Here is a 144,179-nt window from a genome sequence, read left to right on the forward strand (position 1 = left end):
CTGGACAGGTCGCCAGTCTGTCGCAGGGCTACATATACAGACAAACACACTCACATTCACACCTACGGACAATTTAGAGTAATCAATTAACCTCAGCATATTTTTGGACTGTGGGAGGAAGCCGGAGTGCCCGGAGAAAACCCACGCATGCACAAGGAGAACATGCAAACTCCATGCAGAAAGATCCCAGGTGCACCCCAGGATTTTCACCATTTTTTACACATTGACAACAGTAAATCTTTCACAAAATACTTAGTTATATATTTTCCAGTTTTGCATAGATCCCACTGAGTTGTGATGCAATCAATGTCAGTCTCTACTTTCATTCCCTTCTCTGCTACAATTATTTCATTATTTACACCCATTCAGTCAAAACTTAAGTGTGAAAATCATTCAAGAGCAGCTAAACTACCATCAATGCAATATCTCCCTTAGAAACAACAATGACAGCAAGCTAAAAATAGCCAGTCCTTACAGGGGGAATATAACATTATATACAACTCCCTCAGTTGTATTTAAATGGTTGTATTTATATAGCGCTTTTATCCAAAGCACTTTACATGATATGTCACATTCACCCATTCACACACACAGCAGAAGCTGCCATGCAAGGCGAACCACGACCCACCAGAAGCAATTAGGGGTTAGGTGTCTTGCTCAGGGACACCTCTACATGAGCTCAACAGGCTGAGGATCAAACCGGCAACCTTCCAGTTACAAGACGGCCACTCTACCCACTGAGCTATGCCGCCTGTATCTAATCTCTCAGAATAAAAATCTGAAGAAATATGGCCTGAAATAGACATATTTTATTCCCTTTTAACATAAATTCCATAAGTATGCCAGCAACCAGCGTTACTCATATAAGTTTATAGAGGGGCCGAGTGACCATATATTCAAGAAAGATAGCTTCAAAAGTCAATTGATTAGGTCAGGCCAGTTGTTTAAGGAGGGTAGAAACTCTACTGAATGTCCCTGTGACTGAATAAAACTTAGTAGAAGACTCGAAGTTAATAAACTAGTTAAAACAAAATCAAATTGCTAACTTAAGCTAACTCAAATGCACAGTTGACCGTACATTAGGTAAATATAAGACGTCTTCATGTCAATATTACAAAAATACGAAACTATGGGATTTAAAATGTTGTAGTTTAACTTTTAAATTTACTTAAATATGACACGTTTTTATATTGTATTTTACTTACGGTGTTTGTATCCTGCACTGTAAGAAAAAATCTGTAGAATTTACGGTGAAATACTGGCAGCTGTGGTTGCCAGAAATTCACCGTAAAAATTACGGTGACAATGTAGAGGACTTTATGGTATGCTGTTTTGGCAACTGTAAATTTTGCAGAACAGAACTGTTATTTGTTTACGGTATTTTGCTGTAAAAATAACAGGTAAAACATAAATCTGTTTACAATAATCTCCTGTCAAAATTACAGTCTATCTCAGTAATAAACACAACAGAAACTGTATGACATATTACGGTACTTTATTGTAGCTAGGTCAAATTTACGGTAAATTACTGGCAGCTGTGGTTGCCAGAATGTCACCGTAAAAAATACAGTAAAACATATTAGCAATTACAGTTTGTTTTTCAAATTTACAGTAAATTACTGGCAGCTGTGGTTGCCAGAATTTCACCGTAAAAGATACAGTATAACACATGAGGAATTACAGTTGCCTGGCACAGATTTTACAGTCAGCAACAGTCTAAAACCCTATAGTGATTGTAAACAAAATAACAAATAAAGCCCATTGTTCCCACTATCATTGACAAGCCTGAAGAAACTGTTCTTGCATTAACACATTCTCTGAAAAAAGATGGAACTGATCCAACATGTCAAGTATACTCACAAAGCATCATGTGTCCATATGAGGGATAGTCCATGAATAAACATAAAAAAATGAGCCACTTGACCAGGGTTGATCAAGGGTAAAGAGTCACTCAGCATTCACCAGTCACCAGCTCTGATTGTAGTCTCATGTTGTCCATCAGGTCTTTACTGTAGACTTGGCATGATCATTTCTGCAGCCAGAAAACAGAAACAAAGCAAAAGTTAGATTGATGCAGTGTTTGAGCATTATGACTACACAGAGAAAAACTCTGCCTTCTGTTTTTTTAACTGAGCTCCAATGAGCTAACCATAGAACCAGCCCTCTGGAATATAGTTCTGCAGGTCACTTCTACAACATGCTTCTGCTTGACTTATTTCGTTCTAACAAAGACTAATGTGTAAAGACTAATGTGTAGCTTGTAGTCCATAATTCATTTTATCTGGAAGTTGTTTCTGTGTTACTGGATGATTTTTGTATGAAATGGGGCTTTTTCATACTCCAGTGCTGAGCTGACCCGGTTTCCTGAACCAAAATAATCAAGAAACACAAAAACAGCTTGCTTGTATTTGTAATCCAGTATTTACTAGACATACCAGTCTCTGACTGAAAGAAATCGCTTGTGTAGAAGCAAACATAAAAACACACACACACATAAAAAATCATTAATTTATATTTTTATTAATTTTTAGTAACATTTTTATGTTACTAAATGTTGGTCCTTAACGTTGTAATCAGTAGTGGATTTCTAATGTAGCCAGAGGGTTATTCATAAATTTTAATATATTTATGTAAAATCCAATGGTAAGACACTGGTGGCCAGATGTTGAGTTATTGAACTGTGGTCAGTGTTGTAACAAATGTGTTGATTGTCTGATTAAATGAATTGAGGCCTCTGACTAATTATGTTGCAAGTTGACGGGGTGTTTAGTGGCTCAGTGCTGAAACACATCCCTTTCTACATGTTTACTAATAATAATACTAATAAAATGATCTAAAAATATTTCAAAATCAATCACACACCAACTGCTGCCAGGATAGGGACCTCAAGTTCAACAGCCCCTGCTGCTGATGTTATGTTTACCCAAGCAGGACCATCACTACTTCTATACAACCAACATTAATAACTAATACATTGTTGGAAATATTTTAAAAAAAAATGAAACTGTGAGGTGAAAACCCTGTACTGATGTGGTAAACACCCATAGACAACTTGTTATTAATTCTATATTCTCTTTGGCTGACAGACGCCAGAGAAGGCTCTACAGTGTGAATACCAAAAAAATCAGTCTGTGTGAAATAATAATTTGCTGCCATAGCACACGTGCTCTTTGGCACCTGGGCAAGTTTGTGTTTCCTAAGATGGCAGCCTGCACTCGGAGCATAGACATTTGATGACGAGGATGGATATCCCCATTAAAATTAACATAGCAAGACAGTTGGAGCAGCAGCCATTACATCTAAATTCTAAGTTGAATCATAGAGCACTGACACCTTGTGGCAGAGAAGTGTACAGCAGTAACTACACGGCTGGTAAAACCATATAGCCCGAGAAAATTTGGGGAGGGTTAAACTGTATTAAAAAACTGGATTCTGCCCAACCCTTTGAGCTGCACCACTTCTTACCTCTAATTAGGCTTTAGAAGACTGGTGTCCAAGTCACAGGGTCCAAACTTGACTGAAGACAGTTAGGAGAGTCTCAGACATGGTACGATGTTTGGGCAACTGGAACTTTGAGCGTTGTAACTTCTGCCTGAAGAGTTGTCATCAGTGTCCACTGAGGACAGGCAAGAACCTCTCTGCAGCCAGAGAAAAAAAAACAACAGTGAAAAAAACATTACCACTACAACCACTGCTAATGACAGCAATAATAATGACAACAATATTAATAACAGCAACAATAATATAATAATAATATGTAGCAAAGTACTTCTTCCAGGCCCGGCTGACCTGTTTAAGTGCTGTCTACCATCACAGTTGAAAGGTATTGTCGTCTGTGCAGTCCTTGGACTATCGTTGATACATTAATAGTTTAGCTGTAGGCCTGAGTGAACATCCTCAAAGAACTGTTCATCCATACCGGCTCGCTGATGTACTTATTTCGATACTGAGCATTATGTCACCAAATGCTCATATGTTCTTGTGATTTTTATAGCTCTTGTATATCCAACCCACTTAAGTATCTTTTTGACTTGATCATTTTATTCAGACCATGTACATGCCCTGAATGTTTAATAAAGTTCGATTGGTGGAGCACATGGCACATACCTGGACTGGGTCCTTGCAAAGGTGACCTGGGTTCAAGCCAGACTTCGGGTCCTTTTCTGCATGTCATCTCCTCTCTCTTCCCCGTCTTTCCTGTCCCTCTCTCTCTGCTGTCTCTGAAAAAAATATTAAAAGAAAAACACCCTTAAAAGTAAAAAAATACAAAAATAAAAGCTTGCTTTTGGCATTAACATGGATTAGAATCTCACCATCACAAAGGCCAGCAAGTTGTTCCCTCCAAGTCGGTGACCACTCAGGAATTTGAATGTGATGCTTGAAAGGTAGCAGGAGCAAAAGATTTACAATTGTTATAAAGATAATTTCTATAAAAGCAGTGTGTACAGATAATTAGGACATTTAATCTAAACACATTAAAATATTTGTTAGATATCTGTTTAGTTTACTTACCTTGAAAGAGATTCTGGATCTTAGTGATGCCAAGAGCCTTCAACCTCCTGAAGTGTTACAATAGCACTGAAACAAAAGCTTAGATGTTCTTCACAGGCAGTTTTATTAACTTAGCCATTCATAATTGCAGCAAATTGCTACAAAAAGCCAGTTCACATTTTTTAACCAGTTCAATGTAAAACAAAAACGCTTATAACATTATAAGCTTACAACATCAAAGCTGACTGACAGTATCAAAGTATTCTGTTCTGAATAACAATGGCAAACAGTTGACCATGAACAACAAACATCACCTCCAAAAAAGAAAAAAAAGAAAAAAGGAAGGGCAAAAACTATAACTTGCCTCTATTACCACAAAGCACCTTATCAGAGAAAAAACTAAATGACATGAAAATACTTGGAGCAAACTCCTGAGCAGTGGCAATGCCAAGGCAGACTGAGGTAGGTGGGGGTGGTGCTGCATACGGAGTCGATGAACATGTATAAAAATCTGCTGACATCAGCTTGGGCTCAAAACAGAAAAAAAATGGAAACCTAGCATTCCATACAATGACAGATACAAATGACAGCCAGTCATTTAAAACATACATAATATGAACATCCAACATTGTGAAATTATGTACATCCATAGGATGGAAATAAGGAAAGGCAAATGTCCCCATTACCAGATCAGATGATCAAGTCCATCTTTAACATGTCTCTCTCCACTCATGATCGGAGAGGTCTGCGATGAGGGTGAGGACTCTTGGGTTCACTGGAAGTTGCTTCTTGTTTTTCTTTTTTTCAACTTTTGTGCCCTTCTCTGGATTGATGTTGAGGAAACACCTTGATGAACACAAGAATTTATAATCAACTACTAAATCTAAATACAGTAGTTTGTTCTAGTGGAGAAAAAGAGGTGTGTGGTGGTGTGTGTGTATTTCCCCGTACCTCTGAAGGAACTCAAGTGTGGAGCCCAATTCCACAGGATAATGGATATTAAGACAGTAGTAGCTTCCAAGCATCAAACAAATGGCAGAGATGAAGGTGGGAATTTGGTCAATCACAACCTTGTGCTTGTCTCTGTGCCCACCTCAGACACTTGAGGGCCAGAGTCAACTGAATCAGTTGGAGCAGATGATGACTGAGGAGCAGTATTTCTGTAAAAGTCACTGATACTGCTGTCTGCAAAATCCCTGTTTCCGTGACATGTGGGCAGTAAATGTAGATTTGACCTTAAAAACATTTCTGCATCCTGTCACTGGACAACTCACAGCATGCTCTTCCATAATACGATCCTTCAGGTGAGCTATTAGAGCTCTCTCATCTGAACATTGTCGTGTACACAACACCACCATGCATTTCAATGCAGTAACGTTAACATTAGTGTTGACAGCCATCCTGGCTGTAGCAGGTACATTATGCCTGCGGTAAAAATGAGCCTTAAATGCTCCATATCTGTTAAATGTATGCTTGCAACCAGCTTTGATGCACTTAAATAAACAACGTGGCTCGTTACGATGGAGTTTGCAATGAAGCACGTAGCCTCTCAGTGTCTTAACCGACTTGCCACAGAAAGTGCAGCTATACATTTCCTTAGCTAACGGCTAGCTAACCTAGCTTAGCTGTTGTTCAACTCTGATTTTCGCAAGGGAAAAACGAAACAACCGAGCAAATTGACGTAACTTTAACATTACATAAACCCGAATGAACATTCAAGATAGAGCTGACGTTAACTAGAAAATTCTGTAGAGGTGCTTACCTTAAGAACAGAGTTATATCTCCCGAGTTCAGGACCTGTGTCGACTCCACAGATGCTCATTACTGGGTGCGCAGAAATGGCGCCTAGCTGTCAGTCAGAAGGATTCAAAAGTCAACACACTCTCTCTCGCGCTCTCTCTTAAATTATAGACCAAAAATCACAGAAGACTACTGAATAGAACGGACATCGTCTCGTTCAACGTGGTAGACTCCCCTGCTGAAAAAAACAGCATAGACCTCTATGCTGGTTTATGCTGGTCTATGCTGGTCTATGCTGGTTTATGCTGGTCTATGCTGGTTTGGTGTTGGTTTTAGCTGGTGTGTGGTGGTGTGTGTGTATTTCCCCGTACCTCTATACCAACACCAAATCATGCTGGTCTGTGCTGGTTATGCTTGTCTATGTTGGTTTTGCTGGTAGACCAGCATTGCAGTGCTGATCCACCAGCTAAACCAACACCAAATTATGCTGTGCTAGTCTATGCTGGTTAATGCTAGTTTGCTCATGCTCAGTGTTTTTTCTTCTTCTGCTGAATCAGCTGTCAACCATCATGGTCGTAGCTGATAAAATTTCAACTATGCTAATTCATCAGTTTGTATGTAGCTAAGCAGACAATACCTTTAAACACACTGTCTCATTTGTTGGTGAAACAATAAATTATTTTGTTTGAGATTCTGTCAACTATGTCAAAATTAAATAGAATTACAGAGAATTTAAATAAAATTTAACATCTTGGGAGAATTACTAATGAAGGCATTAATAAGGGATTGCATTGCCTTTATGGAAATACATACAAATGAGGAAAATCAGTTTCATTTAATTTATTAATACACTACAATCCAATAGCTGCCCTGACATGCAAACATGAGTTAACTTTACTATGTTATCAAAAAAATGCATTTATTACTGATATTTATGAAGTAACAGTCACTTGAATGGTGAAAAATGCAAAAGACTTAGTGTTTAGAATGAAGATTACTTTATTTATAGTTAATCTCACTCGCAACAATGGCAACAATAAGTAGCAATCACAGTCTCTCTCACGACTGATCCACACCCGGGTCAGTAGGTGGCGGTAATGCCCAATGTAAAGGTGACCAACCGCCGTTAACTCCACAAAGAAGAAGACATTCACTCTCCCGCTCAGCTACCGAGGCACCAGTATATGGAGTTATATTTGTGCCACAATCCTGAGCGCACAGTGTGAAATTTTGAGCACAGAAAACAATTTTGAGCAATGAAAAACTTAATCTGAGCAAACAAAAATCTATTCTGCACTCAAAAAATATATTTTTATATTTGCAACTATCCACATACACACACAGTCTTAATGCTTTTCACTCGGTTTTTCACTCTGCTCTCCTGTGGATCTCTGCTCTACGTCCTTGCTACGTCTCTCTCGCTCTCGCTCAACATCTGCTCTCTGCACACGCTCAAATCTGCCTTCACGCTGGCTCAACTCTGCATGGCGTTACAAATGTGCCACAATTCCAGCCAATCACAGACTTCTGATTCTATCCAATCGGGTCCCTGTTTCGCCGCCTCTCGGAAGCGCTGTTAAAAACGATTGCTAAATCAACTGGAGTTCTGCTATATACGCTGGACTACGACAGATTTTCGGTGAGTATTGTTTTATTATTGAATTACATTAAATAAAGCACTATTTTGTTTAGTGTGTTGAAGTACAAGTGTAATGTTTAAATCCACATTTCAGAGCCACTGGACCCTCGTTTAATTAGCCAAGATTAGCAAAGCTGTACCATGTCGGATCCTGAACGACAACACAACGGTGCACCACATCGACATGTAAGTAGTTGGTTTTGCAAACATATTTTGTCATGTAAGCTTGCATGAAAGTCTGTGTGTCTGTTTCATTGATTTGTATATTTCTATTCGCTTGCTAAGGGACACTAGATTTGTTGGCTGCTAGCTCAATCAGTAGCTCTCACCTCAACAATTAATTCACAAACTTGACAAACATACAAACTGATGGAACAGATACACTATCTAAGAATAATGCTTTTGTTTTTACGTGTAATATTCAACTGTGATCTTCTCACAGCTCACTAAAATAGGATGTGTTGTTTGACGAAGTTACTCTGTGCAAGGCCCTCTGTCCCTTGTCCACATTGACACAAATCATAAACTCATAAGGTAAATAAGCTTGCTCAGACTAACTATTTCATTTAAAGAGGAATGTCATTAAAAATACTTCAGTGAAGTTTATCTTGTTTGTTACTTGGGAATACATTATGGAGCCCCTAATTTAAACATGTCCCCCAAACATCTTTTAATAGAGTATTTGCATTCAAAAAAGGTTGTTGCAATTTAGAACAGCCTGCAATTAGCTGACACGACTCACACATGAGCAGCCTTATTGAAATAGTACTCCCCATCTTGAACAGGTACAACATTGCAGTCTTTGGTGGAGTGGATGGCTACTCAAGGAAGGTCCTTTTTTACTCTTAAATTTATATGACTGTATGTGTGAAGTTTTGCAGCTATAAATCAGAGTAATTTGATCCTTATGTATATATCAGAAACTTGGACATGGCTGACTTAGCTTTATGAACAGCCGTTTAAAACTGTAGGTACTTTTATCATAATCTTCAACCAAAGGGTACAGATCATTGGTGATGGCTTTGGAATAATAAATACAGCCAAGTACACAGAGATCAGTATGCCAGCCTTTCAACTTGGTTTTGAGTATTTGTTTTAGCCAGTTGCTTTCAGTATGAAATTAATGATAATTTTAACGTAATCAAACACTTAATATCTCATCTGGATACATTTTTACATACAAGTAATCTGAAGAGCAACATTGTCTTTTTGTAAGTGCCCTGTATATGATCATTGAGACGAGTGAAGCAGAGCTTGTCACACTTTCACCATTTCTACCATTTCTAGCACAAAAACATTAATAAAAAAGTTATTTAAAGATGTAGTATATCTCAGATAGTAACTGTTGGTAGAACTACAGCCCCATTCACTTTGCAGAAGGTAAAATGAATATAAAGTTGTGTATTTGAGATCCTTTTTTTTTTTGCTTTATTACATTTTTTGAATATTATTTAAACGTGCAATTGGTTCAATGAAAAATTTTGCTGCATTGGTTTCAGCTGTATGTGTCTAATAAACTCATTGTATGGAGTGTTTTTGTTTGTAGGATATACCACATTGATGTTTTTTTTAAAAATAAAATAACACAACAAATGAGATACCAAATGCTACAAAGAACAATGTTATAATATGCTGTTAGCTAAACACAGATCTGTACATTATCCGTGTGGTTTTACTGCAGGTCTTGTACTTGAATGCTGCAACAAATAACAGAGCACAAACTGCATTCTCATTCTTCATCACATCGGTCCAGCTTCATGGCTTACCGTCAAGGTGTTCTGACCCGATTAAAATTCTCTAGTTATATGAAGTTTGATTAAATCTGTATAAGTTGCATTAACTATTACTGATACAACTTTATTTATTTTGGTTACAGGGTTAGGGCAGATCAGGGAGTAGAAAACCTGGATATTGCACATTTCATGTTTGCCACACGAGGAACAGGAAGATTGAGCTTCATCTCTGGAAAAAGTACCATGACATTCTTCACTCTCTGGAAGAGGATGGTCTACTTGACATATCTGATGCCACTCTTCTCTTTGGTGTGCACTACGTCTTTGTCCCCGACTCCGGGCAGATCTTGATACCTTTATTGAAGGATGGAATAATCATTCTCTGTGGACAGAGGGAGGTCTCACCCCTGAACAGCTGTGGTGCATGGGACGTCTACAAGATCTGGATGAGGGGGAGAGACTCAAGGTGCAATATGATGTAAAAACAAGTAGGACATGTATTTTAAGAAGTTGAGTTGTAAGACTGAGCAGTACGTATCTGCTGCGCATTCTGATAGATTAGACTATTACAGACTAGTTTACAAAGCCCACATATTTTCATAAAATGAAGAGTACTGTACTGTTTATAAGGCCTGAATCAGGAAATATGTCATGATTTGTGGGATGATCCTGATTTTTTTTTTCGTTTCTACTACTTCTAATGAAGTAATTTCTATGCTGATGAATAAAAATAAAGCATCACTTTTTGTAATGTTGTGTTTATTATTAAAAAAACTCACACAAATACCAAAACTGTATTTCAACAAGTATCCATTCCTGACTGATATGTTTTGAATTCGAAGGACCTTCAGGACCCAGGCATTGACTGGGAGAGTGCTGTGCTGCAGGAAGACTCTCATGGCACAGTTGTGGTTCCTGAATTTGAGTGCCCACTGGATGATGAAGCCCTGGAAGAACTTCAGAGAACTATCAACCCTCTGGAACATTCAGAGTCACATGGTCGTGACTTATATCAGGTTCTTGCAACAGGTGTCCAACCAATAGACATTTGGACAGGAACTTCAAAGTCAACAAATATTCCAGCACAGTGACAAAAATGATTGAAGCTTTTCTAACTAATAAAAGCAAGAGAACCCTGTATAAAAGGGAATCTGTATGACTGAAGAGAAAGTCAAACACTGAGCTAACAGGAACAATTGTTTTTGCTTTTTTCATTAGCTATGAACATATTCTATCAGTTAATGTTTAGAAATAGCTTCTCATTTTTTGTTTCAGATTACCAGAGGGCTATTTCTGTTAAACTCTGTGGAAGCCACCACCATATCTAACTGCTTCACTCATAAGTCTTCTGAATTCAGTGTAAGTGTTGAGATGCTGCACTGGAAAAGTTACTGTACGAGTGCATGCACTCACAGTTTGGTAACAAATGGAGTGATCTCCAAGTGGCTCCCTGCAGTCGTGGTCAAACATGAATATTATTTTGAAATGTCTCTTTTCATCAGGGAGGATGGGAATGTGGGCTTTCCCGGTCAACCACTGGAGCACATGCTGAACTCCAAGAGAGTGGGGCTCCTCAACTGCAGCACTGTGATGTTTAAAATATAAGAAATAAAACATGTTACAAACAATTTGAACTTAAGGAATTTCAATTTAAATAATCATGTAGTAATCGTGTAATCATCTTATAGCCTGGTTATCATCCTGGAAGAGACAACCCTATCATGATAAGTGTGAGCACTCAGAACTACTTTGTTCTGATTTGCTGTGACGCTTGCTTCTGGTGTGTTAGATAGCTATATGTTATTGCCATTCAATTTTGGTTATATAGAAATAAATTGTTAATAAAGTAACCTTGTTCGGGGTGGGATTAAATAAGTTCTGTCTTCTTCCCACTCCCTTTCGAACATGTATGATTTGTGAATTTATGTGATGCCTTGTTTTAGCTGCGGTTTTATTTTGTATAAGCTGCATCGGCTGTCTGTTAATTTCATGTTCGAAATAAGTAAATTTAAAAAAATTAGACAAGTGGCATAACAGCATAACAGACCTACTGGATATCTCAACTGTACTGATTATTAGTTACTTGCCTGCAGTACTGTATAGCATAGTACCAGATATTTCAAGCTCCTGGCAAAAATCTTGCATGAAGTTTATAATCTTTCAGTTGTCTCCTGAGATGTCCCCTTTTCACTGAGCTGTGGTCGGCAGTTCATCATTATGAAATCAGCATCTGGATAAAAAGAATAAGTGAATATACAATTCGTGTTAAAATTCATATACATATATAACAAAGAACAAAATGCAGAACAGGGCGATTGTCTGCAAGAACACGGTGAGTTAAACTGTTATGAATAATGCTTACTTTGATGATCTTCCCAAGAACAAAGAGTGTGTAAAGCTTCAGGGTTTGCAGCCATCTGACTGAGCAGACCATACAGTTCCATGCCCTTTCTCACTTGCTGAAGCATTGGAATCAGTCTTGTGGTAGAGTGCAAGACAATAGTACTATGAAAGAAAGAACACAAAAATCAAAAACTGGTTTAAAAATCAAAAATATTTAAATGACAGTTGTTTTTTCTTACCGAATGGTGTTTTGTTTATTATCCAGCTTGATCTGGCTTGTGTATCCACAGTTTATAACTTCATCAGCCAGCAACATCAGAGACATCAGCCACATATTCAACCTGAAAGTGTTCACTGTTAAGCGAAAAATGTAGACAGCGAAAGTATGCATAGCTCAGAGTACTGCAGATTTACAAAACAGCCACTTTAATAAACACTGTATGTTTTGTCATTTCCATCACAATGAAACACAAACTATTTTTCTCACCTCTTCATCACTCTCATCAGAAAGTGATTTTCCTTTGCATGTCTTAATGTGTATTGCAAGCATCTGCAGAGGCATCACTTCATTACACTGGTAACATGTCTTCTTTGGCATCTTTGAAAAGTGCTGCGAGTCAGGAGGCAGAGGAGAGGTGTCTAATGTCTCCTGTAGTGGCACTATGTAAATAGTGGCTTTACCCCCCCCCCCCCCCCCCCCCCCCCCCCCCCCGACTGAGCTCTCAGAGTTTTTACAGAATAACTCTCTGCTTCTGGTGGAATTACAGTGAGCTTCTGTTGGCCACTGCCACATTTATTGTAAGAAATACAAACATATTCTAATTAAAAATACACCTATTTATCGTCAACGAGCCATCTCTAATGCTTACAACTAAATGCCTGTGCAGCAATAGCCCTTATGTACAACTAAAACAAATTACAAATACAGGAGTGGGATGTGATACAAAAATACACAATCCTGGCCTTACAAACCTGTTGCTTTATGCAAGAGCCATCCCCCATAAAGATCTTCCATTTTTGGGAATGTTTCAGCCAGGACCTTTGAAATTTGACAACAAAGAAAAGAGAGAGAGAAATAAAACACTACAATATAGACGTTAACATGTAATTTGGGTTAAAAGTGTTGCCCAATAACCGCCTTAAACACGGAAAGTCAAAACTCTGAACTGACTACCTCTGCATGGTCACTGTTGTCAGGCAGCGACACCGTCTGTCTTCCCATGCCAGCTTGAAGGAGTTCAAGCTCCTCAACTGGCAAAGGTGTGTAGAGTGTGTTTTTTGGAAGCAGATAAAAATTGAGAGTGATGGTCTTGCTGGTTGTTCTAGGAGGCTGCTTGATGGAAGTTAAACACCTCTTTTTACCTCGACTAAAGTTTGATCTGAAGTATCCTGGAAAAGCTCTGTACAGGACATATATGTATGCATTTATAAATAATATAAATAGTCAAATATTAGATAATTTGATTTTTTTAGACTCTCTCAGTTCTGATTATATATGAATTTAAATGTCTCTGTTAAACACATCCACAAACCAAATGAGAACATCAAATTCACAATATTATGAATAAAAACATATGATTGACTAAACATGCAAACCTTGCCATCTCTTGCTGTACAGTTACATTTCTAGGCTCTGGCTGTCTGGTCTCTGTAGGGCTTGGTGAACTAGTTGTGGCCATGGTGTTAACCAACAAAGTTATTAGATTTCTGGCTGCTAACTCAACTGCACTTTGACCCTAAATCAATACCAAATGTAAAGTTAATATGTTATGTCAAAACACAAAGTATTTAACACTTTGAAATCAAACACTAATGTCCAACAAAGTTTTCATTAGCTATTAGGTTAGCTTAAGCTCTACAGCTTTGACTCCTGCTAGTAAATCAGCTTTAATCTGAAAGGTTGGTTAATAGAAAGTTTAATCAAAAGCACAGCTAATAAAAAATTAAAAAACCCAAAAATCTTAACTAACCTGACATGGTGGCGGAGTATTTGGGTTGTCATTATTTGGATCTGTCATGCTGTTTAGCTAGCACATCTGCTAAATCCCTCGTTTTGTTGCGGAAGCAGGACTGACTTTCTGCAAAACCGTACCAAAACATTACACCTGTATTTAACACACTAAACAAAATAGTGCTTTATTTAATGTAATTCAATAATAAAACAATACTCACCGAAAATCTGTCGTAGTCCAGCGTATATAGCAGAACTCCAGTTGATTTAGCAATCGTTTTTAACAGCGCTTCCAAGAGGCGGCCGAAACAGGGACCCGATTGGATAGAATCAGAAGTCTGTGATTGGCTGGAATTGTGGCACATTTGTAACGCCGTGCAGAGTTGACCGAGCGTGAAGGCAGATTTGAGCGTGTGCAGAGAGCAGATGTTGAGCGAGAGCGAGAGAGACGTAGCAAGGACGTAGAGCAGAGATCCACAGGAGAGCAGAGTGAAAAACCGAGTGAAAAGCATTAAGACTGTGTGTGTATGTGGATAGTTGCAAATATAAAAATATATTTTTTGAGTGCAGAATAGATTTTTGTTTGCTCAGATTAAGTTTTTCATTGCTCAAAATTGTTTTCTGTGCTCAAAATTTCACACTGCGCTCAGGATTGTGGCACAAATATAACTCCATACCAGTACAGCACACAGGCCGGAGCAGCGAGGGCAAGCTGCCGAGTTGAATTTTGTTTGTGACAAACGTCATTCTTTTGCAGAAAGGTAAGGCACATTATCCATAATTTTGCCTGTCAACTTGTTTTAATTAATGCTACGACCTTTAGCGTTAGCGAGCTAACGTTAGTCTAACCGCTAATACCGCTAGTGGGTGTTAGCATCCGCTAGCTAGCCGAAAGTTTCAGACTTCAGAGAAAAAAGTCAGTTCTGAGAAATTCTGAATTTTTTTCCTCAGAATTTTGACTTTCTCCCAGAGCAGATATTTTTTAAACCCCTGTTTTGTTATATTTTTGTTCAGTGGCTCTAATACTCTTCCCATCTCTGTGCTTGCACTAGGGAAAATTTGTCTCTAACCGCTGTGGCTAAAGTGCTAGAATTTTGTTTAGCCACATTTAGCCACACTTTTTCAGCATCTGTACTGCTGCGTGCGAAGCAGGTTAGGTGTGGGAGGGGTGTCCCCTCCCACGGGGGGGGGGGGGGGGGGGTCCGGGGGGCGTCCCCAGGGAAAAATTTTGACAAAATGGAGTCCTTTTCCTGCATTCTGGTGCATTTTGAGGCCAAAAATTATGTTCAATATTGCTTCAGTTTATTTCAACATTTTAATTAAAAAAGTTACTCACACACAATTTGCATCTGGACTATTTTTATTTCTAAGTAATAAGAAATATGCACAACAATTCCTGTAAAAAATCAATATATCAATCTGTAACATAAAATACATACTCATTCAACACTTTTTAAGACTAGAAAGTACTGAATCTTACTTTCCTATTGAGATTCATGATAAAAGCTAATGAGATTCATCTAAACAAAAATATTATTTTTGCCATAGAATGGCTTTCTTCTAAAACTACAAAGTATCACTGGAAAGTACTCTCAGTCATTAAATTATCCCTCAGACTAGAAATTACTCATTTGTATTACAAAATAATGCAGACTAGAAAAGCCTTTGATTAAACAGTCACTATGTGATATTGCAATTGTTTATGACTTTGAACATTTTCCAGCCACTGACAGATCCCTCTCCTTGTCCTCCTTGTTGTACGCCTTCCCGGGGTTAGTCCGAATCCTTTTTTCTGATTGGCTGAGACGAAACACGTGACAGTGTGCATCTATTAGTGATCGGAAGCATTTGGGTCGTTCCGGTTATACTCGGTAGCGTTCTTCAGTAAAGCAGCGCTCAATTTAGACGGTTGCCAGGTCGCCATTTGCGACTAAAAACCGATTTTGGCGACCAAAAATGACAAAAAACACGCTGGTTAGGGGCCCAAATATTTTGAGTTGGACTACTGACCTCCAAATCCAAGTTTCCGCCGATTTAATTTCAAATTTGAACACTTTATTGTCGCTGATGTTAACGTCGTTAACATCTCGCAGGAGTCCGCAAGACTCCGTCGGATCCAGAACCAGCCCAGAATGTGGTGGCGGCATCCGGAGGACAGCACCAACTGAGCCTGAGCACCGCGAACGGAAAGCACCAAGCCACCGGAGCTCTCATTTTTTCAACTCGGCAGGTCCGCTGGCTGCTCTCCCCGGTCACAGACTGCTCAGACTCCCCAGCTGGCTAGCTATCCCCTGCTAGCTGCTCGGCTAACACCTGCCGCTCCTCGCCGCTCATCTGCCCGGGACAAACCGCACCTATTCCGACTGTCGACATCCCCAGTCACCCGCTAGGAGCTCCGGACAATGCGCTGCTCATTCGTGGGTTACTTTTCACGGCCGTGGGGGGTTTTAAGGCACACTTTGCCCAGCGACCAGTGATGGCTCGGCAGCTCCAGCTAACAAGTTGACGTGGAAGAGGAACTGGATCTCTCTCCCCCCCTCCAAAAAAAAAAAGGATTAATTTTTTTGGCCACTAAAAGTTGATTTTGGCTCCGAAAAATGTCTAAATTGACGTATGCGTAGGTGGCCCAAAAAATGTCATTTGGGCGACCGGACCTCTCGGCCTTAAATCGAGCGCTGTAAAGGAGGCGCGGTTTGTTATTTTCTTTGATTATCACTCGGCAAATTACGAAAAAGTTGTAAGTTAACCCTTTTTTTCACATTTATTAGGCAAAATTAGCTTCGCCACCGTGGCTAAACATGCTAAAAATGGCTTCGCCATCCTGAGGAAGGTTTTAAGCCTAGACTTAAATGTAGAGAGAGTGTCTGCCTGTCTGACCCATGGAGAGAGCTGATTCCACAGACACTATCAAATAAAGCAGAAATGCCTGAAAAACTAGAAATGCACTCAGAGAGCGCAGAATATTTCTTGTATCCAGACAGTGATCTGGATCACCCTCAAAATCTAATCAATTGTTCTTTGTCCCATTTCTGACATTTCCTGAAAGTCTCATCAAAATCTGCACACAGAGTTATGTTTCTAACAGACAAACAAACCCACCCAAAACATAACCTTCATGGCGGAGGTGAAAATCTTAAATGTTTTCTAGATTGATACAGTCCAGTGGCTGGCTTCCAGCTGTTAGCATCACAACTTACCTTAGCAGAAATCATGACAGTGAATATTTTGTTCACTTTTACCGAGCCACTGACTTTTCACTGCCATTGCTTGCACTGAGCTAAGCCATGTTGTTAAGAGCTTAAAGCCAGCTACTGGTCGTATTGACACAAAAATGATATTGATCATGTCTCTCTATGAAAATGACAGAGAAAGGGTTAACTCCCAAATTGTCTGAGTATTCCTTTAATGCACAAGGCTAGAAAGCAGTGTCGTCAGGACAGTTGAAATGGGAACAATTTTTAATTGACAATTTACAACATTTTGCTGATGGAATGTTTTGTTTGATTTCATCACAGGATTGTGACACTGATGAGACGTGGGCAAAAGTATCTGTCGGGGTGCTGACTGTTGTCAGTGAAGATGAGCAAGTCGTTCCAAATCAGCTCCACCTTCACCCAATATCTACTGCCATCATTGTTGAGGGAGGTATTGTAATGGACAATGTCCAGAACCTGCCTGAGGCACTTTGCCTTTTGTTTGGATTGTCATACGCTTTACATTTAGACTACCCAAAGGCCATGAAAAACACTTTGGGCTTCTTTCAAAGAGTGATGCTTGGTCTGGGAGAGAGCAAACTCCCACCAAAATTGCAAAGTCTTAAAAATCTCTTGTTGAGTTACAATGCAAATGCACGAGTGGATTCAGTTGTTTCTTATTGTTCACTGTATTAAAGTCAGCCCACGGGTTCATCAGCAAGTTAGAGGCTGTAGATGTTCGTACATTCATTCACACAGGTGAGATTGCCAGTCATTACCCACTCAGGTTTTTGTGTTAAATACAGTGTTATAAAGAGAAGAAAAAGTTGATGTAAATGGAAGAAAAATAAAAGGCAATTTATATTTGAACTTTCAACAGTTATTACCTTGATTTATTATGTTTAATTGTAATTCGGATTATTTTAAGAAATTGGAGCCTGTTTTTCATTCCTGTATGGATATTTTTGAACCACTTAAATTGCTGAAGTTCAGTTTGCATGGTTTTAGAAAATAAGTCAGATTGCTGTCCAAGTAAATATATAACTTAGAAATGCTAAGTTAGTTCAACTTAGATAAGTATGTTAAATGAACTGAACAGTGTAAATTTAACATGCAATTTAGTAGATTGAAATAGTAATTCTGAGTAGTCTTTGCTAAGTCATCTCCGAAAAAATCATGGACATTAATAGACAAAACAAAAAAGGCCACTTAAGTGGTGAGTGTCTAAGTCCAAAACATTTCCAGTTGTACAGTATATTGCATTTTCATGTTTTGGATTTTCCTTGTTTAGGCCCATAGATGTATTGTGTGTTTATTTGTAATCTTAGTCATTCATCTTATTAAATAATATTATGTAATATATTTCCTAATGTTTGTTACCTTATTGTTATTAAACTACATTGTCATGAAACCTCAAATTGTCTTCATTGAACAGCAACTTGACATTAAGAAACATTAAGCACGTGATATTTTTACAACTTCTGGTCGCAGTCAACATTCCAGCACCCCAACAGAGACTAATATCAACAGGTATGGTTCTGCTAATCGGCATAAAAGATTGGTGACCATAGAATAGAATGCTTGACATCAGTATTCCATGATAGGACCACATTACCAGCTTGCCATTATTCAGTGTGGGCAATAAGCCAACAGCATCTCATACAGGTGACACAGCACTACAGACCAGCATTGTATGCTGATATGCTGGTATATACCAGCATACCATGCTGGTCACCAGCATACCAGCATGCCACGGTGGTCACCAGCATGAAGACCAACATTTGTTGTGTTTTGAAGCTGGTGACCAGCATGAAGACCAACATTTGTTGTGTTTTGAAGCTGGTGACCAGCATACCAGCATACCATGCTGGTGACCAGCTTCAAAACACAACAAATGTTGGTCTTCATGCTGGTGACCAGCATGCTGGTCCATGCTGGTTTTCTTCAGCAGGGTCAATAAAATAAAACTCAAGTAATGTCCGACATTAACAAAAAAAATTATGAAAACAAAACATAAACGTATCCAGTGAGCAAAAAGAACTTACTCTACAAATTGCAGTAGTTTCAATGAACTTTGTTGCGTAAGAAAGGTTCTGTTATAAGATTTCTACAACCAAAACGAAAAACACCCAGAATGCGTTGTGCATCTTCTTCTTCTTCTTCTTCTTAATTTACCATGTACATTCCCTAACAGCCTAACAATTCTTAAGTTAGCCACAAAACAACATGAATGATCTCCTTTTGTTTTTTAAAAATAAAAAGGCTGTTGTTTTTTTTAAAAGAGGATGTAGCTGCAATGCAGTCCCCTTTTCTAACTTGACAGAGCTCCATCAATGTATTTTTCACAATTGGACTTAAAATTCAGCCAAGTGGTCACACTAGTCAAGTTAGTGTGTTTGAAAGGGCTAATAAAGCAGAAATGTGAAAAAAGAAAGAAAGAAAGAAAAACCTTAAATGAAATAATAACAGTAATAATAATAATAATAACAATATTAATGATAATAATAATGGTGATGTTGACCAAAGTACCTTGCAGTGAGATACAAACTATCAGAAACACAGGAAAGCGGCTCCTGGTAGGCTGGCCAGTAAAGTGAACCCAGTAAGACAATAGCCTATGAAAGACAATCTATAAGCTAGTTTTCTATTGCAAAAATAGATTCATCCTTACAAGGACATTATCATAACATAACAATAGCCAATATCATGTCATTGTAAAATATCAGTTTTCTTTAAATCAGCAATATATGGACCATATTTTTAACATCTTGTTTCTGTAGAAATGACGGTATATATTTTGCTAAATGGTTAATAGTTTTCTACTGTAAATTTAAATGTACACATCAGTGAAATCTGTGATTTATACTGAATAATACTGTAAATTTTAGGGTTATTACCCACTTTTGACTTCACGGTATTTTCTCATTCATTTTACAATTCTTTGAAAAAATTACAGTAAAATTGTGTGCTTTTTACATATTGTACCCGTAAAAATTAGAGTTATGTACTGTTTCTTGATTTACGGAAATTCAGTGTATTTACTACGGTGATATACAATTTTGGAATTGACGGTGCTTTGCTGTTGCTCTTTGACAGTTTTTTACTGTATTTTTTTTTTTTACAGTGTGCGGTTGGTTGTCTGCTGCCCTAACAAAGAAGATGTTTCTAGAAGATCTAGTGCGCGCGAGTGGCACGACCTGGCCTCCGCTGTCAATCCGCCTTGAGAAGGCCCGCTGTGCAAAGGCTGACCGGGTCATCTGCACATGGCTGAAGCGAGTGCGACCGCTGGGCAGATGTGCCGCCGTGTGGGCGGATCCGCCCCCGAGTCTTTTGCTATCTGGGGAGCTTTTCAGCCCCTTCTTTACGTTTTTTGACGTTCTTCTTCATCTCCAACTGCCTGGCTGGGCTTTACTGCACACACTGCGATATCAAGTCTAAACTCTACTCAGCCCAGAGCTGTCACCTGAGGGCGGGGCTGAGCACCCATGTGGTGTGACGCATGTGGGCCTGCGTGCCTGGACAGGCCTGATGAATGGTTGGACGCTCATTCCATTCGGCCACATATGGATAAATAAACAAAATGATTTAATAAATACCAGCGCACTGGCCCAGATGTGGACCGGCCCGTCGGTCAAACGACCGAATGAAATAACATTCAATCCATCCCTGTTGTACTTTAACAGAAGCACATTTGTCAGTACCTCATTCCATTTATTAAGCACATGTGAAGTCACTCTGAAGATGAAACTTCTTTGTGAACACTGAAGTTCACGTAATGCAGCCGTCATGATTTTTATACACTTAAGATGCTGCTCGTGAGCTGAAATGCATACTTCTGCACAATATGATGTCCCTGCTATTCCTATCGTCGTGTCTCTCTTCACTGTTGCAGCGGTTTTGTAATTTGCAGACGGTCCCTGTGCGCTCGTCTTACAACCGGCTGCGCGTAGACACCAATGTTATCTCTGCGGCTTGAATAACAGCTACTTTTGACACAACTATGCTTTTAGCACATTGTCTACCTCACAGCGATAGGAAAGAGGCACCGTATATGTTTTGACAACGTATATCTAATGAGTTATTGATACAGGAAGTCTGAATCTATGAATATCTTTCCAACTTTATCGAACTGATTACGGTCTGCGGTAGCGTTTGCCGTGTGGTTCACAGGCTTTAACGATGAGAGGACAACGGAGCTCACATTCTCTGTCTATAATGATGTTCTTAATCGTATTGTGGCAGGCACGGTAAGTTCTTTATTTGTCTGTGTCTTTTAAGAATCGTGTGAAAAACGATCAGAATAATACTATTTTCGTGGTCTGACGGTGGGTACAGGCAGCATGCATGGCTCTCTGGCTTTCTATGTGGTAAACGAGTTGTTTTGCAATGTGGACCACTGTGCGTATGTGTTATTAAAGTGGGCGACAATAGAGATTCATTAACAGCGATAAAAAAGACATTTAGGACACGTCCTCTCTTGACTGCTTTTTCCATTTGTGAAGCGTAATGCCAGACCTCTTTGAAACATTTAAACATTAAACGATTAGTGGCTTATCAGAAAGATATCGCACCATTAATGAGAGTGAATACAGTCTCTTAAGAGTTGGTTTGACGTTCTGGGAAATTCGGCTTTTTGTTATTAGCCCATACATCAGTGTAGGCTGTGTACAATAGATCAACTCAACTTTAAGAACTGGCTCTCCTTGTTACGACCATTAGCAATTACATGAATTTGTAATGTATCAAATATAAATTTATAGCACCCTGTGTTCCACGTGGACAAAACAATATAATTTGGTAAATAGTGTGACCATGAAATTCCAAGATGTGGTACTTAAATGCCGTGGCCATTTATTTATTTTTCTGAAAAAGACAATGAAAGTACTTCCCATTGAGACTTATCAGATGGTCTCCTTTCCGACAGCTCTCTGCCTATCACTGTGCTTTAGTTTTAAAACTAGTTTAAATAACAGTCAAATTGCATTTGTTTATAAGTGCACAGTGTGGTTAGTTTTCACTTCAAGTAAAAAACGGTGAAAAATAGTCAAGCTGCCTTGTCAGCAGGTAAAATTTCCCTGAGTACACTATCTGTCACACTGCATTTTCAAACACTAGAACACTGAAAGCTGTCTGTAGGCAAAATAACTGACATTTTGGTCATCAGGGCTTTATTTGTATCTATTTAAAAGTTTTAAAAAACGTGATTTTGAAGTCACTCCCTGTTTAAAATTGTATCTTGTTTGTTTAAACAACAACAATAAAAGACAGATCGATATGCCTGAAATGCATAAAGCCTGAAATATGCTTACTGTAAGTCTGTATGCCCTCAGTATGAATCAAGTACCAGAACTGATGTTTTATTTCCTGTAAGGCAAACAGATGAATCTTTTCACAACAGCCTTCTTGGCCTGAGTAAAGTCAGTAAAGATACCAAAAAAGGTATATCTTCCAGAGAAGTTCCTGTGTGATTTATCTTCAGACATGCTAGGAAAACTCTGTACAATATACAAACCACATTTTTGTTCATTTGAAGTAAACCTATATTTTAGTAGCCTTTGGACTTTGCAGGCTTTTACTAATATGTGTCTGACTCTGCTTCACCTGGCATTCTAAAAATATGAGATTCTAACCCTTAACTTAACTCAAACCCTGTGCTCAGTGCACTTGACTGAAGCCAAAAATGGCAGACAACATGACACAGCAATAAGGTAGGGTTCATGAATGAAAAATCTTTGTTACAATGAAGTGACACATTTTCGAGCTAAAAATTTGAAGGCCATGCAACGTTTAAAATATTAATGTCAACAGAACATTTAGCATTGACCATCACTTGTGGTGACTAATCATAGCAGTGTTAGATGCTGCTCACCTCAGGTCTCTATACAAGTATAATTTTTCCAGAACCAAGTAAACATATTAATGTCATATATTGCTTTGCAGCTTGTTCTGTTTAGTCTCCACAAAATCAATATGTCATCTGATCACACTTGCATTCTGTTGTTGGAATATATAAACAACAGATAGTGGGGAATACAGTGTTGAAGGAGGGACAGAACCACTCACAACACAGTCATTTCCAAAGGAATAGAGTTGGAAGCAGGTGAGGATTACAAATGCCTCAGTGTCCTCATAGACAGTAAGCTGGACTGGACTAAAAACACAGAGGCTCTGCTTGTTTTTGCTTAGGAGACAGGTCTTTCAACATCTGCCTAACTATGCTGCAGATGTTTTATCAGTCAGTGGTGGCAAGCGTCATCTTCTACTGTGTTGTGTGCTGGGGCAGCAGAGGCAGCCGATGCTAGGAGACTCAGAAAGCCGGTCCTGTCTCGAGAGTGGAGCTGGAGTCTTCGTTGCAGGTGTCAGAGAGGAGGATGTTGATGACGCTGCTCAGTATTTTGGAAAATGTCTCTCATCCTCCGCACAGCACTCAGTTGTAACATCAGAACAGCTTCAGCAACACACTGAGACCACAGGAGATCTTTCCTGCCAGTGGCCATCAAACTAACTCTTACCCCTTCTGCAAGAAAGGATAACTAATACAGTGGACACTTAGATCTAAACAATATTTTCAGTATTATTGTGTATTACTTCACAATAGTTTGTGCGATAATAATTTCTGCATTATGTGCAGCATTTCATGTCATGTGCATTCATTCATATTTTCATTTCTCATGTAATATTTCACTGTCATGTGCAACAATTAATCTTCATTTGCAACTTTTTGATGATGTGCAATATTTCACTTTCATGTAAAGCATCATCAATATGTTCAAAATTTAATTGTCATTTCATTTTTTTAGGTGCAACAGTATTTCATCACAACTTTATTTTAGTTCTTTTTTGGTAATAATTTCAGTAATATATCGTACTTATGTCTATCTGTCTTTTACTTTTTAGGCAGTAGATTTCTAATGTTACGTCATTTGGTTTGTTTCATTTTTAATTTTTTTTTAGCAATATCCAGCACAGGAACTTCCTCCTGGATTAATTAAGTTTTATCTTACCTTATCTTGTTTACAAAGAAGCAATTCCATAGTTTTTCTTTATCAGTTTGTAAATTTTGTGTAGAGTATGAAAGTATGTGTATAAATTCTTGATATACAAGAAATTCAGTGTAACAATAAATTATATTTGGGATGAAATATTGGAGATGAAATGGTATACTACAAGAATGTGCCATCGCTTTTTATTATTGTATGAGATTAGAGTCCTCATTTTTCTTTCTTTTTTCTTTCTAATCACATATTTGTTTTTTATTAGGTCTAAAGCAGACTCTAATTTCACACGCAACTCCAAAGACATTACAACCTTCACCAAGATCCTGGACAGCCTTCTGGATGGATATGACAACCGACTGAGGCCTGGCCTGGGAGGTAAGACAAGGAGCACTAGACACATATTTGTAATCCATGGGCCATCGTAAAGGGGTTCTCCAGTAATTTACTATTGCGAGTCAATAAAGAATGGTCAAAACTGATGTAGCAAAGACAGAGCTATCCTGAATTTTTTTCCCCAAGATTGAATGAAACTCGAAACAGACTATGCCTTATTTCCTAAAATTACATTTATATCTTAATAATAATAGACAAACACTTCATTCAAAAATAGTTAATTGGAAGTATGTGCTTTGCTGTGAAAAAATGTGTCCCCTTCCTGGTGTCTTCTGTTTTTTTTTTGCATATTTCTCTCATATTTCAAATTATCAAACTAATATTTATATTTATTTAATATTTGACAGCAGTAACCGACAAAACAAACGACAGTTTTTAAATAATGATTTATTTAAAACCCATATCAACCCTGTGAAAGGTAATCGCCCCCTAAACCTAATAACTGTTTGGATCACCCTCGGCGATAGCTTGTGATCAGTCACATCAAAATGCAGAAATTTTAGCCGCTTCTCAGCAGAATAGTTTTGATGTAGCCACATTAGATGGTTTTTGAGCATGAACTGCCCTTTTAAGGTCTTGCCACGGCATCTCAACTGGATTCAAATGCAGACTTCGACTCAGACAGTCGAAACTCTAAGTTTAATAACCCCGTCACATTAACAACTTGACCATCGCCTCTTGCCAACATTGTCTAGTTTTAAATGAGCTATGGAGCCTTAATTAGCTTCACGTTGCTGGCGCATTTAAGCTAGTACAGCGCCCTCCATAATATTGGCACCCCTGATTAAGATGTGTTAACATAAACTCAGTTTTTATTTCAGAAGCATACTCACACTAAAAATTGTAGAAAAATGTATTATAGGAGAAGATTAGGTGCTGTTTTGTTGGCAAAAGGGGGTTGTACAAAGTATTAACATCAGGGGTGCTAATAATTGTGGCACACATGATTTGATGTAAAAGAATGATTTCTTAATGTGTGATTTTTTTTTTTTTCCCCCACTGAATAAATGTACTTGAATTAAAGGTTGGATTTTCCTCTTTTTTTCATTGTGGTCCTATATTATTTAGAAAAAAAATGGAATTTATTAGAAACTAAAGAACACACCTTAACCAGGGGTGCCAATATTTATGGAGGGCACTGTATATACTTGGTTGCATTAGCCAATTTGTTCTAATTCAGTAATTAAAGAAATATAGATAGCTGAAATGCACGGGGAACACCACATAAAGGCATTTCAAAATGTTGTTTTTGCAAGAATGCCAAAAAAATGTCTAATATGAGATTAGGAGAAACTTATAGCTTTTCGAGGAGAAGACGAGACTGCAGAGAGAGTTCCAGTCCATTGGAGAAGGAAGTGGGCAGAGCTCATTTTAAAATGTTACTCTCACTGTTGTTGTGATAACTCTGACAGAGTCCATCTACCCTGACACTGCATATTTAGTTCCATGTCTTTTGCTCTCAGTATGTACACCGACACGAGGCAGCATCCTACCCTATTGTACTCTTACTGGTATTGAAATAACTCTGAGTTAATATACTTGATTCTATACTGGATTCTAATTCTATTTACAAATCAGTTTAATATTAATGTAGTAGAAATAGTGTCATAAGTAGAAATAGAGTTATATGTAGCAAAGATGTGTAGCCTAATGCGGTCACACCACATAATTGTAGAAAATACACTTTATGGTTAAAATTGCAGTCATTTTTCTGGGGCATCATTTAGGTTTCTTTTTTTTTTTTTTAAATCTAGGCCACCTAAGAAGCCTCCATCAATGATATTTCAGGTTCAATAATCATTAATTAATCAAATCTACTTTTACTGGTTAGTCTGAAAATCAAAAGCCGTAAACTGTGATTTCATTGACCTCCAAACAAAGAAATACACGTTAGAACCGACGGTAATTATAAACAAACTTTTATTAACTAATACTACAAAGAACAATAAACAGTGACACAACAGCAACACACAGTGAATAAATGAATGAATAAATGCAGATAAACAAATTACCTGTGATCATCACTGGAGCAGTTGAGAGAAAGGTGATGAATTTAAATTCACTCTGGAATTGGAAAACTAACTAGACCAATAATAATTTGTAAATTCACCCACTTAACACACAGAAAATGATACTTGCGTAGCCTTTATAGGAGGGCAATTTCAGGATGTGTAGCTATGATGATCTGCATGAGTTGGTTCAGGAACGCAGAGACAAGGAGGCAGGTTTACATTTCAAAAGTGTGCTAAAGTAAAAACAATAAGAGTCGAAGCCCTATTTTAAAGCTGAGTCATAAGTCATACGTTTCTTTCAGCCATCATAAAAGAACACAGTTTTAAGCCTTTGTTTTCAGTCATCATGAAAGAGCCTATTTCAAAAACCTTGTTTCCCTCAAGCCTGAGCCATCTTTTTTTTTTTTTTTTTTGCATTCACTGACTTTTTTTTGTATGGAATGTTTTGAAGCCATATTAAAATCAGCATGTTGCCAATCGTGGATGTGTTCCTCCGAAGGGATGATGTTGAGCTTCATTGTCCAGGAGAGGTCAGTGGCCAAATACCTTTCAAACTTACTTTTAGTTCATTCCTTAAATGTACAAATCCAATTGTTAAATATTTCTGATGATGACAGATCTAAAATAACACTGAGTAGGTGATTAGAATGACACCAAACATAATATGTTTATCTCATGTGGCTCCTGAGATAAAAAAGGATAAAATGTGTAAATATAAAAATTAATTGTAGACTTTAAGTTACATAAAAGTAATTTTTTCTTTTCTTCTATCTTTCCGTAATGTTCTGATTTAAACTGTTCAATTCATTCCTGCAAATGAAGTTCTGTGTGCTTAGTAGGGAGATTAGAAGATCACCATTAAGAAAATGCTCTGCGACAGACTGGCGACCTGTCCACTCCAGAGTGTCCCTTGCCTGTGCCCGAGTCAGCTGAGATAGGCTCCAGCGACCCTAGTGAGGATAAAGCGGTGTATAGAGAATGGATGGATGGACCATTAAGAAAATGCAAATCCTCTTCTCCAGAGGTGTAGTTTTCCTCACGGTTGGCATATTATGAGCCTTATCAGATTCTGGTGGAGGCAGGAAACATCCTGTTGTCTCCAAGAGTGTTGTTAGTGGTCCTTTTTTTAGTAAACACCAATCATCAGATGTTCCATTTGGATGTAAGTTTCGGGTTTGCTGTCTTCTGAAATGGTTTCTTCCCAAATTTACAGCTTTGAGGAAGGGTCTCTGGATTCTCTGTGTTTTTCTGTGGAATGTTCTGCTCCTCAGTCCACTACACTAATGTTAGCACACCACAATGACTTTTTAAAAGACTTCTATACTCTACTTACCCACCTCTCCACCCTCTCACCTAACGTTGTACTTCTGGGGGATTGTAACATACACATTGACAATAATACTCTCCCCCTCGGGGTTGGGCGTGGGTGGCCGGTGGGTCCTCTTGCCCCAGGCTGCCTGGGTCGGTTTTGGGGCACTGGGGGTGTCAGTAGCCGCTCCCTCTTGTTCTCGGGGTCCGTGTGGTACATAGTGGCCCCGGTGGCTCTCTGGGGGTGCCGCCCTCGTACTGTGGCTCCTGCGGCCCGCGGGGGAGGGGCTCCCTGTCAGCTTGGCACTGCATTGCCGTGATAGCTGTTCTGGGCTTCGGGGTCCTTCACACTTGCATGTTGCATGTTTGTCCAGGTCTTATCTTGGGCTGGACCCGAATATCCCGTTTATCCGAATATTCGTTCGCTACGGCGGTATCCGGATATTAATTTTGGTATCCGAATATTCATTTTCAAAAACCAGTAACGGAGACAAGAAAGAGAGAGATAACGGATGCCATTGCGGATTTCATTGCCATGGACATGAGACCCATTAGTGTGGTAGAAGGTGAGGATTTCAAAAATTTAATTAAAATGCTGGTACCTGAATACACTGTCCCCAAACGCACCAGCATTTCACAGGCGCTCTCCCTGAAGTACAGTAATCTCCGTGACCATGTCGCAACTCTTCTTGAGAACTCCACTGCCCTGAGTTTTACCACAGACATTTGGACATCAGTGAGTATGGAGGCGTACATGGTTGTCACATGTCACTTAATAACTCATGAGTGGGAACTCCGTGACTTTGTGCTGGAAACCAAAAAAATGGAGGCAAGCCATGCCGGCTTCAACATAGCACAACAGCTAGAAGAAGCGGTGGAGGTATTTAATATTCCTAGTTTCAAAAGAGTTGTCATTGTTCACGACAACGCCAGCAACATGAAGCTGTGCACCGAGACGCTGGCCAAAGAACCACAAAAATGGGGCCAGGTACGAGGGGTCTGCTGCTCAGGGCACACACTAGCCTAGCCGCGCTAGACCCAGGTCTGAAGACACAAGTGTCTAGGAACTCTCGACAGGGAAGGAGGCGGGCTAAAAGGTTGTCTTTCAAATCACTCTCCAGCAATTGGGTAGGTATACAACCAATCAGTGCAACGAATAGGCTGACGTAGTTCCTAGAGCGCCGGAAATCAGAGGATGCGGGAGTTCGGTGAAGCCTTATTTATACAGTCAATGGGTGAAGCTCAAGTATATTGCAGACATCTTAACAGAAAGGTTATTCAGAGTCGGTGCTAATGGAGCTCAACGACTGTTGTCGTTTTTGTTGTCGACCCTGGCAGAGAATTAAATTCGTTGCCGTGGGTTGTCTAGCACGGCTAGGCTAGTTGTTTCCGGTTGTTTCTGTCAGAATCGTCACGCCTCTGTCGTCACGTAGTTACGCCCACCTTCTGACTCTACATTTCATGGTGATTCGTCAGCCAGTTTTAGGAGAATCCAACCTCGAGGCTTACCGAGGCTAACTAGACCGACCCTGGCAGAGAAATAAATTTGTTGCCGTGGGTTGTCTAGCGCGGCTAGGCTAGGCACACACTACAGTTGTGCATAAATTCAGCTTTAAAACAGGAGCAAATATGCCCCACAGTTGCTGCTGCTCGTAATCTTGTTTGACACTTCAAAAAAAGTGCAAAGGCAACAACAGCCCTTCACAAGAAACAGAAGCAGCAGAACATTCCCGAACACAAACTGATTCAGGATGTCACCACTCGTTGGAATTCGACATGTGAAATGCTCAGTCGGCTGCTTGAGCAGAAATGGCCTGTGACCGCTGTTTTGTCAGATCCAAACATAACAAAAAAAGTGATCACACTCTGGACCTGACAGCAGACCAGTGGAACCTGGCACAGGAGGTAACAGAAGTGCTGGGGCCTCTAATAACATTGACAGAACTGCTGTCTCAGGAAGAGAATCTGTCTTTGTCCGCTACTCTGCCGATGCTGTTCAACCTGAAGAAACGCCACCTGTCACCTGAGGAGGATGACAGACCCGCCATCGCAGAGATGAAGGACACGCTGATAGCAGAGATCGACAGCAAATGGCAGCTGACGGATTTGGATCCCAGCAGCCTTTACCTCCTATCCTCTGCACTGGATCAGCTGGGCCGCTTGGATGGTGGAAGCAGAACTCAAACTGCTATCCAAGCTGGCGTTGGCCGCCATGTACTGCATCTGCGTTCTGGCCACTTCGACCCCCGCGTAGCGCATATTTTCCAAAGCTGGGTACATTGTGAATAAAACAAGAAGTTCACTGTTACCTGAAAATGTGAATATGCTGGTTTTCCTGGCACACGATATGAAGAAAGTGTAGTTTTAATATTGTGTGTAATATTTAACGCTTTTTCATTGCACTATTTTTGTACTTCTGTTTGTTTACATTTGTACATTGGTATATATAATGTATATGTGTGTGTGTATATAAATATATTGTTAATATCACAATAAATGGTGTTCATTGTGTTAATAAACGGGTAATGTAGATAAATGAGGAACACTGTGTCGTACCCCCAACCCCGCAACGAATATTCGGGTCGTCTACCCATCCCCCCCCTTCGGAGTAACGTTAGGGGGCGGGACGAATATTCAGATTTTCGTCTTTAATAGGGCATGAATATCTGGAGCTCAGAAACTACTATTCGGGCCAGCCCTAGTCTCACCAGCTCCTGTCAAGTTCCATTGTTGAGCAGTGATGGGACCCGCCAGAATTGTGCTGAGACTCTCTTCAGTCTCTACACTAAACTCATTCTCTCTTTCTCTAGTATCCTCTTCTGGCGTTTTCTATTCTATACTGTAAGACATCCACTATTATGGTATTCAATACTGTTTTTTTATTTTTTATTTATTTTATTTTCTTTCTTTGTTTTGCTTTGTTTTTTGTTGTTTGTTTTTTTATTGACGGGCAGTTGGTAGTCAGGGATTACACAGCACCTGACACTCTTCAGTTGTAATAGCACCGCTTGCTAGTTCCTATCCCTATTCGTCCTGTTTTGTCCTGTCCACCTTTTGTTTCCCCTGCACATCATTGAGGTGTAGCACTGCCCTCCCTGGCTTTTAGTAGGGAATTCTAATGAAGAATATCAGCCTAGCTCTCAGTGAGGGCTGGTGATGGTCACACACACGCACTAAATATTAAAATATTTGGCTGCAAGACTAAAATATACATTAATCTCATAAAATGTTGACACCCTTTCTGTGGAGTTAAACAATGAGAATAAATGCAGACATTTAAAAAAAAATGTGAGAAAATACATAGACAAGAGATTTTTATCAGATAAACCTTGCCAGACAGGCATTGGTCACCAGTCTTCAAGAGGGCAATAAATGAACTGAAGTTATTAAAGGTAAATGAAGCATCAAGCATTTTCGGCACTTGACCCACAACAAACACCGGAACTAAGGACGTCTGTAATTCTGCTACCTTAAATTTGTCCATTATTTTATTAATTTGTCTTTTGCAAATCCTCTCTCTTGTCTCTACATGTAAAATAATACAGAGGAGAGCGGTTGCAGTTACAGCACACTCTTTCTTGGTCAGTCAGTCACTTGTTTAATCTCCCCTGTGACTTAGACATCATGGCATCAAGCTTTGCTTTTGTTACACACAGGTTTATTTATAATAAATTTCATTCTTTTTCTTTACAGATCGAGTAACACAAGTGAAGACAGACATCTATGTCACCAGTTTTGGACCAGTATCTGACACAGATATGGCAAGTCTCAAACCTCAGACTATAGGAGATCATCTTTTCAGAAACCAAGACAACGTAGATGAAGTGTGAAATGAAAATTGCTTAACTGTTTTTGGAAAGTCTTGATTGCTCACCTCAAGCAGTCATTCAAACAATCACTTAGTTCTGAAAATGTTTTTTTTTTTTTTTTAAAGATTTTTGCTTCAGGTATGAACAAGGAAGCTACAAAAGTGATAATCTGGAATATGTAGGAGGCTCTGAAGCACTGAAAGCTAAAAAAAAAAAAACTAAAATGTTTTTGAGAATTTAATCAGTAGGATCAAGTATCACATTTAAATTTATGATTTAAACGAAAACTAAGAATGTAGGGAACTATGATTGCGAGTTCACTGCGAATGAGATGAATCATTGGCCTGTTATGGTAATTATAATGAGCTACATACTATTAACCCTCCTGTCGTGTTCGGGTCAAATCAGACCGATTTACAACTTAAAACCCTCATAAAAATTGTGTTTTACATCTGATTGCCTCAAGGCCTCATGATATCCTCCATACTATGCAATTAAACACATAAAAAAGATTTTCACCACTTTCATTGAATTTTGAGTGTTTTAATCAACCTTGTTACACCTGTTGTGTTCCCGGTCAAAAGTGACCGCCATAAGAAATGAATGGGTAACCAGAATATATTCGTCCATCAGACAGAAAATATTTCCATAAACCACTCACTCACTCACTCACTCACTCACTCACTCACTCACTCACTCACTCTTCAGACCAAACAATGTCTTTTGTGGGTACACATCTCTTTCCCGTGCTCATGTGCCGTTTCTCCCACGTGAACCGAAGCAATGAATCAAATCTTCGCACAGACTAGACAGGTGTCTGTTATGTGAACCCATCTCTTTCCCACGCCTTTGTGCCTAACCCCCACGTGAACCACACCTTCCAGACTAATCAATGTATCAATCAGTGTATCAAAACATTGGCATCAATGTATCATCTTCAAACAGATCCCATATATATAGCTTGATGTCTGCCTTGCACTCCTTTTACTCTGAGCACAATGAGCAGGCGGCTGACCAAGAGGTTCTCTGTAGAAGAGGTTCTGGTCCAGATTTTTGGACAGGATGAAGATGGCACTGAAATTGAGCCAGAGATAGAGGAGGATGTCTCAGAAGAGGAAGACAACATGTATTTTGATCCAGACTTTGAGGAGACAGACCAGTCAGCCGATGGAGAGGGAGAGGCATCTGAAGATCAGACACCTGAGGAGACTTTCCGGTTCAAGAGTGGACACTTGCTCTGGTCTTCAGTCCACCAGGACAGAGGAAGTGGAGCGAGAGTGGAAAATATCATAAAGATGACGCCAGGGCCAACTTGCTATGCAACATCTCGTGTGGATGACATCAAGTCCAGCTTCTAACTCTTTTTACCAGAGTCCACTGAGGGAATTATAAACAAGCCTGAGATGCTGCAAATGTGATGCCTACATTTACAAGGCCCACTCTAACCTGAGTGTCACATGCCGCTCATGTGCATGAATTCATGTACCCCCCCCCCCCCCCCCCCCCCCCACACACACACACACACACACACACACACACACACACACACAAGCACACAAACACAACTTCATGTTGAGTTTCATCTTTGGTTTTAAATTTTTTTTACAGTACACGTTCATAATTGTAATTTTTAATGCAGTTGTTTTATGTCTATTTCCATAAATTCATATTAAATGTCACTTGTTCACAGTTAAAGAATGTTGAATAAAAGTTTTCTGGTGAAAAATGATTTTTGTGCTAGTTTAAAAGCTGTTAAAACAGACCGGTCAATTTTGACCGGGAACACTAAAGTAAGGGGCAGGAGGTGAACACGACAGGAGGGTTAAGTCAACATGGTCTGGTAGTAGTCACCCTGGTAGCTTCTCAGTTTCCCACTGAGTTAATCCTGGTTCTGTGGTTATGAAGTTTGTCAGTGCAGGTCATTTCTTGATCTCTTGTTATTGAAGGAGACAGTGTGACAAAAAATAAAATCCTTATTGGGAGAACATTATTTTAGACTTTGTGAGTTAGTGGAAACTTATTGCAGATTTACAGAATCTTGCCAAACCCAGTTTACTGCGATCAAAATGTACTCATTTGTTTTTTGAATAATAAAAGAATAAACACCTTGTGATATCATAGAGGTCAAAATTGTGAACTCACTCATAGCCTAATTTGAGTATGATGGCTTTCCAAACAAGATGAAATATGGCAGCGTAGTCAGCAGTTGTCCCTCAGCAACAGTAAGTAGAATATTAGAAACATGAGATTGAGGGTACATTTTGTCAAGATTTTTTCAGTATTGTTGAGCATTATCAACTGACCGTTGCAAAACATGACTGTCGTACCTGTGACAGAATTTACAAGTAATATGTTGATTTGAGTTGTACAACAAGCTTGTATAGGAGTTGCATAGAACTGGCAAACACCACAGTAAAACCAACATGTAGCTGTAATTCTTGGTACTTTTATATTACAAAGATTTTTTTTTTCAAACACCATGAAAAACATGGCCTTTACTCATACGATGAATTGAATAACAGCAGGAAGTACATGATTATTCTTGAAAAAAGTACGTGTGTGGTTAGATTTTATTGTTACAAACAGAGTCAGTCATTTAAGTGACAATTTGCCAAAAACTTGTTCTTTTTTTCCCCCAGAGTTTTATTTTCATAGTTGTAACCATTATGATTATATTATGCTAACCTTGCACTCAACAGATTTGAGACTGCACTTTTTCTTCAGTTATTTCAGATGTTTGCTTTTTCATCCAAATAAACATTAAACACAGAAATTTCTGCTGTTTGGGTCTGGCTAGGAAGTGTACACTATAAAAGTTATTTTCCTGTGTTTTTCTGACAACAGTATTAGAATTAGAGTGCAGAGACGAAACCAAAACAGCAAAGCTGTGACATAGAAACACACAACAATAAGCTGAATGACGCTATAGCATACTTTAGAGTAGGGATCATTGGTATGGTGATATGTTTTTTTGTTTGTTTGTTTTGTTTTGTTTTTGTTTTGTTTTTTTTGGGGGGGGTTCAGGGCCAATATCAATATCTTATGCTGGAAATCAAAAAAGCAGATTACAGATATTTGAAACCAATATAAAATCTTATATAACAGCAGGTGATAGAAGGGAACATCTCACTCATAATTAGCCTTCTTCATTACAAAAGATAGCTGTCACTGAATTTATACATACACATACGTACATGTACATACATAAACAGTCAAAAGTTTGGACACACCTTCTCATTCAGTGGTTTTTCTGTAGATATTTTATACATTGTAGATTAATAGTGAGGACATCAAAACTATAATCTTCGATATTAATCTACAATGTAGAAAATAATACAAATGAATAAAAACATTGAATGAAAAGGTGTGTCCAAATTTTTGACTGGTAGTGTATGTACATTAAATGGTATATATTTAGAACATGTAATACGAGGAAACCTATAATTCATAACTAGGTTACTTCATTAATAATGATTATTACAACTGCATATGTACAACAGAGATAGAAGTGGTAATGTCACTGTGAGATCAACTGATCAGTTTGTCTCCTGTAGTTCTGTCTGCTGTTCTTCTCTTTTGTTAGCCTTTGATTGCTGCATCACTTTCGATGCCCACTCAGGCCTATGTCTTAAAGCATTGTTAATTATTATATTCTAGACACTGTTCCAGGTTAATCTGTGGCTGCTATATAACATAGCTGCTAGCCGTTAGCTTAGCCTTAGCCTCCACAGTGGGCTGCTCGGCTTATTTTTTGGAAAAAATGTAATATCTTGGCTAAAAATCATCCCCTGGTAGCGATTGAGGGCTCATTTCAACCGCAATATACTTGGGAATACATCTAAAAAGATATCATTAAATGATATTAAAAGTTAAGGCTGCAGGGAGATTTTTCTAGACATAAGTGTAGGGTTCCACCGATGGAATTTGATGATTAAACGTAAATTTGAAAGGCGAGACATGATATTGCCTTCAAATGTTTTATTAACTAATTCTATGCAGAGTAAATGACTACTTTACAAAAAACATAACAGTGAAACATGAAGTTAGTTATCCTCCATAGGCCTATCATAACACAGGACATAAAGGCTTTTCTCTGCACTTAACCATGTAACCTAATGAATTATTCACAAAGATATTACTTAAACTACATAATGTCACGTTCATTGGGTGTTTATCTCTGTTGGGAAATTTCCTACAGCTAATACTTACTATGAACAGAATACCATCTTTTACTATGATCCATGCAGTACAAGTAAAGATAGGTGCATTTTGGTTCTCAACGAAAACTAGTTCTGCAAGCTATTTCACTGCTCTATGTAGTTTTGTTTTAATGAGAAATACAAAAATGTGAATCCTTAAAAGGAAAAATTGTGACAAAAAACTGGAAAAATCTACCAAATTTCAAGAATTTTTAATGAAATCTGCTCTAAATTGATGCCTTAAATGACCATTTTCAAAATTTGAAGGCAGTTGTTACACTTAGAGACATCTAGAAGTCTTTTTATACTGCAAAGTATGTGTATATTAGAAGTACTACTTACAATTTCGATACATACGTGTTACCATCAATCGCCCAAGGTCCACACAGGGGAACTTAGACCTTCTTCAGTAAAATTTGATCTGCGAGAGTTGCCATAAGCCAGATTTTCTGACACTTGTATTTTTCAACACCTGACATCCTATTCTTTCAGAAAATATATACTTTCCCATATCTGGCTTATGGCAAGTGAAAATATTCTGGGTGGTACATGAAAATAGTCTCGGAAAAAAAAGTGAAAATTTACTATATTTTTTCAAACTTTGCAGAAATCTAAATTTAAGCAATTAAGAAAATTTGGAGCAGGTAAACCTGAATATAATATCATTTTTTTTTACAGACATTTGAAATTGCCGCCTTTTTTTTCAACCTTAGATTCAAACTGGCCTAACTTTTTAAAGAATAGACCGTTTGACTTGATTTTTTTTTGTTGTTGTTGTTGAACTGGATTTTTATTCTACTATAAGAAAGACAAATATAAAAGCAATTTGGAAGGGGTCAAATTTTCTAGATTTCCAGGTCCCAGCCCACTGTGGCCTCTGTGAAAGTATCAAATTTTCTGATTTGTGGAGATGGCTGTGCCTCTTGCTTAGTTTTTGCAGGTTGTGTCTCTGGTAAAAGACATGTTGGTTAGAATATAGTGTTTAGGTTTATCTTAGTTTGGAAAGATGTTACAGTACTCCAGATAGCTCTGGCCAGGAGGCACAACAAGTCTCTTCATGATACCATAAGTTCCGCTGCACTGACACCTAGGGGCTGGGTATCAATCTAAAAGTTTCAATACCAGTACCAATACTGATACCTTCACTTCAATACCGGTTCCTAAACGATACTTTTTTCGATACCAGTTTTACAATATATACTCTAACAGAATGAAAATTGCATTACACATTACTTTTCACATCTTGAGTGGAAAAACAGAACATTTGCGGGGGCGTGCGTGCCACAGCATGTTTTTTTTTTCCGGCTTGCCGCAATCACGTTTAATGTTACAGCCAATCACAGGTTTGCTTTATCATAATCACGTGATAAGTACCGGAACATGGAATCGAAAGACCAGGCTTATTTTGATGCTCATTACTACCGAAACATTTCGGTCGGTGCCATTAAAGAACCGAAGTTCGGTACTCAGCCCTACTGACACCAGCAAATGAATTATTGAATATTTTTCTGTATAACAGGAAAACTAAGCACGCTTGACAAAGATTGCTGTGTTTGTTATTGATTTGTCCTTAATGTTTAAAAAAAAGCAATGGAATTGTCTTTAACACTAAAAAAGGAGCAGATTACTGAGTTTGTTTTTTTTTGAATTTGTTCAAAGCTGTCCTTGCTGTCAACAGTCTACATGCTACCTTTAGAAACTTGGGGGAAAAAAACACAAGCAGTGGAAGTTAACTATTTATTCTTCTTAGTCAAGTTCATTATGTCTTTTTGTGGGAATTTTTTTTGAAGAATTGCAAAACTATACATTTTTGGAAAGGTTATTGTCTCAGGAATCAGAAAATCAATGTTTGCATTTGCTCAGATGTGTATATGGCAGCCATATTGGAATGAACAAAATGGTCACCATAAAATGTATATTTTTGCATATCGTGGCTTGTAAATGAGATAAAACGTTGATTTTAATGGCTAAACCTACATTTTCAGGGTCAAGGAATCCAATGGCCCAAGTTATTGTTTCCGATTTTATGTATTATCCCATTGAAGAAATCATAAACCACCATATCGGTAAAAAAACAACACATCCCAGACAGTCAGACAGATACTAACACAGACTTGTTTTGAGATTTCTTTCAAATTTTATCTTTGAATAACCATTTTAAACATCTTGACATAATCATTGACAGTCTTTATGCATCGTCGTAATCATCATCATCATCATCACTATGGTGTATCAGAGCATGAGAATCTTCATCGTTCTGGCAGTGGCTGCTGCACTGACACATGTCAGTACAGGCTAAGTCCATTGCTTTGCAGGAACATCTGCCAGAAGAGCAGTCTGATCTACACCTGCATTGGACCATCTCAAGGATGGCCTTTGGTGTCACGGTCTGAGCTGGTGGACCCGAGCAGAGAGCCACACTACCAAGGCTGGTTGAGGAGAAAGTGTTTTATTGTGCGGGGGTGAGTAATGGCAACCCGGTCTCACGGGGATTCGTGAAACTGTCACGTAAGTTTTAGTTTCGGTTTCGTGCGCACCAACACGATTTCGTCATGTTTTTCGTGCCGCTCACCACGAAATGTTTTTCGCTGTGGTAATCACATCTGAAAGTGGTTTATACCGGCGGATTCATGACGATCTAAGCTGTCCATCGGTGTATACTGCTTGTGTGATTGCGTTTGCGGCCGCCGGACATTCTTGAAATTCCTATGCAAATTGGTAAGTGTACCACCGGCTTATGGTTAGGCTATGGTTAGGGTTATGTTTAGGGACGATGTCATGCAAAATATAGCGTTGGATTCGCCGCGGTTTTACATTAAAAATATAATATACACATTCTTTTGAAATACGTTCTGAGTGGCACGAAAAGTCCGCCGTTTAAAATACATTGGTGCGCATTTCGTGGTGAGCGGCACGAAAAACATGACGAAATCGTGTTGGTGCGCACGAAGCCGAAACAAAAATTTACGTGACAGTTTCACGAATCCTCGTGAGATCGGGCTGGTAATGGTGGCTAGGTGGGGGAAAACCAGGGTGCAGGAGTGGGGGGTCCAGGCAGGAGTGGGGGGTCCAGGCAGGAGTGGGGGGTCCAGGCAGGAGTGGGGGGTCCAGGCAGGAGTGGGGGTCCAGGCAGGAGAAACCGGTGAAGGCTGGTCTGGGGGAGAGCCGGAGGGGAAGGAGGATGGCGGGGGATCCCGGACAGCTGACTGTGAGGAGGCAGGAGAAAACAAACGTGAGAAAAACAGGGTAGAAACTCAAACAGATAATGCAAAAGGCTAGAGAGCAAACCGAACTGCGTGGTTCTTGGTTAACACTCTGGCAGGGAGTGGAAGGCTGAGCCGGTACTTATTGTAGAGGTGAGTCGTTAGTGAATGATCGTCAGCTGTCCGGGAGCCATGGAGATAGTTGATTGCCTGAGTGGAGTCAGCTTGAGAAGCTAGACTCCACTCAGGCACCGAGCTGCAGGGGAAAGACAGGGCAGAGGAGCGGATGGGAGACAGGCAAGACAGACAGGGCAGAGGAGCGGATGGGAGACAGGCAAGACAGACAGGGCAGAGGAGCGGACGGGAGACAACCAGACAGACAGGGCAGAGGAGCGGACGGGAGACAACCAGACAGACAGGGCAGAGGAGCGGATGGGAGACAACCAGACAGACAGGGCAGAGGAGCGGAACTGTGACAGTACCTCCCCCTCAACGGGCGCCTCCCGGCGCCCCATGGACCCAACCAAACCTACCGGGGCAACCAAGGAGCAGACAGAGACACACATACAGACACAGGGACCAGACGGAACAGAAGGGACCAAAAAGACAGGAAGGGCAGAAAACAAGGGGAACAGACAGGAGGGAAGGACGGGAGGGACTGAAACGACAGGAGGGACGGGAGGAACAGGGAAGGACGGGAGGGAGAGAAATGGGAGAGGGACTGAACTAAGACCGGACTGAACTGAACTGAGAGCAGGGCAGGACTGGACTGAACTGAGAGCAGGGCAGGACGGGGACTGGACTGGACTGAACTGAGAGCAGGGCAGGACGGGGACTGGACCGGACTGAACTGAGAGCAGGGCAGGACGGGGACTGGACCGGACTGAACTGAGAGCAGGGCAGGACGGGGACTGGACCGGACTGAACTGGGAGCAGAGCAGGGCAGGACGGGGACTGGACCGGACTGAACTGGGAGCAGAGCAGGGCAGGACGGGGACTGGACCGGACTGAACTGGGAGCAGGGCAGGACGGGGACTGGGCTGGCCAGACAGTAGCTCCGGGGGTCGGCCCGAAGGCAGAACTGGCCGGGGATGGACAGGGCGGAGGAAAAAATGTTGAAGCTTTTTAACTTGGACCAGCGGATTCCTTGACCCTGAAAATGTAGGTTTAGACATTAAAATCAACGTTTCATTTCATTTAGGAGCCAGGATATGAAAATACATACATTTTATGGCGGCCATTTTGTAAATTCCAATATGGCCGCCATATACACATCTGGGCAAATGCAAACATTGTTTTTCTGATTCCTTAGACAATTACCTTTCCGAAAATGTATAGTTTTGCAATTCTTCAAAGAAATTCCCAAAAAAAGTTAAAATCAATACATAAGGAACCTGACTATCTTATGGTTTCTAGTTGGTGTCTGTGTGCAACCCGGTCTCACGACGATTCGTGAAACTGTCACGTAAATTTTTGTTTCGGTTTCGTGCGCACCAACACGATTTCGTCATGTTTTTCGTGCCGCTCACAACGAAATTTTTTTCGTGCCGCTCACAACGAAACCCGCTGTGGTAATCACATCTGAAAGTGGTTTATACCGGCGGATTCATGACAATCTAAGCTTTCCATCGGCGTATACTGTTTGTGTAATCGTGTTTGCAGCCGTCGGACATTCTTAGAATCGCGTTTGCACCCTTTGGACATTCTTTAAATTCCTATGCAAATTGGTAAGTGTACCACCGGGTTATGGTTAGGGTTATGGTTAGGGATGATGTAATGCAAAATATAGCGTTGGATTCGCAACGGTTTCACATTAAAAATATAATATACCCATTCGTTTGAAATACGTTCTGAGTGGCACGAAAAGTCCGCCGTTTAAAATACATTGGTGTGCATTTCGTTGTGAGCGGCACGAAAAACATGACGAAATCGTGTTGGTGCGCACGAAACCGAAACAAAAATTTACGTGACAGTTTCACGAATCCTCGTGAGATCGGGCTGCTGTGTACCTTTGTGTAGCCCTGACTTGTAGATCCATTTTTGAGGAAGCATAACAGTGGCATGGACTCAACCTGTGACTTTTCAATTCAATTCTAAGTTGTTGGGGTTCATTTGACATTTTCATTTTGGTGTGTGTTCTGTGTCTGGGCTACTTATTTCTCTAACAATTTGCTATCGCTATGTATATATTTTGTTTTCAAAATACTTGATGGTATTTCTAGTATTGTTTTAGCCAATACCGTGGTCTTCCTTGAAAACCTCAGGTTTACATACAGTCAAACAAGTCTAAGTCATCTTCATCAAAGTTCAGTGGCAAGATCCGAACAGACCATGTAGTATCTCATGACTGCTGACAGGACTATCAGGCCAAGAGTTGATCTCCCTGGGCAACCGTACAGGAATATGTGGCACAGCTAATTTTGCTGTCATACATCAGAGTTGCAAAGAACAATTATGCTCTTCTATCTGTTAAGCTGTCTGTTTTTTTCACCCTTTGCTATTCCCATTTCAGTGTGTTTTGCAATAACGTAATATCCAACTTCAGAACAGAATTTTTAACAGCCCATGAATTTTTATTTTTTATGTTGTTAGGAATGGGTGGACTCATGACCAAAATGCAATATTGTGCTTTTGCTGAAAAGTGGCAGCAGAGGTAATGACCAAACTTTGGTGCTTTAAATCACAATCATCTCAATATAAACCACCAGGGTTTCTGTTCACAGCAACAGGCGAGTAAATGTCATGTGTACTTTAGCTGAATAACAGTCTTTAGTTTACACATTAGGTTACCAAATAGATAATGAATCAATGCCACAAACAGCAGTTATGAAAAATGTCATTTTTTATCCCCAGGTGCCACTTGAATACAATCCATAAAAATATGTAGGAGTAGCTAAAAGCAAAAAGCCAGTCTAAGATTTATTTATTTCCTCTGTCTCTTCACCTCAGTCATGATGTCTGTACTGAGAATAATGAGATAATTACTTCTTCCAGCAATCTGAAGAACCATAGTTGGTGGTGTGTCACATAGTGCCATAAAGCATTATGCACTTTTTGCAATCATACCATAAAAGGTATGTAATGCAAGAACAGACACTTAGGGTGTGGAGATGGTACAAATGGCAACATTATCTTTTCACCACCAAATCATTTTCTCTCGCCATCGAAATAGTTTTGATGCAGATTTTTAAGTAAAATAGTTGCATAATATTGATTTCATATAAACCTGAAATAATTCAAACCTTTTCTTTTACGAAAGTGAATAATAAGCATGGTCACAGTTAAATATCAAAATCCAGTGTGCTGACACTCTCATTGAACTGTTACAATGCTTCTGCGCACATATACACATATGCACCAACACATAATACACATTTCTTACCTTAAAAGCCTTCCTCATTTTTTCATCACAATCCCAACCAATTCCCCACTCCCAACTGACTTTTCTCAAATATTCAAGTGCCACAGAGGTAAAATGCAGAAGGATAGAAGTAGTTCTGGTTTCAACAGCATATTCAAAAGACAGAAAAAAAGAGATGGTCTCATATTTAATACATTCTACATCCTCATCAAACTTGCATCAGATAGTGGCACTTCACTTTGTGTATGTCTTACTCACCCATTCACTCACATGCACGCATGCATGCAGGCACACACACACACTGTATATTCCTATCCTTGTGGGGATCTACCATTGACTCCCATTCATATCTAACCCCTAACCCTTACCCTAACCCTAACCAAAACAATGCCTAACCCTAAAGAAACGTTTTTGCACTTTTACTTTTTTCAGTAACAACAACATGGCAAAGAAAACACTGTTTCCCCTCATGGGGACCCAAATGAGGTCCCCACAAATGACATTTCTTTTGGTTTTCCTATGGTTGGGAGGACATTAGGTCCCCGCAACCCCTATAATTACCCACCCACGCACACACTCACACTCACACACACACACACACACACACACACACACACACACACACACACACACACACACACACACACACACACACACACACACACACACTGTAGGTGTGAATGTGAGTGTGATTGTTTTTCTATGTATGTAGCCCTGCAATAGATTGGCGAACTGCAAGGGTGTCTCCTGGCTTCACTGTTAGTCAGCTGGGATGGGCTCCATCCCCCCTGCCTAATGAGGATTAAGTGGTGTATAGATAATGAATGGATTTCTATATCATTAATAAATTGTTACACTCTTTTTTTTTTTTAAACAAAGACAAGTGTTGCTTACCCATAAGCTTTTTGTTGATCCAAATGACTGGTCTATACTCACTGTTAGCAGCCATCCTTCATTACTCAGTGAAAACTTGCTCAACTCATAGGATCAGCTCTGTATTTTTAGACTTGACAAATTATGAGACTGAAAATCAGTTACCCTTAAAGAGTATATTTTATTCTACTTTTTATTAATGCATTTTTTTATTTTTTTGGTTGGCCCTTAAATGAGCCTGTAACAAAGCTCACTTTTTAAGGACATAAGATGTGTATGCAGTTGAATAAAAGAGCTTAAAAAATTCAACCTGGATTTATATCAAATTGATGTTGACTGTTCCAATCCAATCCAGCTTTATTTATATAGCACTTTTACCAACCAACAATGGCCCAAAGTGCTGTACATACATGTACGTAGAGCAGGGCAAATAAAATCAGCACTAAAAGCAAATACAATATAAAAATACACAATCGATGCACGAAAAACAAATAAAATCAGAGATACATAATAAAAGCACTAAAACCAAATAGAATCACAAAATAAAAGACACTAAAAAATAAATAAAAACCGAGAAACACAATATAGGCACTAAAACATAAATAAAATCAGTGTCTCATGCTGGATTGAAAGCCAGGGAATAAAAGTGCATTTTAAGATGAGTCTTAAAAATGGTGCAAGGGCAATTTGTTCCATAAAATTGGTGCAGAAGGCTCTGTCCCCTCTGAGCATCCGCTTTGACTTTTGGTTTCATAAAGTCAGAACAATAGTCAATAGTCATTATTTTGGATCAAATGGGGTCCAGTGCATATAAAATACACCTGACCAGTACTATTACAGTGAATGCATACAGCAAGATGTGAAACATCAAGGTGGGATTGTGTCATGGGTCTGCATCATTCTAAAACATGGATGTCAATGACAGTTATGGCTAGCCTTCTGAATGCAAGTTTATTCAAGTACAATGAAAACATGACTCCGAGTCTCTTAACAAGAGAAGGGTTTTTCCTAGCATAACTGTGATCGTACACACTCCAACAATCATAAGTTTTTAAAAAGGAAAAAAGTGAAAATGATGATGTGGCTAAGAATTTTCAGTTACTTTCATCTAGCTGCTTTAAAATATTTGGGAGTCGGCAGTTGCAGCAAAAGCTCTTCAGCAAAACTGAAATGAAGAATGGCTATATATTTCTGTACAGATTTGCACATCCATGACAAGAAGGATCAAATATTTCAAATATATATGGAAAATGTTAGAAACAGAAGAATATAATCTCACTATTTAATTAGAAGTGTACAGACTTTTGTTGCAGTTGGTTCCTAAATATGGCCCTTTCTGCCCCCAACAGTGCCTCCCTCCACTACTTTAAATATGTTTGTTTCTGTGCAGCTACAATTTGGATTTAAAATATGTTACATGTGATGAACGAGGTTAAGATTCAGGATTTTCTGAATTAATTTAACCTAAACTTCAAAACACCCCACTCTTATCATCCAGCACCATCTATGGTTGAGACAAGCACTTTGTGTGCAGCAAGACGTCTATTGGGATAGGGGAAATGTTTGTCCTATTTCAGTGTACAGGTTCCATAGTCATAGCATTTTACTTGCTGGTTCACTGGTATGATTTATTGCCGTCCTGCAGAGGGAAAAAACAAAACATTATCAAACTGGTTACCACTTGTGTTTCTCTCACTCATTCAGCTCAGCATCTTTTGACATTGCTCTTCCTGCTCTGTTTTCCTCTCAGGAGTACACTGTAGACGTTTTCTTCCGCCAGAGTTGGAAGGATGAGCGATTGAAGTTCCATGGACCAATGAACATTTTGCCTCTCAACAACCTAATGGCTAGTAAGATCTGGACCCCTGACACGTTCTTTCATAATGGCAAGAAATCTGTGGCCCACAACATGACCATGCCCAATAAACTACTTAGAATCATGGAGGATGGAACCTTGCTCTACACTATGAGGTACTAATTTTATCCCTTTTCTGTTATGATCCCCATCCCAACTCCCCTCCTTCTCCTTCTTTTCCTTTCTTTCTATTTTTTTTCCCTTTATTTCTCCCTGCCTCTGCATCTGTCTTGTAATCTGCCCCCCACCCCACCCCCCATGCCTGCCCACCTGTTGAGCCACCACTGGCTCTTCCCCTTGGACCCCTGCTCCCACAGCTGGACTTTGACTTGCTGCCCTCGATGGCTGTCTCTCAACCTGTTCCATTGTCTCCCCTCTGACACAGATTCCCCGAACCTGCCTTATTCTCAGTTTATTTGGCTAAACTCTGGTGGCTTCCTTTTCTTTACCTCAGCCTGTTGCTGTTAAGTTTGGTTTGTTTCTTTAAATAAAGACCTTTGTTTAAATGTGATCTGTCTCTGCCTGCTCCTGTGTGTCTGCACCTGGGTTCTCCAACCCCCCATGACAATTTCTAATGTGATATTTTCATTCAACCAGTTTTTACTGCTGTATGTATGTACATAGTCTGTCAATTACAATTTAGTTCACAAGCGATGCTGCAAAAAAAGATTGTGAATCAAGCTGCAAATGTACATTGTGGTTTTCTACTGTACAGCACAGCAAGTTAAACTTGTTCACGATATACACTGAGAAAGTTTACTAGACACAAACTGGACTCTGTTCCCTGCATTGTCTTAAGATTATTGTGGCTGTTACTGTTATTACTATTGTAGCGATATTGCCTTATTAAACGTTAATTTAATAAGTATGCACTCGTTATGAAATGGGGCACCACTCTACAAAGTAGAGAAATAAAATAACTGATAATGGATTAATTCAGTTGAACAGTCTAATATCTGAATGTCGAGAATCCTCGAAAAACATTGACCCCAGTCAACACATATAAACGCAAAAGAGACTGTAATTTTGGGTTAAATGAAAGATATTTATTGACTAAAACTAATAACAAAACAGTGATTAATACAGTAATAAGTATAATGGTGTTTGTGTGTGTGGAATAATAAGTGTGTGTGGGTGAGAATAGGGGTGTGTGTGTGTGTGTGTGTGTTAATTATTCAGATTTGCATTTCTAACTAGGATTATGGACTGAGTAATCAGACCGCTGAAAGTATGACGAGATGATTAATAATTTGGAAAATGAACGACTGATAAGTGACTAAACGGAGTTATTAAAAGAGGACTTTGGAAGCTATTTAAGGAAGATTTCAAGCTATTTTAAGACGTCAACCCAATAATTCAGATCACACCAATGTGTTTGCTGGCTTACTTTGTTGGAGAACGGGTCACTCACGAGGTCCGGCTGGGACTGCGTTGCCTTGAACGGACCTGACTATACGGGTCAGCTGATGCTCCGGCCGTGAAGTCTGTCGCTATGGCAACGTCTTGGCGTCCTGCTGTCTGGTAGCTGTTGATGCTTTTGAGTGCCTCTGGTTCGGTTCGGGCCAGCTGGGTGGATCTCAGCAGATGGTGAGAAGAACGCAGGAGCCGTTCTTCCTTCTCGGGGGTTGACTTGACTGAAAAATAGCTTGATAACAAAACAAAACTGCAGGCTCTTGGTTTGTCTCAGTCAGCCGTTTTGGCTGGAGAACAGACGAATAGAGAGCCGCTAAAAAACGGGATCGAATTAGTTCTTGATTAAAAAAATGATTGTTGTGAAACAAAAATGGACTTGATTTGTTTAAATAGTGAGCGAAGATATCTATTCTTTGATTTAAAAGAAAAATGATTAAGAGTCGTGGTTAGCAAAGGCCAGCTCTGCTACCAGGATAAGCTTAGAATAAAGAGGACAAAAGATAGTGAAAGGCGCCAAAGAAAGAACAAAAGAACCGCTCGAACTTAGTTTCTGTAAGCGAGTTAGTAAGAAGAGAGCAAAGGCGAAAGAGAAAGAGCAACGTAAGATGGCTGGTTTTAAGGGTTTTCTCTGAGAAGGGGCGTGGAAGTGTCGGCTGAGGCGCGCATTCCTTTGAATCTGAAGGAGGAACCTCCTTGGGCTCAGAGGGGAGAGATGAAACCGGATCAAATAATGATTAAAAATATTAAAACGCGCAAAAAGAACGATCTGTTTACTCCTCCATGGTCCTTACAATATATTTTAAACAATCAAAGATAAAATAAACTGATTATACAAGCTAGTCTAAGAATATGTGAGTTCTAGTTTCTATTTATATGTTCGTGTGCATCCTAATGGTTATTATATGTATCACAGTGAAGACATGGTAACATACGTTCATACAAGGCAGAATAAAACAGTTTTCACTTCTTTGAAACCTGGATAAAGCGAAGTTTTATAATTAATACACTGTAAATCTCGATATGTCATGGCATTCCGACGTCAATAGGGGGCAATGTTGAGCTGTGGAAGCAAAAATGTACTGTTCATGAGCAACACAATAGGTTTGATAACTTTCGATCTAAACCAGCTAGAAAAACGGGAGTTGGTTCAAAATGCATGTTGACATCTCACTGTATCTTTTGTAAACACAGAACAACAAAAATACATTTTTGGATATGAATTTTAGAAGTTCTATGACTGAACAAAGGAGAAAGTCTCTGCAGAGGTGAGAAGCAGGTCATTAGAATATTTATGACCCTGCTTATCTGATGGCAGACCGGGAGAGCAGCAGAGGTCCAGCTGCGAGGACACTTAGTTCATCAAAGCAGTTCTGTCGGTGTGGACCACAAACATTTGAATGGTAATTAAATTTAAAGGTGTTAACAGTTCTCTGCAGGGACTCTGGAGTCTCTCTGTAGAAGAGGAAACAATAGGAGAAATCTCTGATAGGAACACGTGTGTCTCTTCTTTGGAAAGAAAAGAGGTTTTCTTTAAAAGTCAGAGGTCATCATAAACATGAATCTAGGGTGTCCTGGCGAATGGTACAGATGTCTCTGAATCGCATCTGGGATGATACAGGTCTCTCTCTGGTCATAAAAAAGCACTTTGGGCTCTTAGTCTTGTTTGTTTAAGCTTTCTGAGAGGAGAGAGTTTGTTGTTATCTGAGGAGGAGATCCCCTGTGGAATGTTAAGTGATCACTTAAAACCTGGATCTCACTACACTATTCTTTCCTGGATTATATAAAACTTGCCAGCTGACTAAATGGCACAGAAAACATATTTTAAAAAACAAAAAAATATTTGATTAGATTTGTTTTGTTCAGATAATGCTCCGTTAACTTGGTGACAAGTTAGTGGAGTTATATTATGTGCTGGTACTTCTGCCAGACTCCCCGCCTCAGCCTGCTTAGCTGGAGTTTCTCTCTCTCCTTCTTTACTTCTCCCTTCTCTCCCTCTCGCTCTGGGAGCTGTGTGGCTGATCACAGGAGTGACGGCAGCTGTACAGGGACTTGCTCAAATGATAACAGCAATCATCTCCCTCTCCATAAAGACCTAATTCCAACATTCTTTGCCAGACCATTGACTCTGGTAAACCATTCCTCTGGACCAGTTTCCTGCCCTGTCTTCCTCCTGTCCACCCTGGTCACAAACTGCTCCACATTCCTATGTGCTTACCACCCTGTCTGCACTCGCCTCTAATCCCACTCCAGGACTGGCCCAGCCTTTTCACAATCTGCTGTTCTCACCAGACCCCAATTCATTGTAGCCAGCTAGTAGCATAACTATTGTGCTACCCCAGTAGTCTTCCTGAGACTCTTTCAGGAGCATTTCTGAGGGCCTCAAAGGAATCTGTGAAAGATGAGCTGGCCTCCCATAATGACACTTCCTATCTGGACAAACAAATCTCAAGATGTGTCATTTCCACCAAGGGAACCGGATGAAAACCATTGGTTCAAGGTAACGACCGGTGCGGGTCTGCTTCAGGTCTCTTGCTGCCGAAATCCCCGTTTGCTTTTCCACCGGCTATGAGCCGAGTTGCGGCAGCGTCGTTGTGTCACCGCAAGACGTCAGTACGTCACTGCGTACGTAGCCGTTCAACAACGTTCGCGCTTTACGGAAGCCCACACATGAGCAATGGAGGACCTCTCTGGAGGAGCGGTGTTTCTTGCTGTTCTAATCTTTCTTGCGATCCATGAACAGAATGACAGTCTGATAGCGATCGCCCACCGGCGTCGCCGTGACATTAACCGGCGATTACGCGTAAGACAGGTAATTATGTTTCGGTACTTAACAGTAAACGTGCTAGCGTTAGCTTAGCTGCTTAGCTTCGACTACGCTTGTATTGATTACAAGAGCAATAAGATGATGAAATACATATGTTTATTTTTTCAGATGTTGTTAAGGCGGAATGTGAGGCAGAGATTGCCTGTTGTCTGGGCACATCCACAGTCACGCTACTGGTGGGACACAATTGTCCCGGATTTCAGCCCGCAACAGTTTGTCCAAAACTTCCGCGTGTCCCGGGAGTCATTTCAGTACATCTGCGACCGGACCAGAGACATCTTGACAAAAAAAGACACAAACTACCGCTTGTGTGTCCCAGTCCGAAAGCGGATCGCGATTGCCATCTGGAAACTGGCTACAGGCAGTGAATACAGGACCATCAGCCATCTTTTCGGAGTAGGCCTGAGCACTGTGTTCAACTGTGTACAGGAATTTTGTAATGCAGTCATCGATGTGCTTCTTCCTGTACACATCAGGACTCCTGATTCCACTAAACTAGTGGAAATGGCCAATTTTTTTTAACAGTCGTTGGAGAGTGCCACAGTGTGTGGGTGCAATAGATGGCAGCCACTTGCCAATAATTGCACCAGAAGCATATCCCAAGGACTACTTCAGCCACAAAGGATGGCATTCAATTGTTCTGCAGGCAGTTGTGGATGGCAAAGGGCTTTTCTGGGATGTGTGTGTTGGCTTTCCAGGGAGTGTACATGATGCTAGAGTACTTAAACAGTCACATTTGTGGAACATTTTAAGTGATGGACAATTACTGGGGCAAAACAAACTGACCATCTCTGGCTGTGATGTTGGACATTACCTTATTGGTGAGCCGGCCTACCCCATGCTGAAGTGGCTCATGAAGCCGTTTTCTGACACTGGCAGACTGACTCCAGAGCAGCACACATACAACTACAGGCTGAGGAGTGCACGATCAGTGGTAGAAATGGCTTTTGGGAGATTGAAAGGACGATGGAGGTGCCTCCTGAAAAGAAATGACTGCAAGCTGGAGCTTTGCAAGAAAATGGCGCTGACCTGCTGTGTACTTCACAATATTTGTGAGGAACATGGGGATACCATTGGTGAGGAGCTCCCACACAGACATGTGCACGTTCAGCCTTCTGTCCAACCATTGCCTGACCACGGAACTCAAGAAGGGAGTGATGTTAGAGCAGCTTTATTCGAATATTTTAACCATGCTGATTAATGTTTTTCAGGTGACTCAAGACATGCTCACTGTTGATATTGTTTGGATTGAAATACCCACCACTGCTGTTACCATTGCTTCAATAAAGTTTGAGATGAAGACATTTCTATTGCAGGCTTCTATTTAAATGCCTGTCCATCACAACATATCACAGGCTTTCTGCAGGGCTTTAAAAGGCATCCAGTCACTAAATTGATTTTGTGAACAGTTTCAATAACTGATGTAATAATGGATTGTAAGATTCGACCCACTTCCAAGTTCCCCAATTTCCAAACCCAAGCAGATACACAAATCACAGTCATTGAAAAGTCAATATTTTCAGAAATTTTTGCAAAAATGGCCTAAAGAATGTGTGGTGCCAACAATTCACTGTAAAGAATTTACATACAATGTCAGACTTTCATTTTTCCTAGAATCAATTCAGTGACTTAATGCTTTATATGGCCCTGCAGAAGCCCTCCTGCAGTTGTGCAGTTCATCTCACTAGCTTGTTGTGACAGTATAAAACATGACACATGACAAAACAGGCATCTGTTATCACACTTTTTAATCACTTATACTTAAATACACACAAATTCCAAAAGCACTGCAAACCACAATCACAAACATTTACAAAACACAAGACTGGCGTGCTCATTTTTGGGCTATATGTTCCATCGCACACACCAGCCTCTCAAGCAGTCCATGGTTGCGTTCAATAGCTGTTGTGATAGCATTGTCTCTTTCAGCGAGCAGAAAATATTGTCTGTCGCTCCGCTCCAAGTACTCGATAAGGTCCGCATTTGGCCCACGCTTCCTTTTTCCTGCGTAAAAGCACACAAAGAAGTATTGGCTGTTTGTACTTGTGTCACATTCATAGATGCGCGTTATGAATATGACTTATTATGGTTATTAAAGTTATTTTTCCTTAGGGAACTTTGGATGCTTTACATGAAAACGTATTGATCATGGCTCGGTGTTAGCATAGTCTAAACAAATCTTACCAGACATGGACCGAGTGGACGCTGGCGAAGGTGTGGACGGTGTCGAGGCTGTGGGCTCCGCTGAGTCTCTGGGCTCTGTCGAGTCTTCCTCTGTCGAATCAGTGGGCTCTGGCGAATGTGTGGGCTCCGTCGACGCCGCAGAGGGGAGGGATGGGACCAGTGAGCTGCACGTCCTCTGGTCCAGTGAGTCCAATAGCGAGAACTCTATTGAAAATGAAAAAGAAACATTGTGTGTAGCACCTTTATTACAAAGCATGTTCTCCAGTAACAGATTTCTAAGTCCTTCATCCATATAATGCCTGAAAGAGTTACAAGGCACACTGTTAATAATTTCCAACAGCGTTAAAGACGTGGTTGTATTTGAGGTACAACTAAAAATAAACAAAAAAACATGAATGACAAATAAATACATTGAATTTCCACATCAGTAAAGTTGAAAAGCCACAGAGCAATCGCAATTGTACCCTGAAATTATTATAATGGCTGCGTTGCATGTGCTGTCTGTACTGCAGTCAATTCCATCCATCGTCAGTACAAAAAAAATCGCTAATATTCTATTTGTAAATAAAAACACGACGAGAAATACAGGGAGTATTGGACGCGCATCGCGAGGTGCATTTCCTTGAAAACTACCTATTCGTGGATTATATACAGACTTCTAGACATGTTTAGGACAAAATATGTTACTGACTTGTTTCGTCTGGATGTCCAAGGTTGGATTATGGCCGTTTTTTGCGGAATATTTTCATCTGTGTGTAGTAATGAACCCGGATATGTGAGTCGTGCTGTGTACGTTGAAGCCGTGTACAGATAAAGGATGGATGGATATTCGTTGTTTTTTGGACAAATGTGTTTATATTACCCGCTGTGGTAATCACATCTGAAAGTGGTTTATACCGGCGGACTCGTGAGAATCTAAGCTTTCCATCGGCGTATAGTGTTTGTATAGTCGCGTTTGCACTTTCAGACATTTAGCAAGTTGCTTATGCAGATAGTGTACCGCGGGCAGGACACTGAAGCGCAATTGAAGCGCAACGGGTTAACACTTTTTTGGGTCATTTGAACCAATTTTAAAGCCTGTGTTAATGACAAAGCATAACCAGCACATACATTTGAATTGTAACGACTTTTAATACATTACAAGTATTGCAATATAGCGCAGTAATGTCGTGCAATGACATGCTGCTGCTTGTCTCGCGTTCCACTTGGGCCTTGTGTCTCTCTAGCTTAGCAGCAGCTAACTGGCTAGCAAAAAATAGCCAACCTCCGATCCGACCCGTTTTACATACTACGTTAGCTGGCGTGACGTTCTTAATACTGATGTGCGACTATTGCAGCAAGCACGTTATTAGCAGCCTTACAGCCGATGTTTGAGAAGTAAAACTTACCAGTTTCAGGAGTGGATGTAGACCTGAACTCCACAGAGGCTGAGGCCGAGTTTAAGGCCCCTGACGCCTGGTTGGCCAGCCGGTCTCCTAAAACGGAATCCAATATATCAAAATGAGGAGTTCGTTTCAGCCTGCCGCTGCATCCCAGCTCCGCCTTCTGGTCTCTATAGTCCTTTTTCAGTTTCTTCAGTTTATTGACCAGCTGCTCCGTTGTTCGTATATAACCCTGGCCCTCCATCTCCCTCTGGATGGCTTGGAAAACAGGCTTCGTCCTGTTTGCGCCTAATAGTTTCGTCTGAACTTCAGAGGAAGACCACAGTGCCAGGAAGCACTGTGTCTCCTCTTCCGTCCACTGTTTTATTTTGTTTTCCATTCTATTTTAATGCTAAGTTCTCTCACCGAAACCTGCTGCTGCTGCTGCACTGCTGTGCTGTTCAAAAATGGCGCTTGTGTTTCCGCTGACGGTCGGTCACCGTAACCACGCCCCCAGCCCCTGACGTACTGGGCTCTCACCTCCGTCCACCTCCGGCCCAGCAACGACTTGGGGCCAGTGCGAGTCCCTGTTTTTGGATCCCGGAGGCGGCCCACCGCCTGTCGAAAAACAAAAACCCGGGGCCGAATCGGGCGCCGACTCCAATCTTGAACCAGAACAGCCTCGGTCGAAAAGGGGGTTCTGTCTACCGGTTTGGACAAATGGCTTTGAAGGAGAGCACCAAGTCCCAAGTCACCTCCTCCAATGCGGTCCACCCCATGTGTATCAGCCTGCAGTCCCCACTACAGAGGCTGAACCTATGCAGTGTGGCTGTTCCCAGCTGACCCCTGCAGAGTGAGCTCACCGTCAAGACACCAGTGCCTGTATCTACCGTAAGAAATTGGGGTATTATGTGGCCGGCTGTCCTGTCCACCCAGAAAAAGACCAGACTCATCAGTAACTGGCGTACTGCTGAGCCATGCTGGTGTCACCCCTTAACTTTCAGATCTCTGCTTCCCTCTGCTGGCTGAGTCAAACATTGACATTCTCCACCCTCAAGGAAAACTTATGGACCACAGCCTCGCCACCCAGCTGGAAATCCCTACGGGGAAGTTCCAATCCATCCCCCTTAGAAGCCTGAGCCCCAAATAGCTGACATCTATCCCAGGTAAACAGAAAGACAGCATCCACCTCATAGACTCACTCCACACTCCAATGGTTTTGGGATATCTCTGACTTAGAAAACACAACCCCTACATAGGCTGGTCCATAGGCAAAACAGTAGCCTGGACTGCTGCTTGTCACACTAATTGCCTTCTCATCCCAGTCTTTGATTTATCGTCAAAGTAGATGCATTGGACAGAAGAGTGGGGGCGTTGTTCTCCCAGGGCTCCCTCATGGTAAAAAAAAAATCACACCCCTGTGCTTTCTAAACTGTCCCCTGTTGAGAATAATCATGATATTGGCAACTGTGAACTGCTCACAGTTAAGTTAGTCCTCGAGGAATGGTACCACTGGGTGGAGAGAACTGAGCAGCCTTTCATAGTGTGGACCTATCACAAGAATTTGTCACAGATACAGTCAAATAGTTAAACTCACAACAAGCCAGATGGGATCTGTTCTCTGGCCACTTTAATTTTCCTCTGTCCTATTGTCCAGGTTCCAGAAATGGTTATCCAGGTTTTGTTCCAACTAAGCAGCATCACGCCAGACCTGACTCATTTAATCAACCGATCTCAGTCTCCAGACAGGTCATTGGTCAAACTGTGTGCTCAGACTACAGCACACAGTCTGACCAATCTAGGGATTATTTATGAGCAATGAACACACCGAGACCCAAAGAGGAAGAATCCGCTCAGATGGGGTGCCTGAATGAGAGACTGAGACTGAGATCGGTTGATTAAATGAGTCAGGTCTGGTGTGATGCTGCTTAGTTGGAACAAAAACCTGCAGCCACACTGACCCTTTGTGGAATGAGTTTGACATCCCTGCCCTAGAGTGTTCTCTGGCCTAGCCCAGTTTTTACCCTTTGACACATAAAGATTAAGCTTGTTAAACTCTTGATTGTTCAGTTTTTTTTTAGGGTTTTGTTTTTTTGTTGTTTTTTACAAAGATGTATGCTTAGCAAACAAATCATTATGAAAGAACACAACTAGAATATCCTTGAGCTAATTACAATAAAAAAGTTCAAATCAAACAAAAAACTGAATTGCATATTAAGATAAAATTATGATGTAAGCAAAACATTATCAAAGAAGATCAGCAATATCTGTTGTTAATTTCAATTGTTACTCTATAGTGGATTTTAGTACAATATCTATTTATATTACCTTTGTATTGTGCTTAAATTAAGATTGGCTTGATTTGTGCTCTGTAAATAAACCATTATATCCGCATAATATCTCATAATATATTTTGCCAAAAATCCATCCATCCATTGTCTATACACTGCTTAGTCCTCATTAGGGTCGCGGGGGGCTGGAGCCTATCCCAGCTGACAGGGGACTCCCTGGACAGGTCACCAGTCTATCACATGGCTGCACAAAGAAACAAACAGGCACTCTCACATTCACATCTATAGACAATTTAGAGATACCAATTAACCAGAGCATGTTTTTGGACTGTGGGAGGAAGCTAGAGTACCCGGAGAAAACCCACGCATTAACAGGGAGAACATGCAAACTCCATGCAGAAAGATCCCAGGCCCAGGCCGGAACACAAACCATGGATCTTGTAGCTGCAAGGCAAAAGTGCTAACCACTGATACACTGTGCAGCCCTATTTTACCTAAAATGTTTGATTAAATTTCATTGATTTGTGCTTAAATTAAGATAAACTTCATTTGATTGATGTAATCTCATATTACACGGGATATATTTCAGCCCGGAAGGGTATATTCTGACATATGCTCAGCTATTTCAGCCCTCAGGGTAAAAATTGGTCTAAAGTATGCTTTGCCCGGGGGTTTAATCTGGCCTATTACACACAGATCAAATCAATCTTAAATTAAGCACAAATCAAAGACAATACAAAGAGATGTTGTACTGAAATTTGTTACATAGAAACAACTGAAAGCAACACCAGCCAATGTGGATGTTCGTTCATAATGTTTTTCTTGGTTTTCAATTCAGTTTTTCCTTTGATTTGAACTTTTTAAAAATTGTGTTCAGCTTAAGGACATCCTAGTTGTGTTCTTTCATAATGATTTACTTGCTAAGCATACCTCTTTGTAAATAAAAAGCAATCTTTAAATAACTTAACAATCAAGAATTTAACATGCTTAATCTTTATGTGTCGATGGGTATAAACTGGTCGAGGCCAGAGAACACCCTAGGGCAGGGGTCACCAACTACATTTGTTACAGGGCCAGAATTTTACCGGACAGTCACTTTGGGGGCTGGACCCTCAAACAAAAATTAAATAAAAATCGAATTTTGGCATAACATTATTATTTGATGTTTATTGTTTATATTTTTTCCATTTCATTACAAAACTGCAGGCATTTTTAGCCTTAATGAGTCAGGCTCCTATCACCTGTACCACAGTCAACCACTCGGAGTGATAGAGATATTTTGCCTCATCTCAAGTCAACTTTATTTACAGAGCACTTAAAAAAGAAACACCGCAGAAGTGACAGGAAAAGGCCTCTTAACACAGGTAAAATGGCACTCTCTAAGGCCACGAAACAAAAAGTTGACGTGGAAAACAGATCCTTTAATAATCACTGGACTGAAAAGTACGCATTTATCATGCCAACCTTCCGAAATGCGTCACTTGTATGCCTCATTGGCAACGAAACTGTTGCTGTTGCAAAAGAATATAATCTGCGCCGTCACCACAACACTAAACATATAAATTTCAAGGATTCATATCCTGAGCAGTCAGAGGCCCGTCAGAGAAAAATCGCCACATTGAAATCTGCCTACTCCCATGCAAGTGGCATTATTACGCACACTTTAACTGATCAAGAGAGAGTAACATGTGCAACTCTGCAGGCTTCCTGGGTGCTTTGCAAACATAACCGGCCTTTCAGGGAAAGTGAGGTTTTAAAGGAGTGCATGGTTACCGTTCTAGAAGAACTTGCCCCCGACAAATCCATGGACAGAGTTATTGCATCTGTCAAGCAAATACCGCTCTCTGCTTCAACTGCTGCACGTCCTGTACACATGTTGGCAGAGCATGTCCAGCAAGCTGTCATTGACGGGATCAAGGAAGCCAAATACATTTCGCTGCCTATTCAGTCCCTCTAGGAATTTGCGATGTTGCGATCACGCGAATTCACGCAAAATCAACCAATCTCCGCAAATTTTGCACGGCCTTGCAATTTTGTCCAATCACCGCAACTTTCCCGCAATTTTGGCCTGCCTCCCATGAGTTCCACCAATCATAGCAGTCCCCAGCAAAAATCTAATGAACGTACGTCACCGAATTCACTTCCTTGTTTATGGTTTGAAGATGCAGACGTGCGATACTAATATCTCTCATTTACCAACAAAAATTACTGCTGAAGACCGTGATAAACAATTAATTCACAGCGCTTCACCAAAGCGGAGCTAAACTGTTTTACACCCGTGCAATACTGTGGTGGAATACAAAAAAGAAAAAAAATCATCGATTGATACACTTAAAAAAACACGAAACATATTAGAACGGCTGAAATGATCAGATAACGGACCACATAAATCACCGTGATGGAAACTGTTGCATCCAGATCCGTTAGAGCACTGAAAGAATGAAGGTAAATTAGATTATTTATTCCACCAAAGAACACGGTGGAGTTATGTGACAATCAGCGCCTGTGATCCTTCCTCTGTTACCAACATCACTCAAAAACAGACTCAGGGATTTAAATGAAGTTTTCAGGGTCGGTCAGAAATGACACAAGGACCAAGTGATTAGACTTCCGCAGTGATACGGCTTAAAGTTCCCAGATAGCAAACTATGGGTGAATCAATGTTGAATCTATGTTGAGACCTAACGTAGAAATTATACAGAAAGCGCAAGGTTGATAAAATGTTGAGTCAACATTTGCTTTTCAACCATAAATCACACTTTACCCAGATAGCAAAAGATGTTAAATCAATGTTGAATTAGGGTTAAGAAGGTTGAATTGTGGTTACAGTTGAAGACTGATGGTTGGATAAACGTTGATTCAACAACATTTTGTCAACATTGAAGTTTGTGTTTAAAAGATGCCATTGAATCTACATTGTATTTTGGTTTAATTAAAATGTTTGACAGGTCAATGTTTAATTAATGTTGAATCTATGTTTGCAAACATGTAATCTATGTAAGCAAACGTTGAGTCAACATTTTATCAACCTTGCGCTTTCTGTATAATTTCTACATTAGGTCTAAACATAGATTCAACATTGATTCACCCATAGTTTGCTATCTGGGTTTGGATCCACGGATTTGTTTAGGATTTCCCATTGAGGTAGCGGCACAGCGTCTGATAGCAGCACGGTAACCGTGGCAACAAGTGAACGCTACCTCAGCAGCCTGCTGACGATCACATGATTGTTATCCTACTACAAATCTACCACTGTGGAGGTATTGGAAATGATACAAGGAACAACTGATTAAATTGTGGGGGTGTCTCTGAGTCCCATCAATTCCCCTCGCCGGCTACATAGTTAGGTCACGCGATTCGGTATGTACACATGCAGAACACACACCTGTCTTGGTGGAGGACTGCGCTCTCTCAGTGCTGTTCTTGTTAATAGACGTGACAAACCGTGAGTGTGTGTGTGTGAACACGTGTGTGCCAGGATGTGAAATTAACTTTTTAAGCCACTGACAGATATGTCCGAATATGATTCATTCAGTAGTAAAATAGCATTTTGTGCCGCAAATCTACCAACCACGTCATGTTAAACCAGTATGTGGCTGCTGCTAATTTCCCACTATGGTGTGCCAGCTTTTGTGGAAATGGGCTGGAACGCAAAATAATAAATTTTCGAATAAATATTGTCAATTACAGTGTTGAAACATGTTCTACAAGCTGGAAAAAAAATGCAGTTTTTTAGCAGTTGTCATTGTCTCCCACAATTTCCTCACAATAAATAAGCTTAAAACATCGCAACTTTTATCGCAATTTTTTAGAAAAGCTGCCGCGAATTCAGGCATTTTCGGCCGCAACAATCACGAAAAACGCCCGCGAAATCCTGGAAGGACTGCCTATTGATGAGTCCACTGACAACACGGATATTTCACAGTTGTGCGTTTTTGTCAGATACTTTGATGGCAAAGATTTCCGAGAGGAGCTGCTGGCATTGCTTCTGCTGGAGGACAACACCACTGCTGACATCATCTTTGGAAAACTGGAGGATTTTTTTAAAAGCCATGGATTGTCCATGGATAAAATCAACCTGACAGTGACAGATGGTGCACCTGCCATGACTGGCAAAAACAAGGGTCTGGTGAGCAGAATAAAGACTGTCGCTCCTCAAACTAACGCACTTCACTGTATTATCCATCAAAGCGTGCTGTGCGCAAAGCTAAGTGGCGAGCTCAAAGAGATGATGGAGAAAACAATGAAAATTATTAACCACATCCGAAGAAATTCAAACACGCAACACCGCCTGTTCCGCAAATTTGTCCTGGAATCCCAGGCTTGTCATGATGACCTGTTACTCCACAAGGACGTGCGCTGGCTCAGTAAGGGCAAAGCACTGGAGCGCTTCGTTGAGCTCCATGCCCAAGTAGTGGATTTTTTGAAACAAGGTAAATCAAAAGCGACAGCTGACCATCTCCGCATCAGGCAAGACAGAGAATACATGTGCAACGTTGCATTTTTAACAGACATTTTCTCCCATTTGAATACACTTAATCTCCAGCTGCAAGGAAAAGAAAAATCAATGGGTGATTTGGTGGAAAAACTTGATGCCTTTGGGAACAAACTTGATGTGTTCCATGCAGATTTGTTGTCAGAGAGGCTGCTGCACTTCAACACACTGAAGACGGTGGGAGAAAGCAACGTAACAGACAAGATGAAGACATTCATCACACAATTAAAAGACAACTTCTCTGCTAGAGTCGATGACTTTTTCATTTCCAGGGATGTCATTGGATTTGTGCGTGACCCATTCACCATCAGCCCAAGCGGAGAATTCTCCACAAACTCGGTGAAAATGATGCCGTTGGACGAGGCGACCATTCAGAGCGATCTGGCTGAAATCCAGGCCGCAGGTGACATGAAGGCTGCTCTCCGTGGTGCTGAGAGCCTGAGCGCATTTTGGGTGTCTTGTCCCGAGGACTATGGCACATTGAAGACGCTGGCTATGTATGTGCTCACTATGTTCGGTTCAACCTACACCTGCGAGGCTGCGTTCTACAAGATGAACTCGATAAAAACACATGAGAGGAACCGACTGTCAAACCAGTCTTTGGAGGACTGTTTGCGCATAAATCTGACAGTGGGCAAGCCTGATGTGAAAAAGTTTGTGTCAGAGGGGAAATGTAACTTCAGCCATTAAGCAGTGTGAGTAGCCCATTTCAGCCTTGTGATGTGAAATCGCTATGGCCCACTTAATGTTTTGTTTGATGTGCGAACATTATTTGTGACCTGTTTTGTTCTGGTACCAGGTTAGTATTTATTTACCATACTATTTTAAGTTATGCCAGTTGGTTTTTCCTCCTTTTTTTGTCCTGAGAAGTCTACTAGTTTGAAACTTGTTGTTGAGACTTTGAAATAAAAAGCAAATGTTAAGTAAGGGCATGAGGAAAAGTTATGTTTAAAAAAAAGAACTGTGTGAAACAATAAATGCTAAACAGTGGAGCGAGTCTGTCCTCATTTCGGAATGTAGCCTGAATAGAGTCATAAATGGTGGGGATTACTGATAGTTAAGAGTCTCAGTTGTTGGTTTCAGTTGCTTTAATAGTGTGGATCACATGATAGTTTCTCTTTGATCCTCACAATTTTGGAATCCAGTTGCGGGCCGGATTGGATGGTTTGGCACCAGTTGATGATCACTGCCCTCGGGTATGCTTTGGCTGGGGGGTTAATCTCACCTGTTTTACCGGGAAGGCTGAGACATAAACCTGGGATATTCTAGCTGCAAGGTGAACGTGCTAACCATCAAGCCACTGTGCTGCCCTTAGTAGTAGTCATGCAAAAAATAAAATAATTTTTTTATAATTCCAGTCACCTAAGTATGATATTCATTTTCTTTTTTTATGATTTGAAGATTATTGCATTTCTTTCAAAGCACAGAGTTACAAATAGTGCAAATTTGTCATATAGCATAATATATATATACATATATATATATATATGAATACACCAAGAACTAGATATATGTGAAAAAACAACAACAAAACAAACAAAACAAAAACAGAAATAGCACCAGATACAAATACACCCAGTGAGAGGATGAAAGACAACAACATCACAAAAGGTCTTTCCACCTTGGCACCTCTTCCAGACATGGACCTTATTTTGCCTCACCAATACAGGAGAGATAAGACTTCCATTTGGAATGAAAGCAGTCCACTTTGTCCATAAGTCTACACACGTGGACAAAATTGTTGGTACCCCTCAGTTAAAGAAGGAAAAACCCACAATTCTCACTGAAATCACTTGAAACTCACAAAAGTAACAATAAATAAAAATTTATTGAAAATTAAATAATCAAAATCAGCCATCACTTTTGAATTGTTGATTAACATAATTATTTAAAAAAACAAACTAATGAAATAGGGCTGGACAAAAATGATGGTACCCATAACTTAATATTTTGTTGCACAACCTTTTGAGGCAATCACTGCAATTAAACGATTTCTGTATTTGTCAATGAGCGTTCTGCAGCTGTCAACAGGTATTTTGGCCCACTCCTCATGAGCAAACAGCTCCAGTTGTCTCAGGTTTGATGGGTGTCTTCTCCAAATGGCATGTTTCAGCTCCTTCCACATATGTTCAATGGGATTCAGATCTGGGCTCATAGAAGGCCACTTTAGAATAGTCCAACGCTTTTCTCTCAGCCATTCTTGGGTGTTTTTGGCTGTGTGTTTTGGATCGTTGTCCTGTTGGAAGACCCATGACCTGCGACTGAGACCAAGCTTTCTGACACTAGGCAGCACATTTCTCTCCAGAATGCCTTGATAGTCTTCAGATTTCATCGTACCTTGCACACTTTCAAGACACCCTGTGCCAGATGCAGCAAAGCAGCCCCAAAACATTACTGAGCCTCCTCCATGTTTCACCGTAGGGACAGTGTTCTTTTCTTCGTATGCTTGGTTTTTGAGTCTATGAACATAGAGTTGATGTGCCTTACCAAAAAGCTCCAGTTTGGTCTCATCTGTCCAAAGGACATTCTCCCAGAAGCTTTGTGGCTTGTCAACATGCATTTTTGCAAATTCCAGTCTGGCTTTTTTATGAGTTTTTTTCAGCAGTGGTGTCCTCCTTGGTCGTCTCCCATGAAGTCCACTTTGGCTCAAACAACGACGAATGGTGCGATCTGACACTGATGTACCTTGGCCTTGGAGTTCACCTTTAATTTCTTTGGAGGTTGCTCTGGGCTCTTTGGATACAATTCCAACGATCCGTCTCTTCAATTTGTCATCAATTTTCCTCTTGCGGCCACGTCCAGGGAGGTTGGCTACTGTCCCGTGGGTCTTGAACTTCTGAATAATATGAGCCACTGTTGTCACAGGAACTTCAAGCTGTTTAGAGATGGTCTTATAGCCTTTACCTTTAAGATGTTTGTCTATCATTTTTTTCGGATGTCCTGGGACAATTCTCTCCTTCGCTTTCTGTTGTCCATGTTCAGTGTGGTACACACCTTTTCACCAAACAGCAGGGTGACTACTTGTCTCCCTTTAAATAGGCAGACTGACTGATTATGAGTTTGGAAACACCTGTGATGTCAATTAAATGACACACCTGAGTTAATCATGTCACTCTGGTCAAATAGTTTTCAATCTTTTATAGAGGTACCATCATTTTTGTCCAGGCCTGTTTCATTAGTTTGTTTTTTTAAATAATTATGTTAATCAACAATTCAAAAGTAATGGCTGTTTTTGATTATTTAATTTTCAATAAATTTTTATTTATTGTTACTTTTGTGAGTTTCAAGTGATTTCAGTGAGAATTGTGGGTTTTTCCTTCTTTAACTGAGGGGTACCAACAATTTTGTCCACGTGTGTATATGAAAGGCATTCCGATGCAGTCAGTTTACCAAGCTCCTTGAGCCATTGAGCCACTGACGGGGCGGAAGGTGACTTCCACTGAGAAGTAATCAGCTTTCGTCCCACCATTAGTGCAGTTTGAACCCATTCTGCATCATTAGGAAGAAAGCTCTCGAGGGCAGATGGATCTCCCAATACAAAAAGTTTTGGAGAGAAAGCCACACCATTTTTGACAATTTGTGTAATATGTTTCTGGATCTCCCTCCAAAAAAACCTGAATCACAGGGCAACTCCAAATCATGTGAATAAACCTAAGTCTGATATTCATTTTCATTCAGCTGTAGTTTTGATCTCTACCACCTTAAGTGAAAACATTTAGTCCTTTGCCTGCTAATGTTTACCAGTCATCATCATCATTTGGGATAATCTGCTTTGAAATAAAATATTTCATTTATTTGTTTCATTTATTATGTTCAGATAGTATAATAATCAAATTGGGATGTTGAGAAAACAGTTCTGTTTGTGTATTTGTTTTTTCATTCCCAGGTTAACAGTTCAAGCTGAGTGTCCCATGCACCTGGAGGATTTTCCCATGGACTCTCATTCATGTCCTCTCAAGTTTGGCAGTTGTAAGTGCTATTAGATCCTCAGCACTCATGTGGTACATGCTTGCATATCACCTTTGGCCTAATCCTGGGCCTTTAACCTGAACCTTAACCTGTTTTCAAATTACACTCCACGTACGCTGTGCTACAACTCTGCTGGATCCCGTTGCTTTTAGAATAGTCTTAATTCTTTGTGACATAGATTCAACAATGTGCTGAAAACATTCCTCGGGGATTTTGATTTACATTGGCATGATGGCACACACAGTCGCTACAGATTTATCGTCACTTCCGAGATATCCAGATCCAGATATAGCATGCAGATCTGTTGCAAACACTCCACACTGTAGCACTGTACCTGTTTGTTTTATAATCTCAGACTGACAGTGCTCAAGGGTGATGCAAATTTTCATCATCATTTGATAAGTGTTCTAGTTTTACGGTAATACAACACGACAAAACAAGACTTATGTTTCATATCTTTTAGCTTTTTACTTTTCAGAATTGACTATATGTTTTTATTAAGCGCTACTACGTAGTGTGTTAAATAGGCTATTGTCATGGTGGCACTTCAAGACACGGCGACTTAGCACTCCTGATTATTTAACAGCTTTAGTGGAGGATTTTTTCAGTTTTTTATTTGCACAAGCTATGAGTAAGTGTTTACATTATGAATAGGTTGAGATGCTCAAAATCATAAATTAAGGTCAGAACTTTACCCCAGAGGACCTCAATACCATTCCACTGAAGCTATAGCGCTACAGGTTGGTTCATCACTCCCAGCTGGCCGGTAGTTTAGACATCAGCTTGGGCTTAAAATGTGTCTTTGCTGCCCGCTGGATAATATTTATTTGGTGTTATTCCATCTAAAGGTTGTCCGCTTTGAAAACGTCTGCGATGTAAAGCTGTGTACTTCACATCATAAAACCTTACCTGTAGGGCAGCACACAGGTTGGCTAGCTCCTGGCTGCAGAAGGATGGAGGCGATCCACCCACACACCTGTCAATGCTGCTATTCTCCTCATCTGGCTTTATGTCAGTGCTGGTGCCCCTGCATAACTCCATTCCATCTGGAGCAAGTACCGTCTTCCTTGCATCCAGCAGCTGTGAACACAATCACTACAGAAAATCAATATCAATACATTTGCTAATGTAACAGAAAAATGTCATAATGACCAGCTATAGCATTCTAGCCACATCTTACATAAAACACGCAATGAAATAAATCAAACTAGTATCTCTGATACTTTCTTTTCTGGTGACTTCAGCCAGAAGACTTCATGGCTGATCTACCATACCGAGTTGGCTATAGGGAAGTTCCTCAACTTATGTTTTACAGGCAGCTGAAAAACAGGCACATGAACACGCTATTATCTTTTTATTACTATTATTATTTCCTGCAATTTTCAGCTATTGTTAGTTTTTGTTGCTGTTGATGAAGTCAGAAAATTCATAACAATTTTAACCCTTTAAGCTTCAGTCAATTCCAGCCGTTTTCAGTACAAAAAATCGCTAATATTCTATTTTTAAATTAAAAAAATGATGAAAAATACAGGGAATATTGGACGTACATCGTGAGGTGCATTTCCTTGAAAACGACCGATTCGTGGATTTTATACCGACTTCAGGACATGTTTTGGACAAAATAGTTTACTGGCTTGTGTTGTCTGGATATAAAAGGTTGGATTATGGCCGTTTTTTGTGGAATCTTTTTTTCTGTGTGTAATAATGAACCCGGAAATGTGAGTCACGCTGTGTGCGTTGAAGCCGTGTATAGAGAACGGATGGATGAATATTTGTTTTTGTCGGACAAATGTGTTTTTCTCACCCGCTGTGGTAATCACATCTGAAAGTGGTTTATACCGGCGGATTCATGAGAATCTCAGCTTTCCATCGGCGTATAGTGTTTGTATAATCGTGTTTGCAGCCGTCGGACATTCTTGAAATCCATCCATCCTCTATACACCGCTTTATCCTCACTAGGGTCGCAGGGGGTGCTGGAGCCTATCCCAGCTGACTCGGGCGAAGGCAGGGGACAACCTGGACAGGTCGCCAGTCTGTCACAGGGCTACATATACAGACAAACAATCACACTCACATTCACACCTACGGGCAATTTAGAGTCATCAATCAACCTCAGCATGTTTTTGGACTGTGGGAGGAAGCCGGATTCCCCGGAGAAAACCCACGCATGCACAGGGAGAACATGCAAACTCCATGCAGAAAGATCCCAGGCCCACCCCAGGATTCGAACCAGGGATCTTCTTGCTGCAAGGCAAAGTGCAAACCACTTACGCCACTGTGCAGCCCACATTCTTGAAATTCCTATGCAAATTAGTAGGTGTACCGCCGGCGCACTGAAGCGTAAAGGGTTAAACAGGATACTTACATAGAAGGACGTCAGTCTCCACATATTCCAAATCTGGACTTCTAGCCAAACTTTTTACTAAATATGTAGTGTCTACCTAGTTTTCTGCCTTTTTCTGTAGTTTGTCAGGCTGGGGAACTGTGTTTCTGGGACATTAATGAGTAGTACTGGGGCTCCACAAGGAACAGTCCTGGCTCCATTCATGTTCACTCTGTATACATCTGACTTCAAATACAGCACTGAGTCCTGCCACATTCAGAAATACTCTGATGACACTGCTATCGTGGCATGTATCAGAAATGGACATGAAGCTGAATACAGAGACCTGATAAGTGCCTTCAGTGACTGGAGTCACAAAAACTGCCTACTACTCAACGCCTCAAAGACAAAGGAAATGATCATAGATTTCCGCAGATCCAAACCCCCTCTTCTTCCAGTGAACACTTGTGGCGTGGACATTGAGGTGGTGACATCATATAAATATTTAGGTGTCCACCTTGATAATAAGTTGGACTGGTCTAAAAATGTAGACTTCATCTACAAAAAGGGCCAGAGCTGACTTTTTTACCTCAGAAGACTTCAATCACTAGACATCTGCAGTAAGATGCTGCAGATGTTTTATCAGTCTGTGGTAGCAGGTGTCCTGTTTTATGCTGCAGTCTGCTGGGGAGGCAGTATAAAACAGAAGGATGCAAGGCGTCTGAACAAACTGATTAAAAAAGTTGCTCTGTGGTTGGAGTCAAATTAAACTCATTGGAGGATGAGGTGGAGAGACGTGCACTGAGCAAGATGGAGGCCATTCTGAAAAACATGGATCATCCACTGCCTCAATGAACAACGAAACATCGGTGGTGGACGGCTCCTATTTCTGCGCTGCAGGACAGAAAGATTCAGAACATCTTTCTTACCATCAGCAATTGGACTATTTAATTCCAAAGTAAACAAACCCAGACAATTGAATTTCCCTTCAGGGATTGACAAAGTTATTGTATTGTATTGTATTGTAATCCGCATTAACACAGCTTTAGCTTAGCCTATTCCCACATGAAGGTGCAGACACATGAAAATAAACACTTTGCAGACATGAAAAAATTGCATAAAAATTACAGTTGCTGAGGGCTGTCCATGTGGTGGCAGAGAAATAGGGGCACCCTGTGTTGAATATGTTGTAGACATTTGTAGCATTGCTTTCTCAATCAGATTCCCCTTACTCTCTCTGCATCAGATGCCTATACTAAGACCGAGGTTACTTACATCTGGACTAGAAATGCTTCCCAGTCTGTGGATGTGGCAGCTGATGGATCAAGACTGAACCAGTATGACTTGCTGGGCCAATCTGTGGGGAAGGAGACCATAAAATCCAGCACTGGTGAGCATATTTATCTATTTCAAGGGTTAGCTACCGGCGCTGTTGTGTACAACTCTCTTTCTTTGGAGATGCACATATGGATCTTGCTGCTGTCTGAACAGAAAATTCTGTGCTGCCTTCTCCCTAACACTAGTCCTGTACGGTGAGTCATCTTTAAGGAACAAAGGAAGACAAGTATGACCAAAGAAACAAGAACAAAAATAACACATCCGACTTGTAACTTAATAAAGACTAACAACCTAATTATTAGCTGTGTGTTTGCTTTAACACCCATGTGCTTTGTTTCAAACTATTGTGATTCTAGCACAAATAAAGCCGGCATATTATGTGCTGCAAAGTTACACTAGCACTGGCTAAATTATAGCAAAATGCATTGATGAGAAATTAACATGTCAGGGGGGAGGTGGTGAGTTTTTTTTTTTTTTTTAAATAAATTGTTTTCGGTTGTCAGTTTCAATGCAAATAACAAAAAAAAGTGTTATACACTCAATTCAACAAACAAAACAAAAACAAGTGAAAACAGACAAGGAGGTTACACATCAGTGTTGAGTTCATACAATAGGTCATAAACATTTTCATATCTATTCATATATTTTAGGGCTTTTAAATAGTTCTCAAATTCTGTTACGAATACTTTGAAAATGGGGGGTGTTTTAAGGAGTCTTTTCTTATGTATAAAAATTTTTGCTAGACAGAGGATCAAATTATAACATAGTTCTTGTTTCTTGTTTTCCAAAAGAGTTCCAAAGGTTACAATGTCTTTTGATATTGGTCTTGAGTCTCCCAAATGTCCATGAGTCCAGTCTTGCTTGCATTTCCAAAATATTTGAGTTTTGATACATTCAAAAAAAATATGGTCTATGGTTTCGACATTGTTTTCACAAAAAACACATATATTATCATCTATATTAAAACGTTTCCTTAATAATTCTTTGGCGGGGTAAATACAATTCATAATTACCGCCTGGCAAAACTGCGTTTTCCGGAAGGTATTGTTTTCAGCTGCATGGTCTTGCTTGCTTGTTTGTCTGTAACAATTTGGTTTCCACGCGATAACTCGATAAAATATTGATGTAGCCTCACCATATTTGGTACACAGGTGTACCATAATAAGACACAGGTCAAGTTCACATTTGGTGACCTTGACCTGATTTTCAAGGTCACAGGGGTCATCTTTGTCGCCGGGCGGTCCAAGTTTGGTAAAAGATCTTGTTTTAAAGTGTTTCTTTAACTTTTGGTGGAATTGGAAGTTTTAGATACATTGTTCTTAGTTTGTCAATAGACGTTTTATCATATTTATTCCTTATGTCATTCTTATTCGTTATACCAGGGAATAGATTGTTGGTTAGACAATGTCTTATGAGTTGGTTTGTGCATTTCTTGTCAGTAAGGCAAACACCTTGAATTGCAACAGTACCCATTAGTGGATTGATGGGATGATGTTCAACTATGTTTTTGGTTAGAAAAATAAATTCTTTTGGCAATGCTTTAATAAGTCTTTTGAATTCGTATTCAGGAGGATTAAAGTTATGTTTGATACAGAATTGTTCGTAAGTTAGCAGATCACCATTAGTGTTCAAGTGTACAATAGACCATATATTCTTATTCATCCATTCTTTATAAAATAGTGACTTACTTTTGTACAATATATATCTGTTGTTCCATATTATAGTGGAGTGTGGGGAGTAATTGTGTACATAAAGTAGTTTCCAATATAATAATACCTGTTTATGGAACTCTGATAATTTAATGGGTAGATTATTTATAGTAAAATCCGATAAGAGTAATATTTTTAGCCCACCTAATTTGTTAAATATAAAATTTGGCACACAATACCAAAACACATTATAATTATTGAGCCACGATTTTAACCAATTAATTTTAAGTGTTCCATTAAGGCAATCAAAATCAATGACCTTCAGGCCACCATCTTTTATTTCTTTAACCATTTCATCTTTTCTAAGATAGTGTGGTCTGTTTCTCCAGATGAAGTTAAGGTTCATAGTATTAATTCTTTTAATTAAGTTATTTGAGACTGCAATACTACAACTTGGATATATAATTCTTGATAAACTTTCTATTTTTGTTAGGTAAATGCGCCCTAATATTGAGAGATCCCTCTGAAGCCATAAATTCAATTTTGATTTACAATCTTTAAGTTTATTCTCAAAATTCATTGTGAGGTTGGAGTTTTGGTCTTTCGATATATATGCACCCGGATATTTGATTTCCGTTTTAATGGGAACATTGCAAATTTCCTTTAAGGGGGTGTCATGGATTGCAAGAAGTTCACATTTTTTTAAATTCAAAGTCAAACCAGAGGCCTCCGAGAACAATTTTATTTTTTCAATAGCAATTGGAACTTGTTTATTATCTTTAAGAAATAGCGTAGTATCATCTGCTAATTGAGTTATTATTAATTCTGTGCCAAAGATGTCCAATTTCTTGAGATCTTCACAGTGTTTTAGGTGAATTGCTAACATATCACTTACCAAAATAAAAAGGTAAGGTGAAATTGGACAACCCTGGGGTATACCAACAGAGATATTGAATCTGGGAGTGAGGTGGTGAGTTCTCACCCACTTTGTCACACAAGATGTGTTATGGTCCCTCCATTCTCTCTGCTGCGCTCCTGGCCGACTGTCAGCTCTGGCTGATTGGGCGCGGCTGCCGAGGAGCACAGCTGCTTCCAATTAGCAATTAGCGGCTTATTTAACCTGCCTCACCCTTCCCCTCGGTGCTGGGTCATTGTCTGGGTTGCTTCTGTCTCGGATGGTTGCTGCTTCTGCTGATGCTCCACAAGCCACTCTGTTCCGGTCTCCCCCCAGCTCTGAATTTTCCCGCCTGCTTTGTCCTGCCCGGCCCAGCTCTGGAGCTCTGCCCCTGCCTCGGATCTACAGCCACCTGTCCCTGCTGCATTCCTGCAGTCGTCTGTTCTCGCTGCACTCCAGCAGCCACCGGTCCCCGCTGCGTTCAGGCAGCCACCATAGACTGTATATAAAGTGGACATAGCATCTGGCTCCAAAATTGAAGCCCACCCGGAAGTGTCAAAAACTTGCAATATCACGCCGTCCGCTAGGGTTGGCTCCAAAAAGCTTTTTTCTCCATAGACCCCAATTCATTTTTGGAAAAAAAAAAATTGATAGACTGATTTTCTACAGCTCAGGATTTTTTTTCCCGTTAGTTTTCATGGTCAAAATGAGAGATCAGGTGGCCGATCTTAAAATAAATCAATACTGAATTTTAAATAAATCGTTGAAGTTGGCGGAGCCAGGGGGCGTGGCTATACTTGATAGACAGCAACAGAAGCCTCTGCGGTAAAATGTGGGCGGGATAAGAGAGTCTTCAGCCAATCCTGCCCCTAGTTGCACTCCGGTCCAGTCTGTTTGATGACGCTTTTTACGTCACTGGCTCCAAAAAATCCAAAACGGCGACCAGGAAGTAGCAAAATCCGGGCTTCATTTTCTCGGCGTTGAAACCAACGGGTGACATCACAGTTAGTTTACGCCTGGCAGCCACCGGTCCCCACTGCGTTCAGGCAGCCACCTGCCCTGTCCCAAGAACTTCCCCCTCTGTCCCCGCATCGGCTCCCGGTCGGTGGACTTTAAGTTGTAAGTCATTCCGTTTGTGTTTAGTCTAGCCCATGTCGTGGCCTGTTTTTGTTCCTTGTTCTGGTTTAGTTTAGAGCCCGGTTTGGTTTTATTTCTGATTACTTCCTGTATGGAGTTTGGTTTGCTTTGGTTTTTGTTTATTAAATCTTTGTTGAAGTATCCGCCTGCCTCGGTGTGCCTGCTTCTAAGTTCACCCCCCCACCCCCCCCACCCCCCCACCCCACCCTCCCACCCCACCCTGCACCCTAACAAGATGAGCATGAAGAGCATGAGGAAAAAGTCAGGCAGTGAACAAGAGGCAGACAAACAGTTAGGCAAAGTGGGTAACAAAACAGGATTTAAAAAAATTTAAATCTTAACTATGAATGAAACAATATTCATACATGAAATTCATGCAACTCCAAATGAAACTGATGATACAGCTCTATAATCACCTATGTCTTCTATTTGTGACCACTCTCACTCTGCAAGACTTCTTTTCTCCATTAACATTTTCTCTGTTGTTATCAGGTGAATACACAGTCATGACAGCTCACTTCCATTTGAAGAGAAAGATTGGTTACTTTGTAATCCAGACATATCTGCCCTGCATCATGACAGTAATCCTGTCCCAGGTCTCTTTCTGGCTCAATCGAGAGTCTGTGCCAGCTAGAACGGTCTTTGGTGAGTCTTTTCATTTTCACATTTCACATTTTTTGGCTTAACTGCATTTTACATACATCCTCAGTACTTGCAGGATCCCCTCTTTGACCAATATTACATTTTTTTTTTTACAAAATATATAATGTAAAAGACAAAATACATATATTCTGACTTCTACCTCAAGCAAAGATGACAATTGTTTTCAGCAGTTACTCTATTGTATGAAAGAAATCACACTAGTATGGAATTGAACCCACAACGACATGAGTGGAATTGCACTTCTGCAACAATCCCACCAACGATAGTGTGATTGCTGAAAATAATCTACCAGGTATTTGTGCTTGTATTTAGTTAACTGGTTTTATGCATTGTGGGACTAGCTTTACTCAAATGCACACACACCTACCTTGTAACCATCATGCAGGTAGGATGTATTCCAGGACAGCTGAATGAGACTACATTTGTTTTCGATCGAAGTATGTTATAAACAGACACTGACATATCTATGGTTTGTGTCACAAGAATTTTCACTTGCCAAGATGCTTGGCTAACAAATATCTTTGTACTGCAGGACAGACAGAGTTCAGATGTGCTGTTGTATTAATGTAGGAAGGAAGTCTTCTTGCAGGTTTCCTTGTTGAACAAAATGTTGCAATACTTTGCCCTGGGGGTTTGTCAAAAACTTCAGGATTACAGAAAATACTGCCGTTATATTTTAATTGGGAAGTTTTAGTGTGGAGCAATGACTATGGCCTGGGAGTACAGAAACAACACACAAATGGTATAAAAATGGAACATCCACAAAACCCAGTGTTCCAGGTTCAACACAATAATGAAATGGTTTTAACGCCACAGTTCAAATAGAGTCAGCCTGGATCCTTATTTATTCCCCTGCTATTTTTCACTGTCTTTCTTATGTTTCACCTTTGTCATTATCTGAGTCAAAATTACAAAATAAAGTCTTAGAAAAAACAGTTTTATATAAACCTTTGTTCTGATGTTATTTTGACACGCACCACCCACCTATACATGGAGACCAAGCCCACTTAGCTATGGCAACAGCACTCCCTGATAGCAGTGTCCTTCCCCAGGAGGTCAATCTGTTACGCCACACTGCATAAACTGCCAGGAACAGTTTGATGAACATAGCAAAGGTTCCAAGCCACGGACTGTATTTCCAAACCCCTCTGATCCCAATCTATCAAGCATCCACAAGATGCACAGGGATATGTCTGGTCCAAATACGCCTTATCCTGCGACTCACAGCACCCAAATTGTCTACTGCCACTGTTCAGGTACCAGAGACCACATGAGTGTCCTCGAGCACCCATGTCCATGATGGGCCGTACTGAAGGCTGACACAATATACAATATACAGGTGGTCTTAATTTTGTGGCTAAATAGTAAAATTATAAAGACATGAGGGGCTTGTACTACAAAGGAAGTTCAATGTACTCGTAATAAAAAAAATCACAGGCCCAAACCAGCCTGAATAAATGGCCAAAACAAACTAACAAACACACAAAAAAACCAGACCACAATAACAAGGTGGCATATTTAAAAAATTCTGACAGAATTTTCAATCCAATGTTAGATTTCTGTCAGTTTAAACCAACAAAATAAAGCAAAATTGCAACAATTGTCACAGAAAGAATTTATTTCAGCTCCATAAAAATGTAATTAAAAAATACTATCACTTTTAAAACAACTGCATTTGTAAATATAACCCAATTACTGATCTGTTTTAAAAGTAGTGCTCGTTATGAAAGGAAGGTTGAAACATTTTACTCCTATCTTGTTTTAAGGATACCCTTTGTCAATACACGTTCAAGACCACAATTTAGAAAATCAGTAAAATGTTTGACTTCTGCAAACTGTTATTGTGCAATGTGCACAAAACCAAGCAACCACCACTGCATTCCTATGATAGTCCTGCCTATTCTCACTTGCCCTTGCTGGGCTTTCTCTGCCCAGGTTTACAGTCCCAGTAAACTGTGTTCATGCTGACAGGTGAACATTTTATCAGGCCACTGCAGGCAGGCAACCAGACAAGGGTCATGCTGCCTCACTCTCCTTATCTGTCAGTAGACCACACTCACATTTGGATTTTCCTTTTGCATGAACATCAGGGACCTGTCTGAGGCTTTCATAATACTTTTTTTTCTATTTATCCACTGCAGTATAATACACATTAATAAATCCAGATATTACCCACTGCAACAATCAGACCAGAAGAGGAAGATTGTGTCTGGAAGGATTTTGTTGGGAAGAACCAAGTGGAGGCTTTAGGGTCTCAGTATCAGAAACAGCCAGCCGCTAAAAATCCTGTCTCATTTTTTTCACTGTAATATTTTTTAAATGCATTCCTTTTTGTTTCCTGCTGCATGCAGCTTTAATTGTTTGGCTTTCTGTTCTTTATCTCACTGTTTCAACCTCCTGGTCCTTTAAAAGGTGCTCCTAAAGGTGCTTGCTGCTATAAAAACTGTGATGCTTGCACTGCATAACTGTTTTTCTCTGCTGTCTTTTATCTATTAAGACTGTATCTGTCCCTGTCAAATAAACTATGAAAAATGAATAAATAGTGAAATCAGGAACGATGCATATTTGAATAAAGATACAATCTAAATATTTCTCATTTTTGATAATGCTTGGTGTCATCTTAAATGTAGGCATCAAGGTTAAAATCTTAAATAAGCACAAGCTTTCCCAAGTTGTTTTACAATGGTCCAATAGTAAAGCAGTAAAAAAAAAAAAAAAAAAAGATGTTTGAAAGAAGCAGAGTCTACACATTATTTCTGGTAAATAACAATATCTAAGTCATTAAAAAACTTTCACAACCATGTCACCAGCTTGTTACTGACCAGAAGAATCATTGCTCGAAGAATTATTTCATTATTGTTACTAACATTGTACGGTATTTATGCTTTATTGAAAAAATAAACCCTATTTTGCTGAAGTAGTTTAGCATTGTGGTCAATGACTCAGTGATATAAGGGTATAAGGGAGGTATTTAGAAAGTTGATCTGTGTAACCAGGTAAGAAATTAAAGCATGTGGAGTAGACTTTTGATGGGATTCCCTGAAAATAATAATAAAAAAGTGTGAAATAAACAAAGCTGAATTACCACATTTTTCAGTATCGGTAATGTGGTATTATTCAGTCTGCATGATCAACTTGTATGGGCCACATTCTTTGAATAGTGCTGTTCTGAAACACCAGTCTGAGTGCAAGAGGCAGAGTCTCAATAAACAACAGTTTTATCTTGTACAGTTTTCATGGAGAACATTCAATGCAAACCACCTAAACTGTGCCATGTGTGTGCCAATGGACTGCCTCTGAAACAGTGGTGAAGATCCAGGGCATATTGCACATTATAGTGTGCTTACAAAAATGGGACTTCCAGGGTGCCTGGCAGGAGCTCTGGGAGTGGTGTAATGCTGCACTAGCTAGAAGACTACTTCTATCCAAATAGAAGTTAAATTTAAATGGAATACAGTTTTTGCTATGTGTCTGTAATTATTGATTACACCTTGTAGTTACTTTTGGTGGTTTATTATGTGCTTGTATTATTGTTTATTTTATCCAGTCTTTCCCTAGATTGCCCCATGCTGAGGTCATTTTAATGCCATTCTTTGGTTCAGCTACCGAGGGAAAGGAATAAAAAAACTTCCTCTATGTCATAATGTAATTCCTTAAGTGTCCCTCAGCAAGGAAATTGACCTAAATGGCTTCATAACACTTTAGAAAAATCATGGCTGAAGCCAGCTCACTGTAGACATTTTAAAATTTGTACTGCAGATTATTCTACTGATCAGAGTATGAGTATCCAGAGTATGCACTTTAGATAGCTCTTTGACATAAGCCTAAATAAAGTAGTAAATATTCCTAATTTCACAACAAAATGTACCAACCCTAGTCCAAACTAGTGATCAGACAACCATCAAACCAAACACAAGCAACCTATGTTAGTGTTTAGCTTGTTGATTTTCAATACTAGGAGTCATATGCATATTTCAACAACTGTCACTTATCTTTTTTTGTTTTTCAAAAGGACCTGCACAATGTAATCAGGCCTTGCTGATAGACTTTTTCACAGACACTTGTGGATTTAATTTGAAATAGCTTTATACTAATGAGATCAAAGCCAGAGGAGTTACACAAATTACATTTGTCCCAATGAAAATTATTATTACAAAAGAAATACACAGATTATATTGATTACAAAATAAATACAGAGGTTAATAAGGTGGGAATTTGTAGGTTACCTGGACACACATGAAAACATCAAAAGGAAAGCGAATTATCCTCTTACACTATCTGCATAGATGGTGTAGCATGTGGAGGACAGAAGCTAAACAGCTGCAGCTTGCTCTGCATCTGCTCAGAAATGATCCCAGTATAGGCTGAAATTTTAGGTCACGTGCTTTGGAAATTATTAAAGTTTCTGAAATTGGGTTTCATTTGCTATTCCTTTTAGTTTATGAAAAAAATGGTTTAAGAATGAAATGAAGCTGAAGGGGACCATGATCTTATATAACAGCCCGATCTCACGAGGATTCGTGAAACTGTCACGTAAGTTTTAGTTTCGGTTTCGTGTGCACCAACACGATTTCGTCATGTTTTTCGTGCCGCTCACCACGAAATGCGCACCAATGTATTTTAAACGGCGGACTTTTCGTGCCACTCAGAACGTATTTCAAAAGAATGTGTATATTATATTTTTAATGTAAAACCGTGGCGAATCCAACGCTATATTTTGCATGACATCGTTCCGAAACATAACCCTAACCATAACCCTAACCATAACCTAACCATAAGCCGGTGGTACACTTACCAATTTGCATAGGAATTTCAAGAATGTCCGGCGGCCGGCGGCCGCAAACGCGATCACACAAGCAGTATACGCCGATGGACAGCTTAGATCGTCATGAATCCGCCGGTATAAACCACTTTCAGATGTGATTACCACAGCGAAAAACATTTCGTGGTGAGCGGCACGAAAAACATGACGAAATCGTGTTGGTGCGCACGAAACCGAAACTAAAACTTACGTGACAGTTTCACGAATCCCCGTGAGACCGGGTTGTATATAAGGTGTAAGGTATTTTTAAAGCCAGGTGAGATAGGTGTGAAGCACCCACTCTGATTACTAAAAAGTAATGTTTATTAAGTTCCAAAAACACATAATGTCACTTCATGGCATATTTCACAACAAAACAAAACAAAATACAGAAACAGAAAAACTAAACTTTCTCACAGTGGTCAGAAAAGGAGAGTATCAGTAATTCAAATGTTTTATGAAAGCAATGGTTATTATAAGGCCTTTCGACATTCATTTTTACATTTTCTACCTGTCTTTTCAGGTGTAACAACAGTCCTTACAATGACAACTTTGAGTATTAGTGCCCGTAATTCACTGCCCAAGGTGGCCTATGCTACTGCAATGGACTGGTTCATTGCTGTCTGCTACGCCTTTGTCTTCTCTGCGCTCATTGAGTTTGCTACTGTCAACTACTTTACCAAGCGAGGCTGGGCCTGGGATGGAAAGAGTGTCATCAATGAAAAGGTAAAACTGTCACAGTATGGTCAGGAGATGTGTGCCAGTTTGCTCTATGAATGAACAGACAACCATACTCAGCGGTTGGTTATGCTAGGCTAAACAGAGGACAGGGAAACGGATGGACAACCAATTTAAAACAAGATCAGACAAGAATGCAAATTCAGCTCCAGGTAAACTGGACAATTTTGACAAATGCATCGGATTTTGTATTTTCAACATTTCTGTGTCACGAACAGCATGACCAAATGATGGTCATTCCCTATCAAGGAAAGCAGAAACAAAACTGGGTTGAAATTACCTGTAGCCTGCAAACGCTCATGTGATGAATTCAGTATATTGTAGCTTCTTTTTCACAGTACTAATTTGCTAATTTACTAATTTGTCTTCCCCACTATGTTATGATGAGAAACATAATTGTTCTTGAATTCTGTTCACTGGCAAAGTTTTTGTTGTAGGACACTTTCAATCTCACACAATGGAGCTCCCCTCAGACGGAACCTTCTAATGATTCTTGGTTGCAATTATAGTTTTTTGTAATTTCACAGCTGTTTGAATCTGGAAAATTGCCCTGTGCCTAAACAGAGTAAAAGCTTTATACACTCTACTGAAGAACCTAAGGGTCCTCTTTCAGTTTATGAAACCCCTCTAAACTTTTGTCATTAATTAGTGAGTCATTAAAGTCCCCAAACATGTGCATAGGTCACAACTATTGCTTCACTTTTTTAAGTTCATGACAAAGGTAAATGCTGATTTTAATATCTATTACAGAAGTGGTATTTACATAATTCAGCAATGAAACATTTTATTGTCCACTTGTGCCCAAAGTTTTGCATACATCTGTATTTACTTCTAAAGGTCTCTAACCCTCAGGCATTTTCCTTCCAGAAAAAGGACGCAACTGTCATGAAGAAGAACAATGCTTATGCTGTAGCTGTGGCTAACTATGCTCCCAGCATCACAAAAGACTCTACATTACCCACCATCTCCAAGTGTGTTCTAAATGATCCCAACAAGACCACAGCAGAGACAAAGCCAGAGCACAACAAGAAAACTTTTAACAGCGTCAGCAAGATCGACCGCATCTCCCGCACCATGTTCCCTGTGCTGTTTGGGAGCTTTAATTTGGTCTACTGGGCCACTTACCTGAACAGAGAACCAGTCATTAAAACCCAAGTCCTTCCAAATGAAATGTGACTTCTCTAACCACAGAGACTTCTCTAATCACAGCCTGTTCTGGATTCATATATGTACTGGTGTTATTATTGTTTCCCCAGTTTGCTAGCTGTATACATGCAGGGAAAATATCTTTCTTTTCTTTCAATTTTGGGTCATTTCAAGTTGACATCAGGGCTGGGTTAGACTACACTTGAGAACTAAAAATCAGTGAATAAACAGTGAAAGATTGCAAAAACAAAATAGAATTTCTAAATATGGGCTCACTGATTATTTTATCTGGTAATAATAGAAAAAAAAACACTACATAAACTGGCAATGTTTAATGCTGCACTACACTCAGAGTGATGAACATACAGAGAATTATCTCTGCGCTGTAGTTCACCTGATGTCTACAGAGCTTTTCACCCTTTTCCCAATTTTTGGCATATGCACTGTCATATAATGACACTAAAGGCTTTGATTTGATTTAGTTTTGAGTCCAAAAACATTTCTGTTTTGGTTCAGCACCGGCACTCAATCTGGTACGGATTGGATTCCTCAAGAGCACGATACAGTTTTCAGTTTGAAATTCTGACCTTTAATTAAAAGTTTCTATAAATGTTGTCAAATGAATTTTACTTACTCCACTAACAGAATTGTCTTTATTTGTGAGTGTATTCATTTTTTGAAATGCATTTATTAATTTGATTGTTTCTCAGAAATGTCACTACATAATGAATAATTTATATTCATGCAATAGTAAAGGAATCATTGTGAACTTAGTTATGAAGTGGACAGCATAGTTCGGTGGTTAACACTGTTGACTCAGTAGATGGTCCTCATTTCAAATGTCCTGTGGACTCTGTGTGTGGAGTTTGCATGTTCTGTTATCTTGTAGGTTTTCCTCAATGTGCTCCAGCTTCCTCCGAACATCAGGAATTTTACCTGACTTTCAAAGTTATCAAACTGTCTTCAGTCAAGAAATTTTCCTTCGCTGTCATGGAACTATAAATGTTCAAGCCTTTTATTATTTAATAATTGACCTAATTGTCCATGTTGATTTGAAAGTAAAAGACCTATCAGTCTGTGCTTAGTGAAGATGTGAGTAAAAAATGGTCATGGCAAAAACTACAATTTTGGATTCCCAGAGTTAAAAGAACAAGATTGAGTGGAATTTGAAGTCAAAAATGCTCTGCACATAGAAAACTCAGCTCCTAGGCTTCATCCACACTAATACATGTTAATTTTAAAATGCATAACTTTTGCTAAGTTGTCTTGATGCCCATCTTTCTGATTGAGTCTTACCATCATTATGGTTGTTCCTTGACTGATTACAGTCCTGTCACAAACACTTTCTTGAATAAAACAAAAACCTTGACAGCCAATAGTTAACTAAGTGTAGATAAAATATTGATAATAATTTAGGCTACAGGTTTCTTACCTTGTTGTCTGTACTAACAGCTGTTGTGCAGTTCAGTAATACCATTGAACATGTGAATGGTCCTTTTATATACCTTTTCAGGTGTGTCAATATGCACGGAGACAGAATCAAAATTCTGATCTGTACAGACAACTTTTTCACTTTGTCTTTTTTGAATGAAAACTTTGTTTCAAAATTAAAATTTGTTAGTATGGATATAGCCATAAAAACTCTATTTATAACCCATGTAGCCAAAAGGACTTGATTTCAGCTTGGGCAAATCTGACATTAGAATTCCTTTAGCTCTTTTCAAGTTCCTTTTTAATCACTCACCTGTCAGAGTTTCTGAGCTGCAGAAACAGAAATTTGAGACTTCTCTGTATTCTTCTATTGTAACTTCAGACATGCTGGGAACATCAGTAGTTATATTTATAACCATATGTTGAACATGTGAGGTGTTTTGGATACGCTATATATTTTGCATCTGGGAGATGTATTGGATTGCCGAAGGATTTTCATATTAGCAGTAATGTAGCACATGATGGAAGTGTGTCCCTTTATATGTGAAAGTGCAATAAAAATATTTTGTCCTGACAATCTTTGAATGGTTGTGATAAATATTCATGATGTCAGTATTGATTAAAATAAATATAATTATCACTGTGGGTATACTCATACAGCCTTTGTAAAAAGTTTTCTTTGGGTCTGCTACATATACTGTCATATAGACCAATAAACAACAGGATATTTTTCATTTAAAAAATTACTTTGCAGAAGACAAAACCAGCTTGTCAGAAGTACATTACATTCATATAATTTCTGTCAGCACAGTCCATAACCAGCAGTGGGAGTAATGATTTCCCAAGGATGACTTTCTTGATGATTTCTCACGTACTGATGATTTGTAGAATAGTTACAAGAAAACATCTCTGAATTTTATTTATTTATTTTCATCACAGCATATCACCATAAGGCAATAACCTCATAAGGCCTCTCAAATTTGTCTTTGGTTAGCACTGTCACCTCACAGCTAAAAGATCCTTGTTTCACTTTCCAGCCTTCCCAGGAGCTTTCTGTGTGGAGCTTGTATGTTCTCCCTGTGCTTGTGTGGGTTCTCACCACAGTCCAAAAGCATACTGGGTGGTGATTCTAATTTGTCCATAGGTGTGAATGTGAGTGTGTTTGGGTGTCTGTCTCACGATGTGGCCCCTGCATTGTTTAACTCCATTTAAAACCCCATATAGCAGTATCCAGACATCCCTTATACACATAAAGAATTCAGCAGGCATTGCATTCAAATCCTAACAGTACTTAGATTTGCCACATTCCTGAGAGTGAAGTTCTGCTGAATGGCAAGTGCTGAAGAAGCTACAATCAAGTCCAGCACAGCATCCACAGTGCATCAGCACATTTATCCTCATGTTTGCACTTTCCCTTCCACCTGCCTTTGATTTGCCTTTTATTCTCAACTGCTTGCTAAGACATAACACACAAACATACACACACACACACACACGCACATGCACGCACCCACACGCACACACACACACACACACACACACACACACACACGCGCACACACACCCACGCACATGCACACACCCACACGCACCCCCCCCCCCCCCCCCCCCCACACACACACACACACACACACACACACAGACAAATAGATATAGTACAGGCAATGTTCTTTCTCTTCCTTAGGCTAAGACTTATTTAAAGGTTGATATCAGCATAGGTACAAAACAGATAATCCCATTTTCATACACTTTTTACTGTTCTAGCAAGAGATGAGAATAGTAAGAGAAGGTACCTGCTCTACGTTTGCAGTACACTGCTAAAGACCAGTTACCTTTAGCTCAAAATGTAATATAATTTGAGACCGTAAATAATGACAAACAACTGTTTGGACCCAAAAGCAGTACACATACTCAGGATGAAAGCTAAACAGGATTTATTTTAAGAATAATGAACGTCAAGTTGATGAGAGGAGATGGAGGACTTTGCTGGTGAAGGTGGAGGACTGAGGATGTTCGTGGACGGTCTGTGGGAGTATTTGTACCACAGAGGCACACATAGTTTGTGTGTGTGTGTGTCGTGTGCCTGCATGCGTGCCTGCAAGGGATCCGCATGGTCACTATAAATACTCCATATTGAATACACGGGAATAGTATTTTTATGGAGCAACATCTTCCTACAGTGAGAGGAATTCTATAAAATAGTAAAAACAAGTAAGACACTCAGAGAGTGCAGTACTCCATAAAGGCTGCTCAGTCTTTGTATCATTTCTGATGGATAAAATCTTTAATAAAAGATGACCTTGCGCTGAGCACAGGGGCGTGTTATGAATGTGTATATGTAGGGATATTGCATGACCTATATATGTAGGGGGCAGCGCCAAGTGATGGGACTCTGAGACACCCCCACAATTTAATCAGTTGTTCATTTTATCATTTCCTTTGGATAAGTCCACAGTAATGGATTTGTAGTAGGACTGCAATCATGTGATTGTCAGAAGGCACTTGTAGTCATAGTTAGAGTGATGCCGTGACTCTATCTCAGAATGGGAAATCCTTAATAAATCAGTAGATCCAGACCAGAAGTCACATCACTGCCAAAATCCAATGAGGTGGTCTTTGTATCATTTTTGACCTTCCCTGAAAATTTTATCCAAAACATAGTGCACATTTCCTGCCATTTAATATCTAAGACTCAAAAAGAAACAAGACGAGTGTCCATATTGAATTTGTGAATGATTTTAAGGATTTCCTTGAGACTTATTCAGCCTGAAGCATAGGTCTTGGAACAGGAAGCCTCAGACATGACAGAGCTTCACATACATAAATGCATAAGCTGTATTGTTTTTTATGTGTATTTTGCGCAACACTGGTAGCACAGCTCTGAGTCCAAGACAAATTTCCCAAAGTGGGACAATAAAGTATATTGAATTGAATTGAATTGAATTGAATTGATGTAAATCCACTACCCAGACTGAAGTGGCTAGTAGGTCCATATGGCCTGTCTTGTCCTGAGTTCAGTCCGAACCTAGTTAAAGTATACAAAAGAAGATAGAACACTCCTTTACAACATTATTTAGATGATTCAAAACTGGACAACTTTTAAGCAATTGCACATCCTCTAATATGAACAGTAGTGTATGGAAAATTAAAATCAACGCCTATGACTTTCTGTATTAAAAATTCAGGTCCCACAGTAGGAACTCAATGCAACAAAATCAACACATCCTTCAAAATTGAGATTCAAAATTTGTAATGCTTTTTATGACCACCAGTGTTGCATAAATTTCTGGAAGCATGTCCTACAATTCTACAATTTCATTTAGCAGACGCTTTTGTCCAAAGCGACGTACAACACAAGCAAGAATTCAGACAAAAGGAAAAACCTGTAGTAAGTGCAAAAAGTGCAAAAAGTGCGATTGGTCAAAGGTGTTGCCATCAAGTTGCAGAAGACGCGGCGCTGTCCCCAGTGCTGAAGCTGTCAGTCACAGTCGCTACTGTACAAGCAGCACCCGCCCTGCCGGAGTCTGCCTGCACAGCGTCAACATCCCGCGCATAATACGGTTTCAGTAAATTCCCATGACACACTTGTGTTTTCTTCCGTCGCTCAGGCATCAAAACCAAGTAATTTTGATCAGCTGTTTGTTCCAGAACTGTATATGGACCAGCAAATTTTGCCTGAAAGGGAGAAGTTACAACCGGACATAACGCCAAAACCTGATCACCAGGCAAAAACGACCGCACCTCCGCGCGTCTATCAAACAATCTTTTCATTTTTTCTTGCGCTGCAGTAATTTTTTCCTCAACCAGCTCCCTCGCCGCATAAAGGCGTCTCCTAAAACCATTAACATAATCCACAAGACTCTTAGGTGGCTCTAACTGTTTAAAATCCTCTGCTACAGCTGCCAACGGACCTTTCACCGTGTGCGCAAACACCAACTCATTTGGACTAAATCCTGTGCTTTCCTGAGTGACTTCTCTAGCTCCCAACATTAACCAAGGCAAACCTTCCTTCCAGTCTGCACCCAACTCTGTACAATAAGCGCGCAGGAGAGACTTCAGTGACTGATGGAAACGTTCTACAGCCCCCTGACTCTCGGGATGGTATGCCATCGCTTTACTGTGCCGTACACGGAGCTGTTTCAGGACCTGGGCACATAAATGCGATGAAAAGTTAGTACCCTGATTTGACTGTATCACTTTAGGAATTCCAAACACAGAAAAAAACTGAGAAAGTGCACAAACCACAGACTTGGCAGTTACTGAACGTAATGGATAGGCAGCAGGATATCGCGTTAGCTGACACATTACTGTGAGCAGATAAACAGAACCAGCCTTTGAACGAGGTAACGGGCCTACACAGTCGATAATTAAATGCTGGAATGGTTCAGACAACACCACAATTGGATTTAAAGGAATTGGCCTCAAAACTTGATTAGGCTTAGCAGTCAACTGACAAACACGGCATGTTTGAATATATGAGGAAACATCTTTTTTAAGGCGCGGCCAGAAAAAATGCCTCAGAACCCGATCATACGTTTTTCTCACGCCAGAATGTCCGGACTCATCATGCGCCACCTTTAATACAGCAGATCGAAATTTGATGTGAACAATGACTTGAAAAACAGGATCACTGACCACGCCAACATAGGGCAACCATTTTCTTACCAACAGTGAATCCTGAATGAAGTACCCACTGGCACAGTCCACCACTTCGCTTATTGGACGCACCTGTTAAAATAACCTTTTAATGAGCCATCAGCTTGCTGCTCCACCACCAGCTCACTACGAGACAGGGACACAGGAAAATCAGACAAATGTAAATGAACAGTCTTGACATTTTCCTCTTTCACATCCTGAGAGTGTGACTTGGCCCAAGTCACTGCACACGCTGTAAACACTAGGCTTGTCACAAGAACCGATACTTCGTTACCAAGTCGGTACTAAGATTCAGAAAATGTGACGGTACTGACTTTTCTAGACTACCCAAAGTACCGTAGGTACCGAGGAGCCAGATCTGGCCGTTTCTTTAGCATTGTTTTTTTGGCTGTAAATGAGCGATTATCTGGCAACCCTCACACAGTGCTGATCACATGACTGACGACGCTACAACGGTGTTGCCAACTTAGCGACTTTCTCGCTAAATCTAGCGACTTTTCAAAGCTCCTAGCGACTTTTTTTTGTCAAAAGCGACTAGCGACAAATCTAGCGACTTTTTCTGCCGTTTTGGAGACTCTGATAGGAAAACTCGGATCATTCTGCAGTTACTGTTTTCAACAAGCAGCAGGTGCTGCTGTGAGCTTCTCCCCCTCCCAGAGTACAGGCTGTCAGTCCAGTAACCCCGCAGCAGACCCAGTGAGGGGAGGGGGAGACCCACATCACTCCGCATCCAGAGGGCAGATGAATCGCGCATGCGCAAAGTCACTACAGATCCCATCCAGACTTACGGAGCCATATAAACGAAAATGTTTCTTCACTGTCATGCTAAAATAAACCACAGCATTCAGCCTCTAGTGAAAAAACATATTTTGGGTGTTTTGTACTCACTTTTTGGTCTCTTCCACAACGTTATTCCTCTCTCCTACAACGTTGATTACAATTACATGCAAACTGGGAAATATGCAAAGTAGGCGATGACGTCATTTAGCGACTTCTAGTGACTTTTAGGACAGCCAATAGTGACTTTCCTTACTGAGGAGTTGGCAACAGTGCGCCGCAAAGAGATCAACTACATGCAGCATGGCGGAGGCACACGCACCTGGTTCGACAACAGTATGGAATAAGATTACTGTCAAAAGTATTCATCCACGATTCTAACCATTCGTATTCGTAATGTTAAACATTTGTATGTTAATAAAAAATGTGTACACAAAATTCTGCTGTCATATGCATGAGTTTGATAAATTAAGGGTTAGGATTGTTTTTACGAGTATGAACCTAAAAGTTGTGAGTGCAACTCTAATTTCTACGACTACGAAGTCTTCCCTGTGAGGACGAATTCAAGTTTATGGGTACGAGTAGAAAAATACTGGAATGACGTCACATAGGTCACAGGGGAAGGTAATCGAACACAGATTGCTCCAAACGCGCATGCGCCATTTATAAAGAGTAGACGCCGGGTGGACCTACCGGGGCAGGTGACGCCTCACAGGTCAAGTAAATAGCACATCCAACTTCTTGTAATTTATTTATTTCATGAAACTGTACTGTTTTAATTGATATACAGTTTATGGACGAAAGACGGTACTGCTTAGCTTGCACGCTAACGAGCCGGGCCGGTGACACATTAGCCTTCTAATGCAAGGAGGCTAATGAGGAGGCTAAGGAGGCTTAATAACAAAACAAACATAATTTGAGATTATGAATCGTGGCAATTGGCGTATGAATCAGCCCATTGTACAGCCTAAATTGCTGTAAATTAAGTCCAGTTTTAGTTCTTTGCAAACTCAGACACGTGCATTAGTTTAGTTTACAATGAATCTGGCGGAGTTCGGTAAAGTTGGAAAGATATTCACAGATTCGGACTTCCGGCATCAATAACTCATGAGATATATGTTGTCAAAACATGAACGATGCCTCTTTCAAATCGTTGTAAGGTAGACAATGTGCTACAAGGCCAATTTTATCAAAAGTCGCTGTATTTCAAGCTACAGAAATAACATTGGCGTCTATGAGCAGCCGGCGGTGCAACGAGTGAACAGGGACCGTCTGCAAATAGCAAAACCGCTGCAACAGCGAAAAGAGACACTACACATATATTCAATAACTTCACTGTAGAGCCACCAAAATCACTGGAGCCATGAATGGGCTCTTGCTGGTCAAACTACAACTCTTGCTTTGGCGCTAAATTAAAAATCTGAATTTTAAGGAATTTTTATGTTTTGTATGATTATTTTATGAGTATTAAAATGGCACTTTTCTTCATGTATGTGGTATATTTTATATAACACACAGGAAAAATGGCATAAGGGCATAGTGTACTTGCTGTGACCTGTGCTGGTCAGACCGTCAGGTTTATTACCTCCAAGTATTGTCTGTACAGTCCTTAACTAGAAAAATATTACTCTCAGTTTAACATTATGGTATAAATGAATCAATTGACACTGAAACTTTGCAATAAAGTGTCTTATCGTCTTTCTTCTCAATCATCAGTACTTGAGGTGACAGTCTAAACAGTTTGTTTGGTATATTGGCGTTATCTGATACTCTTCTTTGGTAAGGATTGTAAATTCCATTACTATACAGAATTATGTGTTTGGACAAACAAGTACACTATGCCCTTATGCCATTTTTCCTGTGTGTTATATAAAATATACCACATACATGAAGAAAAGTGCCATTTTAATACTCATAAAATAATCATACAAAACATAAAAAATCCTTAAAATTCAATTTTTCATTTAGCACCAAACAAAGAGTTGTAGTATGACCAGCCGCAGTCGATTCATGGCTCCAGTGATTTTAGTGGCTCTACAGGGTACAAGAGTAAAGTTACTGAATAAATGTGCAGCGTCTCTTTTCGCTGTTGCAGCGGTTTTGCTATTTGCAGACGGTCCCTGTTCACTCGTTGCACCGCCGGCTGCTCATAGACGCCAATGTTATTTCTGTAGCTTGAAATACAGCGACTTTTGATAAAATTGGCCTTGTAGCACATTGTCTACCTTACAACGATTTGAAAGAGGCATCGTTCATGTTTTGACAACATATATCTCATGAGTTATTGATGCCGGAAGTCCGAATCTGTGAATATCTTTCCAACTTTACCGAACTCCGCCAGATTCATTGTAAACTAAACTAATGCACGTGTCTGAGTTTGCAAAGAACTAAAACTGGACTTAATTTACAGCAATTTAGGCTGTACAATGGGCTGATTCATACGCCAATTGCCACGATTCATAATCTCAAATTATGTTTGTTTTGTTATTAAGCCTCCTTAGCCTCCTCATTAGCCTCCTTGCATTAGAAGGCTAATGTGTCACCGGCCCGGCTCGTTAGCGTGCAAGCTAAGCAGTACCGTCTTTCGTCCATAAACTGTATATCAATTAAAACAGTACAGTTTCATGAAATAAATAAATTACAAGAAGTTGGATGTGTTATTTACTTGACCTGTGAGGCGTCACCTGCCCCGGTAGGTCCACCCGGCGTCTACTCTTTATAAATGGCGCATGCGCGTTTGGAGCAATCTGTGTTCGATTACCTTCCCCTGTGACCTATGTGACGTCATTCCAGTATTTTTCTACTCGTACCCATAAACTTGAATTCGTCCTCACAGGGAAGACTTCGTAGTCGTAGAAATTAGAGTTGCACTCACAACTTTTAGGTTCATACTCGTAAAAACAATCCTAACCCTTAATTTATCAAACTCATGCATATGACAGCAGAATTTTGTGTACACATTTTTTATTAACATACAAACGTTTAACATTACGAATACGAATGGTTAGAATTGTGGATGAATACTTTTGACAGTAATCTTACTCCATACAACAGCAGCTGCCCCTCAATTAGTTGAAAAAAAAAAACGCCAGAAGTCGCGTCTGGAAGTATTTTGGATTTGAGGCTGACGAGGACAGATTGGTTATTGATCCTGAAAAACCCGTCTGCAAAAAATGCCGTCACCGCAGCACGGCAAAGGGGAGCAACACGTCCAACTTGGCGAAACATTTAAAAGACAAGCATCCAGACTTGTACACAGAATTCAAGGTGAGTGCATTTGAATTCACGTGTTATCATTGTTGCTCATATCTAATTACGTTACAATGATTAGATGAGCCCAGCCCATAGTAAATGAGCTGCATGGCAAAGTAACAAGCGTGTCCAGCCTTGTTTGTCCCACATAATAGTTTTGTGACATTTAGGGCTGAAAAGATTCCTTGGATAATCCGAATAATTCGATTACAAAATATCCTCGGGGTAAATTGTGTGCCTCGAAGCCTCGTTTAATATATAAATATATCTAAAATATATATCTGGACTACTATACAGCTCACGGTGTTTGACACGGACGGTCATTTCTGTGCCACAACGTGCCTGCTACCTCCGCTGCTGCGCGGCTTGTAAAATCATGAAGGAAGAGAAAAGAGAAGGACAGAAAGGAGAGAGTCCACAGAAGAAATGGCAGAGAGTGTCCCAAGTGTGTGGTCACTACAAGAAGGGATGAAAAGAAAACACAGTAGTACAGTGTGTCTGATGTTAAGTTAGCTTAGCACGTAGTGTAGCATGATAGCATGTCGTCAATGCTAAAAACATCCGGTCTGTGCAGTGCAGAGACAACAGGATGACACTGACGATACATCAACAGAAGCAGCTAATGTGATCAATAACTGAGATATGGGCTAGTAAATAACCTACTTTGATTATGGCTCCATGTAAAGGCTGGTTCAGAACATAAATCAATGCGGAGGCTACTTGCCCAGAATCATGTGTATTTTGTTCACATACTTTTCACATCCAATAACTTTACATTTAATTTGATTGCAGAGAGTAGAACAGGAAACACTGACAGTGAGTAGAGGAAGCAGGTGTAGGGAATGCTTTCATATGTTATAGAAATGTACATTAGCTAGTTAAATTATCTTAGTATCCAAGTATGATATCATTTGGTCCTAGTAATAAAGTAAGCAAAATAAGATCATCCATGTGGTACAGTAGTAAAGGCAATGGACACTGTCATATAAAAAGGTTTTAAAAAAGTTTCACCACCATGTCAGTAAATTCAATTGCTGCTCCCTCTCTGTGTGTGTGTGTGTTAGTATTGCCTCTGCTGTTCTCATACAGTCATTAAGCTAGACCTAAATCTCAATCTTCTTTTCACAGTATAAGCCAGAAGAGGACAGTGATATGGACAGGCCGGGGCAAAGCCAACATCAGTATACACAACCAACAATAATGGACGCTTTCCTGGCACACAAAAAATATGACCATGACTCACGTGAAGCAAGGACATTGGATAGGGCAGTTACTGAATTCATATGCATGGATCAAGTTCCTATCTACACTGTAGAAAAGTGTGGATTCCAGAAAATGCTTGAAAAGTTCAACCCTAGATACGAGCTACCAAGTAGAAATTATTTCATGTACACAGAAATACCCAAACTCTACAGTGAACTTATCACCCAGCATTTTAGAGAGAAGCCATTTTATGCCTGCACAACCGACCTGTGGACAAGCAGGGCTGCGGACACCTTCATCTCTATCACTCTTCAGTACATAACTAAAACATGGGAGATGCATTCCTGGTGTTTAGGCTGGAGTGGCCTGAATTCAGACCACGATGCTGAGAGTTTGAGAGAGGCCTTTGAAGAGAAGGTTACATCTGAATGGAGGATGGACCTTTAAAAAATGGCAGGCATCACAACAGACAGTGCCTCCAACAACAAGAGAGCCTTTAAAAATGATGAGTACACCTGGTTCCCATGTTTTGGCCACATTCTGCACAATGCAGTCAACCAAGCCATTGGTATTGATAGGGTATCAGGAGCACTGTCACGGCTTCGTAAAACTATATCTGCATTCATCAGATCACCAAAGCTTACACATCAATTTGACAAAAAACAGTCAGAAATCAATGATTTCCCGGGCCATAAACTCATACATGATGCAGCTACGAGGTGGAGTTCTACATATGACATGGTGGAAAGGTTCTTGGAGCAGCAGCAAGCCGTGTGTGCAGTGCTGATAGAGGACAGAAAAAAATGGCATCTGATGCCCAAAGAGGCTGACATTACAACTTTAGAGATTGTGAAAAATGTCCTTGAACCACTGAGCCCCTTTACTGATGCACTCAGTGGTGAGAAGAACACAACTCTCTCCTCTGTCTTACCAGTGATGTGGAAGATATCCACCTGCCTCAGTGATGAACAGGGTGACTCTGCACTTGCTGGTCAGATAAAGCGCGCATGCAGAGACTATCTAGATGAACATTCAGGACAAAAAGTTACAACTGCTTTTAAACACTGCCACCTACCTTGACCCTAGGTTTAAAGACAGCTTTGTTTCACTTGAAGATGATGTCAAACAAAATCTTCTGGATCAAGTCAGGGAAGTCAGGGAATCTGCTGCAGCAGATGTGGCACTGCCAGGAGGCCCAGGACAAGCAGAGCCCTCAGCAAACCAAGCCAGGCCATCAAAAAAGACCGAGACTGATTTGAAACATCTGCTTTCGAATATACAAGGGCAAAAGAAAGGCAGTGATGCCAGTGCCACTCAGGAAGTGCTCTTCCTGACCCCGAGTGAAAAGTTAAATGGTGAGTTTCTGATATACAGCAGAATGCCAGAACTTGATGCAGACTCTAAGCAGGACCAACTGGACTGGTGGAAAACCCATGAAAACACACCCCTCAGCTCTCTGATTTTGTGAGGAAGTATTTGTGTATTGCAGCCACAAGCTGTGCTTCTGAGAGGGTATTCAGTACCTCAGGGATTATTGTCACGCCAAAACGATCAAGACTGACCCAAGAAAATATTGACATGTTGGTGTTCCTTGCCAAAAATCCCCAATTGGTAAAGACAAAGTTCAATAAGCCATGAGAAGTGATGCTATTCTTATAGGAATCAGGCATCTCCATAAATGGAAGTAGCAGCAGCACATAGTCCTTTTGGATTTTTTTGTAAGTAAGCAGTAAGTTGCAGTGTTTTTGAAATAGTTGAATACTACATGACACTTGATGCCTAAGTAAGCACAGTACACCACAGCATTTTTTATACTTGAAGGTTACATGCAGAGTATTTTGTTGTTTTTTATTACTTGAAGACTACATGCACAATATCTTGTTATTGTTAATTATTGAATGCTACATGCAGAGTATTTTATGTTATTGCTTATTACTTGAAAGCTACATGCACAGTATTTTGTTATTGTTTATTACTGAACGCTACATGCACGTTTTATTTTACCCTTTAATACTTGAAGAGTACATGCCACTGGTAAAGCACAGAATTTCTTATTTTTACACTTGAAGGCAACATGGCATGTTATGCTTAATAGTTGGAGGATACATGTACAGTTTTATTTTATTGTTCAATACTTGAAGGCTACATGCACTTTATTTTCTGTTTTATACTTGAAGGTTACATGTACAGTTTTTGTTTACATGTTCAATTTTAGCTTAATATTGTTTGTTCACTTTGTTCAAATAAAAGAATGTGTGTTGAACTACAGGGGATCTTTTTATTTTTACCGTGGTATCGAGTGGTATCGAATATCATAGAATTTAATTGGTATTGGTATCGACTACTAAATTTCTGGTATCGTGACAAGCCTAGTAAACACATGTGGAAACTGCTTGCTACTCTCATCAAATTGAGAAAACATGCGCGACACCAGCTCAGTCTCAGCTGGCCTCGTTAAAAGCACAGCGTCTGCCTTATTACACACAGGTGCAGCTAAACCAGCCCCTTTTGGCATGGCCTGCACCCCCCTGGACTTTGCTTTCCACACCTGACACTCTGCTTTAACGTGCCCACGTCTCTGACAATAGTGACAAATCCGATCACCATCACGTGCAGCAGCACCTTTAAACTCCAGCCATCTTGTAGCATTAGACCGATCAAAACCCTCGCTCCGCGCATCTCTTTGCCTACCAGAACCATAATACTGGCCAGAACCCATACTCTGAAAATACTCTTTATAAGTCAACACATACTCGTCTGTCATCCGCTGCATCCGACACCTTCGTCGCTTTTTGTTCATTATAATATAAGTTGCAATCTTCTCTGGCAAACAGTTTTTGAATTCCTCCATCAAAATCAATTCCTATAACTGGTCAAATGTTTTAATATTCTGTGCAGTGCACCACCGGTCAAACAAAGCAGCTTTATCTCGTCCAAATTCCTCATAATTCTGACTCTCAGTTTTCCTACCACAGCGAAATTTTTGCTGGTACGCCTCTGGCTCAAGCTCATACGCCCTTTCCACTGCACTTTTGACTTTGTCATAGTTTAAACTATCCTCAGGTGAAAGCGAGGCATACGCTTCTTGCACCCTGCCTGTCAATACACACTGCAAAAGCAACGGCCACACATTCTTCGGCCAACTCAGCGTCGTCGCCACACGCTCAAATAACACAAAATACTCATCCACGTCTCTTTCTGTAAACGAATTAAACGAATACACTTATTAATATCAAAATCTGACTCTACCGGACTGCTGCTCGGCTGACTGACCACCTGCGTTGCCTCGCATCTCGTTGCTGCTTCCATTTCTAATTTACGCAGTTCAAAATTGATCTCCATCTTCTGCACCTCAGCATCAGGTGCTCCAAAAGCAGGTGCTCCAACCCCGGCCTCGGCGGTCACCACTACAACAGGAGGCAAAATGCTTTCCTCAGCCAATGCGGAATGAATTTGCCATTTGATATTTGCCTTTTTGTCCTGCTTCACCACAGGTATTTCCAAACGTGCAGCAATAGACAACAGATGACTTTTAGTACAATCATTAAGCTTCTCCACCGTGGAATTAGCCACAAAATCCTCTACACTAAACTCCATCCTTGACCAAACACGCAAACAGTACAGTACGGGAAAACACACCGTGAAATAAAGTGCCACTGTGCATCCAGCGCAACGCAACGGGTTCAAACACCCAATGTCCCCTCTGCTCTTCACCTACCTAACACAAGCTCACCTGCGTAACTACTCCTAACTCTTCACGTGGTTCGGCGGCGGGTTGATTAAGCATGTTACCGTGGAAATCCATGTTTTGCCCCCGAGAACATTGCTTGCGCAATGAACACCAACCGCTCCCCACGGCACTACCAAAACAATAAACAGGTGAAGGCGAAAGCGGCGACACCTCTCCACCTAACAAGGGACACGGATGCAAATCCACCCAGCACCCACTGCACTAGATACAAAAACGGCCACTTTAATCACCTGTATTTCCCGACCAAAATTACCAAACCGCTCCACTTATTGCACACCACACACCTGAGAACGCCTGCTACTCAAGCGCTCCCCAAAAGTAGGTCACTAGATCAACACGTCTAGGAGATGTCATTTACCCAAATCATGTGAAAAAACGCTCCCGGCAATGGACGAGCCCCCATGTTACCGGCCGAGCTCCGAGCTCATGTTTATCGGACGAGCCCCCATGATCCCGGACGAGCCCCCATGTTATGACCCCGGCTCCAAAGGCCGTAAACGATGAAGTGAATACAACCAGGGAGCACGTTTAAAGCTCAAAGTCGGAGCGTTTATTCATGAGTAAACTCAAGCCATTGGCAGCAACAGCCCAGCCATGTGGGCTGCACCCCAACAACCACAGAGTCAGCACGAGGAGAGAGAGAGCCCCAAGGCAGCCCCAGCTCCAGACAGCCCAACTCTCTCCCAGGAGTCAGCTCCGGGGCGCGCCCCAATGCACGCTCCAAAGCGAACCACAGCTCAACAGCGGAAGCCAGCTTTTATCCCCGAGAACCGGAAGTCCAGCAAGACCCCAAGCCGTCCTCGGTCGCCTCCTGCTGTCAGCTCCTTAAAGAAAAGGCAAAACATTAGGACCACCACACTGGCAGCAAGATGGGGCCGTCACACTACCATGTTTGCTTCCTTCATGTAAGACCACCTGTTCACCTGACTGAATTCTTCCCAGTGTCGACCTCCCTTTGGTTTGCACTTTTAGTTTTTGAGTAGTTTTGTAATTATTTATTTCTTCATTTAGTTTATACCATGCGTTTGGTTATCTTTATCAATTTTTGGTTCTTTTTTGCCAGAGTAGGAAGACTGGAGAGTCCTCCTGGAGCCCCAGTCAGAAGGGGAGCTCACCAGCGAGCATTTGGTGATCGTACCTTCCTCTTGGCGCTATTTCGGCCCGAAAGAACAATGTAGTGCTGCTACCCACAGAACTGGACACTTGGTTTGGGTGCAATGGTGACGAGGCAGCAGACAGTAGTGGGCACCTAGGTGTGCCACCCCCTGGTGGCATCAACTAGTTGTGGGGATGTGGAATGTCACCTCACTGGCCAGGAAGGAGCCTGAACTGGTGTGGGAGATGGAGCAGTACTGACAAGATGTAGTTGAACTCATCTCCATGCACATAAATGTTCTGGAACCAAACTCTCAGAGAAGGGTTAAACTCTTGATGAAGTGTAAACTACGTTACAAATCCAAGCCAGAGTCTATGACTTGACCATGTTCAACATCTAAAAAGTGTCTTTCAAGATCTTCAAAAAAAAAAAAAATTAAGAAAAGTCAGCATTCAGAAGGCAGCAGGATTTTTTTTTAAATCTAGGAGTAATTCTTAGCAGTGATAACACCCCAAGAAGAACTAAAGACACTGAGCTGCGTATCTGTCTTTTATGTTGTGAGCGTTGGTCATTTTTTTCTACGCCATATGATAGGAGTGGCAGTTTTGACACTATCGGTGTGATATGCGTAGTTTCATTGACTGATGACAGTTTCAGTTCAGTTATTAATTAATTATTATTTTATGGCATTTAAACAGTTTTTACATGCTTAACTTAGTAACATTTGCATTACAGCCACAGTATTTTGTTATTTCAAGCTAATGTATTCATGAAAGCTAAGGACAAAAATAGGAACCTGTCGCTTTAAGAAAGTACAGTGCTCTTTGTGATGCTAGGTACTGTGTGGGCAGATGACCTGAGAGCCCAGAGGAGCTCACCGTTCTTCTGACCGTGTTGGGAACGTATTGGGACTGTTTAGGTTTTGTGCAAATTTAAAGCCATGTCTTCTATTTTTTGTATTTTTTCTTCAATAACCGTGACAAGATGAACTTTTGTGGAGAACACACTTTTTGGAACACGAGTCAGCCATAAGCTCCCGTGGATAGTTTTATTGGAAAACCTACAACAGACACCATTATATTTTTTCTAAATCTGTTGGTCAGATCATGACATCAAGTTATCATAATTCACTAGATCTCACTTTATAGAAGACATGCGCATGAAGTTATCATTAGGTGATCTGTTACAGAGAACATGCCCAGACATGTTCAAACCTTTTGCTCCACATCTTACCCTTACTATTTTATGATAGGTTTCATGCATATTTTTTCTAATATATGTTAAAAGTTTTAACACTTCAAGTTTACACCATTATGTTTTGAGTGCATATGTTTTACTTCTGGTCTTCAGTCTAATAGCATTTGCCATAATTATATCATCTGTTACTTTTAGCACATTGTACCCAAAAAAGTTTACACAACACTCTCAGCCCCCATCTGAGTGCCACTTTACAACTAACCACTAATGGAGTACTGGAGTGCCCAACCTTCTTGAAATTTCTTGGTGGTATCATAAAAGGGGTTCTGACTGGGTACTCTATAGTCCTCCTGAGGAACTTCAACACTCATTTGGGCAATCATCAGTGGTGTTCTGATATTTGACTTCTGTGCTAGTTATGGATTGGCCACAAAGAACACCTGGTGTAAGGTGACTCATAAGTGTGCCTGGTACCAGAGCATCTTAGGGCTTATTGACTTTGCAGTCATGTTATCTGTTTACAGTGACTAAAACTAAAGATTTTCCCGTTGTTGTATGTATGTTTTCATTTTCGAATAACAGAGCAAGTTTAGTTATTTAAAAAAAAAAGTCATCCTTTTCCTTGTGGGAACATTTGCAGATTTTGTGAACAAGATCTGGTCAGATGTGACACTACTATTAGGATTTGTGTGGTATCGCCACTCAAAAATGAAACATTTTGTGAGACATTTAAACATCCACTGTTAAAAGTTATGAATATTTTTGAAGCAGTCTGTGCGGTTTCAATTTGGTGGTTAAATTTGTAAGAAACTGGCCTGAAAATATCAATTGTCACATGTTTTCTTTAAAAATGATCTATAAATTTCTATGTAACTGTGAGACAGATGACAAACATTTCATATCAATGCCCACAAAGAACACAATAAAGTGTACACATAAAGAAAAAGAAAGGAGGTGCTATTTTTAAACTTTTTAAAATAAATTAAAAGAATTTCCTACAAAATGTTATTTTTGTAGCTAAAACAAGCTTATTTCAGATTTACTGTAAGATAGCACCTGGAAGTGCTAGTCTCTTAGAACAATAAAATTATGTTCTGAATAACTGATTGTGCAGTGTCCTGAATTCAGTACATAAAAACAAACACTTTCCATTGCTCCCAGTGCTGACTGCCATGCCAAATAAAAATGTAGAACTGGTTAGTTACAACATAGACTTTTTTTGTCAAGGCCCAGAAATGTGAACTGGCTATTGTTACATTTAAGCCATTAGGACAAGAGAAGTACAATATACACATATACAATATAGTTTTAGATTTAAGTTTTAAAACAATTCAATTCAATTTTATTTATGTAGCACAAATTACAGGTCAGACACTTTACAGAACGCATTTGGCCTGAACCATTCAGCTTTCAGAAATGCAGATAACAAGGTAATCCACATGACATATGTAATGTAAAATAGGTAAACATTTCTGATTTAATCTAGTGTATCTGTTGTAATGCAGGAAAATAAATAGCAAATAACACCTTCATTTTCATTCATGGCTGTTACATCACCAAAAGGTTGATGGAAAATCTAAACTTCCAATGTAAAATTTCTGCTGACTGTACAAGAAACTACACATCATAGTATTCAAATAATCCATATTCTCTGTTTTAACCATACTGTATAGCTGTAAAACAAAAAATAAATGGATGATTTGGGCTTATGCTACATTTTAGACAGTGTCATATTTAGGCTATTGCGTATTCCAAATCTCCAAACATCATTTATCAAAAATTAAAACCAATAAAAAAACAAAACAAAAAGCAAAACACATTTTTTATTGTTACATTACAGTCTTTCTCAGGATTTTGCGTCCCAGATTTTTTATTTTTTTTATTGGATGTTTCCCCCTATCATTGTACAGTCAAAAAGCAGCCTTTAGACTTCCAAAAACATGGCATAGACAGTTTATTTATTTAGGTGTCCTTGAGCAAGGTGCTGATTCCTTTTTCAAACGGCTCAGGCTAATCAGAGGCTGTTTTCTCCCCCGTGGACAGCTGCCAGCCCGTCTGTATTGCAGCTTTTGCGCATCAGTGGCTTGCACAGCAGCCAGATGTCAAGCAGGCAAGACCTACATAAAGAACTCATATCATCTATGTGAACTATAGTATATAGTTGACATTCATAAATCTTCAGCCGCCAGACTCAGTTACTATGAGGAAGGAAGCAGGTTGAATTTTCATCGACTCCACTTTGATAGCAGCACTGTCAAGCAGCCTGTTAGCGGCACTGCAGATGGACTAGAGAAGCGTCAGCTCTCCGACAAAACCTCACATTCTTCCCGTCCACACGCAGCATGGGCTCGTGTCTCACACCCTGCCATAGCTACATGTAACCATCAACTTCAGTCAGACGAGACTTGACAAAAGCCGGCGATTTCCCCACACTGCCGAGGACGTTGTTCAGGGCTTTTCGCAGGTTCGGAGGAGAGAATGAAGCTCCTTGTGTTCGGAGCAGTGCAGGACAAAGCCATGAATCCCTGGCCGCTCTTCGCGCTACTCGGTCTCTGGTAAGTGTGCGCTGATGTGAAGAAGCAGTGATTTCTCTGTCAAGACGAGCAGCAGTAACGCAGGTTTTATCATGTGAATGACTGAGTGGCTGTCGCGTGGTTGTTACTGCTGCGTTGTTCACCCGTTTCTCTGCCAGTAGCCGCATTATAGTGGCTCATTGTCTGAGCTGAGGCCTCAGGGGAAAAGATGAGAGAAGGCTGTAATTCTCTTTTTTAAGCGTTATTAAAGTCAACCAATTTTGAGCAATATGTCCACATTTCTTTCATATGTTCATTTGTTAGGTGTAATTTAGGAAACAACATAGTAGATTTGATACACTTAAATCCGAGGTTTGTATTCCCAGATGATCAATCATAACCTTTCAGCTTTGTCCTCATAAAGCATTACAGTTCCTTAGGCTACTGAATGATGGACACTTGCGTCTCGACAGACACAGGCCGTTTCTCAGTTCCAAGCATGCAAGTCCGTACTCACGTACTTGAAGAGTACTGACTTGCAAGTATGACTCTGAAGTATGCACTCTCCAGAGCAGGAGAGCATCTCGGTTAATGTGCAACTGGAACACCAGAGTACCTGATGACGTCATCGCCTTGGTTCATCTGCTCCGGTCATATCTTCACTGTAAAAAAACAAAAAAACAATTGAGACAACAATCAGATATAATAACACAGCCATGCATGTTCATGTTTTAATATAAAAACATTATATATCTATCTATGTATATATATATATATATATATATATATATATATCAACGACCCCCACCGATACTCACAACGACCATCGTTGAGTAGTCAGATGAGTTTTGGTATTGGTCGTTGGAATAATAGCCCTGGACACACCTCGCAGAGGTTTAAAAGCTAAAAGCTGAGGCAACACCAACCACCACCAGAACTGAAGAAGCCTCTTGGATGAGAGGTGAAATGTCTTCAAGGAACTTTCTTAAAGTCCAGTGGATTGATTTAAACTACTGTGGATAACCATGACCTGGATGAATGAGAACCTACACAGACATATAGGACCACCTGTGTTTTATCTGAATACACCTCATAAACAGGGATGGATGGGTTTACAGTTTTGTTATTAACATTGCTGAAATACATTAGTCTACATTATACATACATACCCGATGTTTGTCCTCCAACACTCAGAGATTTATGGTCTGACAGACACACAAACATAACTACACTTTAATGTGATGACCAGTACTTCTGTATGCACTGAACATCATCAGTAATTAATGATAGAGTATTTCATGTCAGGTGCTTTACTCAGACTTATGGCCTCGACTCTTACCTAACAAAAGTCCAGAGAGTAGAACCTGTGAAAAAATTGACTGTGAAAAGGTCAATATATTCTTTTGTGTGACAAGCTGGTGTGACAAGCTGTTTCCTATTGCATTTCAAATTTGGCATGTTTTTTTAAACTACTTCATAACTTTTCCGTTATTTGTGAAAGCTGACTTTAAAAAATGAATACAGGCCTTAACCTTGTTATTGGGAAAATGTAAAATGTCTTTTTTGGCAATTGCATTGTCCCAGCAAAATTTTGTGTAATCTGTTAGTCTCTGTGGCTTCATCAAGCTCAAAGTTATGACAAATACTCCAATCAGTGCTGAGGCATCCTCTCAATGATTCCACATTTCCCACAGTCCACTGCAGCATCGTCCTGTGCTGGGGCTTGCTAGACTTGACCACAGATATACATGATGAAATGAATAGTTAAATGACCAGAATTGGAGTATGCAAGAGAAGCCTTAGCTTTGCAGCCTTCCTTTATTAGCCCACATAATAAAGATGGATGCTCGAGGGAGCACTGGAGTTTTGTGTGAACACTATCTTCTATGCAGTTTGCAGCACAAACTGCCTTACCACTGAATGGGATATACAAAGTACAGATGATAATGCACACAAACTCATTTTGGGAGGTGTTGTGGTCTCATAGAAAAGCATATTTCCAAGTCAGGATCACAAATAGTTTCTCTGATTGAGTATTGATTGAACTAGTTGTCAATCACAAAAACGCAGATGCCTCCTCCCCTGGTACTCCATGATTTGGCAGGGCAAAAGGCTCATGCTGTATAACGTTACAGTTCTTGCATAGCAGCAGCTAACAGTGCTGACTAACACTACTAACAGACACGCGATCCTTGGTTTAGTTTTACATATGTCCATTGTGCATCCCTCGTGAACGTCAGCTATCACAGAATTTTCGCAGAGCTTTTTATTAGGGACGTCTGCAATTTATCCAGACAGCCAGTTGTGTGTCAGCAAAACAATGCATACAATTCTACAAATCCAGGTCAGAAACTTCAGTTACTGTCCACATGAAACAAAAGGATAAGGATGAAGACACAATGTCATGTCAGGGAGTTTGACCACTAACAGACAGGCTGGTTTGAATATTTGTCTAACTGTCCATCTAGATTGTGATGACAGCAGTCTCTACAGTTCCCTCAGAATAATGTCAAAAACAAACAAACAAAAACTATCTAGTGTAAAGCAGTTCTGGAGGTGGAAATAGCTTGAAAATGAAAAAAAAAAATCAGAGTAGAATGGTCACACTGATTTGAACTGGATATGGCAATTCAGATAACCCCTCACTGTAACTGGGCTAAAATAACAATAATCTCAGAACTAACAGCAATTAAAGTCTGGAGGTAGATGGCCATAACAAAGTAGACTACATTACGCTACATTACTGTCAAACAAGAACAGAAATCTGAGGCTGCAGTGAGCATCTGGTGTAGTGTTGAATTTTTGTCATAGTTACAGTGACGCCATGCAGCTATCTCACAATGATACGGCAATCTGTAACAAATCCGTGGATCCAGACTGTATGCTACATCTCTGCGGATGGACGGAACATAACAGAGCGGAGCGAGCGGCACATTTCGATCGGTTCACAACATCTGATGGAGGAGGGGTGTGTGAATTGACGAGTCGAATAGGCCCATGGCCTGCTGGTTGATGAGGTGGAGCTGACAGGAAGCCTGCAGACTGGAGGCTAACCAAGCCCACTCAAGGAAGGGTGATTGTTCCAGAGAGAATGCAAACTGACTCAGGAGCAGGAGACCAGTTGTCCAATGGCTAGCCAGTCCTGGGGCTTGAGTTGACTGAAGACTGGCTGACTGTGTTGAAGGCTTAGAAGTCAGGGTGCTAAGGAAACCATGAACACAGTGGAGTTATGTGACATTTGGCATATGCGAATCCTTCTTCTAGTAGCAACATTACTCATAAACGGACAAATGTATTTGGATGAAGTTTTCAGGGAAGGTCAGAAATGACACAATGACCAAGTGACTAGATTTTGGCAGGGATGCTCCTTATAGTCTGGATCCATGGATTTCTTAAGTATTTCCCATTGAGATAGCGGCGTAGTGTCTGATAGCAGCAAGGTACCCATGACAAGTGAATGCTACCTCAACAGCTTGCTGATGAGCACATGGCTGCGATTCTACTACAGACACACCACTGTGGACGAATCGGAAATGATACAAGGAACAACTGATTAAATTGTGAGTCCCATGAATTTCCGCCATCCACTGCATATTTAGGTCATGTGATTCAGTATCCATACACATAATGTACACACGCATAATACACACCCAAGTTCAGCGCAAGGTCAGGGAATGAACAGTCTTGGCAGAGTGCTTTTCTTGTTAATTGATGTGACAAGCTGTGAGTGTGTGTGAGTACGTGTGTACCAGGATGTGAAATTAACTTTTTAAGACACTGACACTTAGCAATTGCTACTGTCTCCCACAATTTCATCACAATAAATATGCTTTAAACATCGCAACTTACATCGCAGTTTTGTGGAAAAGCTGCCCTGAATTCAGGGATTTTCAGCTGCAACCATCTGGAAAAATGCCCTCAAAATCCTGCAGGGACTGTGTAATGTTTACAGACCGCTTTTCATTAATGAGTGTGTGGTGTGTGTCTGCAGGTGTGTGTGTCTGCAGGTGTGTGTGCGCTGCCCACAGTTGGTGAAGGTGCTGCTTCATGGCAACATCAAGACATCTATTTTTAAAATGAATTTGATATGCTTTTTTTTTTTTTTTTTTTAGGAGAAATGCCTTAAGTACATGTGCCTGTCAAGATGTTCCATGGACATCCAATTGGTGTACTGGGGATGGGATTAGATGTACCGTCTAGCTTGCAAACGTATTGATGTTTAGGTTTGGGGAGAAGGACATGAACTAGCTTGCACACTTTGCCTTGACCAAGCCAATTTAAAAATAGTCATACAAATAGGAATTTAAGTTTTGACCTATTGCCAATGATCAAAGGATTTGAATTTAAGGTATCTTGCTTTAAGAGTGACACTGAGCAAGGAAGTCTGTTTCTTTCGGAGTACATAGGTGGTATTTTGTTGCATGTGCTTTTTGTTTAATGCAGATGCTGGGATCTTTCATTGAGACTTCAGACTTTCATTACTGATCACAGTGCACCAGAACTTTACACTGTCCTGTGAATCTAATACATTTACACAGTGTTATTTCTGTCTTCCTGAATTGTGTCAACTGGATATGCTTCTGTCAGTTTACTGTCAAGTTCGCCTCCGTATATTAAATATGATGTGTGTGTGTGGTTATATGTATTAAGTGATCAGGAAAGCTACATAGGTGTGTGCATGTGAATGCCTGTCAATGCCATTTTCAGCAGCAGGTGATCTGAGTAATGCATGTGTCTGTGAAAATATGCTTTGCAAATTTGTTTTTGGTATATGAATGATTTCTAATACACTGAATCTTAACATTCAGTTCTTTCTTAACATCTTAAGAGAGAAAACGTGCCCTGCATAAAAAATAGAAACTAAATAAGATTTTATTAAAATCTTGAATTAATCAGAAAATATTGTACTAAGCCATGAATCTGAAATCCCCTTTCCCACTCGGTGTTCAAGAAGGATTCAACATTGTCTGGTAGGTTGGTGATTTGTTGAAATTATAGCCAACAGTGTTGAAAGCACTGCAGTGACAGTTTTGTACAGGTCAACATTGTCTTTATATTATTATATCGTAGCTTAGTTAATAATTATGAAATAAAATTTGACATTTTCATTTAGGTTGTAGACGTAGCGCACAGCAAAAGAACTACATTGCTGTGTTGTACAATGAAAGGATGAGATTAAAATAATGTTCAGTGTTGTCAGCTCCATTAGATATCATGCATACATAAATCATATATATCACTGTCAGCATTGTCAGATAAATGTTTTGTTCATTTTCAAAGTAATATGTTGTGCTTTTTAAAACAAAACAAAACAAAAACATTATTGTGCATATGTTTCAAATGTCAGGTTAATTCCATGCTGAGTTTCCCTTCGGGGATGAATAAAGTGATTCTAATCTATTTTGTTCTATTCTATGCAAAAATTAACACTTTTGTTTAAAAACATTTGCTTTATATGCCTAATAAAAGGGAAAATTAAGAAATGCAGTATTTTAGAAGACTGAAGAAACAAAACAATAACTCCCTGGCAGTCACATACTAGCATGCTTGTTTGGAATCACAGGGAGACTGACAGAGATTGAGGGGGTTCCATTCTCAATGTGAAATAAGCTGTTTTTGAGACAGGGAGGAAGCAGACTTGGAATTTGTTTCTGCAGTGGAACTTATAATTTTTACTATGTGTTTTCTTCACAGTGTGAATTTAAAGCATTTAAGTGAAATTATCAAACATTCTATCAAGCAGTTTTATTATTGCTGTTGATGAAGTGTGTACTTATTGCTATAGTTTTATGGCCCAGAGCTGGATTTTTGTCAGCTCTGTTAATATACCGGGCTTTGCAAAAGTTCTGTTACACTCGGTTTCATGATCTTTAGAGACATTTACATGTCGGAGTGAAAAATTCCATTAAATAAACTGAAAGTTCTACCTTATAGGCAGGTGTCCTTAATATAATATTTTTCTCCGGTGAAGTTGCATCAAGATGGAAGTCAAAAGAGTTGAGATATCTGCTTTCCTTCATGCTGGCCACAACAAGTCTGACAGAGCCAAGCAGCTGAACATCAGCCGGATGACCGTCCACAGAGTCGCGGAGAGGCTCAAGAATGGTGAAGATCTTTCAGTGATCTTTCAAGAATGGTGAAGACCTGAAAGATCTTCACCATTCTTTAGCCTCTCCGCGACTCTGTGGACGGTCATCCGGCTGATGTTCAGCACAAAGGAGAGCAGATATCTCAACTCTTTTGACTTCCATCTTGATACAACTTCACCGGAGAAAAAAATTTGTATTAAGGACACCTGCCTATAAGGTAGAACTTTCAGTTTATTCAATGGAATTTTTCACTCCGACATGTAAACGTCTCTAAAGATCATGAAACCGAGTGTAACAGAACTTTTGCAAAGCCCGGTACAACATTTTGCCTGATATTCGCAGACATTCATTGAATTATATGCAAATATTGTGTACCTGTGTTTAACAATGTCATTTCTACTCCACAGTTCAGCATTCGGGCCCAGTAAACAGGAAGAAGAGGACTATGAAGATGTACCCATAAATAAGACCTGGGTCTTATCACCCAAGGTCTATGAGAGTGATGTCACTTTGATTCTAAATAAACTGCTGCAAGGCTATGACAACAAGCTACGGCCTGACATTGGAGGCAAGTCAAGTTCATCTTCTTTTTTTTCCATTCAAGTTTTTATTGCAGTAGTGTTGTCACATCTCACTGTGGAACTAATTGACATACAGAGAGTACAAAAATAAAATATGCTACAGAGTCAGATTCATGCATACAAAAGAATATAAAATAAGATAAATAAAAAGCTATCAAGCGACCAAGGGTGCATTCTCACAGTCATATTTCCTTTTAAAATTATGTATCAAATTTTTCATGTGAAAATTTTTCATATGAAAGTGAAAAACTTGTACCAAAGTAGTGTAACAGTTAAAGTGCTCACACCTTAAAGGGAGCGCAAAAGTGGAGGAGGTTTTTAAAGTGGGACTGTTAACATTCCTTCAGTTCATTAAAATAACAAAATCTGGTCTAAGTGTTTTGACATATTGTGCCCAGTTTTCGTGATGCCATGTAAAAACTTCCATTTTTAGATTTAATGAAAAAGAAATCTTTTCCATCCTGTAAATCTCTATTGTTGCGTCAGTCCAGTTTTTTTAATGGACCTACTTGGAGTCTACCACCTTTTAGTCAGAGCCTTTTTTCCCGCTCCACATTCAAGGTTTGTCAATATTTTTTGCTTCTGGAGAGATATACCTTAAGGACATAACTTTAAAATCTAGTGGTGTGTAGATCTTCAGAATGGTCTGAATTACCACATGTATCCTCCAGTAGCTCTGTATGTCCCAAAAAACATGGTAGTGGTCTGCAGCTGTACATACACAATTCATCCAACACTGACAATCTCCATTATTACAATGTCCTTTTGTCAGGGGAGGAATAAAAAAAAGGGGATCCAGTCTTTCAATAGAATACTTTCATGCATGAGATTTTGTGATATTCCACTGAGACAGATGTACAGCTTGCCATTCCTGAACATGTTTCCTCCTTTTTGCAGTGTTTTTTCAGGCTATGGAGACTCCTGTATAACTGTGAGAGGATCCCTTCTTTTAGTATGTGATTTGTATGCATGTATAATACTGGATGAAGGGTTCACTTGCTTCTCTCGTATTTCTCTTTTTAATCCTTCAGCTGTAGTAATTCCTTAGGCATGCTGCTTGTCTAGAGAGACGGTTTCCTAAGGGTTAGAAAGGACATGATTAGACATGTTATTCCCTTTTCTTTCCAAAATTTGAATCTTGCATCCAGCTTATGTGGGGTGGAATCTGAGTCCTATGCATACCGACGTAGTGTTTTAATATCTTCACCCAATTCATATAGTTTTACTAAGGTTTTCTATACCTAGAAACTGATTTTGCCCATGGAGTTTCTAACTTATTTACGTACATTTGCAGGTTCTTAATGGGTAATATATAGCCTGTATATGGACTTCCAATATTATTTTACATTCTCTGTCTTTCCATTGTGCTGTATAGGATGAGTTACACCAGCACAATTGTGCTTTAATCTGTGCTGCATTATAGTAAGTTCTTAATGATGGTATAATAATAATTATATCTATATATATATAATTATATTTTATATCTTCAGAGCTTTGAAAAAAGTCAATCTGGTCTTCATCTTGAACCGGTATTCTACAATATAATCCTTTCTAGAAGGATTCAAAGACAGTCTTGTTCTTGTCTTGTCTGCTTTCTGAAGTGTCATTTGCTGCTTTTTTAATTTCCATGTCAACAATTTTGTAAATCTGTTGCCACGTTCATAATACTTAGTTCCATTATAAATTCTGATGTTTTCTCTCTTTGATCTTTCCTTTTGATGGACTAGCTTGCTTTCATGTTGAGTTTGGACTTCTATCAATTGAACCAAATCTGCTCTACTGCCTTGCTTCTCCAGTTCTCTGGTTTGTCCTGTTAAGCTTGTCTTTAATGTCACTGAGCTGACAGTTGTTCTTTTTCTGAAATCTAGAATTTCCTGTAGGATTTTCTTCATACTCACCTTTACTTTTTCACTGCCTTTCTGCGGTGCACTGTCTTTTCCATTACCATTAGCGTCTGCACCCTGTAGTTATTCTTTGTTGTTGTTTATGTCTGCTTTGTTCTTCTTATGTTTTTTCTCTGGTTTTACTGGGGGAAGGCTTTGAAAGCTGATATGCTTGCAATGTTCAATAGGCTTGCTCGAAGTGGTAGAGGAACCAGGATCAGGCTGCGACCTCACCAGTCTGGTAGCAAACAGAAGGTTGGAGAGGAAATCATTTTGAGATTTTCTGATTTGTATATGTATACAAGAGGTTTCCAGGAGTTTTGATCTGAGTCTAGTCTCAACTACATAAGGGGCACTGGATTGCTAGTTTCGTTAGTATTGGCAATCTTTGGAGATGGAGGAAGGTTGGATACTGTGGCATGGCTGTGCAGTTTAAACTAAGTGAACTCTGTGCACCACAGGAAATTGGAGAAGGTCAACTGAAATGTGGATTCAAGAGTGCAGGCTAGGTGATGCAGTAAGAGGTTGGAACACACCTGGAGTAGGACAGGAGCGATAGAGTTGGTCACTGGTGCTAGAGGCTTTTGATCAGTGATGTCAGCTACTGTAGGTGAGTATGGAAGGGAAACATAAGGAACCTGTGATGATTTAGCAAAAAAAAAAAAATGTTGCAGCTCAGGTATTTGTTAGTGGTAAGTCCCAGATGGAGGTAGGCAAATAGGATGATGCTAGATAATGTAGCTATGGTTAAAAAAACATAAAAATAAATAATAAAAAGGAGAGATGGAATCTAAAATGGAGTGAGTGAAAAAAGCACTAGTTGGACCAGGAGAAGGACAGAGTGTTCGGGGTAGCATTGTTAATGATGGCTTCTTAGGAAAAGAAGCCATCATTAACAATGTGAGGTTAACAAGCTGACTGTTGTAGTCAAAAATGGAGGCACACTGTAGAGTTTGCATCTACATGCGGCGCAATGGTTCTACAATTCTACAATTTTCATTTTTAGGCTTTTCTTTGGTAAATTATGTAACATCAAACAAAATATACATTTCAGAACTTCTCATTTTGACAGACTCAGATTGTGAGCAACATAACATGCACACGCCCTTACAACACACATTAACATAAAGTTAGGAACACTTAACAACATTACATTGTGTCCTTCTCCATCCCTCAAGAATATGCCAGACTCCATTATGTTTATTTTGATCAACTTGGTTAGTAGCCTGTTTTATTCTCCTTTAATTTTCCTGTATCCATAGACATACCTTAAGTAACACAACCAGCAAGACAGACTGTACAGTGATGAAGAATCTCTAAGTTCTCAAATTTACAACAAAACCCTAATGCTCTTTCAGAAACACAAAGATGGAATAATTTCATTTCCATTTTAATTTCTGTTAAGGCCTTCAGTTAACATAAAATAAGAATGTATTGGGTAATTCTAAATCAAAGTTCAGACAATCTTGGACTCATTTTCTCTACATGTATACATGCAGATATCCAGATACTAGGTCTGCAATCATCTTAGTACAGGATGACAGATAATTTATTTCAACTTCTTAACACACCGGCCTGCAGATCATTCATCCATAAACTCAACCCTTTCAATCTTCTGAGTCCAAAATCATGCCAGTAATCCAAGTCCAAATCCTTAGTCAAATTTCAGCTCACTTTCCATCATGGTAAATTTCCTTCACTTCCATCTCAGTTACTTACCGCTGCCCTTCCTTCAGATTCAGTTCCAGTTTAGTCATCCATTTTTGAATTTAAACTTTCTAATTTAACTGCTTTGTGATTGAGTATAATGTTCTGCAGATGTGCACAATGACCATTTGCAGACACCATGAATATATTGTTATTATATAAATTTTCTTGTCTGCCAGAGTCAGCTGGCAGGACTGTACCATACATTTGCAGAAAGTTGCATTTACATATTCCACATTCACATTACTGTTAAACATTTGCACTGTAGCTTTTGAAGCATACAGTATGGACACACATTGCTGCACATAGTATATATATTTGTCATCCATACAAGTTAGGGACCACATAGACTGTCTGTCTGTCTGTCTGTCTCTGAGCCGAAAATTTCTGGCTGTGGGGACTGTACGCACTGTAAACATGTTGACTGCACATGTGCTAGAAAATCGAGTGTTTGTTCAGAGGAGATTGTTATCCATACCTTTCATAATTCATTGTTAATAGAGCTGTCAGCACACTGGGATGTTGAAACCATGAATTGGACTGATCCCAGAGTTAGACTTAACTTGGTCAAAGTGCCATGATTTGGCACCAACATTGCAGAACATGCAACACTGCAAATTCTGAATGCATGCATGTAATCATCGAAGCCCAGAGTTTTTGACAGTTGTGAACAAATGTTTACACACTCTTGTAGAAAATATGTATATCATTGCAGTATTCAGTATTCAGCAACTTTAACAAATCCTAATTTTCTATGATGGGATGATTAAAACACATGCATTTTTGTCACAAAAAACAATCATACATTTTGGTTTTCATAGATTTATTAAAGGCTTTCTGCAAATTTGCCAAAATCTGCTGGGTCACAGATACACATACAGCAATTAAAATATTGGGATGGACATTTTCACCTCGACAGGAACTTTTGATAGATGTCCACAAGCTTCTGGTTGTATCTCTGATCACTCTTCTTGACAGAATTTGTGCAATCAAACTAAATTTGTTGACTTTTTGACACAGACTCTAGCACTGTCCACAGATTCTTGATGGGGTTTAAGTTAGGACTTTCAAAGTGGCCAGTGTAAAACCTTAATTAACCAGTTTTAACCTTTACTTCACGTTTGATATGTGCTTTGGGCCATTGTCTTGTAAGAACATCCAGCTGACCCAAGACCCAAACTTCTGGCTGATGATTTTAGGTTTTCCGAAAGAATGCAGAAGAAGAATGTATGAAGAATCATCTAGCCTTCCTTTTTTATTATTCAGCTTACTTTATGTAAAGCATCAGGTCCACTGGCAGCTAAACAGCCCCAGAGTAGAATATTACCACTACCATGCTTGATGGTAAGTTTGATGTTCTTGGGGTTAAAGGCCTTAGCTTCTGTCCTTCAAACATATTGCTGGTCATTGTAGACAAATAGGTCAATTATTGTTATATCTGACAACAGAAATTTCTTCCAGAAGGCCTTTTCTTTGTCCATCTGATTAGCAGAAAACTTCACATGCCAACCTTTCAGGTGCCCTTTCTGGGGAAAGAGCTTCTTTCTTGCATGGCAACCTCTCAGCCCGTGCTGATATAAAACACAGTTGACTGTGAACACTGCAGACACTGACATTGAATTGACCTGCTTTTTCATTGACCATTGAGACCAACTGACCCTTCGCTAAGCCCCGCCCCCCTTGGTTTCTGTTGCTACACCTGTCAAGCTTTCCCTCCTAGCATGAAATATGGAGTTTTTAGCGGTACCAGTGAGTGATATTTCTCAGGAGATATGTGCAAATTTCTGGACATATTCTACAGCGATATCAGAGAGAAGCAGACAGAAGGGTCTCCAGTATGCTTTTGAGAACTACATTCACCAAATTAAATGTTGGCGGAGTGCAAATGAAGAGGACGTTAAAATAGAGGGAAAAGCGCACAGATCTCAGTGTAAGCACCAAACACACCGTGTATTGTCACTTCACGTCAAAAATAATCATATACAAGAACAACAATGTTCTTGTACAGCAGGGTAAGCCGATATGTATTATATACATTTAAATTAATGTTATGTCAACTGTCATTATCATGTGTCTGCCCATTTCTTGCTAAGCTAAATTTGTGTTTGCTTACAACGCGCCAGGATATTGCTCACATATAGTGGGGCTGATCTATACACTTGATCTCATTAAGGCACAGCAAAGCCCAGCAATATCTTGCACAAGTTTGCCATAACAGTGGCACAAACCAAGGGGTTACAACATTAATGCAGTACCGATCTCATCTGCTGTCGCCAAAGCCAGACGCGAGTGTAGGGGAAGACCCGTAGAATGTTAGTATATATATGCTATACCAGTATGTCAGAAGTTGTCTCTATATATCACCAGCATTTATTTTGCTCAAATAATACACAGTAGCTCCAGTTTTAACCCTTTAAGCTGCAGTCAATTCCAGCCGTTTTCAGTACAAAAAGTCGCTAATATTCTATTTTTAAATCGGTAACACTTTATAATAACTATACTCTATTAAGCATTAGTTAAGCATTGGTTCAGCATAATTTCAGCATTAGTTAATCCTTAAATCCTCATGAACTCATCATGAATTCACCATTAGTAATGCATTACAAAGCATTAGTAAAGACAGTTTTAAATGTTCAACTAACACATTATTAAGCATTAGTTAAACATTAGTAAAGTGCTTAGTTCATCGTTAACTCATCATTTGTAACTAATTAGTTATACGTGCTTAATTAATCATGAATTCATGATCTGTATGGCATTTATTATGCATTACTAAGCACTTAATAAACCCGGTTAAAAATGTTTTGTTGCTCATTGATAATCTCAGTTGTTAATACTTTATAAAGGGTTAGCAACTGTGTTAGTATATGATTTACAAACACATATTCATACTCAATGAATAACTTATTAATGCGGTTACTACTCATTAGTTAAGTATATTCCGTGAGCCCATCTAAAGTGAGGACTATCTATGCTTTATAAAGCATTTATAAATGACACAGAAGCAAAGATATACAAAGTGTCAGTTTTATTGGTCCCAAACAATACAAGCTCTTTTAAATACACACTTTAAACAAATACAATCTATAAGATTTCAAGTAAACTTGACAAACATCTTCAAATAACAACAGTCTGTGATCGTATAAAATAGAAAAATAAAATACAAGCTCTTTTAAATACACACTTTAAACAAATACAATCTGTAAAATTTCAAGTAAACTTGACAAACATCTTCAAATAACAACAGTCTGTGATCGTATAAAATAGAAAAATAAAATACAAGCTCTTTTAAATACACACTTTGCAATCCTTAACATGTCAAGTAAACTGGTGAACTATCCCTTTAGGGCACACACACACCAGAGGTAAGTGGCTGCCTGATTCTGGCATTCCGCCAGTGCCTTGAAGTGCACAAAGTGCTTTACAGTAAAACAAATATACCGTTTTCAAATATTGCAAGATAACACTAGATAATTTCTGCAACCTGTTTGCCTCTACGATCAGCTGTCATCTCTCCAGCGGGTTCTCTCTCCGACTTCCGCATTTCAGAAAAATAAAAAACCCGCGCGGTCTCGCTCTCCAGAACCGCGAAGGAGGCTGGGACTTGTAGGACTCTGGGACGTGTAAGACGCTACTGCGCATGCTCTTACCGTCAAAAACGCTAGTGCGCATGCTCCAAAATGCAGACGTCACGCTGGAGAGATGAAAGCTGATCGTAGAGGCAAACAGGTTGCACAAATTATCTGGTGTTATCTTGCAATATTTGAAAACGGTATATTTGCAGCGTGACTTCTGCATTTTGGAGCATGCACACTAGCGTTTTGGACGGTAAGAGCATGCGCAGTAGCGTCATACACGTCCCAGAGTCCTACAAGTCCCAGTCTCCTCCGCGGTTCTGGAGAACGAGACAGCGCGTTTTTTTTTATTTTTCTCAAATGCGGAAGTCGGAGAGAGAACCCGCTGGAGAGATGACAGCTGATCGTAGAGGCAAACAGGTTGCAGAAATTATCTAGTGTTATCTTGCAATATTTGAAAACGGTATATTTGTTTTACTGTAAAGCACTTTGTGCAATTCAAGGGCACACACACACCAGAAGTAGGTGGCTGCCTGATTCTGGGATTCCGCCAATGTAATTCAATGGGAAACGAGCGGATTCCTCCTCCTGCAACTTTTACCTTTGGCAGGAGGAGGAATGCACTCGTTTCCCATTGAAATGCACTGGCAGAATCCCAGAATCAGGCAGCCACTTACCTCTGGTGTGTGTGTGCCCTAAAGGGATAGTTCACCAGTTTACTTGAAATGTTAAGGATTGCAAAGTGTGTATTTAAAAGAGCTTGTATTTTATTTTTCTATTTTATACGATCACAGACTGTTGTTATTTGAAGATGTTTGTCAAGTTTACTTGAAATTTTACAGATTGTATTTGTTTAAAGTGTGTATTTAAAAGAGCTTGTATTGTTTGGGACCAATAAAACTGACACTTTGTATATCTTTGCTTCTGTGTCATTTATAAATGCTTTATAAAGCATAGATTGTCCTCACTTTAGATGGGCTCACGGAATATACTTAACTAATGAGTAGTAACCGCATTAATAAGTTATTCATTGAGTATGAATATGTGTTTGTAAATCATATACTAACACAGTTGCTAACCCTTTATAAAGTATTAACAACTGAGATTATCAATGAGCAACAAAACATTTTTAACCGGGTTTATTAAGTGCTTAGTAATGCATAATAAATGCCATACAGATCATGAATTCATGATTAATTAAGCACGTATAACTAATTAGTTACAAATGATGAGTTAACGATGAACTAAGCACTTTACTAATGTTTAACTAATGCTTAATAATGTGTTAGTTGAACATTTAAAACTGTCTTTACTAATGCTTTGTAATGCATTACTAATGGTGAATTCATGATGAGTTCATGAGGATTTAAGGATTAACTAATGCTGAAATTATGCTGAACCAATGCTTAACTAATGCTTAATAGTGTATAGTTATTATAAAGTGTTACCTTTAAATCAAAAAAATGATGAAAAATACAGGGAATATTGGACGCGCATCGCGAGGTGCATTTCCTTGAAAACGACCGATTCGGGGATTTTATATCGACTTCAGGACATGTTTTGGACAAAATAGTTTACTGGCTTGTGTCGTCTGGATGTAAAAGGTTGGATTATGGCCGTTTTTTGTGGAATATTTTTTTCTGTGTGTAATAATGAACCTGGAAATGTGAGTCGCGCTGTGTGCGTTGAAGCCGTGTATAGAGAACGGATGGATGAATATTCGTTCAAATGTGTTTTTCTCACCCGCTGTAGTAATCGCATCTGAAAGTGGAATCTAAGCTTTCCATCGGCTTATAGTGTTTGTATAATCGCGTTTGCAGCCGTCGGACATTCTTGAAATTCCTATGCAAATTAGTAGGTGTACCGCCGGCGGTACACTAAAGTTTAAGGGGTTAAGAGAAGTAACCTTCCATTGAGACGTCTTTCTTTGCTAATGTTATCTGACCTAACACACAGAGCTACGGTTAGCTAATGTTAGCTAGCAACTTACCTTAAAATAGATGTAGGTATTCTTATTGATTTTGGAGGGATTCAGCTGATCATGCGGTCTCCTACACTGCTTAATCCACACGCGGCACCTTTCTTCTTGTGTCTTTGGCTTGGGGAATGCAAAAAAAATCAACACCACCCTCCAAGCTTTGCGGATAACGAGTGTCGGACTCGCAAGTACCGTACGCACACCGCTTCAGCATATTGTCTTCTGCTGAAAGCTTGACAGACCTCTCCTGCCTAGTTACAGTTGCTAAGGTAGGATTGGACAGTAGCCATTTGTGGGAGGTGCTTAGCGAAGGGTCAATTGTCTCAGCAATAGGTGATAGCTTGTATTTTACACTGTTACAAGCACTTTATATTTACAGTTGTTTGCATAGTTGACTTTGTGCAAACAATTGACTTTCTGTAGCTGCTTTGAAATGGGTCCAAGTAACTTTCTGGACTTGTTCAAGTCAGTGATTTTTTTTCCGACTTTTTCAAATCTTTGCTGAGCTCCTCAGACCTTGCCACTGTCGTCTTTGTGGCAGAGTCTAATGAATGTATCAAATGGGCCCTAATTCTATTAACGAGGAGGAATCAGCAGCAGTAGTCAATTATAATCACTCCCAAGAAGTTAAGAGGCCATCCCTACAGATTTTTTCTCCACAGCGGGTGATAGACTGCATTTTGTTCCTGATCATGACAGTAACTCAACTATTCCATGCATGGTGTTCCTACAAGCAGTTTTTTTATAGTTCATTTTGGCATCTTAGACATCTTTGAAATTGTTCCAAGTGACTTTCTTGACTTGTTAAAGTCAGTGATTTGCTTCTTGGGATCTGTACTCAGCTCCGTAGACTTTCCCACTGTAGTGTTTGTGGAAGAGTTTAATTACTTTATGAAATGGGTACTATTTAAAATGTCTCAATGGCATTAGCAGCTGTAGTCAATTGTGATAACTCACAAGAAGGCCAAGAAGGCAAGAGGTCATGCCACGAACAAAATTTAAATTACACAACTTTCTACATTACCAAAACTGTTAAAGTTGCTGGTTTTTGACACGACATAGTGTCACAATTTAACAAGACCTATATTAAATCTATTGAAGAACGAAAATGCATGATTGCTTTTTTTTGCCTGTAGTAGATAGGTACAGTGTAGAGAGAAGATGTGCAGTAAAGGGCCATAAGCAGGAATTGAACCCAGGCCACTACATCAGGGACCAGCCCCTGTACATGCGTCACCCGCTTAATCCATTGAGCTGTCTGGGCGCCCATGTGTGATTGTGTTTTGTCAGAAAGATGCGTGTATTCATAGGAGAGTAGCAGTCACTTAGAAACTCAAAACTGCCACAATATACATCATCTTTACAATTAATGCAAACATTTGAACACAACTGTATTCCAGGTATCTACTATTCCCTCAAGAATTCAAAAAGGATGTTGTTCATTCCAGCTGGTGTTTCCTTTTTTTTGTTGTTGTTGTCTTTCATTTTTTGATTTAGAATGATAGGATATTATTTTTGGACAACAACTGACAAAGGTGTACAATGTTAGTAGATGCTGCGTATGTTTTGTGCTGTTTTACAGTGAGGCCAACAGTGATTGAAACAGCTGTGTATGTCAACAGCATTGGACCAGTGGACCCTATCAACATGGTGAGACTGCTTCTTCTGATTTATCTTTTTTTTTCTTTGCTGATTTATTGTTTAATATATGGATTCTTACACCAATGCAATATAACCAGCAAGTGTCTTTTACAGTGTGTGCTTTTACAATGTTTAAGTTAAGATACATTCTCTGGGGTACATGAATATCTGTACCAAATTTAATGGCACTTAGCCAGAATCTTTTGAAGTTAAGTCTTTCAAAGTCCTTTGGAAATCAGTTGCAAAAGGTCCACAAAATAGTTTACAAAATAAAAAAATAAAAAAATAAAATTGGTCTGGTTAGAAATTCACTTTATTTGCATGGATTTCCTAACTCTGTTGCAGGAATACACGATTGACATCTTCTTTGCTCAAACATGGTATGATAGTCGACTAAAGTTCAATAGCTCAATGAAGTTGCTCATGCTCAACAGTAACATGGTAGGCAAAATCTGGATTCCCGACACATTCTTCAGGAATTCCCGTAAGTCAGACGCCCATTGGATCACCACTCCCAACCGCCTTCTGAGGCTATGGAGCAATGGGAGAGTCATGTACACACTCAGGTAGGACAATTGTGCAGTCAGTTTGCAAATCTTTTAAGCAGGCATTTTAAATTTTGAAGTATCAATGTCTTGAATATATTTGTTGTTTGTACAAATTTACTGTGTGCATGTGTAATTTTGTGGCTTGGTCATTACCTTTTTGTATCCATTGGTGTAATTACAGAGAGAACATGAAGTACCCTTTCTATGTTTAGTCATAAGTGGGAGGGAAAAATACAATGCTGAGACTTGATTTTTTATTGTCATAATTCTGTTTTTGTCAGGTTGACTATTAATGCGGAGTGTTACCTTAAGCTGCATAACTTTCCAATGGATGAGCATTCGTGTCCGCTGGAGTTTTCAAGCTGTAGGTGGTCAATTGTATTTCCCTCTCTTTTTTGAACCCATCATCTCGACTTTAACTTCTGTAACATGGCCAGGAAGAGAGGCTTCTGTTCAGACTAGCATGGCGGCAAAGCCCTTATTCTTTCTTCCTGTCAAAAAAAGGCCATCTGCTTGTGGCTGCTCTCTCTGTGCCTTTACCAATCTATCATCTGCTCCACCAGCAGAGAGAGGAGGTCCCATAGTCTCATTTTCTTTGACAGGCTTAATGAATTAAGCACCCATCCCTAGTCTGATTCATGCTGTCTGTGTCATCTTCATTTTTCTCCTGCATTGTGGTTTGTCCTCTCATGAGCTTAATTTTCCACACACAAGAGGAAAATACATGACCAGACCATGTCATGTACCTGAGAAACATGTCACACTAGATGACATCAAATGACACACACACACACACACACACACACACACACACACACACACACACACACACACATATATATACACTACCGGTCAAAAGGTTTTTTTTTATATATACCGTTTTTTTTTTGTAGGGAATGATGCACGTTAATGTCTCACTTTACTCTGAAATGATAGCAATAAACTAATAAAGTAAAACAAATCAATTTGAAGCCAAAATGTACTCTAAACCTTTGACTAGTCAAAGTAGCCAGCTTTGGCAGATACAACAGCTGAACACACTTGCGGCATTCTGTCCACAAGGGAAATCAAATATACTTCAGAAAGTGCTTCCCAACTCTGTTGCACAAGTTCCCATAAATGTGTGGCACTTGTAGTTTGCTTTGCTTTCACTCTTCTGTCCAGTTCATCACAAACCTGCTCCATATGGTTTAAGTCTGGAGGCTGTGCTGCCACTCCATGTTTTCAAGCTTACCATCTTGTTCTCTGGCATAGCTTGGACTTATGTTTTCGGTCATTATCTTGCTGTAGGATGAACCTCTGACCAACTAGAGGGTACTGCATGTCACTGCATTCTGCAGTGACATGCAGTACATCACACTTCCTCCTCTGTTTGACAGCAGTTGTCACACACTGAGAAACCATCCTTTTGTCTACTTGACAGCATACAAAAATCCTGCGTGATGAACCAAAGATTTCAAATTTTGATTCATCAGTCCATAATGCCTTCTTCCAGTCTTCAGTAGTCCACTGGCGGTGTTTCGAGGCCCAGGCAACCCTCTTTTTCTTATTCTGACACCTGAACAATGGTTTTCTTGCTGCAACTCCACCTGTCAAACCTGCAACTCCAAATCTTTTCTTCACAATTGAAACTGAGACTTGCTTACTTCGACCACCATAAAGCTGTGCTTAAAGCTTTTTTTTTTCCTGTGAGCCACCTATCATGCAAGCTGATGATTCTAAGAAACTTGTCTTCTGATTCTGTTGTGGCTTTTGATCTTCCAGACCTCTTCCTGTCAGAGTATACCCCCATTTCTGAGTGCCGTTTGATGTTGAAGAAAACTACTCACTGATACCTTGACTTTCTTCACAATTTCTTTGTAGGAGAGACCTAAATTTTTGGGGGTTTTAAGTGTTATTAATTGCCTTTTTTTGTTTTATAGCAACATGCTACTTTCAGCAGTACAGTACTGTTCAAATAGTGCTCTTGAGGATCCAGCATCCAGCACTACTTTTATGCAGACAGAAGGGGTTGTGAGTAATCAAGAAAAGTTGGGTCACCTGTAGGATTTGGTAGCACCAATTTCCAAGTTTTGATCAACCTCCAGTGCTACAGAACAACTTTAAGTTGTAAACACATTTCTTGTGCCACGAAAAAGGCATTTGTATATAAGTCTGAAATGCACATTACTTTTCCATTTTGGGTAACCTTACATTTTTTTCTAACCTCTGGCAGTTCACCATTTACCTTTGTACCATTTCAAGCTATTCATTGGACTTCAAGTACTGGAATTTTAATAAAAAGTGGAAAAACTGCGGCGTTCTAAAGCTTTTGACCGGTAGTATATACAGTGGTGGAAAAAAGTTTTTGGACACTCTTAAAATTTTACACAGTCTCAAATATTATCATGAAATATTTGTGGAAAAATCATTTTTTGTGTTTCAAGCAGTGTGGCTGCATTAGACAGACATACAACAGATGCAAATGAGATTGTTTGTTGTTTGTTTATCATTTACGAGAAAAACTAAACAAAATTCTTGACAGTTTCAATATGTTAATTTTCCAAACAGATAACAGATTAACAGATAGCAGAGAATGTGTTCAAAATTGAACAAAAAAATAAATAAACTATCACATAATCTAATATTTCGTAGTCCTGCCATTAGCATGTAGTTAACTCTAATCCTGGCTGGCATGTTCCCCATGAGCCTTTCACACTGTTGAACGGTAATCTTGTCCCATTCTTCTTGAATTACTGCTTTATTGCTTTTTCTTTGGTTTGTGTTTTGAAACAGACCTTTTGATAATCCACTATCGATTCTCATTGGGGCTCATGTCCGGTGGTTGAGCTGGCCACTCTAAGACCTGGATGCTGTGCTCCTGGAGCCAAGTTCTACTGGCCCTGGATGTGTGGCAAGGGGCAATACCTTGTTGAAAAATGCAGTTTTGACCTCGACAGAACAATGCATGTACAGAAGGGAGCATGTGAGTTTCAAGAATGGCACAACACTTGGCAGAGTTCAATGTGCCATCACAGACAGTGAGATGACTAACACCAGCAGCACTCATGCATCCCCAAACCATGATACTGGCTCCACCATCTTCTCACGCTTGAAAGTAGGTACTGTACACGTTGGAGATAATGCTTTGCCTGGCCTTCTGCATACCTCACCTTAGCAAGAGAAAGATAAAGCTGGAAACTGGATGTCCTGTGATGTGATCTGGTGGTTTTCCCTGCACATGCGGATCAGGATGCGGCCATTTCTTGCTGAAGAAACCCTTGGATGCTCAGATCTGGGTTTGCTTTCCAAGCTGTTGTTTCGTCTGTATTTTTGCAGAGTGTTTCGAACTACTGAAGAACTGCATCTGCACTTCCTGGCTGTCTGATGGCAGCTATACCCTTCCTGGCTGAGAATCTGTTTACTGCATTAGGTTCCTCGTTTTACCCATTTTTGTCTCTGAAGAATTTTCAAATGTGCTAGCTTTATATAGATACGAAGCATGGCAACAAAAATTCTGTCTTTAATAAAAAACACGAACTTCATTACTGGATCACTGGTACCAAAATGCCACAATACAGTGAACCCTCGCTATAACGTGGTTCACCTTTCACGGCTTCGCTGTTTCACAGATTTTTTTAGTGCAGTTTTTTTATGCTTTTTTAAAACAGTTCATTGTGTTCTGCATCCTGATTGGCTAAGGGACTGACCAACGTGAACAGTCTCCGCGCCTCGTCTCCTCTGCCATACAGGCCAGCGCTGCCTGCTGTGGAGCGCTGGATCATTTCTCTCCTTGGTCTCCATGTAGTGAGACACCCTGAAAGACGGAGCCGACGGAGCAGCCTAATATTTTTCCCCAGCCATCTCAGGCCACCGCAGCCGCGCTCCCCAGGAGAAGAGGGCGAGCGCGAGCCTTCCCCACCCCCGACTGCTCCAGTTGATTCAGCCGGCCCACTCTCTGAGGCAAGAGTACCGCCGCGGCGTCCACCTGGCTGCAGCTGCAGCGCTCCCCCAAGTGCGGTATTGTATAATATCTGTAAAAATAAAGCTGACTACTTCACGGATTTCGCCTATCGCGGGTTCTTTTTGGAACGTAACCCCCGCGATAAACGAGGGTTCTCTGTACTCAAAATTTCTTATGTATTTCTATAAAACCAATAAATTTTAAGTTTTTAGTGGCTTGTTTTTAGGATTTGTTTAGTATTATGGTAGTGACTATACTAAAAGAAACTGCACTTGAAGACCTAAGAGTGATTCTCAATATTTGACAAATGCATGGGTGTCCGAAAACCTTTCTCCACCACTGTGTTTTATATATACATCCATACATACACACATACTTACATAAATGCGCATAAGAACAAAGCACACATTCTTGTACACTTGTGCAAATAATGCTCTCTCTGTAGCAGTAATTGAAGTAGATTGCCATTGCAAAGGAGGTCTGAGTCGAAGCATGGTACTTTCATTTTAGCATCAGAGACTTTCGACCATGCCCTTTTTTTCTACAGCCAATAGTGTTTTTCTAAGGAGACTTAAAGTCAATCTCAATCCTTACCTATGGCCACTATCTTTCCCTTAGTATAACTAAGTGTTTTTATTTGCATATTCCCTAAAACTTAACATAACCTAAAAGTATTAGAATGGTCATACAGGTCATTTTGGAAGACATTTATTAACCAAAAATATATTTCACTGAGAAGTTTGAGTATTTTCAATCTTGCAAACATGAGGCACTTTAATTGTCAATTTTTAAATCATTACAAGAGTAATCTGTATAAACTTCTGCTGGTTCAACAAACAAACCACTACGCAATGCATCAATGACAAGTAAAATTTATTGCCTCCTTTAATGTATACCTCAGATAGAGCAGTTATTTTCACAATGTGTTTTAGTAAGCAAGCACCAATTCATATCTATACAAACTGTTACAGGAAGGACTATCAAAGCTGACTTGCAAATATCCCACACTGAAATGCATAGACTGTTATTGCAACGGAAGAAATTTTGCTCATTTGAAGAAATTTCATGAGACTGGGCACGTCAATTATATCTTGAATGTTCCCCATTCCTTGTGTTGCATAGCTCACTCAATGACAGATACAAGTTTTCTGTTAGATATTAGAGGTATTTGTAAGGCTTCTAATTTATCTGTCATTCATTTGTTTTGGGGGTTTCTACAGATGGTTATCCCAAGAATGAGATCATGTATCGATGGCAGAGACGAGCTGTGGAGGTGGCCGACCAGCGGTACTGGAGACTCTATCAGTTTGCCTTTGTAGGGCTGAGGAACACCTCTGATGTGGCACACACACAATCAGGTTCGAGATTATGTCCAAGTCATCTCACATGTCGCCAGTCTCAGGTTCTATATTGATATCATAAGAGTTTAAAATTTGGAGTATGGGAGTGTACAGTCTAACATCATCACCTAAACTCAATGAATTCTTTTACTGTTTTTGTTACATTTTCAGGGGAATATGTAATCATGACGATCTTTTTTGACCTGAGTCGCAGAATGGGCTACTTCACAATTCAGACATACATTCCATGCAGCATGATTGTGGTCTTGTCCTGGGTCTCCTTCTGGATCAACAAGGATGCAGTCCCAGCCCGCACATCTCTAGGTTTTATATTTTCTTTTTTCAAGCACTATACTAGTAAGAGTACAAATTTTCGTTGTTTTGAATATGATAACACCATAATAAAGTCTGTCTCAAGGCCAGACAACTCCTGTCAACTTCTTACTCTGAGTAATGGAAATTTGGATACAACATTTTCTGCCAAAGTCATCAAATAATACTGCTTATATCACAGTTAAGACCAGTGCATTTTTTAATCTAAACTCTTAATGGTTATACATGTGCAGGACTCAACAATCAACATTTAATATTTAAAATTTTAATATTTGACGATCAAGAATTGTTTTTGTGACAATCTAATTTAGGTATCACTACAGTGCTTACCATGACGACTCTAAGCACCATCTCCAGGAAGTCACTGCCCAAAGTTTCCTATGTCACAGCCATGGATCTGTTCGTCTCTGTCTGCTTCATCTTCACCTTCGCTGCTCTTATGGAGTATGGCACTTTACACTACTTCACCAGCAACAGACAGACCAAGAAGGCAAAAGCCAACAGTAACACACAGGTACCAAGCAATCATTTTATCTCTTGTTTTTTTCTCTACAAGATGTGATTTTATTTTGAATCCACTAAAAGTAATAGTGACATACTAAATGCTACCTCCACAGCAGAAAGCATCCAGCATGGTGAACATCCGACCTGGCACATCCTTGTTGCAGATGAATAACATTATGCCCTATCATGAGGAGGATGACTATGCTTATGAGTGTCTAGATGGAAAAGACTGCACAAGCTTCTTCTGCTGCTTTGATGACTGCCGTTCTGGTGCCTGGCGTGAAAACAGGATGCATGTGCGAGTTTCCAAGATTGACTCCTATTCACGAATATTCTTTCCCACTGCTTTCGGCCTTTTCAATCTGGTTTATTGGATTGGTTATCTGTATCTATAGAACCAATACCTTAAAGAAGGACAACTGGAGTTTAACATGTCACAAGAATTTTACAGTTCAACATCTGCAAGCAATTCACAGAATTAAAGCATCATAGTTAGAATAGTTAGACATATTAGCTCCTTAGAAAACAGGCATTTTTTTTTAAAAGTTACTGAATATACATGCCTCATTGCTGCAGACCCTATTGTTGGAGTTGGGCTTAACAAATTAGTTAAAGCAGTCGCTCAGTCCTTCAGCTTGTCCAGCATCTTCATCCAGAGCAAGAGCAAGAAAAAATAATGAAAATAAGTCTAAATTTCCATTATTTTAGCTGTGGACATTTGTAACTAACTAAAATGTTCGCTCTGGTTTACACAGTAGAGAGATTGCCATTAAACTTTAAAAAAAGCTCCAAGTTTGTTTACTCTAGTCCACTGTGCTATTGATATTATTATAAAGCAGAAAGGATATGGCATTGCATTTTGCCATTGTAGCAAGAAATGGAGGGCATTGTTCCCTCTCTTAAAAGTATATTTGTTTATTTAATAAGAAAGACAACCAGCTCCTGTGATGTAAACCCAAATGTTCAACAATTCAGCTATTGAGATTAATAGTGAGTTTTCAAAACCTAAGACATTCACCTAAAACACCTCACAGCACTACAATTATTATCAGTTTATTTAATAAGGGCCTGTGTGAATTGTCATGTACAATGATGGTTGTTTTTATAGCAGCCATAATTTATACCTAAATTACAAAAAAAATGTGAGAATTGTCATTCATATGCTATTCAGTCAAGGATCTGAAGTCCTATATTTAAAATTTCCAGCTCTAAATTATTATCTCATTTCGGAATATGTTGTGAAAACAGTGTCCTTCACAATACAGATCATAAAGTTCTTCAATTTCCTTTTATAGTTTTATTGCATGTGAAAGACTCTTTCTTTAGAAATGGCAGAGGTTCATAAGTTTGCCATGAAGTTTTGCACATATGTACTGAAGTGGAAATCACTATGCAGCTTCCTCACCATCTATCACAGCACCAGTAAGCGTTTAATCACTGCACATAGCAACAAGGTGTTACATCACTATTTCTGTCCTTTATTGTAAGTTAAGGCTGGCGTTGGATTAAGCTGCTAGTTTTATACTAATGAGATTTTGACACATATGAACACTCTTTATGAGGTTCATAGTTCAGTACTCACCTCTTTGCCACACAGTTGTAGCATCATGATTGTTTCTGGAGCTTATGCTGCTTTACAGTAAACTAGCCAAGAAGAAACTACTGTATAGCACAGTAGAACTGACATTTTCAAAAGTAAGGTATCTCACTTCAGTTTGAGGATTCAAGGTTAAGATTTGCTTGTGCATGAAACTGAATGCTGTAAGGGAGTTCCACTGTAGCACTCACAGCATGTAGCTAGTTGTGTTTTTTAACTCAGCAGCACGTGAAGTTCTTTGCAAGCTCGATTTTTCTAGCCAACTTATGTAGAAATCTAATTTTTGCCACTTGTGTCTCTTTCTTTTGGTCACCAAAGCTTATAACAGTACATGAGTGTTGAAAAATAGACTGGTAAATCAAGAACTCAGCCTCATGGGCCAGGTCCTCTTTCACTATAACAGTCCAAGGCCTGCATTGTCGATGACCCAACATCAATCCATCTGTCTCATGCTCCATTTTTCTGTCATTCATGAACAAGATTCCAACATACTTTGACAAATCTTCTCCACACTTGGCGTGTTGCCATTGAAGAACTTTATGACAATGATGCCTGCCAGGTGTAGGTGGAATAGAGAGGGAGGGAGAATGAAGTAGAACAGGGGAGAAACAGAAATAGGAGGGACAGGGAGAATAAAGGGATGTCAGGTGGGGGCTGATGCAGGGCCCTGACGCAAACACTTGCCAGCCAGTTCCCCTTTCAGAACTGGTGCCAGAAGGGAGCCCTGATTTCTAATCAGGGTATGGTGCTGTAGCTCTGAATCCTTGAATCATTTCTCCCCTTTGCCATGGTTCAAGGCTTGGCCACCAGACATACACCTGTACTGAGCTCTGTGGTGAGCTCCCATTGTCTCTTCCCTAGAACCCATTTACCTAGGGAGCCCATTCGAAGGGCTAGCACTTCCTGCAACATAGCTCCCAGAATTATGAGGACATACTAAACCTTCCACTGCACAAAGGTGACAGTTCTTTTAGTGGTATAGGACAAATGAGGTATGGCATTCTGTGAATGTGTGAATGAGCTTTAGAGGTCTTGGCTAATGAAGTTCTCACCTCCTGGGAAAGGGAACCGATGTAGTGCAAAACCACCGTCAATTCCATCTCATGAGGCTACTAGAAAAAAAATAAAGTTGTGGCTTTGTTGGTGAAGGGGCTCATTAGTAAAAACAGACAATAAGTGTTTGTCACTGATAGATAATATGTTGTTATTGTCTCAGAGATTCAGTACAGAAAGTATAAGGGCTTTTGTGTAGCCAAGGATTGTGTACACTAGCATTTAAATGTTAAATGAATGGTTTGCATTTATGTAGAGCCTTTCTACCTTTGAGGTATGCAAGCACTTTACAATGTTTCCCATTTACACATTCACACACACATACCAATGGTGACAGAGCTGCCATGCAAGGTGCCTGCCTGCAATTGGGAGCAACTTGGGGTTCAGTGTCTTGCCCAAGGACACTTTGCAAGGTTGGCAGTTCCATCCCTGGCCCCTCCACACATTGATCGGTGGACAACCCGCTCTCCACCTGAGCCACAGTCACTCTTACTATGAATGTACAGTATGGAATAATTTGTTTGCTTTATAAAAAATGTGCAAACCATAGAACTAAATCTGTAGAAATGAACCTATGCCATTATTAAAGACTAGGTCTGCGATTTTGTTCTTTCTTCATTTGAAGTTACCATTGTAAATAGTGTTCAGAAAATGATTCAGCTTTAAGCCCTAAAACACCTGTACTCTTTTCAGATCTGCGAGCTAACTAAATGCATACTATGTGTCCATATAAACTGATAAATACCTGGCTTTTTGTTGTATTGTAAAAGAAAAAAGAAAAAAGGTGAATGCCACGACATTTTTTATGCTCTAAAATAGCAGAGAGGAAATGTGATCCATGGAGATAACACAGACTACATGAGAGGAATAAGCTAAGATCAACATTTGCCCATTAAATAGATACAAACAAAAGTTCTTGAAGTTTCCAGATACAGCAAAGAAACTGTTGAATAAAATTTTGTAGCATGCCCTGTATATATGCAAAATATCACACAGTAGTCTGTGTATTCTTAACCCTCATAACAGCGTTTCCATGTTGCCAAAACTCCATATCAAAGTGACGTAACAATTAATTTACCCAGACATCAGTAAAAAGTGACGTCTTAGGTGCCTATAAAAAGTTGTTCTCAACCGTTCAAACATCTAATGTAATGAAAAACAAATTAAACTATGCAAACTTGGACACTGTTGAAATTGATCTCTTATGGTGTGATAACTCTGACTTTACTTTCTTGTTTGAAATAAGTGATGTAAAATTTGATGAATTCTCTCAGTTAATGGTATAAAAAAATGGTAGTTTAATATTTAGATCACTTACACAGTACATCAATACAAAAGTGAGTTGTATATGAGGAAGAGGAGTCCAACAAGTCCATCCTATATCTCAAGCATTGTTCTGATCAGTTCATAAATATATCACTTACAACTAAATCAGTTTTTAAAACATGACCTACAATACCAAAGCTGCAACACATTTTGTCCCGTGTCATTCTGAAATATTAGGGTACCTTGCAACCCAGGTGCAAATAAATGTACATGAATGAAATGTGCCTCAGAGCACAGTACAAAAGTTTGACTTCTTAATTTTTCAGTTTCCATTTTGGCTTGATGTGAAGACACTTCAAAAAAGTTCTCAGCCTCACACATAAACATAGGACGTCCCATTTTGGGGCATAAAAAAGCCTTATATCAACATCCACATAAACTCAAATGTTTGAAGCAATCAAAGAAAAAGGGGGAGGAAAGCTTCAAGCTGCTGTGCTGTTGCTGCAGGACAATGCGCCCATCCACACATTAAAGCTGGCAGAAGGAAAAGCAGCCAAATGTAGCTTTGAACTGTTGCTGCATGCACCTCCCTCAACTGATCTGACACCGTCAAACAACAGCTTGACTAAACTTGAAGTTAAATCAAACTGTTGTTGATAAATAACACAGGAACATCTTTCTCCTCTGACATTTTCTATTGAGGCTGACAACTTTTTGAATTACCTGCCTACAATCAGTATGAAGTACATTTCCACAGCACTAATTGCACCTGGACTCACTACTCTGATGTTCTTTGTTTCACTTCTAAAAACAACATTTGTACACTTTCTGCACGGTTGTTTATCAAAGGCCTCCAGCAGCTCAAAGGATACCATTTGAGGGAGGTGGATTGACAATTACTTACGTTTTCCTAACTGGACATTGATATCCCACAAGTTTAGTTGAACTGGTGTAATACTGTGATGATTGAGTGTTCCTTTAATTTTTTTTGAGCAGTGTTTATTTCCCCTCAACTCAAGCCATAGAAACATGTCTTTCATATACCTGTGTACAATGACATTGTCTGTAAATGTTGCTCATATTGTATTGTGTCTACTAAGTCAATACACTGTGAGGAAATAAAGCAGTGCCTAGAAAAAGTGAAAATGGTCTAATACAACTTGATATTGTAGTAATAAACACAGACACGATGACAACTCTGGTGCATCATGTAAAGCTAACATATAGTAAATCAACAGAATACATCCACATTGGAAGTATAGCCAGATTTACAGTTATGATTGCCATGTGAAATTCTATAAAATTTCTACCTCTATGCTCCTAATGCAGACAAGTGACTCAGACAGTAAATAGAAACTTTGAAATTTCATATCTGGCTCTTGGGATGCCAACATCAGTTAATCATTCAGTTCACCAGTCTGTCATCATGGTTCAAACCAAAATTTATCAAACACTGATGGATTGTTCTGAAATTTGCTACAGACTCAATGTCTCCAGAGAATAAATTCTAATCACCCTCATGTCATGGAATTTTTCTTTTATTTGGCCAAGCCTTTGGTCATTGATTAAATAGCTGTTAAATGAATACTTATCATACCCGTTAACCACAGGTGCATTTTGGGGTTTGTGGTAATTTGCAAATTGCTTCTTATAAATGATGTTAGAGAAATACAGAATTATAGGATATATTATAACCAAGAAATGCAAAACTGCAATATACTGGACAACTGAAGTTTTCATAGACAAACACTTTAGTGACCATTACTTCATACAGCATATTCAAAGCTGTTTTTAAAGTCCTCTTTCCTGAGTTACACTTAAACTTGCAAGAAATAAGGAAGACAGAGATGTTTTTTTTATTTTTTATTTTTTGTAACAGAGACTGGCGGCTCTGCTATCTTGAATGATGAGAGGTCCAGTTATGTATCCAGTTGGCAAGCTCATAGTTCCCTGCTTAATCCGGTTTTCCAAAATTCCTATAAATCATCCTCTTATAAGCCTTCTGGGATTAAGCATGTCTCCCACTGCCATCTTGCCACTCAGTTGACCAGCTCCTAATCCTCACTCCTGTCCAGCTCTTTGTCCTCACTGATTCCCTGCAAAATATAGTTTGCTGCTGACCTTGTTCACAGCTGTATGCTGCTCAGCTGGCCAGCCAGTATATGGGGCCAGAACACTGACAGTTTAGTTTGGCAATAAAATATAGCTTGAAAATATAATTTGGAGTTGTTAACGAGACTTGAGCTGATATTTGTACCTGAACAAGTTGTATTGAATTGAAAAAAAAGCTCTGAAAAATGTCCCTCTGATAAAGAAAACACATTGAAAATGATCATTAATCATGACATATTTTGATATTATGGTGTGCCAGTGACAATCTTCAGATTATTTTTCTTTGTATCTGTTTATACTGTCATTCTTTTACAGTATTTTTTCATTATTACTGTTTCAGTTTAAATTTTTTGTTACTCTATTATTTTGGCACACTGCATTTAACATACCATGTACTCGGACATTCGACAAAAATTCTGGAATAGCATGGATATTAAAGCACGATCTTATCTTCTTTTTTGCGTATTTAAATCTTAAACTGTAAAACAACCACGTATTAACAGAAAAGTGCATACCATCCTTCAAAAGCTCTGCCTTGGCAATGGAGACATTGTGGAGCCTGATGAGGAGCATGTTAAATCAGCAGATGATGGCAACAATGGCCCAGAAACTGGATGCAGACGAAATGCCAGGTGAAAGCACAAGGGATCTCATGGCTGCAACTTCAGTGCCCTGATCCTGGGCACATTTTTCAACTAGGACACAGAACCTGATTTAGTGAAGATGAGCAAAGCCTATCTGTCCATCCGGTCCCTGTTCCCTTCTGTGTCTCTCTGTGGCGCTATGTCCAGCTAATTGGCAGCGGTAGGTTGCTCCCTCACTCCCTCTCCTGGCCCTGGGTACTTGCAGAGGACAATGAAGCAGAGGATTCAGTCATGTTAATGAACAACAACACTAAAACTATTTGGTGTTGTTGGGCTGTGTAGAGGACAAAGTTGTGGACTTCATCCTCTACACAACCCATACTAGTAAGACAAGTCAATAGGGCATTGCCTTTTCTCTTCATTGTGCATTTGTGTTGCTTTCATACAAGCTGTGTCTGTCACATTTTTAAATCCAAATTAGGTATTAACATGTTTGATAAGTATGATAAGTGCTAAATTCCTAGACAGTTAAATGCAGATAGCAAAAAACAGTTCACTATTGCCTAACCTTCAGTCTTCACTGGTCTAATTTTTGGCCCCTGTCAATAGACATTCTCCCCGTCAGCTAAATAAGCGAAGCTTTCTGGTCCATGCTGGAAATAAAATGCTAGACTAGGATTTGCTGCACACCACCAAACAAAAGCCATTGACTGAAACCAACCAAGGTTCAAATTATGCTGAATTTTGCAACTGTACTGTCTGAGACCTCTACATATCTAAAGGCCAATTCTTGTCTTTGACAAGGAAGAACAGTAATCCAACTTTCTTACTATGAAAAACACCTTGTTTAGATAATGACCAAATATTTCAATGACCTTCCTTTTGTAACACCCTCCACCTCTGGCTCTAGGTCGCGGCAGATTTTCCTTTTCCCTTCCCCCTCCCTTCTCCTCTTTCCTCAGGTAGGCGTGTGACACGGCTTGGCAGGCAGGTGGATGAATTGTGCCGGAGCAGGTGGGAGTGATCAAGGCAACTGCCTCCTTTTCCATAAGACCAGATTCTGCACCCTACTCAGCACCAGACCGTTGAACAGCCTCAGTCAGTTCTGGCTCCTGTTCAGTCGAGCTCCCTTTTCTGACAACCTTGTGCTAAGCTCTTGCACTTTGCCTTCCAGTCTGGACTCTTTGCCTGCTTGCATCGCTCACCTGGACTTCGCTTCCACCATTGTCTGTTGGAATTAGCAATGGTGAGATGAAGCCTCGTGAGTTATCAAACCACTTCAGCCAGTTGGTTTGAGAAAGTGTTCATTTTTCGAAGCTTTTTATGCACACAAAACCACCTACTGGCCAAGTGTATAATCACAGGCAGCTGTATCTGAACCACATAATGTGTGGTGTACTGAATTTTTGTCTGTTATTATCAGGGACAGCTGGTATAAATGGGCTAACAGGGCTAAGCCAACACAAAAAAAGATGAGAAAATTATTTTTCAAATAACTTACAACAGATTGTTTTAAGTTTAAGTGAAAATAAAGGTAGCAACAGCACCAATCAGTCAAAAGAAAAACATAGAGTATCTCTAAATGGGCTTATTTTTTACAGCCCCAGCAGATACAGTCCGCTTTCATTCATTTCATTCTTGTAAGTGATTGACAGGTGTCATGTCCCTCCCCCGTGATTTACTGATCATTTGGGCTAACTTCAGTCAGCCCACAGGCCACTGACCTTTGACCAATAGCAGCGAGTTAACGCAGCGGTGCTGCTATTTGTGCCAGAGTTGGGAAGGAGGGAGAAAAGGTTAAGCTATGGCGGGCGTTAGCATGAACAAGGTGGATTATTTGCTTTCATGTCCATTTACCTCAATGTCTTTGGAGGAAAAGCTGGAAGTTAAGAGACTGGGATCACATCGGCCGTCGATGTGAGCTTCTTTTCAAATAAGGTAGGCCCAGGTAGGACTTTGCAAATTAGCTTTGGCTATAAATGTCACAGTGTTATACATGTTTATTGTATACACTGGTCCCTATTAAATAAACAATAAATAAATAAAATAAATGTGGACCTGTTAAAGGACTGTGACACCTTGTTTTTGCTGAGGTCATCTGTTGTACTGAAGGTGTGTTTTGCACTACATGTCGCCAAACCGTTGTAATAAGACAGTTGCAGCAGGCTACCTGTGGGCAGTCGTTGCAGTTGGAACACGTTTTGTAGTGGTGTGTGTGTGTGTGTGTGTGTGTGTGTGTGTGTGTGTGTGTGTGTGTGTGTGTGTGTGTGTGTGTGTGTGAGTGAGAGAGTGAGTGAGTGAGAGAGAGTGTTGATGTAGAGCACTAAAAAAGTATAGTGTACCTGTAATTGATGTAACCGTGTGTATCATAGGTGATGTTGCTTTTGCAGCTGTGTTAACCATTTAATCGGTATTAAACATTTGTTAGCCCACCCAACAAATTTCACCACCAGCCACCACTGATTATTATACAAAAAATGTATGACCAAATAACTTCTGCATAGAATTTATGATGTGTATAATAAAAAATATTTTAGTGTGTGTACATTTTCCCAAAATGTTAGATGATGTGGCAGGTTGTGTAATAATGTTTTACTGTCACGTTCGGAAAATGGCATGGGCTTAAGAAGGCAGAGGACAATGACAGTGCTTGTGGAGCTAGCAAGATCGCACTAAATATGTTTTTTCTGTAACTTGGACAGTGATCAAATCAAATCAAATCAACTTTATTTATATGGCACTTTTCATACAATAGAGTAACACAAAGTGCCTCACAGAGGATAAAAACAAAAACAACACAATACAAAACACTGTGAAAAACCCAAAACCTTCCACCCCCCACAAATATACACACAGATACACAATCACATATACATTCACACACATACGTAGACATACGAACAGACATACATACCCACACACACAAACATACTGACATACACACACCCATATACACCATCTGTCAGTAAGGAGATATAGAGGAGACATGGCTGGGCACCGAAATCCAAAGTGAGGACGAAGCTATCTTTGGGGGCCACACACACCGAGTGGAGTCATGGACCATGACTGCAGGGGAGCCGACACAAGGACCACCCCAGCCCAGGCAGACAAGAGGCTCCACACGAAGGTGTAAAGCTCTCCAGCCACCCGGGCCAGGGCCATCCACGGGCCGGCACCCCCATCAGTGGACCAGAATCAACTCCAGGTGTGGTAGGCCCCCAGGAGGAAACACTGGAGAAACGAGGGACTAAAATAGTAAAACAAATAAAAAATAAAAAAAAATACATCAATAAATAAATAAAAGGTATGGAAGCTAAGACTGAGATAAGAGAAAAGAATGTATAAGTAAAAATGTATACATAAAATAGTAATAAAAATTGTAAGAATAAAAAATGTAAGAATAAAAGTCAGCTTAAGAAATTATAAAGAATTAAAATGAGTCAGTTAAAAGCCTGATTAAAAAGATGGGTCTTGAGCCTCTTTTTAAAAACATCAACATTCTCTGCGGCCCTGAGGTCCTCTGGGAGGGTGTTCCACAATCGGGGGCCATAATAACTGAATGCCGCCTCCCCGTGTGTTCTAGTTCTAACTTGTGGTATCGTTAAAAAGCCAGCACCAGAGGACCTCAGGGTCCGCGAGGATTGATAAAATAAAAGTAGTGCAGACAAATAAGAAGGCCCAAGACCGTTAAGACACTTATAAACTAATAAAAGAACCTTAAAATCGATCCTGAAGCGCACGGGGAGCCAATGCAGTGATTTTAAAATAGGTGTTATATGCTCCCGCCCTCTGGTCCTCAACAGCACTCGTGCGGCTGAATTTTGTAATAATTGTAGGTTATACATGCTCTTTTTAGGAAGACCAGAGAGTGTTGTGGAAAAATTAATCCACTGCTGTAATAAATCTATGTCTGTGTGTGTATCTGACAGCAGGCCCTTTGCCTTCTGACTGAAGTGGTTTACAGATAGCCTGTAGGTTGTTTCCTCTGGGGTAACTGCCAGTATCAACAAAATTATTGTTTGGAGATAAGGGTGCAGGTGTTCGTGTGAGAAAATTTGGGGGAGGCTGCCTCCCATGGGGAAAAGTGCCGGCCGCCCACGAGTTTCCAATTAAAATTATTAGGGAGTAAAGATTCGCTCTTTCCTTAAATTGTGCAATACTGGCAGCTGGCAGTGGCAAAAAGAGGGATGGGTTAAGGGCATGAACTGACCCCAGCTCAGAGGGTATAAAAGATTGTATTATCTGACAGTAAGTTCAGAGGGCTTCCGGAATCTCTCTCAGTGTTTTGACCTGTATTAAACAGAATAAACACTTTACTTCTTGGCATCTGAAGACTTGGCTCCTGGATTCCTTTGATGATTCTATGGTGAGACTTAGATATTTTCAGACCTAGAACTTAGAATTAAATTACAAGTGTTAATACATAGAGTGATCAGGTTAAACATAGATCTTACGTAGTGGGGCAACTGGCCCCCCACTACAAGAGCAGGGCATTACAGTAATCTAAACGACAGGAAATAAAAGCATGCATCAGCACCTCCGTACTGGCCTGAGAGAGGAACGGGCGGACTCTGGCTATATTCTTGAGATGGTAAAAACCTATCTTTGTTATGTTTTTGATGTGTGGAATAAAAGTGAGCTCAGAGTCAAAAATCACGCCCAGATTTTTTTTTACTGATTTTGAGGGTTTAAAATCTTGTAACTTTGGTAAAATTTTCTCTCTCTGGCCTTCAGGACCAATAACTAAAGCCTCTGTTTTATCCAGGTTGAGCTGCACGAAGTTTGCTGCCATCCATGAGTTGATGTCTAAAATACAGTGTAAAAGGGCATCAACTGGCCCTGTGTCATCAGGAGACACGGCGATGTACAGTTGCGTATCATCAGCATAACTGTGGAAACTGACGCTGTGCCTCCTGATGACGTCCCCAAGGGGCAGCATGTAAAGATTAAAAAGAGTTGGACCTAAAATTGACCCTTGGGGAACCCCACACTTTATCTTTTGGGTTCCTGAGGAACATGTATCCATACTTACAAAGAAACTTCGGTCAGTGAGGTAGGACGTGAACCAGTTAAAAACAGTACCAGAGAGGCCGATCAGGTTCCTCAGTCTATTTAATAAAATGTGATGGTCTACTGTATCAAAGGCGGCGGTTAGATCAAGCAGAACCAAGACTGTGAGTTTATAGTTATCTAAATTACACCTGATGTCGTTTAAAATCTTTAAAAGTGCTGTCTCTGTACTGTGGTTCCTCCTAAAACCAGACTGATGAGTCTCTAAAATATGTTTTGAGTTTAAAAATTCATTTATTTGATTAAGAACAAGTTTTTCTAAAATTTTACTTAAAAATGGTAGGTTGGATACAGGCCGGTAGTTATTTAAAACATTGGGGTCTAGATCACTCTTCTTCAGAAGGGGCTTCACCACCGCCGTTTTAAAGGAGGTGGGGAAGACACCCATCTGAAGAGAGCAATTGACCAAATACAGCAGCTGTTCCTCAAAGGATCCATAGAGTGTTTTAAAAAACGGTGTGGGAATTGGGTCTAAAAGGCAGGTCATGGGCTTTACCTGGGAGAAAACTCGACCAAGTGTCTTCGCATCAACCAGGGTAAAACTCTCCAGGGTTTCCTCAGGTACAAGCAATAATCCAGGTGTTAAAAGCTGTTGGGATAAAAGACTGGATCTTATGTCATTGATTTTTCTTCTGAAGTGGTCTGCAAAATCCTCACAAAGGGCGTTATCCGGTGTCTTGGAGGATCTTTTAAAGTTTTTGTTTATTAAAACATCCATTGTGGAGAATAAAACTTTAGGATTATTTTTATGGTCATGGATTAGGTTTTGAAAGTGGGAGATTCTTGCTTGTTTGACCGTGTTATTGTAAATTTTGAGGTGTTGATGTAGTATTTCATAGTGAACTGTCAACTTCGATTTCCTCCATCTCCTTTCAGCACTCCTGCATTCCCTATTAAGTTTTTTAATATCCTCAGTTCTCCACGGAGGTATGGGTCTTGTTTTAATTGTTTTGATAAAAAGTGGAGCCACTGAGTCTAGTATTGACCTTATTTTATTGTTCAAATGGTGGTGCTGGTAAAATTTCGGCAGGAGTGCTCCGTAAGATCTGGATAAAATTTTCTGCCACTTCAGAAGTTAGGTAGCGCTTCCTCACTGTTCTCACAGAGGCCTCCCGCTGTTTAAAACTGGTGATTGTAAAAAACACACAGAAGTGATCAGACACAGCCAGGTCCACAACAGAGGGCGCACCAACGGACAAACCATAAGATATAACGAGGTCCAAGGTGCGCCCCCTACTGTGGGTCGGCTGCGTGACATGTTGCTTAAAATCAAGGCAGTGTAAAAGATTTAAAAAATCTCTAGACATTATGTCTGAGGAAATGTCAACGTGTAGATTAAAATCACCAGTTATTAAAATTCTGTTAAAAGAGCTATGAATAATTGATAAAAGCTCAGAAAATTCACTAATAAAAGAAGTAGAATACTGGGGTGGTCGGTAGACAGTTATACAGAGGATTGGTGGGCTGCTAAAAACGAAGGCATGGTATTCAAATGATGAGTAGCTGTTAAAATTGACTTCGTTCATTTGCATGTTGTTTTTTGTAATTGAAGCAGTACCGCCCCCTCTTTTGCACCCCCTAGTTGAAAATAAAAAGTTAAAATTGGGTGGAGAAGCCTCGGTGAGAACGACAGGTGCATCAGTGCCAAGCCATGTCTCCGTAAGGAGAATGCTGTCCAGGTTATTATCTAAAATTATGTCATTTATAATAAATGATTTGTTTAAAAGGGAGCGCACGTTCAGCACAGCCATTTTAACATCTGTGCTGAACGTGCAGTCATCATATTTATCCAGTGGAATGTTAAAAACACAGTTTGATCTAAAAGTAGTCCGAGGTCTCGTTTGTCTGTGCGAAATTATGGTTTTGATTGTGTGAGTATTGTCCTGTGCCACTGGGGTCACTGAAGGAGGAGCCTGTATGATGTAGGTGGGGATGGGCGAAGGTGAGTGTGGGTGAGGTGCAGAGGGCGTGTGTATGGGTGTAGTGAGTCAGGAGGTGATTGTGGTGCAAGACCGGACTGTCAAGTCAATGTTTACTAATAAAAGACGTGACCCCTCCTGGTTTGGGTGTAGGCCGTCCGGTTTAAAAAGGTGGGGTCTGTTTAAAAAAAGCGATAAAATTATCTACATATGGAATACTTTTTCCAAGGCAATATCCCTTAAGCCATAGGTGCAGCTGGCGGTGACGTCACCATAGCGCGGTGGGGGAAGCGGGCCGGAAATAACCAGTCGCTTCCCCGTGTCCAGCATGCGGTCCACCATGGACCTGAAATCCCTCTTAAGGATCTCAGATTGCTGGTCTCTGAGATCGTTGATGCCGGCCTCCAGGACCAGCGTGGAGGCTGAGCTGTGCTGAGCACATAGCTGGAGAGCGGAGGACTCGACCTCCTTGACACGGGCTCCGGGGCGGCAGAAGGTCAGGCCACCATGCACCGTCACGTGTCTGACCATCGAGGTCCCGACGACCAGCACGGAGGGAGTGCGCTGTTTCACGTGCTGCCTGGAGGTGCGCCGCTGGCGGGGTGAGACCCGGGGTTGGTGGGGCCGGCCCGCGGTTGCTCCTCGCCGCACCACCAAAGGAGAAGAGGGACCAGGCTGGACGCGCAGACTCCTGGGTTGGCGAGAGCCACGACCAGCTGAGTGGACAAGTCCCGGAGGCGAGTTGGAACACGCTCCCATGGGAGAAAAATCCTGCAGGCTCAGAATATCGTATCCGTTCTCCAGCGGTAGATCCGGAGGCGGAGAAGGGGGAGATGGACGAGCCCTGGCGCCTCTGGTCACCGCTGACCAGGATTCCCTGTTGTCCGAGAGAGGTAGCGGTGAGGAGGAGGGTCCCTCCGGCGTTGCCTCAGGGTGAGGAGGTCCACCGGAGCGTCTGCTGACGGCCTCCCTGAGCAGCTTGGGGCGGTGGGAGGAGATGGGCTTCTCTCGCTGTTTGCTCCACTGTCCCTCGGTGGTCTGTACTGCCCTCCGGACAGCAGCAGCATGACCGGAGGGTGCAGAGGAGACAGTAGCAGGGGCGTCAGATGGTGATGACCCCGCCGGAGATAGAGTGGAAGTGACAGCGGGAGGCGGAGAGGAGACGCCGGCAGGTGAAGCTGAGGCTGCCGCCGCCGGAGTGGTGACAGCAGCAGTGGCCAGTGGCGGAGAGGCGGTGATAGCGCCCACTGGATCCGGGTGTGGAGACCTGGGAGGGCAGCCCACAGTGTCGGCGTTTAGTCCAGCACTTGGATCTCTGCGGGTATCATCCTGCAGCGCCGCGTAATGGTTGCTGAGAAGGAGCGGCGGAGGGGAATATGATCTTCCTTGAGTTTGTCTCCACGAACCACGACCTCCGTCCAGGAATTAGGATTAGGTGTTGAGCTGGAGGAAGGACGTGGGCGCACAGGATCCCACAGCAGCGTATCCGAGATTTTGGTGTGGATGGCCAGTAGCCTCTTGGACTCCGATGCAGCCATGTCAATGTAACTTGACAGCATGGATTCCTTCATCCGTAGCTCATCGGACAGCCTCCGGATGTCCTCCCTCAGGTTAGTTACTTCTCTTTTCGTTTGAGAAAGTGTAACACAGCCTTCGCAGTGAGAGGTTCTCGTATGTGCAGTAGACGCCATGTCGTTTAAGGTAAACAGCAGTGTAGGCAGTCGAGTTAGCTATCAGCTAACTTCGCCAAACACACCCCAGGTGCTGTTAACGTCCTCAACACAGTGATGTACAGGACAGGGGAGATTTTATTCCTTTTAGTCAGAAAAAAAACAGTTTCTAAACAGATTTTGATTTTAATCGCGCACACACAATAAACACCTCACCTTTGAGTAAAATAAGATACAGTGGAAAAAGCAGTACTTGATAAGCAAACCTGATGCGTCTGTAATAATGCTATAATTGTAATGACCTCCACCTCTACTGCTTGATTGCACCTGTTCCACATTTCTCCTCTTGCCATATAAGAGGGGCTTCTCTCTATTCGATGCTGGACCGTTGCACTATGCTGTGTTAGTCACGCTCATCTGCCTGGTATTGTTCTGTAAAGACTGCTTTGTCCAAATCTAATGCTGTTTCTTTGTGTAGTTCGCCTGGCCATTCCCCATCTTCTTTCCAGCTCCTACCTGGTCCGTCATCCCTCAGCCGGGTTCCGCTCCATTCCACTCACCCTGGACAATCGTGGATTCGGCACATCAGATGCCGCCATCTGCCATGCCACCAGATGCCATCTGAACCCCTGGATTCAACTCTCCCCGAACCGCCGCGGACACGGCACACCTGACGCCTCCAAGCCTCCGGTCACCCTCCTAAACTGCAATCAATTAACTGGCGCGGTCACGATCTGACGGCTTTATTGGCTACAAAAATGCAGATGAAAGATTTGAATATTAATTGAAATTGAGGGCATACTCAGTAACGACCTCTGATTTTAACAGTGGTGAAGTAGATTACCTGGTGTAAATTGTACTCAAGTATGAGTAAAATTACACACTTTTTATTTATTTATTCATTTATTTGATAGGGACAAGTGTGTACAATAAACAAGTAGCACACCAAAAAAAAACATTTATAGCCAAGGCTAATTTGCAATGTCCGTCCTTAGATGGGCTTTTACAGTACAAAATTACATGACATTACATTACAATCTGACGTAACACAAACACTGTACAACAGTACTAAAAATGGGTGCAGACTTGATCCCTTTTTAAAACAGACTTCAGTTCATTTTTAAAAGCTCCTAGATCTAGGTCCCTTTTTAGCTCAGGTGGTAACGAGTTCCACAGTGTAGCAGTCTTTATTGAAAAGGCTGACTTCCCCAATGCTGTTTTTCTATAAGGCACTTTTATGTTTCCAGTGGCGGCTCCTCGTGTAACGGAGCCCAGTGCTCTGAGTGGGACTGTAAGCTGTCCAAGAACCTCAGGGGCTTGATTATGCAAACATTTATACAATAATTTTAGGTTACAAAACTTAATAAAATTTTTAAAGTTTAGAAAATTTAACTTCTGCAATACTTCACAATGGTGAGTTCTTATTGTTTTTTTAGGAAGTGTTTTTAAAGCTCTGTAGTAAATCATTCTCACCGGATTCATTGCTGTATTAGTTGCCTGTGACCATGAGGTTATGCAATAACTAAGGTGGGAAAAGACCATTGCGTGCATAAATACATTTGCTGCTTGGAATGGTAAACAGTCCCTTATGAGTCGAAAAGTATACAGGTTTGCCTTTGCTATTTTTGTAATCTTTTTAATGTGACTTTCAAATGTTAAATGAGAGTCCAAAATCAGGCCTAAATACTTGACCTCCTTAACTTGTTCAATGTTTTGACCATTAATTGTCAGATACAGTTCCTCAGATGGAAAACACCTGGAGGAAAAACAAACTGATACTGTTTCACTCACATTTAAAGTGAGACCTGAATTTTGGAACCACACTGACACAGCGTCTAGATGGTGTTGCACTTGAAAAAAGTACTCATAAAAGTACAAGTGCCCAAAAAAATCTACTTAATTACAATAGCGTGAGTATTTGTAATTCGTTACTTCCACCCATAGTAACACCTGATTTTCTGATTTGACTCATGCTTCTGCATAGTTATTCCACCAGCCTGCTAGAGGGCTATGCCTTATGTAGCAGAATGAAAGAGTGCTGCATCTTTGCTGTGTGTTGGCTGGGGCTTTGCTCACGTGACATAATTATCAGGTCAAAATTCACCAGTCCACCTACATCAAGACTAGGGGATACTCCTATAAGGACAGCAATGTTCACTTTCTGAACAGATACCTTGAGGAATTTAACTGGAACCTAACAGTCATTGCTAAACAGGGAAGATGTTCTGTGACATCACTTAATAGGTTCTTAAATAATGCAGTCCTGAAATCCCTCCCCAGTCAATTTTGTGACAATGACAAACTTGATCCATATGTCAGGTAAATACTGCAATGACTGTTATCACTCTAAATAGAAGAAACACTTTGCTTGGTCTGTGGCAAATTTAATATTTTATACAATACTGAGAACATTTTGTACAGATTCTCAAGGAGAAGCACACATGCAACAGCTTTTATAATGAACAACACTTTTCCCATTGGCACATTCCAAATGGGCCCTTGGGTTCAGTTTAGCATGTAAGACATTAAGTCCTACATTTCTGTAGTTGACCAATTTTTACTTAGCCTTTATTTAAACAGGTAGTCTCATTGAGACACGAAGTCCGGAAGAGCACGAGTAAGAATCGATTAGATTCTTATTTGCCTGGCGGCCGGCGGCGGCTTCACGGCCGCCTGGCCACCTGGCTGCTATATCTCAATTGTCCTTCAACCTTCAAAAAATTCCTGGATCCAGACGATGATTTGGATCACCTCCAAAATCTAATCGATTCTTACTCATGCTCTTCCGGACATCCTGTAAAAATTTGGTGAAAATCCGTCCATGACTTTTTGAGTTATGCTGTTAACAGACAAACAGACAGACACACACACACACAGACGGACAGACAAACAAACTCCGGTGATTACATAACCTCCTGGCAGAGGTAACAAACAAACTCCGGTGATTACATAACCTCCGGGCGGAGGTAATGAACAGGGGCCTCATTTATAAAGCTTGCGTACGCACAAAACAGGGCTAGAAAGTGGCGTACGCCACTTTCTACGCAAAGGTTGTGATTTATAAAAACAAACTTGGCGTGAGAATGTGCGCACCGGCGCACCAACCTTGATTCTTGATGCTTCTTTACGCACAAAACAGGGCGTAAATCACAAACTTTGCGTAGAAAGTGGCGTACGCTGTGTTCGTTGTGATTTCTAAAAAAAACTTGGCGTGAGAATGTGCGCACCGGTGCGCCAACTTTGATGCTTGCTTAAGCACATTTTGGAGACAGAGGGAACGGCAGTGCCGGAGGGTGAAGTGGCGAATTGAAACCAGATTGATCTCAAACCTTTATTGTTATCACATATTAGACTTGTGGAGCCGGATAATCATAAACCCTCATTGTTGTAGATGTTCCTATAGTGCGCCATTCGGCCGACGACTGTATTTGCAGAACTATGTTCATATATCAACAGGGGCGGATTGAACGTTATTTCATTCGGTCGTTTGACCGAAGGGCCGGTATGGTGATCTTTATTAAATAATTTTGTTTACTGATCACCCGGCGCCCATATGGCTCATCCATTTGTAGGGGTGGTCTCCGACGCAGTGGCTCGGGTTCGGTTCCTGCCCGCGGCACTTTTATGCATGTCTTCCCCAGACTCTTCTCCCCATTTCCTGTCACTCTTCACTGCAACTATCACAGTAAAAAGGCAAAAAAAAAAATAAAGAATTTTGTTTATTTATCCATATGCGGCCGAATGGGATGAGCGTCCAACCATTAATCAGCCCTGTACAGGCACACATGCTTCACACCACAACTCCCGAGTGAAAATGAATTTCTCTATGTGAACCGAAAAAATGCACATTCAATCAGTGTGCAAATTATTTGTACATCGGACATGATCATAACAAATTTAGTGGCAGGGTGGCCTGGGTCACACATGATTCATTCATCCTGACGCACAGCAGTGAAAAGACTGCCGGCCGGCACTGCATGAAATGCCGTGGATCAGCAGCTTATTTATACACAGATACATTCATGAGTTACTTTGCATTGACCATTCATGGTAAAATGTGGGTGTGTTGTGGGCGGAATGTGAGGTGGATCCACCTGTGCAATCTTCCAGCTGGTGTGTGATTTATCAAGAAATTGCATGCAGCTGTGCTTACGCAAAGTTTTATAAATCAGGGGCGAGGGGCATACGCCCTTTTCGTATTTTCGGCGTACGCAAACTTTAGTATGGATCCTACGCAATGTTTTATAAATGAGGCCCCAGATCTGGAGCTAGTAAGAGGAAAGGAGAACTTAATCTGAGCACGAGGGGGCAGAGTGACAAAAAAGAAAGCTGAAGACTAGAGCTAGGTAGCTGAACAGAGCCAAAACACTAACCTATGCAAAATAGATTGGATATACCAAGAACATGCAGGCAATGATTGGATATACCAAGAACATGCAGGCAATGGTAAAACAAACCAGGAGTAGGTGCAACAGAGCTAAGAAAGTTGCAGGTCCAGGATAAGTCATAGATACAGAATTCATGCACATAGCTCCAGAAACTTTTTTTAGCATACATATTTTTATTACATTGATATATTATTGCAGTGACAAATCATGAGCAATTAAAAGAGTAATTGATGAGGAGATTGAAGTAAATAAAGGTTGCATAAAAGAACCCAGGCACGGACACAGAAACAGGGAGACAGGAGGAATATAAAATCTATGAGAAGAACAGAGTCCATGTGGGATAATCCAGGAGGGAAAAACTGAGTCCAAGAGTGGGGAATCTGAGTCTATGGTACAGCAGGGAGCAAGTGACTGAACAGAGCTAATATATCTATCAGACAGAGGGAACCAGAGTGATCGACAGATCAAGACAGACACACAGATACAGAGTGAACAGGAGGAAGAAGGAGGCAGAAAGAAGGAGAGGAACAGCGGCTGGAGCAGGGATCATAACATAGATGGAAATTACATTAATAATTTTTGCTAGAAGAAAACAGAACTATATATTTTTTATAAATGCAATGTACTGTTAAGTCATGCCAATTAATTTGCAACACTGTGATTTTATCAGCAGTTAGTAAAATAAAAAGGGCAAGGAAGTGCAGTAGCTATTCTGGTTATATCTAGGTCAGGGGTGTCAAGATCCGTTCCTGGAGGGCCACTATCCTGCATGTTTTAGATGTTTCCCTCTTCCAACACACCTGATTGAAATGATCAGGCTCATTATCAGGCTTCTGCTGAGCTTGATGATAAGCTGATCATTTGAATCAGGTGTGTTGGAAGAGGGAAACATCTAAAACATGCAGGATAGTGGCCCTCCAGGAACTGAGTTTGACACCCCTGATCTAGGTAAAGTGAAACATGAAAAAAGGCATCACTCAGAAAATGTTAGCCCATTTACAATTTTCTACTTTTTTTTATAAATATGAGCCCTGACTCAGATACAAGAGTACATGTGCTACTTTTAACGTGAAAGCCATCACTCTGTAATTAGGTCCTGCAAAGAGGAATGACTGTCCACTTGGACAAAATAAGCTGTTCAGAAAACTGCATAGTATCATGTGTAGCAACACAACCAAAAATCATGGTCATCAGCTTCAGGGCAAAGTGGTTCTGCCAGTCAGCAAAAACACTATCTGCTTTTGCAGAGCCAACAAAACACTCCCCATGTGCCACACTGAGTCACCATTTCATTTGGATGTTAATTTGAGATGATGCTTGTGGTTGCCCTACTTCAGGTTCAAAAGACACAAAGACTGCACATCTCAGACAAAAGGAAACAAAATACCATTTTGTTTTTCCTTTTGTCTGTGTGGGTTTTGTTTTCTAATGTTTATGCTGAAGTGATGTGCTATGTGTTTTTGCAGTGATATAATTTAAATAAAATTTTCATTTTCAGTTTGCCTTCTTTGCATCTCAGTGTCATCTAGAATAAGAATGGAATAGAATAGAATTTATTTTATTGTCAGTGTACATTTTTTAACAAAATGAATCTGTATACTGTCAGTGCATTATGAACAGGAAGAGCACTCATAAAACGCAGTATGTTGTTGTATTATTTCCGACAGAGAAGCCCTGATAAAGTCTGCAGGTGGATTTGTAGTAGGATCACAATCGTGATAATCGGCAGGCAGCTGACGTAGCATTCAGGCAGGGTGGGATGATGGATGCGGACATGGACCGGCTGAAGATTTTTGTGAATACCACAGAGAGCTGATCTGCACATTCTTTCAGTGTCGTTTCTGTCACATCATCAGGACCAACATTTTTCCTCGGACACACTGCCCTGAGCATGTCTCACCTCATGCTCCTGTACAGTGAGGCTGTAGCTGTCTGATGTTGTTGTAAAGGTGGTGTCTGTGCCTGCTGTTTTCACCTCAAAGCGAGCACAGAAGCACATCAGTTTCTCTGCCAGTGATGTGTTACCACCAGCAGTCACAAGTTTTCTGGTCTTGTAGTTTGTGATGTGCTGGATGCTCTGCCACACCTGCTGGGGGTCTTTGTTGTTGAAGTGATCGTCAATCTTACCTCTATAGGCTGCTTTGCCGTTCCTAATATCTCTCTGGCTGCACTGTATAGAGCCCTGTTACCAGA

The 144,179-nt window shown here is 40.2% G+C and overlaps 2 protein-coding genes and 2 long non-coding RNA genes across 9 annotated transcripts; 3 read left to right on the forward strand and 1 right to left on the reverse strand.

Moving 5' to 3' along the window:
- Positions 1–10,681: 10,681 nt before the first annotated feature.
- On the reverse strand, positions 10,682–14,170 carry LOC127533621 (uncharacterized). 3 transcript variants are annotated; one of them, XR_007941382.1, is made up of 7 exons: positions 14,119–14,170; positions 13,917–14,024; positions 13,121–13,197; positions 12,919–12,985; positions 11,966–12,108; positions 11,715–11,833; positions 11,063–11,188 (listed from the first exon to the last, which is right to left on the reverse strand). It is a non-coding gene; the product is annotated as an uncharacterized LOC127533621 (long non-coding RNA). The 3 variants fall into 3 exon arrangements; XR_007941384.1 differs by lacking the exons at positions 12,919–12,985; positions 13,121–13,197; positions 13,917–14,024; positions 14,119–14,170 and adding an exon at positions 12,186–12,269 and having other exon boundaries at positions 10,682–11,188; positions 11,966–12,081; XR_007941383.1 differs by lacking the exons at positions 12,919–12,985; positions 13,121–13,197; positions 13,917–14,024; positions 14,119–14,170 and adding an exon at positions 12,186–12,282.
- A 1,246-nt stretch (positions 14,171–15,416) lies between these two features.
- Positions 15,417–18,502, forward strand: LOC127533629 (uncharacterized). Its single transcript, XR_007941395.1, has 2 exons — positions 15,417–16,634; positions 17,413–18,502. It is a non-coding gene; the product is annotated as an uncharacterized LOC127533629 (long non-coding RNA).
- A 2,491-nt stretch (positions 18,503–20,993) lies between these two features.
- Positions 20,994–80,337, forward strand: gabra2a (gamma-aminobutyric acid type A receptor subunit alpha2a). Of its 2 annotated transcripts, XM_051947065.1 has the most exons (9): positions 20,994–21,338; positions 24,352–24,464; positions 31,496–31,563; positions 44,998–45,218; positions 63,557–63,639; positions 67,209–67,352; positions 71,474–71,626; positions 76,969–77,171; positions 78,051–80,337. In XM_051947065.1, exons 1-9 carry the CDS (start codon positions 21,271–21,273, stop codon positions 78,357–78,359), a joined length of 1,362 nt encoding a protein of 453 aa, XP_051803025.1. In that variant the 5' UTR covers positions 20,994–21,270; the 3' UTR covers positions 78,360–80,337. The 2 variants fall into 2 exon arrangements, with proteins under 2 accessions (XP_051803025.1, XP_051803027.1); XM_051947067.1 differs by lacking the exon at positions 71,474–71,626.
- A 17,328-nt stretch (positions 80,338–97,665) lies between these two features.
- gabrg1 (gamma-aminobutyric acid type A receptor subunit gamma1) lies at positions 97,666–127,763 on the forward strand. Of its 3 annotated transcripts, none has more exons than XM_051947056.1 (9): positions 97,666–98,247; positions 104,702–104,866; positions 115,605–115,668; positions 116,005–116,225; positions 116,489–116,571; positions 121,371–121,508; positions 121,662–121,814; positions 122,135–122,337; positions 122,444–127,763. In XM_051947056.1, the coding sequence occupies exons 1-9, from the start codon at positions 98,171–98,173 to the stop codon at positions 122,720–122,722; spliced, it is 1,383 nt and encodes a 460-aa protein (XP_051803016.1). In that variant the 5' UTR covers positions 97,666–98,170; the 3' UTR covers positions 122,723–127,763. The 3 variants fall into 3 exon arrangements, with proteins under 3 accessions (XP_051803016.1, XP_051803013.1, XP_051803021.1); XM_051947053.1 differs by having other exon boundaries at positions 97,667–98,247; positions 122,441–127,763; XM_051947061.1 differs by lacking the exons at positions 97,666–98,247; positions 104,702–104,866; positions 115,605–115,668; positions 116,489–116,571 and having other exon boundaries at positions 116,077–116,225; positions 122,441–127,763.
- Positions 127,764–144,179: the final 16,416 nt, after the last annotated feature.

This window comes from Acanthochromis polyacanthus, chromosome 1, assembly GCF_021347895.1.
Source record: "Acanthochromis polyacanthus isolate Apoly-LR-REF ecotype Palm Island chromosome 1, KAUST_Apoly_ChrSc, whole genome shotgun sequence".
NCBI classification, from domain to species: Eukaryota; Metazoa; Chordata; class Actinopteri; family Pomacentridae; genus Acanthochromis; species Acanthochromis polyacanthus.

Coding starts and splice junctions, on each gene's coding strand:
- gabra2a (XM_051947065.1), top strand. CDS start 21,271: ATGAGAGGACAACGGAGCTCACATTCTCTGTCTATAATGATGTTCTTA. Junction 21,339..24,351: donor ATCGTATTGTGGCAGGCACG/GTAAGTTCTTTA, acceptor GTTTTTTATTAG/GTCTAAAGCAGACTCTAATT. Junction 63,640..67,208: donor TCCTCTCAAGTTTGGCAGTT/GTAAGTGCTATT, acceptor TCTCTGCATCAG/ATGCCTATACTAAGACCGAG.
- gabrg1 (XM_051947053.1), top strand. CDS start 98,171: ATGAAGCTCCTTGTGTTCGGAGCAGTGCAGGACAAAGCCATGAATCCC. Junction 115,669..116,004: donor CAGTGGACCCTATCAACATG/GTGAGACTGCTT, acceptor ACTCTGTTGCAG/GAATACACGATTGACATCTT. Junction 121,815..122,134: donor CCCAGCCCGCACATCTCTAG/GTTTTATATTTT, acceptor AATCTAATTTAG/GTATCACTACAGTGCTTACC.